General features: G+C 42.3%; 1 protein-coding gene across 4 annotated transcripts; it reads right to left on the bottom strand.

Annotated features, from left to right (window-relative positions):
- Positions 1 to 2,680: 2,680 nt before the first annotated feature.
- Positions 2,681 to 97,386, bottom strand: ASIC4 (acid sensing ion channel subunit family member 4). 4 transcript variants are annotated; one of them, XM_087713387.1, is made up of 10 exons: positions 95,602 to 97,380; positions 33,850 to 33,994; positions 32,525 to 32,652; positions 28,488 to 28,668; positions 26,765 to 26,821; positions 22,937 to 23,090; positions 22,662 to 22,753; positions 21,562 to 21,641; positions 19,299 to 19,403; positions 2,681 to 4,585 (listed from the first exon to the last, which is right to left on the bottom strand). In XM_087713387.1, the coding sequence occupies exons 1-10, from the start codon at positions 96,175 to 96,177 to the stop codon at positions 4,466 to 4,468; spliced, it is 1,638 nt and encodes a 545-aa protein (XP_087569513.1). In that variant the 5' UTR covers positions 96,178 to 97,380; the 3' UTR covers positions 2,681 to 4,465. The 4 variants fall into 4 exon arrangements, with proteins under 4 accessions (XP_087569513.1, XP_087569518.1, XP_087569504.1 ...); XM_087713392.1 differs by having other exon boundaries at positions 28,488 to 28,647; positions 95,602 to 97,377; XM_087713378.1 differs by lacking the exon at positions 2,681 to 4,585 and adding an exon at positions 14,771 to 17,497 and having other exon boundaries at positions 95,602 to 97,386.
- Between the last annotated feature and the right edge of the window lie 24,510 nt (positions 97,387 to 121,896).

The raw sequence follows: 121,896 nt of genomic DNA, 5'->3' as shown, positions 1-121,896 counted from the left end.
AAGATCGAAAAAATGTAAAAATAAAGCTAAAACCTTCCCCTAACCCCCCCAAACCTAACCCTAAACCTAACCCTAACCCTAACTCTTAACCTAACCCTAAACCTAACCCTAAACCTAACCGTTAAAGTAACGAAAAACGTAACGCTAACCCTTATCCTAACCCTAACGCTAACGCTAACGCTCTAAAGCTAACCCTAACCCTTACCCTTACCCTAACCCTAACCCTAACCCTAACCCTAACCCTTACCTTTATGTGAATCGGCTTGCTTTAATTTAATTTTTATTAATTTTTATTTGAATTTTTCGATCTTTTTCGTCGCGCTGTGATGACGTCAAAGGCGCGATTTTGTCGATCGCGCTTTTGTCGTCCGCGCTTTTGACGGGTCACGCTGCACCGTACCCTTTTGTTATATTTTGCTTAGAACGAAACCCGGAGCCTGCAGCCCATTGTAGCTTGGCTCTGAACTGTCACACAATAAAAGCAGAGCACTTTGAATTCTGTTTAGAGTGTTGCAGCATCATGAGTTGCCTGCAATCTTCCCTCTAAGCTGCACGGCTGTGCGGCCGCGCACGTGGCAACAAAACACCACGCAGCAGTTTCTAACTGCTGCGCAGTGGTTTTTGTGGGATACAGTGATTTTTGAGAGAGTGAGTGAGAGAGAGAGAGAGAGAGAGAGAGAGAGAGAGAGAGAGAGAGAGAGAGAGAGAGAGAGAGAGAGAGAGAGAGAGAGAGAGAGAGAGAGAGAGAATCCTCCTTCCTTCAGCCCAAAACTGCAGAGGGTCTCCTTGAGTCTAGGGCAGCGAGTCATTCAATGGGAAAGTTGCCTCTTGGAAGGAATGACCCGGCTTGGCTCCCACTTCATCTCTCCTGCCTTGTCTCTCCTGCCTCTTCACTTCTCCGTTCGGTCGTTGGATGGCAGATCGAAAGCGGGAGCCAAGCTGCGTCATTCCTTCCAAGAGGCAACTTTCCCATCGAATGACTCGCTGCCCTAGACTTGAGGAGACCCTCTGCAGTCCCTCTCACCTGGCTGGGATGCCAGTGAGAGTGTTGGGCTGAAGGAAGGAGGGATACTCTCTCCCTCTCTCTCTCTCTCCCCTCCCTCTCTCTCTCTCGTTGGTGGGCAGACTTAGTATATATACATGTCTCCATGGGTGCAATTGTGCAAGAACTTTTTTCCTCTTTAAAAGAATTTTTGGAATTCTCCTCACCAAACCTTTAAGACTGAAAGAGTTAGAGTTGAAATATAAAGAGATTGTCAATCGCCATACTGTTAGATTGATAGGCAATTATGGACTATCTTGATTATATCCTCCTTAGCAAGAATATGCTACTGTATGGTTGAGAAAAAGATCAAACTTCTTTCCATGGAAACCCAACGAAGTTCAAAGGGAGAGTTTCTTTCTATGATGGGCTTCTTGGGTCAACAGTGAATATCAGTTATCAAAAATGTAGGTAGAAAATTAAGCAGGCAATAAGCAATTACAAAAAGGGAAGCCAACTTTCTGAATTCTGTTTCTTTGCACTTAGTGACTTATAAACAGACTAATGTTCTGAAAACCTGACCTAAATTACTATATATTTTAAATAGCTATAAAGCTATGCTGAAAAAAGTTGTTCTCAAGGTATTGTGATAAATTCAATAAAAAGAAGGGAATTCTTGATGAACCAAGGAGAGAGTATTGGTGAGTAAATGGACAAATAAAATTACCAATCAAAGAGAATATTTGCACCTCAAGGTTGAAATGAGATGTTCTCTCTTACTCTTTCCTCTTCCTCTCTTCTCTCTCTGTCTCTCTCATCCTCTTTCTCTTCTCTTTCTCTCTCCTTCTTTTCCATTCTTCCGTCACTTTCTCTCTCCTTCTCCCTTCTCTCTCCTCTTTGTCTCTTTCTGTCTCTCTCATCCTGTCTCTGTCTCTCTTCTTTTTCTCCTTCTTTTCCATTCTTCTGTCACTTTCTCTCTCCTTCTCCCTTCTCTCACCTCTGTCTCTTTCTGTCTCTCTCACCCTCTTTCTCTTTGTTTCTCTCTGTCCTTCTTTTCCACTCTTCTGTCACTTTCTCTCTCCTTCTCTGTCTCTTTCTGTCTCTCTTCCCTTTTTTCTTCCTCTCTCCCTCTCTCCCACTCTTTTATCACTTTCTCTCTACCGTCCCCATACTTATCTTCGACTGATCATGTTTGCAATAATTTACCTTCTTTTCTAAATAGGCGCAGTTCCCTTAATTGATCCCTCACTCACTCACTCAAACACACACACACACACACACACACACACTCATGCACAAAACTATTTTTCTCCATTCCAATCCAGATCCTATAAATCAATTGCTCTGTGAAACATCTGTGAAAAAAATTCAGGTGCCCCAGGCATGAAAATGTGCTGCTCAAACACTTTACTTTTCCGCACACACTGAAAAAAAAATTAGAGGGAACATTGGTTGCCTGTACCAAAAACCAGCAGTTATTAATAAGGGCAGCCCTTAATTATGTTTCTCAAGTTGGAGTAGATCAATTTGGAAATACAGATGGCAGCTGTTCTAATGGTAAGACAGCTTTGCAGGAGAAATTAGAAAAGAAGAAGAAATTAGAAAAGAAGTAGAAGGGGAAGAAATTGCAAAAGGCAGCATTCCCGTTATTAGCTTAAGTCAATTAGCTGAAGATGCCACGACAGACACATCTGGAGTTCTACCTGTGCCTCTTTATTGGGAGAAATTTATACATGTGTAAAACAGCGACTTGCGCTCAGTAAAAGTATGGGAGGAGGGATCTTTCCCAGGAAGATCCAAGGCTGGTCGGCAGTCCGCATCCCATCCCACTGCACTCAAAGGCTGTTCCCTTCTTCAGGTGGATGGCTTGGATGTTATGCTTCCTAGGTTGCTCCCTCTCAAATACCTTGACACTTGGTTCTCACTAGAGATCGGAGCCAGAGGAGGATTTCCAGCACATTCTTGTGCAAGCGCTGCCTTCCTTTCTGAAAACGCCTTGTTAGTACGGGGTGGGGGGACACTTGACTAGGCATGGGGCACGTGTTTTACAATGGTGTAAGGATCTTCCTGGTTTGCTGCTTGGGATCTGAGGGCCATGGCTGGGCATCTTTTGCCCCAGAAAGTGATTGGGTGGTTTGATCTACTGTAACTTTAAGCAAGGATTTGCCACACACCCCTCTCCAACACTTTGGAAGGAGAAGCCGTCCCCATATATCAATAACCTGTGGGCTTCCAACCCATAGACTGGCATCACAGGGGATGTGAGAGCTCCTCCCTCCTCCCTGTGTTACAAGGGGCCTTCAGAGATCCTTCTTCCAGGGATGTTGCTACTTGAACCCTGGATGCTTTTGGAGAAAGGGGACAGATGGAAGGAAGGAAGGACAGTTGAGGTGGTGAGAAGTCTGTACATCTGGGAAGGGAGTCCCTGAGGAGACTCAGGGGTTCAGCCACCTCCTGCTGGGCCTGGAGGGAACCTGAGCTTTGATGTCTTAAAAGTGCCTAACAGCACCAGCAGTTCTTGGAGACACCAGCAGGGGGCAGCTGAGGACTGGCTGGCTGGCTGGCTAAAAACCATAGGCCCCAAACACTTATCTACACATTTACAGTTGTGAAAGAGGAAGAAAGGTGCAGGGAGGGTGGGGGGTTGAGGTAACAGGCCAGAGTCTGTACAGTAAAGGCAAATAGCCTGGATCTCCCTTGAAAGAGCAGGATTTGTGATCTTGAACCCTGTTGTGGGACACACAGTCCCGGTGTGGGCAGCAATATGTGAACAACCGGGACGTGGCACTGCCAAAGAGCAGATACTGAGAGAGAGAGAGAACCTGATTTCTGCCCTGAGACACCTCTGTGTGCATGTAACGTTTGGACTAGGGTAATGCATGTCTGGATGTGGGCAAAGGGTGGGGTGGGGTGGATGGGCGCAAAAACAGGACTAGGAATGCTGGAGAGAAAGGGAGGGTCAAGTGAGAAATGCTACAAAGAAAACGTTTTCCCCCAAGTGGAGCCTGCAGCCAGAGGAGGTTCGGCTACAGAGGCTTGTAAAAGCAATTGACTGGTCAGTCTTGTCCCTTCCGACTGGGTCTGGAGAATTTGGCTTCTCTTTCTTGAGAAGACACCTCTACCCCCCCCAGCATGCTCCATTTCCCCCAGTGTCCTTCCTCCTACTTTGAGGGTGAGCCCCGACTGCCCCGGGATTATTCCGAAATCGCTGGAGCTGCACGGAGGCCTCCCTGGCTTTGGCAGTTCAGCCTACCTCTGTGCTTCGGTACGGGAGGAGGGCACCGATTCTTAGAGAAGGGCCAGGGTTAGGTGGGGAGGGGTGTGGTGGGGAAGGGTGAAAAGTGTAAGATGCTTTTGGAAAGCCTTCGGGAGTGGGAGGACATAGGTTGGTCTGGTGTCGACTAGGAAGGGCCATGATCACAGGGGGAATGTGCTGGGCCCAAAGCCACTCTAGCAGCCCTTCTCCCCTATGTAGGAGTCGGACTAGCAAGCAAAGTCTTCAAAGACCCCCTGGGGCGAATAGTGGTGGCGATGGTGGTGGTTAGGCAGGAGGCCTGTGGGGTAGGCGCCCTCAGAGTGACGGCCCAAGGTCTCACAGGAGCTCTGCAAGAGAAAACAGAGAACAGCATTTGTTCATATCTTCCCAACAACTTCATCCCAGGATCAACATTAGAGAAGCTTGCAAGAGATACAGGCAGATTTTATCAAAGTGACCCTTTCTAAGAAACATGTGGGTAAACAAAGAATTATTTTTTTTAAAACCCACAAGGTGTCAAAATTAAGCTTCCCCTCTTCTATGTTGCTGAACAAGGCAGAAAAGAGAGGCAATGAAGAGTAAAGTGATAACACCCCATCACTAGAGATAAGCAATGATGATCTTCCAGATGTTGTTGAACTCAAATTTCATCAGATCAAGCCTAGACCTTACATGGTAAAGGACAGTGAAAGCTGTAGTTCAATAATACTGTACACCACAAGAGTCCCTATATGAGGGAGATGGGCAGTTCTTAAATATGATAAATAGATGATAGATAGAAAGAGGTAGATGATAGATAGGTAGGTAGGTAGGTAGGGAGAGAGAGAGAGAGAGAGAGACAGACAGACAGACAGACAGACAGACAGATACGTGATAGAGGAGGAGACAATGGATTTTAGATAGAAGCTAGAGTTATGATCCATGTGACAAATAGCCACTCTTAAATGGCACCCCGATTTGGAAATAGGCCTTCACTCTATACCACTTTCTTTTATTAGTTTGCTTGGGTCAATTTTCTCATTGCTCAACCTCCAGTAACATTCATCATTTCCAGTGCTGCTTCATTATCCCTCTATGTTCCACCTTCCCTTCTCCCACGTCTGTTAAATTTGCATTTCCCTCAAAGATTTAAAATGGAACTGCAAGAACGGGAGAGACCCAATGGAGCAAGAATATAGGCTTGGAAAAATGCCACACTCCATCACCTGAAATGAGTTTAAAATTCCAGATATAATTACTAGTTAGTTTGACTATAAAATGGTTGAGAACATACTATGCCCTGTGTGATTTAACAAACGAAATTAAATGATAGCCTCACAGGGAAAAGCTTTACTTTGGCAGGTTTCACACCATCAAATTCCGAGAGAACCCGTGAACTCTGAAACAGGGGATGGTTGTTTTCCAAGAAAAGAAAATTTATGAGGAAGATCAGGAAAGCACTCAGGGGAAGGTATAAGTAAGGTTAGTGGGAAAAATTTATGTTGATTAAATCGTAATTTCAGGGTTAGTGGGATTTTCAACCAAGAAAGTCGTTGAGATCTTGCATCAACTGTTATAATTTGAGGACAGATGAAGCCTTAAGAGTTTTAAAGTGCTTTGTGGGACTACTGAGGCCCCTTTTGTATTGCCTATCTTCAAGAACAATTCATGTATTTTTTAGAAGTGTGCGTGCATGACACCTATTATTAGATTTTTAGCCTGATTTTAAAAATATATAGAACTGAAGGCAATGAACATACCTACTGCTCCTGCCTATTTTCCCCACAACAACAACCCTATGAGGAAGATTGGGTTGATAAAGACACCCAGCCGGCTTTCATGCTAAGGGAAGGCCTAGAACTCACCATCTCCTTGTTTCTACGCCAGCACCAGTGGTGGGTTCCGGATCCCGTTCCAACTGGTACTGTTGGAACAGGTCCGGTGGCATCCACATGAACATGTGCAACACACGGGCAAGCATGTTAGCTCCTCCGTGAGCCTTCGCGATGCTCCAGGTGCTCAGCGGTGCATCGCGCAGGTGCTGTATGCGCTGTGTGCGGAAGCGCTGAAGATTTAAAAGACCAGTAAGGAGCTCAGGTGGGCGGGTGGGTCCTCCGGAGCACTGTACCAGAGCACTGTATCCGGTGCTCTGGGAAGTCTCCAATACGTCCATACTGGGGCATACCACCTGCAACCCACCACTGGCTGGCACCTTATCCACATCCCCTGGGTCGCCTCAGCAGATGTCAATCCAGTCTCCTTACAAAACCTCCAGTCAGGGGGTTGCTAGGCAGACAGTTCCACTGCTTAACAGCATTGATATTCAGTAAACTCCTCCTGATCCTAAGTTTAAGTCTCTTTGCTTTTAATTTCAATTTATTGGTTATCATCCTGTTCTAAGTTTCAACCGAGAATAAATTTCTCTTTTGCATGTGACAGCTTTTAGATATTTATAGACCATTATCATACCACTCCTTAATCTTCTCTTTTGCAAGTTAAACATGCCCAGATTCCTTATACTCCCTCCATTCAGCTGGGTTTCCAGTCCTTGATCATCCTGATCAGGTAAAATAGAAAGTGCTCTCGTGGATTTTAAAACATGACAGCCTGAAATAGTTTTACCAAGTAAAACAGGGGGAAAAACAGAATTAACTTTTCAAAGATCCAATACATCATGCATTTCTTATAGGGCATCCCAAAAAAGTATTGAAATACAAGCATATACACAGTCCATCAAGACGTCAAAGAAAAATGATTTGTGCCAGCATCTTATGCTGCATTTGTGAGAATGGGACTTGAGAAGGCAGAACTGATGTTCTTCACAACTGCAGTAACTGCTTGGAGAGCCTCCACCAAAGCTTTGCCTTTGAAGATCCATTGTTGAAATCTCAGGAATATGACAAGTGGCTCTTAGGACTGGTGCAGAGGTGGTATTCAGCTGGTTCTCTCCGGTTCGGGTGAACCGGTAGTAGCTGCTGCAGGAGGCTTCGCGCACCCGCCCCGACGTAATGCACAACCTTCTGCGCCTGTGTAGAAGGCGGTGCACCTGTGCAGGAGGTCATGTGTACAAGCAAAGCAAGGGAGAGTGCTCACATTTGCGAACCAGTAGAGAAAGTAAGTGAATCCACCCCTGGACTGGTACTATGTCCTGTGTCTCCCTGCACACTCATGTAAAAGAGCTTCATGTAAAAAGGGACTTTGGAGATGGAGTTGGAGAAGTAGGAGGACCAGCAGTAGACTTGAATGAGGTGACCTTAGCTCTTAAATATGCTGCACTGGCATTTAATGGATCGCCATCATTATTTCCCTTTGGATAAGAAACAGAACGGTTGCTGCTTTACGTGCCACCTGCACCACAAGGTGGCGCTGTGGCTATGCAGCCAGGCAGGTTGGAGCTTATTTTGATTGCTTACTATTGATAGGTATTGATCGGAGGCATCTGTGACATCGTCCGACTTGGAGGTTTTGCCCACTAACATAAATCTACTCTGTCTGATATACTCTGCTCTGAGCTATTCCATCATGTTTAGTCTGCAAAAGGCTGAGGGGGCAACTCAGAACCTCTGGGGTCCCTGTGTTGGGCAATCAGGGGAAGTGTGTATAACATAGCATTGATGGGGATATGGCCAGGCACAGGATCCCCCATGTTTTCTCTGTTTTCATTCTGTTTGATAGCCCTTGACGTGTATCTAACTCAGTGTTTCTCAACCTTGGCAACTTGAAGAGGTCTGGACTTCAACTCCCAGAATTCCCCAGCCAGCGAATGCTGGCTGGGGAATTCTGGGAGTTGAAATCCAGACCTCTTCAAGTTGCCAAGGTTGAGAAACACTGATCTAACTGAAGGAGAAGAGAGGAGGAGGAGAGAGAGAAACTGGGAAGGAAAGAAAATTCCCCATCAAGAACAGGACTTTTTCATTTGCATTGGGGGAAAAGCCTGCTCTGCAAAAGAGAGGTGAAAAATGGGGGGGGACCCCTTTCTCATAAGAAATCTCTGGTCTCACACCCATTTGGGGAAATGGAGAAATTGTTGAAATTTCTTGCATACAAGTTTAAAAGAAAGAAAGGGGAAAAAAATACCTGGAGTTGCAAGTCACTGCAGACCCAGTAACACACAACAGCACTTTTGCTTGGAGATTACAACCAGCCAATACCATCACAGCCCTTGCTCCCTTGCTTTCCCTTCCTCCCAACTGCCCTTACTGTCAGATCTCCAACACCCCTGGCTGTATGCTCCCTTACACCAGTTGGAACCTGCCCAAATTCAGCCTCCCAAAACAGCTTCTGCATTTTAAGCCAAAAAATGTGGGAGAGGGAACAAAGGACTTTCTGTGCATAAATCAAGTATAAGCTTTATCTTGGAGCTCTGGGCTGTCGTCTTGATTTGTATAAACCTGAGCACACCCCAAATAGAAAACCAAAGCTGAAACAATACACAAATAAGGGACTATATAGCTACTATAACAGGTATCCCTTCTCCAACGTAGACACACAGAGAGCAATGGTTAAAAATCTGAAATCTTGCCCAGATGTTTTGGGGAAGTGTCCTGTTATCCTCCAAACAATCAATTGTAGGACAGTATTAAAGAACTCTGGCTAAATTCCTATCCCTTTAAAGCTGACTCGCATGGAGTCAACCTGAGTGTGAGAAAAAAGAAGGGAAGACCCATCTCATTGTAAGGCTCCCCCAGGAACCTCATACAACGGCAGCATTTACATCATCAGCTGCAGCTTTCAAGTCTAGAACTGAGCCAAGGACAGGGACTCCTTCCAAAGAAATTGGGTCTGGGTTTAAGCCCGTAAATCCATAGCGCCTTCAGTGCAATAGAAAATGTTGTTCTTGCTCCTTGTTCTCCCCTCCCCCCCTCCCCACTGCCCTACAATGAGAACAGCCTTCCCCTTCTGGTTTTTCAGAGGCATGTTCAGAGGTCCAGTGGTAACCAAGTAACTCATTCAATGGTGGGCAGGGGAATGAGGGGCAGGGGGCTTTTCACTGCCTGAGGGCTCATTTGGGGGACTTTTCAAGCTGTGGCTTTATTTACAGCTCGTACTGCAACCATGTTGCATTCAAAGATTTCTCATTTTTTATTGACTTAAATGTTGGCAGCAGCAGGAAATTAAAGTAAAGTCAGCTGCTAATTAGATATTCCTCATCCGACAGCTCCAGAGCCAGCTAAAACTTGGCACGTTTGATGAGCCTTCAAATGCCTTTGCCGGCTGTATTTTATCTTTATAGCACATCAGACTCTTGAGATATTGGATGTAGCAGTGGATCAGCTTACACCATGCAGGCATATGGTCTATGCCACTCATTCCCCAACATGTTCACGTTAAGATTATAGGCTAGCAGGGCAACACAGGAGGGCTTGCTTCCCTTATGCAAAACACAGAGAGCCAGCTCCAGGATTTGCAGGGCTAGAATAGGCTTGCATAAAATCCCGTCTTTCCTCCCGGCTGCCTTTTTTGGGGGGGGGGGTTGTCCTGAAATTCCTCCCTGCTGCTGCCTTCCTGAGTCTTTGTAAAATGAGAAAATCAGTGATGAAGTTGAAAGTGCTTGGCTAATGGCAGGGCCAGAGGAAGTGCAGAGTCATACTAGACTTTGCCCAAATGTTGTTTTGATCATCTCCCGGTCCTTCCTGATGTGTTCTCCTTCAGGGAATAGACAGGTCATTGTTGGGACCTGCCAGCAGAGCTGGCAGAAGATTCAAACAGTGAGGAGGTTGGAGAGGAACATGGGCCAGTCCTGGAGTCTGAGGAAGGCTCTGATGACAGCTCTGTGTCGGAGGCAGAGGGGGGGGGGGAGACATATGCCAATTATTGGCTGCCTTTAGAATCTGACATCAGTGAGGCAGATGAACAGCTGGAGTCTGTTCCCAGTGTATTCATGCACAGAGTTGCCAGATGAAGTGACCAGCTAAAGAACAGGGGTCGATTTAGGAGTAAGGCCAGAGGTGGACGATGAATGGCCCCTCCTAGAGGAAATAAAAGATGAGCGAAAGGGGAATGGAGTTTTCAGGAGACAATTAGTTTGGTTTGTGTCTTTCCGAGACTCCTTGCCAAGCTTTGCAAATATCGGTCTGTCAGCTCTCTACACCAGATAAGATCTGTGACTGTAAATCCTCCATGGAAAGACTTTTCTGGATGTGAATGAGCAGAATTCACAGTAAATTAATAAAGGTTTTTTTTTGTTGGGACAACAAGTTTGCTTCATGCTCTTGGGAAGCCTAGGTTGGAACAGTCATGCAGCTACTTCCCAGGGACTGATGCTGTCCATGAAAGCATTCATTTGTGGATGGTTGTCTTAAGAAGACAAAACTAGACACTACATCTTGTCTCTTTGCAACAGCATGGGTAGTTCTTATTGAAGGAGTGGATGTGCATATGTGTTTGGGATTAAATGCTGCAATATAAAAATGTATTTCCTTGATAAGAAAATTCTGGTTCCATCTGAAAATGGAACTGGACTATTTTACAATGGAGCAGAACTGTGTTGAACAGAAGAAGATTGAGTTGAATGAGAAATGGGGAAATTATGCACAAAGGCTGCTATGGAGAGAGACTCAGTCGTAATACAATAGTATTACAATATTACATACAGTATTGCAATACATAAGCATAACAAGAATTGGTATCAAAGAGAGCCAAGGTCAAAAAAGCCAGTATATTAAAATCCTGGATTCAGAAAATTTGTTGGAAAGTATGAAACTGGCCTTCAACTTAAAATCTAGGTGACCTATGGCTCACCAGAAAATTGAGATTTCACCAAATATAGCCAGTCTGGTCAGAAGGAGCCAACAGTTTGCCTGAAAGTTGGAGCTTAAATGAAAAATCGTGATCTACTCTTCATCCTTATTTCATCATAAGATATACCTATTAACTTAAGAGGCCATCTTTCTAAATCACATTTTTAGGTCATCTGTCCAAGTTCATCCATAATCTTCTACAGCTATCACTTGTCGGTCACAGCAATTATAGCTCTCACAGGGAATAGTAGGTAGTCTGTTCCCACAAGCCATCAGTCTTGAGAAGCCTCTTCTACACAAACTTCCTACTACTCGGATCTCTGTTTTCTGTTTTTCAGCCACTGTACTGGATCCCAGTATTTGAAACATCCATTCACATCTAAACCAAAAACGATCAGGCTCCTCCCAGCAAACGTGACGATATGGCGCAGTGGTTAAATGCAGCACTGCAGGCTACTTCAGCAGACTGCAGTTCTGCAGTTCGGCTGTTCAAATCTCACCGGCTCAGGGTTGACTCAGCCTTCCATCCTTCCGAGGTGGGTAAAATGAGGACCCGGATTGTTGTTGGGGGCGATATGCTGACTCTGTAAACCGCTTAGAGAGGGCTGAAAGCCCTATGAAGCGGTATATAAGTCTAACTGCTATTGCTATTGCTATTGTTTCTCTGCACTGGATGGATGGTGGGGCAACCCTATCAAATGGATACAAACAACTGCTTTTCTATGTTGGTCTTGGGGTCCCGTTAATGACACAGCAGAGGCAATTCGGCTCCACATTAATCTTCTTTGTTTGGGTTGGACAGAAACAGGTGGGAATGTAATGCTCTGCAAAGCCAGAAATGGAACCTTAAGAGTGTTTCTGTAGCAGCAGTCTCTGATATTATGACTGCGTCTTTTTAAAATAATAATAATAATAATACTTAGGCTGTTGATCATTTTTCCTTGGTTTTAGAATCTGTGCTTTGAGCAAGAAGGAGCTGCTCAGTGGAGTTTTCAGAAAGACCAAATAATCAGTAGAGCTGAATGTATGGCTGATTTAATTTCCAGCAGCTATCTTCATTTCATTGGGGGGAGGGGGAGTCACAAAATGGAGATCATATACTAATGGTATTAGGAACACTTTATTATACGTACAATACTTTGTAAGAACATCCCTTCCTGCTCCAAAAATTCTGAAACATTTAGTTCCGTGACAAAATGCTGAGGTTACCAGAACATAAGGAATTTCTCTGGAAACAAGAACAAAACTATTAGAAAGCCTTGGTAGTTAACTCAGTGGACTGACCCTGATATTCTCTCCTTCTTTCTGTGCCATCTATTTCTCTTTCCATTTAGCTCAGTGGGAAAAGTGCCAATAGTGGTAATGAGGCCATTAGCCAAACCATCTTATGGATCTTGAATATTTTTCTCCTTTTAGTAAGTGTCTGCTATGGTTCACAGCAAAATAAGTCTCTGAACAATCCACAAAAGCTGTACCAATTCTCTCATTTCCAAAATGCTTCTTCAATATATTAGCAAGGGGGCAGCCAGAATAACACTTTAGGTCTGCAAAAATAGGCAGACATGAATTCATGCTGCCATTTTGGGGAAAGGTGTACCATCCTTTTTGTACTCATCCCGTGTGTTTGCTTTTGACTTCATACAAATTGTTCTGGGAATAGAAATACACAATTATTCAAAAAAAATTGAAACAGATTACTGTAGAATTGGAACAGCATTCAGTTACAAAGCTCCCCATTTTTAGAAACAAAGCACAAGACTCATTCTCACTGTTCTACAGGCAAAACATTTTGTTCAGGATAATGTATTATGCCTTTGTGCAGTTTTCAATCTAGCTCCCTCAATTTCAAGGCCTGCTTCAATTGACCCCAATAATCTCTGCCCTCTTTTCCAAATGCTTATCTTGATCCCTGACAAGGAGGAGGATCCCATTGACTGAATACATCATTTGCAAAACAGAATAACAGAGGCCTGCCAAGACTGCATTTGTATTTATGAGTCAAGGTGCATTACAGAAACACAGGAAAACTTATTCTAGAAACCTTGTCCCGATTCTCACAATCAAGAACTCTGTAGAAAACTGCATAGGGTTGTGCTCATAGCTCTGAAGAATGGCCTCCGGCCAGGATAAACACAGGCTAACCTTTCAGTTCTGCTTTCAGACACCACATTTTGGGAAAGTGGCAAACATAAGTTCCACTTAGATTTTATGCATCCCCAGCCCACTTTTTCTGCTGCTCAATGGCCATATCAGCTTCTTTCTTGCATGAGGTTGGAGTTTTATCAGCACCTGATTGTATCCAAATAACCGTCTTTTCATAGGCCAATGAACACTTGCAGTTCTTTTTCCAGCTGTCCAGCAGCAAAAATCCAACTGTATTTTAGTATCATCAGCTTAACCTTCCTTAGCTTCGGAGTCCAAAGCTCTGTGGAATAATGAGGATGCTGTCCAGTGACAGCTTTGGATAGTTGACTTTTTAGAACAGTTGTTCTTTTAAATTAGATTGATTTGCTCAGTTACCTTTGTCCCTTCCCTCTTTGCAACTGGCTATTCTCCAGACTATTTTCATTTCTTTTACAAAAACCACTGTTGCGGGGAAATCTACAGGAGTCCTTGAGTTACAACTGTAATTGAGCCTGGCAATTATGGTAGTAAGCTGTGACGATCATAAAGCAGTCATAAACCAAGCAACCGACTGGACCTGATTTTATGATTTTGTTTTTTTTACAGCAGTTCTTTAAGCAAATGCTATGCTAGTAAAGCAAACACCATCATGCAGTCAATGCAGTTGTTGTTAAGCAAGCACAGCAGTTGTTCAGTGAACCCACTGTTCACCATGGGGCAGTTTTGCCAGAAACCAGCAGTAAATGCTAGTTTCTGGCAAAACCATTGTAAATTGCAGTCATGTGACTGCAGGGCAGGGCACCGCAAATGTCCTTAAATGTGGGGTTTCATTGTAACTCTGAATGGTCGCTGAGCGATCAGTCATAGGTCAAGGACTATGTGAGTTTAACATCTACATCCATCAACCCGTCAGGTAGCCAAAGAGACCTGCAACAGGGACTTCAGAAATGTGACTTTATTATCCTAGGGCAGTGATGGCTAACCTTTTTCTCATCGCTTGCCAAAAGCGGGGTGAGCGCAGGGAGGTGACAACCCATGCCCTCCCCCCCCCCACTTTTGGTGTGTCATGTACTTGTTTTTCACCCTCCCCAGGCTCCAGAGGCTTTCTAGGAGCCTGGGGAGGGCAAAAACAGCCTCTCCCCTGGAGGCCCTCTGGAGGCTTCAGGAGGCTTCCCTGAAGTCCCTGGAAGGTAAAAAACGGCCCTATGGGCAACCAGGAAGTTCGGGAACAGACTTCTGGTTTGCCCGCAAGGCCGTTTTTCACCCTCTGGAGCCTTCAGGGAAGCCTCCTGAAGCCTCTGGAGGGTGAAAAGTGGCCCTAGGGGCAAACCGTCACTTCCGGGTTGCCTGTAGGGCTGTTTTTCGCCCTCCAGAGCCTTCAGGAGGCTTCCCAGAGGCCTCTGGAGGTCGAAAAAATGGCCCAATGCGCAAAGTCTGTTCCCAAACTTCCGGTCTGTGCGTTGAGTTATTTTTCGCCCTCCGGAGGCTTCAGGAAAGCCTCCAGAGGGCGAAAAACGGGTGAAAAAGAAATCAGAAGTCAGTTGGCCAGCATGCACATGCATGCTGGAGCTGACAGGGCAATGCCTCGCGTGCCCTAACAAATGGCTCCGCCTGCCACCTGTGGCATGCATGCCATAGGTTCGCCATCACGGTCCTAGGACATATTAAGAGAGCTTGAAAGCATATTCAAAATCTTCACTGACCCTGTCAGCTTCTGCTTTGCTGTTGCTTCAGCTGCCATGAAACGGGGAGGGAGGGCACGGTATTTTGGGTGGGGTTACTCATTGTGCTGGAGGAATGTTCTGGAGTTCTCTGGATGGACAGACTACGCATGCGTGGGGGTTTTCCCGCTTAGACTAACGGCACCGACATTCCATCTTCATGATGCCTTTTGAAGTTATCTCACACCTGACACTTGAAGGACTTATGATTGGACTGGGCCTATGATGCCAGGGTGTGTGGAAAGGGCTATTCTATATATCAACTGCTTTCGCGCCTAATTAACCAGACTTTGCTATGCAACTGCTCTCTAGCCATATGTAATTAGTAAAAGTACTTTTGATTTCCTACACATGGAATCTTTGGGTCTTTCTTTCCTAATTATATTATGGAGGGATGCTGACAGACCCTTTTTTTAAGGACAATGAGGTCAAGGGGGGAGGGGACTGTTAGATAATCTTATTAGGGAAATTATGAAGAGATACAAGAACATGTTTTAAACCTGGAAACAACGAAAACATTAAGAAGAAACTCACACTAGCTTGGCCTTAACCCCTCCTAGGATATAAGAGAGAGGGAAAGGGAAAACACAAACTACATCAATAAATATAGTTCCACTCAAAAGGTGTGAAATTGGTTTCCTGGTCTGGCCTAATTTGACAAAGTCTCTGTTTTTAAGGTTGTGAAGATCCTGGTTCTTTATCTTATATAAACCAGTTCCTCATGATTACATTGCAGATACCTGCATCTTTGGTCAAGAAAGTTTTCAGGAGACCTCTGTTGAGATGGTGAGGTAGGGCAAAATCAGTTTCCAGTATCAGAAAGGGCTTCCTGATAATTTTCAACCAGGCAGCAATTGCTTGCCCATTGCTCTCAATTATCCCTCTCTGTGAAATTCCTGGCTGTTCCAGAAGGACACATTTCATCTAAAATTCCCAATTGCTTCAAAATGCAAATATTCTTTTTAATAGTAGTTCAATAGTACATTGAACATTCCTTTCAATGTACAATACCATATACAGTACATGCCTCTTCCTATATTTACTGTTATGAGTTTGGATGGATATCTTCGTCAGCTCTCAAATTCTCTTGAAAGTAGGTCTGCTGTTTTATCATATAACAATTTAGATTCTCACAGTTTTTCAGCCTCCTATATTATAGGCATTATTGCGAATCTTCTCTGCTAGCTCCAGAAGAGGTATTTTACCTGTTTAGCTGCATTAAATTTCCTGAATATGACATAGTCTAACTTAAGAAGATCTTGCCTCCAGGAGTTCACTTGTTTTATAAACAGTAAAATCGTTTTTACTTAGCAAAATGTTATCTGCAGGGGTTCCAAAGAATACTTAATCAATCACAGCTGAATTATTTCCTCCTCTTTCTTCCCACTCACAGATATACGCATTCAACTTACAGATAAAAGCAAACAGTGCATGTTCTGGAAACAAAATATATGTGTAAGAGTTGTAGTTGTTGGTGTTTATAAGAGGTGCATTCTACACTCACTAAGCATAAATTCAGATTCATTAAAAGAAGAACAAGTATTTAGCCTTTCTAGAAGCTCAGTGTAACCCCAAATACACCATGTGTCATCTGCCAATTTTATAAGAAAAGGTTATTCTTGGTTTTTGAGATTTTTAAGCAACAAATGAACAGGATTTTTTTTTAATCTTCCCTGGTGAGAAATGATTGCTGCCTGGTAAAAACCAATTCAGAAATTGAGCTTTTGTTGTTGCTGTGATTGGGCAGTACTGTACCTACACACACACATCTGCCCTGGAAAAAAGGCATGATCAGAATTTGTAACATTACTAATGCAACATCTTTTCCTTAAATACAATTTATTTGAGTGAAGCATTCTTTAAAACATTGCTCTATTATCATTGCTCCTATATGGCATTGCATATCTGGAATTTGGGAGATGGTGGGTGATACCAGCCCTACATAGGAGTCCCATTGTATTATGACTGCAGTGATGGGTACTTTAACTGGTATTGATTAGGTCTGATCCGTTGGGCTTTTAAAAATGAAACTAGGAGAAGGGGTTAAATTGTAGTAGCTGAGTAATTTGGACTCTGTATTTACTTAGGATTGAGATTGCAAATTTTCTATTTTCTTATTTTCTGGATGGTCTTCTTTTTAAAAAAAAAGTAAGCTTTGGTGTTGACGCTATCTGGCATGATGGCCATTCATAGCTCAATGACTTGTCTTCAAAAGTGCTATTAAAAATGGTATGATCCATTTGCAGTGGAAGCAGTTATCCTGAGAAGTGTTGGGCTTCCCTTCATTTGCTGTGTTCAAAGGGAAGACAACATCTATTGGGTGGGTGGGGGGTTTCCTTCAATCTGGATTATTGAATTGAGCAGAAGGTTCACCTAAATGGCCCCTTCCAACTCTACAGTGCCATAATTCTAGAGTACTTTGCCTCTTGTGTTTGACCTAGAGAGGAAAACCTAAATAGTAGCATTCATTCTATTTTTATCCCCAGCTCTCCAAGATGGCACTCAAAGTGGGTCTTAATTTCTTGATCTCCCTACTGGTTGATTAGGAGCACCTCAATTCATTGTAAGTCATTCTGTCCATGACCAATATCAAGCACTGCTTTAGATCTTGAACAATTTCCTGGATTTCAATTCCTAAGGATTTTTGAGGCATAGGTAGAAAACTACAGTAAGGATCTTGGATCCTAAGGTTTACCTTTTGGAAAAGAAGGGGTAGAATTAGTATGATCAAATATTTAAGCTCTATAAATCTTGGTGGAGTGGCTGTACAATCTGCTATGTCACCAGAACGTTAGAAATGGACCCTGATACAATCAAGACTTCTTGTTGTTTTCATATTAGGGTACCTAATGAAAACTGTGGCTGATTAATCATGCAAAAAGCCAACTGGGTTTCAGACACTGCCCAAATCTATTTCTTTCTACTTGTCCCCAATGCAAAAAGACATTTTCCATAGACTCCGTGGCTTCTCATTAGAAATAATTACATTTCCCCCCAAAAAGAATAGAGAGGCTCTCAAGGGTGGGCCCTATTTTGTAAGCCAAAGATCCCAGGTTTATGTCCAGAAATCTCTAGATAAAACTGGCAAATCTAAAACCTTGGAGAGTTGCTTCCAATCAGCATAGAGCCAGTTTGGTCTAACGGTTAACGCAACAGGCTGGAAAGCAGGAGGTCATGAGTTCATGTCCTGCCTTAGCCATGAAAGCCAACTGGGTGTCTTTGGGCCAGTCATTGTCACTTAGCCCAACTCATCTCAGAGCAGTGGTGAAATGTATTTTTTTTGCCACTGGTTCTCTGGGCATGGCTTGGTGGGGGTCATGTGACTGGGTGGGCGTGGCCCACTTTAAAAAAATTAAACCATTTTTTACTACCTATTCGCCCAAATGCTTTAAAACGTGAAAAAAAAAGATTCAGCTATGCCATGAGATCATGGGAACCTTTCCCCCCCACTTTTTAAAGCATTTTTTCACTACCGATTCAAGCGAATAGATAGTGAAAAAATGCTTTGAAAAGTAAAAAAAAAAAAAAGCTTCTGACAATTGCGTGGCTCAGCCTCACAAACTTTTTTTTTTTTTTTACTATCAGTTCGCAGAACCAATGACAATTGTCCCCACCGATTGTGCACGTGACCCGGTGCAAACTGGTAGCATTTCACCCGTCTCATAGATTTGTTGTTGTGGGAAAAAATAGGTGGAAGAAAGTGTATTGGACATGTTCACTGCCTTGAGTTATTTGTAAAAAGAATAAGGGCAGGATACAAATATGTAAATAAATAGACAACATTAAGCAAAATGGACAGGAGTCTAATTCAGTCTAAGGCAACTTCATTTTGGAATCTAGAATATGGGATATTCTAGAACATTAGAAATTTATAACAAAAATGGTACAGCTACATATCCAACTGTACACATACAAGGAAAATGGCCCAGTGCATTGTAATGATACATGTGAGTGACACAATTTATTATCACACCCATGATTTTAGTGGGGAGGGGGAATCTTGCAAAGGACCATGGCTGCAGCCCCCAACAGATCTGGGAATTTTGGCAGTTGTAGAATTAACATATCTAGAGATCTCCAGGCTGGGGGAAGCTGATGGATAATTTGCAAACAGCTGCCGAGATATGAGATACACACTGCTTAGATATACAGAAACTGTAACATTGTGGAATAAAGTGTAGATAAAAAATAAATAGACTAAAATAAATATAGATAAATAAATCCATTATATCTACAATCATTCAGCTTGCTGCATCTGGTCCACAAAATCCTTCAAAATTCTCTTAAAATTGGCCTGTCACTCTAATAAATACAGAAGCGGGTGGTGTCTCTCACTCCCCCCCTCCCCCCTCTTATTTTACCTTTAATTGACTAGGTTCAGAGCTTCAGGCTCATCTGAATGGCATTTTTCTTGCTTCCAGTTAAGCCCCCTTCCTACTTCAATTCTCTGGCAACTGCAGGAGTGAGTTTGGGAGAGGAAGACCCCTATGTTATACCTGCTCCTTGATTTCCTCCAGTCCCAGAGTGGCAATACTTCCCGAAGGCTTCTTCAGGGCAGGTTTGGGGCGCCGTAGGCCATGGGCCACCTTGTCACGGATCACCTGGAGCACAGCAAAAGACAGGAGAAAGGACAAGAGCAGGGCTTTTGTCTTCTGAGATGGCTGCATGGCAGGAAATAATGTAACCCTTGATGGTTTTCAATGGTTTTCCAATGTTTTTTACGTTGTAAGCCATCCAGAGTTGTTGATATAAGATAGGAAGCAAATATAAAACAACAATAAAATTAAAATAAAATAAACAAATAAATTCCTTTCTCTAGTTTTACATTGCCCATCAGGCTCACAATGTGGGCCAGTGGGGTGTTTCAGTCAAAGGCCCCCCAAAGTTGCAAAGCAGAGGTACCGAACTTTGGAAGGCTACAGGCTGCTTTCTGATGTGCCGAGGACTAGGAATAAAAGAGGTCTCTATTTTTAAAATGTAAGACTGTATGAGTGATTTATTAATTGATTGATTGATTGTTCGGGCATCTAGGCCATTGCAATCAGAGGTGCCAGTTGGTAAAATTACTACCCATCACTTAGTAATTTCTCCACTGTAAAGGTACAATTTATGGGTCAATTTTGAAAGCCTCTGGGGTCCTTCATCAAAGGCTTGGGGCTTCTGATTGTATTCCTCACTGTTCAGCTGGCAATCTGAGGACATGGATAGTGGGGAATATTGCCAGCAAGCCTCTTTTGTTTGAAGAGTGGAAAAAAATGCCCCTCCTCTACTTTTTATTGAATATATTTTAAGGTTCACTGAATGTTGCTTTATACTGTTGCATCTATTTTATAGCTGCCTTAATTATAAACCTCTTTGTGTTGCTTCATTCTAAAAGGCAGTAGATAGACATATTAAGTCATAAATACAGTACATTATGCACATACATTTCAATGCATAAATAGTGTGTTCATCCACTATATTACAAAATGATTTGTTTAATTATATTTTAATAAATAAACTACTATTGTCTAGGTTCATGTAATACAGAAAGTCAAATCGAAACACACAGTTTGGTCCTCTGGACCAGGGGTCTCCAACCTTGGCACGTTTAAGCCTGGCTGACTTCAACTCCCAAAGCTAGCTGAGGAATTCTGGGAGTTGAAGTCCTCCAGGTGTAAAGTTGCCAAGGTTGGAGACCCCTGCTCTGGATGGTATGTAGCCCTGAACCTGTTGTCTGATGGTCTTCAAGACCTCCTTTGAACATGACTGCTGAAAATCAAAGTCATTGTTTCCTGTCTCTTTTCAATAAGAAATATACAAAAACTTTTCCAAGTCCAGAAAAACAAAATCCTGACCCTTGTCCCTTTGTCCCCTCTCACCCTCCACGCAAAATCCACCCAGTGCAGATCATGGTTATCAATATAGTTGAACTTCAGCTTTGCTCACCTCACCTACGGGTCCTGCCAATTGGGGCTAACCAGAATCAGAAATCCAGCTACACTTAGTAGACTCCAGGTTTCCCAGCCCCTTACTCTAGGGCCATGATGGCGAACCTATGGCACACATGCTGCAAGCGGCACACAGAGCCCTCTCTGGGGGTATGGGAACCGTCGCCCCAGCTCAGCTCCATCGCGCATGAGTGCGTGCCTCCCACTGTCCAGCTGGTTTTTGGGTCCCTGCCTTGCATGTGCGGGGGGAGGAGTGCACGGGAGGTACGCATGCGTGCTCTGGGGTGGGGTGGGCACGTGTGCATGCGTGGGGTGGGGCGCATGCAGGGGTCGTGTGTGGATGCATAGGGCAGGGGAGCATGGAGGGGGGGTCACATGCACATTGCATTATGGGTGTGTGCAAGCGCTTTCGGCACGCAATGACAAAAACATTGGCCATCACCGCTCTAGGGAGCGGTATTTATTTCACAGTTGAGGTCAGTTAGCATAACTCTCAAACAGATAAGGTCCCAAAGGTGCGTTTCAAGAGGCAACTGGACTTTCTGTTCTTTTCTTTGAAGACATTTTGCTTCTCATCCAAGAAGCCACTTCAGCTCTAAGAGCTTCTTTCATGAGAAGCAAAATGCCTTCAAAGAAAAAACCAGCACCTTTGGGACAACCATGACCTGGATGACTGGGAATCTCCATAGACAAACAGATGAGGATTCATTGTTTAGTGATAGAATTGGATTTAGCATGGGGCAGGAGAAATTTGGCTTTCCCCCACTTTTCCAGGGCAACCACTATCTCATTCCAGCCCAGCCTACTCTATTTCTGAGTGGGTTCTTACCTCACAGATGTAGTCCAAGATTTCCAAGATGGTTAAGACACTGGCCCCAATGAAGAGGCCCATCTGGCCTCCAATGTCCCCTAGTGGACAAAGAAGAGGACAAGGATCGGCATCTTGAAAGTAACAAGCTAGGAATCGAGAATATAGTCCTCGACTAATGACCACAGTTGGGCCCAACGTTTCTGTTGCTAAGTGAGATATTTGTTAAGTGAGTTTTGTCCCATTTTACAACCTTTCTTGCCAACATTGTTAAGTGAATTGCTGCAGTTGTTAAGTTAGCAACATGGGTGTTTAAGTGAATCTGGCTTCCCCACTGACTTTGCCTGTCAGAAGGTCGCAAAGGGGGAATCACATGACCCCAGCTCACTGCAAGTGTCATAAATATGAGTCAGCTGACAGGTGTCTGAATTTTGATCATGTGATCAAACGGTTGTGTAAGTGTGAAACCTGATCATAAGTCACTTTTTTCAGTCCTGTTTTAACTTTGAGTGGTCCCTAAATGAACAGTTGTAAGTCGAGGACTACCTGTATTGATAGCTGGGAAGGACTGGGTGATGGAGTTTGAAGGCTGGTTGGCAAGCACGGCTCTGCTTTCCCTGGGATCATCATCTCCCTTCTTTTTGGGAGTGTTCTCTGTCTCCTCCAGAAGGACAGGAAGGTGTCCATGCTGCTATAGGTGAGTGACAAGTACCACAATTCTTGAATAGGTGGTGCCTTGTGGAGAATTCTGGAAGTCCAATCTAGGTGCCCTCTTCGCTGTCTCCCTGTGGAGACTTTCTAAAGGAAGGAATGCTTGGAGGAGGTGCCACCAGTTATGAAGACTAGACAGCCTTCTTGACGTTCTTAGCTCAAGAACAGAAAGGGCCACTAAAGTTGCTATAAGACCTGACATGGCTCTGGTAGCAGTCCTCAGCCGAAGCCATCTTGAGTCAAAACCAGACTAACTCGCTCACCGTTTTTTGTCTGCTCACACAATCCTTGCCTCCTCGGCACTAGCTTTGTTTCCAGGGTTGAAGCTCTCAACCCTGGAGGAATGGCAGGGAAGAAGCCTACACAGAAGCCCTGAGAAATTGTATGCTTTTTTTTGTTCAATCACTTACCCAGAAGCCCTGCCAGGTTGTATGCCTTCTTCTGTTCAATCGCCTCATAATTCAGTGCCTCAAAGAAGATATCCAGCACCAAGAAGTTCTCCCTTAGGACAGTGGGAATAATGGAAGCAGGAGAGAGAAGATTTACAAGCAGAGCTTTTCCATAGAGGCCCTCCGGGCCTTATCTGCTACAGTTTTTTGCCACCACCACAATCTAGGAGGTTTGCCCACTGACTTGAGCAAACTATCTGAATTCTTCAGGTGCTCCTTGGCAACGTGATACTCACCGGATATAGGTCTCATTGCGGTTGTATTTGCGAGCAAGGTACCGGGCTGAGCCCTTGTTGGGAATGCGTACCATGGAAATCTCCTTGCCGTAGCGCGTCAAATTACATGGCATGGGACAGATACAGCGTTCCTGGAAATCTTCAACGGCTGTATCTAGGAGTGAAAAGGCACACATGGCAAAAAACACCATGCAGGAAAGGAAATTGCTATGCCACATGGACTAGATCACTGGTAGACCTCCCCAGAGCTTCAAGTCATATACATTTTTCAGGGATTTTGACTGAAAGGGAGGGGGCAGTGCTCGAGAAGAACTATTCCCATGAGCTTTATACTCTAGCTATTTTGTACTCTGGCCAAACAAGTACTGTATTTGATTTTACTATGAGTATGGGTCTCATGAGAAAAACATGGGAAGCAGAAAGTTGGGTGTACTTATTTAAGTTGAGATGGGAGAGAGGGTAACTCTGGTCATAACTGCAGATGTGTGGATGTTTTTAAACTGCCAAAGGTCACAATATTACAGTACTGTAGTATAAGCAGCTAACAAATAAATAACCTCCACCCAGTTATGTCCATACCCACCACAAACATAGCAGCTCCCACTCATGGGAAAGGAGTGGGGAGGGGGATTGCCTGCTCTTGCTCTAGATCCCTTTCAGAATTGCTACTGATCAACATTCCCACACGGCCGCCTTAGGATAGTTTGTAGCATTCTCAGCCCTTGTAATTTCAGCTCAACAATATCACACCTGTACATTTTCATCAGGCTGGAAGCTATTTTCTTTCCCCCTCTATCAAGCTCAATAAAGCCAAGCTTGAAAATTGGGATTTCAACAACCCTGAAAATTTTGTTTCTTATATAAACAATTCCTGTTTTTTTTTAGAGTGAAGTATAAATGGTATGGGGGCACTGCTCATTAAAAATACTATGTACCAGTGGGTCTCAACCTGTGGTCCATGAACCCCTGGGAGCCCGTGATGTCATCCCAAGGGATCTGCAAATGCTTGAAGAAATGCTATGATTTTAATCTTGAGTTAAGTCGGGGGGGGAGGGGGTGTCCATGGCCACAAAAAGTATCTAAAGAAGGTCCATGGTGAAGAAAAGACCGAGAATCACTGCTATAAACCTAAAGTGTAGTAGGCAAACAAAAGAAAATATATATATATATCCCAAAGTTCATGGATAATGTGCATATCCATCCATTCACACTTTTTCCATGCACAGAGCAATATATGCACCACCATTTATAGTTATCACTTCCTCCTTCTCTCTCTAAGGTGAGTATCTCTTAGGCATTACTAAAACCTGGCAGGATGAAACTAACAAGCGGATTACAAAGCTAGAAGGCTATGGCATACAAAATTAATAGATCTGATAAAAGGGGGGGAATATATGTGAGGAAGCACATACATCTGTAGCAATCCACTGATTTCAGCCTAAACCCTAAGGGTTCAGCAATAACATCTGGCTGAGAATACAAAGGAAAAGAATCTGTTGTTGAGATTGCTGAATCAGACAAAAAAAAAATCTGAACAAATCCCTCTTAGACCAGATGACAGAACTTTTAGAGAGGAGACCTGTAATAATAACAGGAGATCTATTATTTTTCAGGTCTGAAGGAAAATAAGGATGCAAAATCCCCCCAATTCCTCAGTAGTTCTGCTGACTACCACATTTTTTTTTAGGAAGTTGAAGTACAGACCAGAAGAATGGCCCTTCCAGATCTGGTCCTAAACAATAGCAAAGAACTGGTTGAAGAACCGGAAATAGTGAGGCCTTGGATGGAAATGACCACAGCCTTGTGCTTCGAGAATCACTCTTACCCCAAAAGGAAGTGTATCATACATACATAGTCACACATACATTTTTGACTTCAAGACAACTAGCTTCAGAGAGCTTAGAGGTGTACTACATGAGGTCCCATGGACAAAGGTCCTCAGGTCAAAGGAACATAGGTAAGTTGGGGACTTAAAAAAATAAAATGCTAGAGGCACAATCACACACCACTCAGATGAGAAGAAAAAGTAGGGAGAGAATAATTTAGGAAACCACAATGAATACATAGGGGCTTTTTGACTGAGCTATTGAAAATAATTTGTATAGGAAATAGAAATTGGGTAAAATTACAAAGGAGGCAGGCTATCAAGTAGCTAATACTCGCAGAAACTAGAAATGCTTAAGGGCAAAAATAATTCAAGTTTGCAAGGAAAGCCACAAAAAAAGCTTTTTAGGCATGTCAACCATAAGAGGAGGAAGAAGAAGGAAAGGGTGGGCGCAGGCGGCTAGGAGAGGATGATGGTAGGATGGTTACAGGTGAAGAGCAAAGGGCAGAGCGACTTAGTTTTTTCTTTGCTTCAGTCTCCTCCCTCCCTAAAGGGGAACAGCAGTATGTTCCAATGGACCAAAACAGAAGAACTGAGAAAAGCAACAAGATGGCTAAGGGACTGTTTGGCTGCTATAGATGAGTTTTATTCCCCAAATCAAGTATATCCAAGATACTCAAAGGAGCATGCAGATGTTATTTTGGGACCTCTTTCTGTGAGCTTTAGGAAATCATGGAAGATGGGCACATAGCTGGAGCCAGCATGGGTTTATCACGAGCAAGTCACCCCAAATTAATCTCATCTCTGTTTGTTTGGAAGAGTGGCCTGTAAACATTAGTTAACTCCATTAAGATAGGAGAAAGTGATGGGGGCATGGTGTAAACCTCTGTCTTAGACGTGCTATAGCTCTACATTTTTATCAATGACTTGGATTGAAAGAGTTGAGGGACTCAAGGAGTTCATAGATGACACAAACCTCAAAGGGGTGCCTGATACTTTAGATGAAAGAGGGGATACAAGAAGATCTTAAATAGGCTTGAGCGTTAGAGCTGAAATAAATAGGATGACATTTAACAGGGGGAAATACAATGATTCTGTCACAGGTTCTGCCTCTCAGGCTAAAAAATGAAAGGCATGATTTTCGGAAGATAGGGCAAGAAACATTACAAGGACACAGTTTAGTTGGATGATGGGGTGGGGTGGGGAGGTAAATCCTAATAGTAGAACTGTTCAAAAATGGTTTAAAAAGCCTTTCCTTGGAAGGAGTTGCACTCTGCTTTGTTGCAGTTGTTTAGAGATGAATAGCCATCTATTGGGGATGTTGCAGTAGAGGATTCCTGCAATGGGCTGGGGACAATCTCCAGTCTTTATATTTTATCATCTATATGATTCTCCTTTTTCTCCCATACACACCATATCATCTATCTCCTTCTCTTCCCATTCTTCCCTTCTCTTGCTTTGCACATGCCTTCAGAGAAGATGAAGGGCTTTAATTGGCAAATCAAGAATTTATGTGGGCTGGGATCTGCCTTAAGAATCAATCAACTACTCCCACAAAAGCAACTAAAACTCTACCTAACTATGACTGTTGTCCAGATCCTCTCCTTATTGGTCCCTTCATGGTTTGCTAAAATATCTTCAAAAATAAAGGTAAAGGTTCCCCTCGCACATATGTGCTAGTTATTCCTGACTCTAGGGGACAGTGCTCATCTCTGTTTCAAAGCTGAAGAGCCAGCGCTGTCTAAAGACATCTCCGTGGTCATGTGGCCAGCATGATTAAATGCCGAAGGCACACAGAACGCTGTTACCTTCCCACCAATTTCCTATTTTTCTACTTGCATTTTTACATGTTTTCGAACTGCTAGGTTGGCAGAAGCTGGGAGCTCATTCTGTTACGTGGCGCTAGGGATTTGAACCGCCGAACTGGTGGACTGATCAACAAGCTCAGAGTCTTAGCTACTGAACCACCGCGTCACCACTGAGCCACCTTCAAAAATACCTACCTAATATATGGTCAGCACATTCAATGTAGACATTGGGTGAACAGATGGTCTCATTTCCTGAAAGAGAAGAGTGTGGGTAGTAGTAGTTAACCAGAAATGCCTCATTTACCCCAAACTCATCTCCTGTTATTCTTAGAGTTGGGACAGAGGGAGGGTGTCTAATAATTTTGCTATGTGGATGTAGATGAATATATCTTTTATTCTGCTGCCTTGGTATAAATGCATCCGTTGGCTAGAAGCCAAAAGAAGACAATATAATGTAACTTTCTCCTCTGCACATATTAGACTTACCATCATCACTAAATTGTCAGCATAACAATTGACTTATTAGGGGTGGATGATAGCTGTTGTAGTTCAGCACATATGCAGGACACCAAGTTGGAAAAAGTTAGCCTCATGTCACAGTTAAACAATTCTCTGGGCTAAGTAATATTATTTGGAGCAGCATCCTGAGTGATAATCCAAAGATCAGTGAAATTTCTGTGTGTCAATAGCATTTCCCCCTTTGGACTCAGAAATATGAGTTGGAAAAAGTACATATTTTCAGTATTCCAGTATTTGGTGGGAAGGATTGCACTGTGGCCCTATGCTGACAATGAGAGATCCTATAGATAATGAGGGATTAAAGGTGATTTAAGAGCCACTGAAGGATGGCACACATGGAACTATTTTCAGGCCTAATACCCCAGGGTGTGCGATAGTACAGTTTCCCATTTAGAATGCCCAAATTCTAGGCTGTCATCATTATGGAGGGGGGAAAAAATCACCTATCTGTCCAACCAGGTTGGACTCAGGGCAAACCCCTAAGCTGAAATTAATTGATCCATAGTGACTACAACCTTGGGAAATGGTGGATGCTGGCAGCTGGATCAAGTTTTAATTTTTACCCTGCCAGACAGGATATGCAGTATAGCATGAGGAGAGGGAGGGTGCAAAGCCATCTCCTCCAGTCTTGTTCCTCCCAAAAGGATGTATTTTGGGGTAAATGGGAGTGTGATTCAGCCTAGTCAGAGAGTACCGATTGGTAGTTGAACAAGACTGGTGTGATACAAATGCTCCATATCTGTGTTGATTCCTGTACCTTTAACATCACTATGACAATCAAATACCACCTGACCACAATTAAGGCCCAAATTTCTGTTGTTAAGGGAGACATTTGTTAAGTGAGTTTTGCCCGATTTTATGACCTTTCTTGCCATAGTTGTTAAGTGAACCACTACAGCTGATAAGTTAGTAACCCGATTGTTAAGTGAGTCAGGCTTCCCCATTGACTTTTGCTTGTCGGAAGGGTGCAAAAAATGACCACATAACCAAAATGGTCATATCATAAGTATGAACCAGCTGCCAAGCTTTTGAATTTTGATCCCGTGATTATGGGGATGCCACAAAGGTCGTAACTGTGAAAAATGGCCATAAGTGGCTTTTTCCAGTGCTGTTGTAACTTTGAACGGTCACTAAATGAACTGTTGTAAGTCGAGGACTAACTGCATTTATCAGGGGAAAGACTTCTGAAGCTGGAAACAAATGGAGGGAAAAGTTTCACCAGCTTTGTGTCCGAGTATCAGATTGTGACATTCAAATCGCTGGAACAGATGTGAGGAGCAGATGTGAGTAAAGCCAAGGTTGGCCCCACAGGCTCATGGCAAATCAGCTTCTGGAGCAGATTCTCCAGGCAACCGAGGGGCCTGGAGTCTGTGAGGCAGGCCGAGAAGGCCTCCCTTACCTGGCATATGCACCATGCGACACTGGCAGTTTTGAACCACTGCCTCTTTCTCACATTGCAGCCGGCAAGCAGCAATGCTGTAGCTCTCGTAGCCAGGCAGGATCTGTTCCTCCTTCAGGCTGGCCTGGCAGCTCCCCCAAGGCTGCGGCAGGTAGGTCAGCTGCAGGAGAAGGGGAGCAAGCTAAACACCAAGAAAAAGCAGTACTCATCCAGTGATGTTGTTACCCGAAAAGCCTCTCCTTACACATGCACGCCTGCGATCCTATATTCCACCCCCAAACAGGATGCAACTGATTAAAAATACACAACCAGCAATGAGTTTAATTAATTTTTTAAACAATAAAAGGAAAAGTCTACCAAACAATTAAAAAAAATAACTTGAAAAGGTTTTCATTCAGAATACTAGGCTGGGAAAGCATCATAGCAGAGGTGGGTTGCAAATCCCGGCACTATAGAGCCGAGGTGGCACAGTGGTTAGGGTGCAGTACTGCCAGCCACTTCAGCTGACTGTTATCTGCAGTTCAGCGGTTCTAATCTCACCGGCTCAAGGTTGACTCAGCCTTCCATCCTTCCGAGGTGGGTGAAATGAGGACCCAGACTGTGGGGGCGATATGCTGACTCTGTAAACTGCTTAGAGAGGGCTGAAAGCCCTATGAAGCGGTATATAAGTCTAACTGCTATTGCTATTGCTATTGCTACTACCGATTCGCTCATGCTTGCACGTGTGTGCAGAAGCATCCAGGTGAGGGAGCGGAGCCTCCCGCCGCCGCCACTACTGGTTTGTCCGATCCGGGAGCAACCCACCTCTGCATCATAGCACCAGTTTTTAAAAAAAATAGAAGATGAACAAGTGTAACTGAAGCTGGTGCTGAAAGTAGTGGCACATCCGTGAATGAACAGGAAAGGAATTCCAGAACTGGATAGTTGTACCAAAAATGCTCTCCGTTGGGCCACAACTCTAAGAATATATTTTCTTGTTTCTTTTTCAAGGCCAGACTTCTCCTTCTACAGTAGCCAGCAACCTCTGTTGTAAATAATGTTTACCTATTTTTCTCCACTCTAAACCTGAAGTACTAACCATGAATTTCATTCTTAAGGCTAGAAGGTTTTACAGTTGCCTCTGATTTTACAGGATTCTTTAACATTTCAGGTTCATGCATTTGTTTTTCTAAATTATTACACACTGTAATAGTTAAGAATCTGCACTGAGGAAATCTCTACTTTAAAACATAGTCCTTCATTAAAGGCTCCACATCCTGCAGAATTAGGCTTTGAATAACATTTAGTGTAAGAGACATAGGCAGCATCTTCTAATATTAATTAGACATTAGATTTAAATCCATCTTTCCTCCAACGGCTTAAGGAAAAGTATTTTGTCTTCCAATTTTATTCTCCCAGCAGCAAGGTTGGATTTAGAGATAGTGACTGGTCCAAATTCCCTCAAAGAACTCCTGTGGATGAAGACTAAAATACTAAAATGGTAGAGGACCAGAATGTAGCTAATTCCACGACCAGAATCTAATGAGGAAATGATATGATGAGAAATCATCAATCAAACTGATTCCAACAGAGTTTGACAGAATGCACAGAAATGAAACTTCAGTGTACAATTTTTGGCTTCTCTTTTGCTCTGAATATTTTCTTTAATACCAATATTTTCTTTAACATTTTCTTAAGGGAAAATGAACCATCCATCCGTATACACCAATTCACTGATACGTTTGAATATTTTTAAATTGACCCCTACCTTATGCTGAAATTCAGAGAAAGCCTGATGGCACTAATGACATTTAATCTGAAAATGTGTGGCAGTGGGGTGGAGTAGGAGCAGAGATATTAAATTGTCCCTATTTGGTGCAATTAAGATAATAATGGTTAATACAAGGATATTTCTTGGAATGACTTTTGAGTCATATGATTTTAAAACCTGCACAACTTCCTCTAATTATAGGAATTGTATTTATCTTCTCAGGTTTTTCCTTGGAATCAAATAATTACAGAGTTATTTTGCGATCAACTCTGGAATCTTAAATAATATTGCCCCTTTTTTTCTTTTGTAGAACATATCTACACCTTAAAATTCCATTTCTGCTTTTCATTTTAATTCTCATGGTTTCTTCAAAGGATCTTGGGAATTGTAGTTCTGTGAAATGTTGGTTATTTTTAAAGAAGTTCCTATCCCATAGAACTACAACTGGAAATATGGAATATCTATTAAACCAATTCCAGTAGTGCACAAATATTGGCCCATTGTATCAGAGGCTAGACAAGGAAAACAAAAATGGCCACCTTAAAAATTGGCAGGTATTTTGGTGCCTTCTTTCAAATTGCATTAGAGATGGAAAACTGCAAAATTTACTGAATAACCTGAAAATATGTTCTGCGGCTGTCTTTTTTTTTTTGGCTGTCAGCTAATAGTTACTGCTTTATTTAACCACGTTGCCAGCCAAGAGCCTGATTAAGATATCCAAGGCTTGACTCACAGTATGATCTCCTCAGGAGAAATCACTGTCGTAGTCTACATCCGGCATCTGCTTCTGGATGTGGACTGGAACTGACTGAGAGAGATATCTCTATTCAGTGAGACTCTGACTCACTGAGACAACCCGTGCACTATTGGATCATCATTTCAGAGATATTTCCTTACCTAAACAGAAACAGAATGACCACAGCTGGACAAAAGAGCAGTGGAAGCAGGAGTGACTTCTAACTTCCTGCCAGTTTCCACACTGAGCATCAGAAATCTTTCTCCCTTCCTCTTTTCCTGTCATTCAGTCATTTCCTTCCTTCCTTCCTTTTCTCCCTCCCTCCTGCAATTAAGTGGCTGCTGACAATGAGAGTTTTAGTAGAATATAGAGCCTTCCTCTCCTCCAGCTAGACTTTCTAATCAAATATGAGTCCTACGAAGTGCTATGATTTCTGTTATGATAATATTGTGTAAGCCTTTCGTAAGGCCCTAAAATCCTGGCTATGTTCTGGGGTGCTCAATGTGTTAAAGGCCCTGCTTTCTGCCTGTATTATGGTCAAGTATCTTGGCTGCTATGCATAGTTATTTTGGATGTTTTTAGTGTTTTTATTATTTTTAATTGTAATATTTTTTAAATTGTAAGCCGCCCGGAGTCATTGACTGAGAAAATTAAATACACGAATGAATGAATGAATGAATGAATAAATAAATAAATAAATTTTAGACCACATCCTTTGAGAACGTTTTTACCAGAATTTTATAGTCCAACCAGATTTGATTTCATTACAGTTCATAGCTGACTGAAGGGATGAACATCATTTGAAAAATGTGATGCTGTATTACAGATTTCTCCAGTTTAATAACTTCTGGTTGCGCAGCACTACAATATCCAAATCTCCCAGTCAGTTTGGAATTGAAACAAAAATATTGGGGAAAGGACCTGCTTGTGAAAAACTAATTTTTCTTTCCTTCCTTCCTCCCTCCCTTCCTCCCTCCCATCTATCCATCCATCCATCATTTGAATTAGTTGCCTTCCAATCTCACCTTGGCAACTCTGGGTGTCTTATAAAATTCTTAACCATAATACAAATGACAAAACCACAATACATGCAGTACATTAGCAGCCAAGATAAAAACCAATCTGCCACTGACGAACAAGAAACTCAAATATCAATCTGACCCCATGCCAGAGAACACATCCAAGTATTTGAGGCTTTGCAAAAAACCAACAGGGTCAGGGTGCCAATATAATCTTGGGGGAAATGAATGGTGTTTGGTTGTTGTAAAAGCATTCTTTCTGGGCTTCTGCTCACTCTGTCAACTTTTGTCTATATGCTATCATGACCCAGTCAATGGCATCCCTGACGATCCCTCCTTCTTACTCCAACCATTCTTGTCCAGTGATGAGGACCCAAATAGTTGAGGGCAATAGGCTGACTCTGTAAACTGCTTAGAGAGGGCTGTAAAGCACTGTAAAGCAGTATATAAGTCTAAGTGATATTGCTATTCTCAGCTTCTCCCAATGTCCTGATTTATCAAGCTAGAGGAACTTCTACTTTCTGGCTCTCACCCGCTGCTCCTGGCAGGAAACAAAGGTCTGGAAACCAGGGGAGACTCCAAATCCCAACTGATGAATGTAGGGTGGCTCATCCTGACTGTGGATCTGTACCCGGATTCCAGCTTCAAATGATGTCTCATCTGGAACAAGAAGTGGTGGTGCCCTGGTTAGCATTTCTTTTGAGAGGGCATCAGTGGAATACGTCCGTTCATCTGACAGCCATGACGCTATTCATTGTAGACACATTTCTCAATCTCCTCCCCCGTATGACTGTGTTTGTTTCCTGCCTTGTCAAGGGGATTCGTTAGTTACTAAATAATAAAAGCTGTCAAATATATATATATATATATATATATATATATATATATATATATATATATATATATATATATATATATATATATATATATATATATATATATATATATATATATATATATATATATTAATGGCTATATATTACAAGTTTTAAAAAGGTCAGAGACACGCTGCCAGGATTTCTTGAATTGATACATTACTTTTTCATGAGTCTGATGTGGTGGTATATCTACCATAATTAATCTTTGTATTATTTCCAACCAAACCCAATACTGGAAAGGAGTTGCCAGCTCTGCCTTCTGAGCCTCCCTCCACCCTCTCAGTCACATGACCTGGTTTGCATTTATTATGAAGGGACCAGAAAAAATTCTAAAAGCTGTCATTTGCATGCTTTCCCTGCTTTGTTTAAAACACAAAATATGGAGTGATAACCAAACTGTCTGTATATTTGTTATATTTTTGATATTCAGGAACTGAACAGGGTATGCAGCTGCTTTCCTAACTTTGGGAACTCGAGTCTTCAACTGTCAACACATCTGGAGGAGAACAGAAACCTGATACAGATTTTTTTACTATTACAAGTAACACATTTGTGACTCTTAGTTTCTGAAGACAGACAGTAATTTAATCAATATTTCTATGCTTTTGGGATTGGATGTAATATTTTACATGCACTTTTTCTTTTTATGACCCTTTAATTCCTTTATTCCGCGTAGAGCAGGGCAACTGAATGGAGCTGAGCATTTACTGGCCAGGTCCCCTTCCTTACACCTAAGCTGAGCATGTAGCAGATATTTTCTCTTTGTACCCAGATAGAAAAATATCTGCTGTGCCTAGGATTGAACTCTCAACCTTCCGAGTGAGAGGTAAGTATCTTCACTTCTAGGCCCACCAAGCTGCTTAATATCTGTCATGCATAAAAGGAGTACGCTAGAAAGTCAGGACAGGGATAGCCCTCTGGACTAATAATGTAAGGACTCCAGAATCATGTCTCTTTCTAATATCATGCAAGTTCTTACTGGTTTCTCTCCAGATGGGCAGGTATTCCTCCTGTTGGATGTCCAACATGATCTCCAGCCCATTCCCCATCCCACTCTGGCGAGTCATCCGTGCTTTGTTTCTGTCACCATTGAATGTGTAGCATTTTCCATAGCGGGTGTAGACCTGTGGAGAAAGGACAGATCAAAGGAGTCCAATATTCTGGGGATGCCAACAATACTGCAGATATCAGTATGGTTACAAGGGGTGGGGAGATTTCCCTTCACCTGTGGCTATTGTAATCCTAATCCATTCTTCACTCTATTTACTTCTTTCTTTCTCTTTTCCTCCCCCTTCCTTTGCTTTTAAAAAAAGGAAGGTGGGGGGAGGCAGGCAGACAGACAGACAGATAGACACTTGGAGAGCTTCAGTCCTGCCTGACAAATTTTATTTCTTGGCTACTTTCATCACATCAGGGGGACAATTCACTCCAGCATAAAAGAGAGAGGGATATAACAATCCAGAGAGGAATGAAATTATATAGCCACACACGAAACAAAGAACACTACAGTCTTTACAAAGTCAGAGGGCACATTTATTGTGCACTTCTCAGGGGCACCTAGCTGGTCACTGAGAAGCAAACACAGAACTAAAAAAAGATTTTGATGTGATCCAGTGGCTTTTGTAATTTTAGAATATACAATACTGCATTGCAGCTATCTGATTTTTCTAAGACTGGGGCTGGAGAAGGGGAAAAAAATGGTGCTGGAAATCAAAGACCGCAGCAACCTCCAGAATTCAATATCAAGTTTGAAAGGGATACTAATCAGAGAGGAACCAACATGAAATCCAACAACAGATATCCCTCAAGGAGTGATGGTGGCTGCATTTGTATCCTGAGGACTCAAGAAGTTCAATCACTTTCTTAAACAAATTAGAGAAACCATTCTAAATGTTGTAAGCCACCAAGAGTCACCTACATGTGAGTTGGACAACTACTGAAATTTGTTTAATAAATAAATAAAAACTCCAATCTTTTGACATTCATCAGATGCTATCAGGATATTAATACTAATCACTTTAGATCAATTCCCTTTTATCTTGGTCACTGTTAGTCTGATATTTCAGATTTCTGAGCTCTGGGATCGATCAGAAATATTTTAGGATTTTTTTCCCCTTTAGAATCAATATACACACAATACTTTGATAATCCTAGTAGGTGAAGCCATGGATAGTTTTTGTGAAAACCAATGGGTGGCTTATTAACAGAGATAATAGGTATAATAGAAGTGCTGTTCTGACACCAGGGAGAAAAGAATATCAATTGCCAAGAAAACAGAATTGAAATAGTAGCTTGGGTTTATATTTCATATTTTTCTCCAAGTCATAGTGCTAAGCCATGTCCTAAAATTCATAGCATCTAAGTCCCCAGGACTATGGGTCATAATTTCAGAATGAAAAATAACAGGAGCCTATGATGAAAGAGTAGATTACTTGCAATCTGCTAAAACGAGTAAAGGTTTACTGGCCTTTTTATAAGACAGGAAGGCAGAGATCTCAGGGGACTTAGAAAGGAGGCTAATAAAAAATTCAGATAATGGGGCACAGAATAAAAAAGCCAACATAAGAGCAGATAACCTATACACATAAAATAAAAGGCAGACATTGGTAGCCCTTGCTCTGTAAATAAGTCCAGGGAAGTTCATGGATGTGATTCTGAAAAGGGAAAATTTACATCCCATGCTATCTATTCACACAGTGTTACTGATAAATACAATTTTAACTGTTTATAATCAGCGGGTCTTCTGAATAAATAAGAAGTAGACTATACATCCCATCATCTCATAACTGCGACATTATGCTAAAAGAAGAAATTTTAAGAAAGGAGAGAACCACATTTTAAGAACGATCATTTTAGTTTGTTGGCCACAAGGCTCTGAGTGATATTTATTCCCAAAATAAACATTATGATGATTTGATCGAATAAATGAGGGTTTGGGGGGGGGGTTGCAAATAGCCCTCCAAATTTTTTGTACTCTCAGTTCAACCAGTTCAACCATTTGTGTTTCCATAAATGGCTACACAACACACTCACTGGGCTAGCATCAGAGACACAAAAACAGGATCATCAAAATGTTCTTTTTTATTATTATTATTTTTGAGTATTTTATTAGGATTTATAGGCCGCCCTTTTCCCTGAGGGGACTCAGGGCGGCTTACAATCATTAGGGAGGGGGTGCAATTCAAAATAAACAATATGTGAGCAAAATAAAATAATAAAAACACAACTTGCATTCAACATTCAACACTCGGGTGGGGCAAATTAGAGGCTTATCCCCAGGCCTGTTGGGATAGCCAGGTCTTGAGGGCTGCGCGGAAGGCCTGGACAGTGGTGAGGGTGCGTATCTCGACGGGGAGATCGTTCCACAGGGTCGGAGCTGCAACAGAAAAGGCTCTCCTCCATGTAGTCGCCAGTCGACATTGACTGGCGGATGGAATTCGGAGGAGGCCCAGTCTGTGCGATCTTATCGGTCGGAGGGAGGTAATCGGCAGAAGGCGGTCTCTCAAGTACTCAGATCCACTACCATGAAGGGCTTTAAAGATGGTCAACAGCACCCTGAAGCGCACCCGGAGATCAACAGATAGCCAGTGCAGCTCGCGGAGGATGGGTGTTATGTGGGCGAACCGAGGTACGCCCACTATCACTCGCGCGGCCGCATTCTGAACTAACTGCAGTCGCTGGATGCACTTCAGGGGCAGCCCATGTAGAGCACATTGCAGTATTCCAGCCTAGAGATCACAAGGGCTCGAGTGACTGTTGTGAGAGCCTCCCGATTCAGGTAGGGTCATAACTGGCGGACCAGGTGAACCTGGGCAAATGCCCCCCTGGTCACAGCCGACAGATGATGGTCGAGAGTCAGCTGTGGATCCAGGAGGACTCCTAAGTTACGAACCCTATCTGAGGGGTATAAAATTTGACCCCCCAGCCTACCAGTTCTACCCATTGACACGGCTTCTGGACAGAAGAAATGTCCACTCACATACAAGGCTTCCTTGTGATTAAATCATTGTCTGCCAATTTATTGAGAATCCCATAAATGTGTGAATTGGCGTGTCCACGATAGACATTCATTCCAACAGCAAATGAACACTCTTTTCCTAACAGTGATATAAATTGTTATGCTGTTTTTTCACTTTTCCTGCCAATAATAATTCATAAGTATGCACTTAGGTTGTTTTACAACAGGGAATTTGGTGCCCTCTACATTTTTTGATAATAGTACTCATCAGTCCCAGGCACAAACAGATGGAGTCCACAAGAATGTGGCCAAAACCAGTGGTGAGATTCAATTTTTTTTACTACCAGTTCTGTGGTAGCTTGGTGGGTGTGGCAATGCTTGGTGGGCTGTGGCTTGGTGGGCGTGGCAGGGGAAAGATACTGTAAAATCTCCATTCTCACCGCACTCCAGGGGAAGGATACTGCAAAATCCCAATTTCTTCCTGATCAGCTGGGACTCGGGAGGCAGATAATAGATGGGGTGGGGCAAGTCAGAGGTGGTGTTTACCGGTTCTCTGAACTACTCAGAATTTCCGCTACTGGTTCTCCAGAACTGGTCAGAACCTGCTGAATACCACCTCTGGCCAAAACCTCTGAGGCTCCAGGTTGTCTGTTCCTGGATAGATTGTGTTTTCCCAATATCTTCTCTGCAGGACACTTTAATATAAAGACCCTCTACCCACCAAGGAATCTGCAGGAAGTTTTCTGATACTCAAAAGATTCTGAGACATGTTCTAAGCAACTCTCCACTCAGTGTCCCACTTACCTCAAACCAACTATAATACCATGTAGGGGGTAAGGGCTAAGGGGCTCAATGCAGCAAACACCTTCATTGTAAAAGCTTCAGGTTTATTCCCAGTGATATGGTTCTTCCACAGCTCAGCTGCAGAGACTTGAAGTCAATTGTCAATACTGATCAATGAGAACCACAATGACGTGGATCACAAGTTAAGTATTGTATTGGACAATGGAAGGAATGAAAATGAAAATCAGGTATACAAATGTCCAACTTCTAGAAATTAACCTGTCCCCTTATCCTTCTTTTTTAGGGCATTCTTACTATTTCTAGATAACATCATTACAATCAAATAATTAACTTTCCACCCCAGTGTAACACCTAACAAAGATAAGGATCACCATACTGGTTTTTACATGGAGATTGAGCAAAGTAAATCCATACTTTCATTTGTTTCCCTTCCTTACGGCATGTATCCATTTCAGTCAGCAATAGCAGTAGCAATAGCAGTAGACTTATATACCGCTTCATAGGCCTTTCAGGCCTCTCTAAGCGGTTTACAGAGAGTCAGCATATTGCCCCCAACAATCTAGGTCCTCATTTTACCCACCTCGGAAGGATGGAAGGCTGAGTCAACCCTGAGCCGGTGAGATTTGAACCGCTGACCTGCTGATCTAGCAGTAGCCTGCAGTGCTGCATTTTAACCACTGCGCCACCTTGGCTCTTCAGCCAGGTGTTCAGGGTTCAGCCTAATGGATGATCTATGCTAGAAATGGATGTGGAGAAGGCATTCCTCCTGGATCTTTTAGACGTCTTAGAAACTTTCAATATTATTGATAACAGTATCCCTCTGAGATTGTTTACGATGGCTAGGAGTTGGGGTGCTCTTTTACAGCACTGTGAATTGGACCAATGAAGCTCCTACAAGACAGGTATTATACTGTTTAAACTAGCTTAACTCCCTTTTTACGACCCTGTAATCTCTTGACAGTTTAAACTAGGTTAAATACTACTTACTGAGTGCTAATATTGCTGCCAGTTAATAAATAGGATGCCACATTCTGTGTAGTTTTAACAGATAAACAGAGTTGGAAGGGACCTTGTAGGTCATCTAGTCCAACTCCTTGCCCAAGTAGAAGACCCTACACCATTTCTGACCGATGGCAGTCCAACCTCTTCTTGAAAGCTCCCACAACTTCTGATGCCAACTTCTGTTCCATTGGTTGATTGCTCTCACTGTCAGAAAATTTCTCCTTATTTCCTGGTTGAATCTCTCCTTGATCAGTTTCCATCCACTATTCCTTGTCTGGCCTTCTGATGCTTTGGAAAATAGCTTGACTCCCTCCTCTAGTCTTCAAGGGGAGACACATGTTAAGTGTTCTGCAGTAGTCAGTCCACAAAGCAGGTAAACCAGTGGTGGGTTCCTACCGGTTCGTACCAGTTCAGCCGAACTGGTAGTGTTTGGCGACCTGGGTCGCTGGAACCAGCAGTGACCCAGGCCTGTCACACCCTCAAACTGGTTCTCCTGGCAGTGCTATAGGCACTGCCATCTTGTTTTTGGCTTCTGCACAAACCACTACTAGATCGGCTGATAAGGGGACAGGTTAATTTCTGGAAGTTGGACATTTGTATGCATTCAGTGTAGCAATGCCACTGATGTTAAAAAAGTTGCATTCCAGCCTGCATTAGGTATCTGTGTCAATGACTATTGGTGCAAGTTCTTGTAAAGCAGTCCATGTAGCTTCATCACACAGAAGAAAGGGATTGTGGTCAGGGCCATGAAGCCATCTAAACTGGCTACAAGGAGGGATCCATTTGGGCAGTAAAATAATGGCATCTTCACAACTGTTCAGCAGATACCAACAAGCAGTGCAGAACCTTAAGCTAAAGTATCTTAGATCTTCTCCAGGTTGTCCCTGAAAGAAACCATGATTCTTGTCTGAAGTAGTGTGTTGCTTTCTGTAAAGGGCCCATGATTCACCCCACCACAAAGTACCAGTTGTGCCAGATGCCTCCAGCCATTCTCTGATTAACAAAATGAGGGAGAGATCCCAGTATCAACACTCTGCCATTGCCCTTAATTTCTCAAATCTAATAGAATCATAGAATCATTCATTTGGGTAACAGAGGGTTGAAAGTGATAACAGGGAGGGGGTGCTGTGGGGAAGAGGAAATTGCACACATTATCCCATATGATTTCTCCATTGAATGGCCTAAAATGATCTTCCATGGAGGTTCCACACTCAGCAATTACACAAGAGGCTTCCACAGACAGAACAGACAATGCATCTGTGCCCTGTGTTTTCAGATAACCTGCCCCAAGGGTTGCATCTCAGCTGCTAGGTTTAAGTATGAAATTCCCTTCTTGTTAGCTCCAGTTGATCCTGCATGCCCTTCATAAAATAAAATGCCCTCTGACAATACCCGATGTAACTGACTCCTGACTTTTCTGCCAGCCCTTTTACTCAAACTTCTTTATTGTCTTTTGTTTCGCCACTTATAGGGCAAAACTGATTCTCTCTTGCAAAAACCAAGAACAGTTAGATTCAGCCTGTTTGTTTCCATCCATTTATATGGCCGCTCATCTCACTAGTAGCTAATGTAAGATTATAAACTCAATACAGCCAAACAATAATAATAAATATACACAATAATAATAAATATATACCAAGGCAGTTGAAGACAAGTGGCCACAAATAAATGGCTCCATTAACTTCCTAACCTCCATGCCTCGGAAAACACACACATTTTTAAGGCTTTATGAAATGCCAGCAGAAAAAGAGCCAACTGGATCGGAGGTTTTGTGTGTGTGTGTGTGTGTGTGTGTGTGTGTGTGTGTTCCGGAGGATAAGTACTGCAGCTGAAAAGGCCTGCTTCCTAGGTCCTGCCAGATAATATTGCCTGACAGATGGGACCTGGAATGTGCCCCTTCTTGTTAGATCTACTGGGATGGAGAAAGAAAGGCAATCTCACAAATAATCCAGCCCCATGCCATGAATGGCTTTATAGGTGACAATCAGCCCTTTGAATTGTGCCCAGAAGCACACTGGAAGCCAGTGCAGCTCGTGAAGCAAAGCTTGCTTCTAGAGAAACAAGAATAATATGTGAGACAAAAATCAGGCAATGTAAAAAGGATTAAATACCTCCCTCTGGCTGTATATTGGCAAAACCCATTCTGCTCTACCCAAACCAGAATGGTGCAAGACTGCTGGTGTTTAACAACAGACCCCTGAGAGAAAGCTGACAACATTTGTGAAAAGTCCAGTTCAGGAAAAACAAACTCTAGGAAAAGAGGTGGTGGTGGGGGGGGAGGGGGGGAGGATATTTTTTCTTGCTCATGGGGGAATAGAATAGAAATTGATCAAAATGATACAATTGTAGAATATAATGGCTGATTTTTGATCAAAATGATACAATTGTAGAATATAATGGTTGTTTAAAACAGCCACGGAACCACAAATGATAGACAAACATAAGAAGCATTTGGAGAGGAATCTCTTTCTAGGTATTGTTGTGCTATGGTAGAGATATTTGGCTGTGGTGAGTATGTACTTGAATCTCTGGAAACTCTTGGAACAGATATGGTCCATCAAATCTGGCCTACTACGAACACTGACTCCTACTACGAACACTGACTCCTACGGCTCCACCATCGCTCGGCTTGAAAAAGGGGTCTGTGACTCAGAAGACCCCATGTTCTCTTTCATAAAGAACAGCGAAGACAAAGCCTGCCAGAGATGTCTTATTAAAGGCTCCTCATGTAATGTTGCACAAAAATGTCAATAGCTCAGCTTGTTCCGTCCTGACAGGATGAAAGGCTATTACATCTGACTTTTTCACTAAAGTGAGTGTGCCAAGGAAGCAGGGGGCTTTGGGCCTAACATGGATCATAGAGCACTATGAAAAAACAAACTCTACTTGTCACAGACTCTTTGTACAGCAGCTTGCTGGTGCTACTCTGTTCCCTCCCTCCCTTCTCAAAGCCCTTCTTGTCACTTTCAGTTGTTTCTGTCACTCCTGGAGGCGTTGAAGTGGCTGCCTGCCAGCATGCCCCCTGTCTAGCTTGCAGGTTGCCTAAGAAGCCCTTCCTGATTACATACTCCACTCATTAGCGCCTTAATTCTGCATCACAATTAATTGTGGTAATTAATAAATATTGATTACAGCCAACAATTGGAGCTGATCTCTCTCAGTAATTAAGCACTACAGAAGCACCAACCTCTTCTGCTTTTGACCTTCTTTTCCCGTTCAATCCTCCAGGTTCAGAGGGCTACAAAGAGCCTGGATACAAATGAGCTATTCAAGGGCCTCCTTTGCCTAATAAGGAGAAGTGACATCTAGAGAGAGTTAGGCTAAGGGCCTGCTTGGAAAATCTGCCCTGGGCTTTACAGATTGCCAAATACTCAAGTTTTTCATCTGGTTGCCAAATTCTATTTCTGACAGGAGTCCTGTGCTTTCAACACATTTGCTTCCCAATCTGTCATGAGGCTTTTTAAAAGAAGGCAATATTTTTTTTAAGAAAATCAGAAAAAGTTGGTTATCCTACTTTCAATGTTAATTCTAAAAAAAAAGTCAATGCATCTCATCAAATAGGAAGTGATGGAACTCTTAATCACCTTATGCCTCTTTTAGTGAATTTATGCGGATATAATTAAGGCACTATCGTATAACAGGTAGGTAAACTCATCAAGGAACCACAATTAACGTTAGCTTCCTGAACAGTGTATATTTGATGACAAATGGGGTTCACTCCTATGTAATATGAATTCTTTCTAAGATAGCCATATAATTCTTCTTTTGTTTGAGTCACATTCAATCAAGTGTTAGAAGCAGCAACAATACTAGTAGAATGTGTATGTACATACATGTGTGAAAAATGTATTTGAGCATAAAGTAATACTAGTAAATTTCTGAGTACTGCCTACTCTTTGCCAACTACTTTTATGCCTCAGGTGGATCCCGGTGTAATTTTGATTCCTTTTCATTTCCCTACCCATTTGTGACTTAATATTAGTTTTTCTGTATGTGCTATTTAGGGACGCTTGTCGATCAGAAAGTTTGGCAGTTCGGTGGTTCAAAACCCTAGCGCCGCCTAACGTTACTTGTCCCAACTTCTGCCGAACTGCCAACTAGCAATTTGAAAGCACATAAAAATGCAAATAGAAAAATAGGAACCACCTTTGGTAGGAAGGTAACAGAGTTCCATGCGCCTTCGGCATTTAGTCATGCCAGCCACATGACCACGGAGATGTCTTTGGACAGTGTTGGCTCTTCAGCTTTGAAACGGAGATGAGCATCGCCCCCTAGAGTCGGGAATGACTAGCACGTATGTGCGAGGGAACCTTTACCTTATGTACTATTTATATTTATTTCTCTAGGAATTATAAGTATGAATCTTTTTTTGATTTTTTTATATTTGAACACAGAATAATAATAATAAAGTTGATATGATCCATACTGAAAAGTATTGTGCAAAACATGTGCAATTGTTATTTTTTAAACTCACCATGTTTATTTTGGGGTACTTTTTGTTCTGGGGTAAATAACTGTATATCCAATCCCAGCTTCATTAAAATCTCCACTGAGATTTTATAGGGGGTTCATGTATACTTCTGTGGGCATTTAAAATGGTTTATCAGCATATAAATCAGCAAATGACCTATCCAGACATTAAAGTACTTCATCTTCTCTTTTTTAGATTTGTAATTTTTTTCTGTATCTCTTCTTCTGTTTTTATGTTTTTAACCCTGGTCAGTTTTCTTTTCAACACACTCAATTATCTTGCAACTGAATCATCACTAAGATAATGGGGTAGAGGACCCCATTAGAATTTTCAAAATTTCATGAGAACTCAAGGCATTCTTGGTCTACTTTTCTTTTATATGTAATTGGAGTGGTCACCAATCCAGGATCACAGGAAAAATGATGGAATTATATTAATTATTCATAATTTAATAATTGTACCAATTATTAAACGTTGGCTATGTTCCATTTTGTTAAGCACAATAGGAGAATCAAGTTTAAGGAACTCAATTAAATGGATGAAAATGAATGGGCCAACAATGCCAAACAGTCATTTTATTTTAAGTCTCTTATGTGGGATTCCGTTTTCATACATAATTAGCACGTTTTGAATATTTTATTTTGCCAAATATGAATATAGTCAACTTACCTTAATGCTTAACCATCAAATCCACATCTTTTTCTTGAGAGCTTTGTGATTACAAAGATTGCTCCACTGCTTTATCCGTCTATTAATAATATTGTGGATTTTCTTTTTGCAATGCTAACCAAACTATTTGAACCTAAACTGTTTGGATATTGGACATCTGGCAATATACTTTCTCAGTATTTGAATGCTCAACACCTATGATTGATTACAGTTAGAAATTTTCATTCATTCATTTATGCTACATTTTAAAATCTTTAGAAACAAAGAGAAATCTTGCATTTAAAAACATTGGCTTTGCTAATGGACTGTGGCTATGACTATGATATATCCTTTGGGGGAAACTGTTAATTTGCATCCATGATATGACTTGGAAAACAAGGTTGTAGCAGATGGTTGTAACTAGGACTTCTGAACTTTGAAAATGCAACCCTTGAATCAATATAGTACAAGTTTAGTATTTTTACAAGCCAATATCCATTACACAGAGTGTTTTTATTGAATTATTTTTATATTTCCCAGTTTTACTTTTGAGCCTGTTCTTTTTAAGTTATACAATTTCATATTAGGATTTGATACTAGAATGATCATATCCTATAGTAATATTAAGAAAGTGTTAATGTTAAGCATGGTATGAAGAACTGGATAGGGTCTCCAGGTCAAATATTAGAGGTTGTCCTCAAGCTATAATGAGTACTACACTACAGAAGCTCAGACTAGGCTTCATATCAGTCTTAATAGGAAGTTAGTATTGGTTCCTGTACAGACTAAAAAGGTAAAATAATATACAAGAATTGAGTGTGTGCTTTTTAACATAATCTATTGTAGACACTAGGGCATACATAAACATTTCCTTGGCATCTCCATTTCATGTCTAATACGGTTTATAATCAGAATATTGACCCCTTCACATGAAGACATATTTCTTCCTAAACGATAGAGTTAATATATTAGCACTTTATGCAAAAAGATGCACTGGTTAGGAATTCCTTGTGTATAATGCACTAAAAACCTGCAGAGTTGTTCTGCAGCTTATTAAACATTTTACCTCCATGTTTTCTCCTCTGTATTAAAGACTCTCAAGTTGAGCTCAATTCATAATGACTGTGTCTGTGTACTTTTCTTGGTAGTTTACTGGAAGCTGTTTGTGATTCTCTTCTGGTTGGCTTTTTAGTTTTTCTATAGTCCTCAAACTTCTAGAAGACCCATATACAAGTATTAACCAGGATTAATTCTGCTTTGTGGCTGGTTTTGAAAAATTAAGTATGGCCAGACTAGCCATGCTAGTCTGATGCAAGACTACTTGGAAAAGCCAGGATTGCAGACTAAACTGGGAAGTTGGAAAAAAAAATGTGGAAAAAGCTCAGCACACCATTTTGGTACTATTGCCAAGAAAACATTATAGTCATGATTTGAAATCACTGAAAGTGAAGCTCAACTCAAAAGAGACTTTTTTGTTATCACACAACATGCAAGTAAGTACTTAGTGCATAATGTTTGATTGATTTCACTTTTTGGAATTCTGGCCATACAAATATCAGGATGGAACTGCAAGCTAAGAGCAATAAAATTCCCTCCCTTTCATATCCTTATCGAACTGTCTTCCACTATAATTGCTCCATTTTTTAAAGAAGAAAACTATAGTGAGACAACCAATTACATTTTGTTTGATCAAGTGCCAAGAGAACACACACCCAAAAATGAACATATGGGTTGCTGGCATCAAACATTTATGTGAGAAAACCAGACAGAGGGGAACAAATATTGATGGATTACTAAATGCAGAGATTGTGACATTTCCTTGACTGACCATGACAAACAAACTCCACGCTGCTATTTTGCATGCCCCCTTTTAATTCGTTTTCCAGCCTGTTTGGTTTCAGATTCTGGCAAAGAATAACCTGGGCTCACACACTGCAAAATCTCCTTAGTCAGCAGGTGGCAGTACTTGCTAGTGGATGGCACTACTGTACCAATTTACATATTATAGATGTTTAAAGATTGACATTCCACCCTCCCCCCCAACACATTTTCAACTCTTGCAGAACGACAGCCTTCTAATATGCTAGGCAATAAGAATGTGTGTATGTGCATTTGTATGTAGATAAGTATATAAATGAAGCATCAGGGCTTGGTCTATGAAAACTGTGCATGCTCCCCGAGAGATCAATTGTTCCAAGTCACAACTAACTGTGCCTCCATTAGTCCACTTTATCTATGCCATAAATAAATGCAGCCAATTCTTAAAATAATAACACTGACCAGATTAGTAGTTTTCTAATCTCTCCCCAAGAGATTAGATCTACCGGGGGGGGGGGATCTACTGGGGGGTGGTGGTTCTGTGGATTTTAGATAGATTAGGGGATCTGTGTGTCTGTGCACACACCAGCAAGCACATAGCAAGAAAAGATTTATTTAAAACGGGTTGAAGTTGGGACAACAGAACAACACTAGAAAGGAAGAGGATTTACATGGAATGCCACTGACAGTAACATTTACATGTGTTAAACAGGACTAGTCCATAAAATGTACATACTGTGTATTGGTCACACATAGAATGATTACAGCTGTATGTTTAAAAAGTCTTTTCATCCTCCACATTAGTGTTTCTCAACCTTGGTAACTTGGCAACTTGAAGATTGTAGCTGGGGAATTCTGGGAGTTGAAGTCCACAGATCTTCAAGTTGCCAAGGTTGAAAAATGCTGGTCTGTATGTTTACTTGTGTGCATATGTGGCGTAATTTGTAATGAGCAAACCCATGCCCAACCTTAGTCATGGAATCTTACTGAGTGGCCTTGGACCAGGCATTTTCTCTAGACCCAGCCTCCCTCACAAGGTTGCCGTTTTGGGGAAAACAGGATGAGATAGTGCTATGCATCCTTCTTCTATGAAAGGTGGGATATAAATCCCATCAGCAAGTATATAAAAATATGGTGTCCATACTAGGGAAATAGCTGTAGGCAAATGCCATGCTTTTAGTGGATCTGCTAAAGGAAGGGATACTTGGTAGAAATATAGCATTATCTCTATCTGTGTGAGAGTTAAGTCAAGGTGTTCCCCCCTCCCCAAAGTCTACCTGACTTAAAGAGCTCACTGTACCTAGGAAATCAACATGATTTTGTTCCGTTTCTTTTTAGGTATGCTGGCATTTTCCCCACTCACTTCCATGCTGGATTTGGGATTTCATGATCCTGGCGCTGCGAAACAGTCTGGGGTGAAGGCTGTATCTGAGCATTACCTGTGTGCAGCCAGGGGCATAGAGCATTGTGCAAGAACTGGGAATGGGCTTTATTTCAACGTGGTTGATAGGGAAATTCGGGAGTTTCCAAAGGAATCATCTGCAAGAAATCCTGGGAGTAGCTGAGTCTCTGCTGTGTGGCCGAGGCTGCGCCCGTCTCAGTGAACATGTTCTCCATTGAGATTTATTGCGCTGTCCCCGATACCATCAGGCCCTTCACACAAGGGCAGCTTTATATTAATTTTTCCTCAGAGCTGAGGATGGTGGTTCCTGGCTGTGCTGGGTGAGAGGATTCTTATTTGGCCAGGAGCTTTCGTCTAATGAGTTGATTTAACCCTGCCGATGGGTGATGTTCATGGCAGCCATGCTTACTCAAAAGGGCTCTCTGAGGTGGGAGACCGGCAGCTGGGCTAGCTACCAGGGAGAAGCAAAAGCCTTGAGTCTAAAACTCCTTTTTCCAATGTATCCCTTTTTCTGGTCTACACAACAGCCATATTAGAGCATCGGCTGGATTGGAAAGGTCTCGATGAGCCCTTGTTCCCCATTGTGAAGATCACAGGTGGGGCATGAGGCTGGCAGCTTCCTTTAGCTGATTTTCCTCAGCAAATTATACCTACAGGCCTCCTGCTTCTGATGCTCCCGGCATAGTGGCCATTGCTTGCTTTATTCTATGCAAACTGGTTTAATTCTCTAGCTAGAATGGTTCATGCTCAAATGGCTCACCTCAAATTTAGACTATTGTAATATGCTCTCTCTGAGTACACCAGGTGTGGAAATGGCACCTGGTTGAGTGGCGAAGTTGCTAAGGAAGCTTCTCAGGTTAGACATTTATTTATTTATTTATTTATTTATTTATTTATTTGTTTGTTTGTCAATAAGCACAAGGAAACAAGTATAAAAACACATGAAAAAATGGCACAAATAAATGGATATAAATAAGCAAAATATAGTCATAAGCACATAAAAAGAGTACATATAAATGGGACAGTAGGACAGGGGCGATAGGCACGCTGATGCGCTTATGCACGCCCCCTTAGGGATCTCTTAAGAAATGCGTAAGGTCCACGGTAGACATCTTAAAGTAAAAGGTATGAAGGTTAGAGGAACTAACAACAGGGTCAAGTAGGGTGTTCCACACATTTACTACTCTATTGCTGAAATCGTTTTTCCTGCAATCAAGATTAGAACAGATTACATTTAGTTTGTATCTATTGATAGCCCTTGTGTTATTGCAATTGAAGTAAAAGTAGTCATTAACAGGTAGGACGTTATGGCAGATTATCTTGTGCACTAAGCTCAGGTCAGAATGTAGACAGCGTAGTTCAAGGTTATCCAGATCTAAAATTTCAAGACTGGTGGTACCCTGTTCAGGCATTTTCTGCCACAAACTGAGTTCAAGATATTATTCTTGATACCTTCAATAACTTGGACTGGATACCTGACCACCTTTGTCAATACAGACTGAATTGATTATTCAAAATGTCCAGAGAGATTCTCCTGTCCTGCATGTATCAAAAACTGCAGAGTATCAGTTACATCGGTATTTCTTATCTTCAGCATCTTAAGATCAGTGGACTTCAATTCCCATGCTGGCTGGGGAATTCTGGAAGTCCATCCATTTTAACTTTGCTAAGATTGAGACACCCCCATTCACCCCAGGCGGCTTTTCATTGGTGGCCTCTGCCCTCTTGAATATTCTTCTTGAAAATCACTTCCATCATTTCTTTTAGGCACCTGCTCAAAACTGATCACATGGCCTTCCCTTGTATGTTCCTATATGAATGGCTTAATTCTTGTTTCTCTTCTTTTCTTTTACTCACTTTTTCAATGGAATATGTTTGTTACATCATATTGGTCCATAGTTGTTGTTTGCACTAGTCTTATTTTCCCCACAACAACCCTGTAAGGTAGGCTGGACTGACAGAAAATGTCTGGCCTGAAGACACCTAATGCTCTGCTGTGGCTCTTTCTCTCTCTGTCTAATAATTTGGTGCTATTACTACATTCTGAAAAAAGAATTTCAGATAGTAGTTTTATTATGTGTATGTGTGAAGAAGCACTTTTAATTTGTCCTGAATCTCTTATCATGCAGTTTTTCTAGAGCATATGAGTTTGAATATTGTAAGGAATATTCCTATCCATTTTCTTTCACACTATACATACACCCTCTTTAAATTAAATTGCTATCAGTGTTTTGATTTTCCTTTGTAAAGGAATTCTTTTGTCTTAACTCTCATATAATTTGCCTGTGTTTCAAAGTCTTGGAAAATTTAATTCTCCCAACCCCATTTTGCCTTCTCAGACTATTGCAGAATCTTTGTTCAATAGTAGAAATGTTCAGCAGCCCCTATTTTCTTTCTCCAAACAGTGGGAAAGTCCTTCCATTAATATGGAACTGGATAACTATTTGAGATATTATTTTAAAGGACCTAGTACCTTGAGGATGGTAACCATGAGAAGAGAAATTGATATCAGGAAAAATTGAGACTCATGCTTCAGGATGACCACACAGACTTTCTCTCCTGTATGTAATCTGCCCAGACCAGTGGTAGGTTCCTACCAGTGTTCCTACCAGTTTGCTGCCTCCCTACCAACTTCTATGGTACCTTCCAAAACTGGGATATTTGATCTAAGGAAGCTATAAAGAAGATAATTAACTAGTGTGCCAGGTGGGAAGGGCTGAGGATCCAAAGGACTTTGTGGTTTTTAACTCCCATAAAAATAAATAACTCCTACCTTGCGTAAAAATAAATTTATACCAGCCATTCGACTGGACTAAATAAAGTACTTCCCACTGCTTGTAATGGAAGGAAAATAGAGCTTTTAAAAAAGGAATTAGAAAAGGACAGAAATATGCATCCTTCTCTGTCTCATTCCCACCTGCCAAGTTTGCTGGTGTGTTCTGATGCAAAGATCAGATTGTTTGAATGTGATTTATAAGGCCATTCCCTCCACCCCCTTTTTGGATCTAAAAAAACTCCCATAGCAATAGCAATAGCAGTAGACTTATATACCGCTTCATAGGCCTTTCAGCCCTCTCTAAGCGGTTTACAGAGAGTCAGCATATCGCCCCCAACAATCTGGGTCCTCATTTTACCCACCTCGGAAGGATGGAAGGCTGAGTCAACCCTGAGCCGGTGAGATTTGAACCGCTGAACTGCTGATCTAGCAGTAGCCTGCAGTGCTGCATTTAACCACTGCGCCACCTTGGCTCTTGGCTCCCATCCGAGAGATGTACTTAAAAACACAAAAGTAGGACAGTCAGCAAGTTTGAAGTTATGGGGGGAAAGTCTGATGCTCACAAGGGACAGTGCTTATGAACGTCTCTTTAGAGAGGACAATTTACAGTTTGGGTGTCACAACAGGAAAGGCCCTATCTTGCAATCTAATCAGCCAAGACCTAGAAAGATGAGGATGCTGAGCAAGAATATAATTATATCATTAGTATACACGGACGCCATATGGTCACAGTCTGATGATACATACTAATCAGGAAACTTGAGAACAAGGAACTTAAATTGAGGAATCAAAAGAAGTTAATTGACAACTATCAATTCTATACATTTCATTCCAAAATAGAAAGGGCTTTCATTGGGTTTAACAAAGAAGGAAATGTTCTTTACTATAAGTTAATGTTGAGGCAAATCCTTTAAGCAGGGCCAATCCAGAGAAAGATGCAAACTCAAGCATTGCATTGTCATTCAACCATCCCCCTTTGTTGGATAACTAGGGAAGTTAGAGGATGCCAACAGCCCTCCTAACAACTGGGAGATGGCCTGTTATAATGAGACACTGGAAAATTAAAATGTCTTTGCTTTGTCCCTTTTCAGGACTGCTAAAATTACCTCCAGACACCCTAGAAACAAGGGCAGCAATATATTCAGATTTAGGCCAAGGCAGAAGTATAGTAACCACTTGACCAGGGCATCAAGTACTCTTAAGTGCTCTACATCAAGGGCTGAAAGGCAAGCAGAATAGGGTCAAGAACAAAATCATCTATAAAGCCGCTCAGTTAGAACCTAGTTCTTGCTGAAGGACCATTTTCATAGCTCTGTTGGACAGTGCTCTGATTCCGGATTTCTCCAGTAGGGCAAGGTTTGGCCCATACAGACCCAGAGACACTATGTTTGACATTGGTCTTTATTTCAGTATGTGGAGCTAAGATCTATGGCCATTTGAGTTGGGCTGCATTGGATACACTGGGCACCTGATTTCTGCAGGGCATCTGCCTGAAAAATGGCTAGATAGCTGCAAAGAACACCATCCCTTGCTGAGGCAGAATGGGTCTTTTCTGCCAATTCAAGGACCAGTCAGTTGGGCTTTAATGTGGCTATTTGGCTATTCCCTTAATTCTGAGTCTGCTAAATGCATAAAACTGCAGCCTTAAATTTCTTAATTAGAGGCAGCTGCTACTTCTCTTATCCATTCTGTAGAAAATGTTTTCTGAAGGCCAGCAGCTGGATTTAAGGCATGTTTACATGATTGGTGAAAAAAGTAGAAATGGATTGGTTAAAAGACTGCTTGTCTTGTTTCCAGAGGCATTGACAAATAGGAAGACAGAGTGATATGCAACTGTGAAAAATAAATTTATTTTGTCTTGCTGCATTTCCCAAATTAATTTTGTTAATGTATTTACAATGTCCTAATTAAAAACTTTATATATTCAAGACAACAAAAATTACTTTTTTCAGTAAATATAAAAAGGTGCCTTAGAAGAAATGTTAAAAAACATAAACATATCAGTACAGTACACTAGTTAAAAAAAAACCTGGTAAAACAAAAAACAAAAAAGGCATAAAACTTTTTACAGCCCAAGTACCAGTTTAGAAAACCTGCAATTATGAATTTGAGTGGATTGTTCGGGGAAATACATTTCACAGATCATCACCTATTATGAAAAAGCAAAGTGGGAAGTCCTGTTCCATAGTTAATTCATTTCCAATCTTTAAAATATGTAAAGTAAAACTTTATTTTGAAGATCCCAAGAATAATAGAAGACCTGCTGACACAAAAACACATTAATCTTTAATATGTGTGAGCTTGTTCAAATTTCCTAACCATCAGGCAAAGCTATCTGCTTTCGAGTACAACATAACCTTTAACACAAACAGCAAGAAACACAGCCTTGCTGGTGGATTGCATTCAGTTCACTGATCATAAATTGTATGAGTCCACTTGAAAGTAAACTGGAATGTGCCCAGACCAGTTTGAGAATACAAACCATGTTTTCATGGAAATCAGTGGTGGGATTCAAAAAATTTTTTACTACAGGTTCTGTGAGCGTGGCTTGGTGGGCGTGGCAGGGGAAGGATAATGTAAAATCTCCATTCCCTCCCCACTCCAGGGGAAGGTTACTGCAAAATCCCCATTTCCTCCAGATCATCTGGGACTCGGGAGGTAGAGAATAGATGGGGGCAGGGGCAGTCGAAAGTGGTATTTACCGGTTTTCCGAACTACCCAAGATTTCCGCTACCAGTTCTCCAGAATAGTCAGAACCTGCAGAATGTCACCTCTGATGGGAATCCAAAACATAAGCAAATCATAAATGAGAAGTAGAGTACCTTGCTCCAGAGGTGGGTTGCTCCCAGTTCAGCTGAACTGGTAGTGGTGGCGGCAGGGGGCTCTGCCCACCTGCCCAGATGCTTCTGCGCATGCGAACCAGTAATAAACCGGTTAGCAACCCACCACTGCCTTGCTCCAAGACAAACACTGCATGTGAACCACATGGTTTTTATTCTACGGAAAGCTGAGAGTATCACCATAAACCAGAAGAGAACAGCACAGTCATGGGAGATAGAGGAGCTGAAAACTCTTAAGGGCTAGATAACCTAAAGGGCTTGAAGAAGAAACATAAGCACCTGGAGGAGCCTGAGCCTGGTGGGAGAAAAGGAGAACTGGTATCACACTCTAAGTTGTGCTGCAATTTCTTGTAAACAGCTTGGGTGCTGAAGACTGATGAGTTGCAGTAGATGCAGTTGAGAACAGGACATGCATTGGAGCACAAGGTCATGGGCAGGGCTTTTCTCCTTTTAACATCTTCATTAACGCTCCAGCAAGGAGAGCAAACTGCAGTAATGAAATCTACTTGGTATTAAATCAGGGGGTGTGGATGGTCCAGGGCAGGGCAGGTGTCAGGAAGAGTGATGCTCAGAGAGCTGCAGCTGAAAGATATATGGGCAGGGAATGGCCAAAGGAGATTTATGTCAGAAAAGGGCAGCCCATAGATCTGGGGAATGTGTCAGATCAGGAGAAGGGGGGGGGGTCTTAAGGGGAAAGAGGAGATAAGCTAAAGCAAAACCCACCAATATGTGGTGATTGGGCCTTGTGGTAGCTTATGAAGATGAAAAAACACTTTCACTTATGGAGGGGTAGATGGGAGGGCCTTACAACTGCCGATCTATGAACACCTGGGATCGGAAGCAGTCCCAGGGGAGCCAAGACAAATTGAGGGACAACAATAGAAATGAGAGCAGCGGAGTGTGAGAAAGGAGAAGGCCTGAGAAGCTAAATATGACAGAAAACTGGGTCAAAGGAAGACTCACATATGTGGAAGGAACAGCAATGTAAAATCTGAGACTTTATATTAGGGAGTAGACTGGTTCATGCCTCTGATGGTATTCTTATATCTCAAGTCTTAGCACTGTGATACCCTCTTAAAACCTACCAAGCTGCAACCCTACCTCCCCCATATCTTTAGTCAATTTCCTCCATACCTTTATGCCCTGGGCTGTTTTTGGATAAAGAGTGATGGCAGTACTAAGGAAAGGCATACTGCATGTGTCCAGGAGATGATTTCATCACCGACCATAATAAAACTGGCAGGAAATGTGGTGGCACTGATATTGGTAGATTCGGGATGTGCCCCATCTGATTTTGAAAGTGAAAGGAAGTAATGCAATGTGGGGATGACCTTGGGAGATTAGAGAAAGATTGAGATTGTTTGCCCAGGAAACAATCAGACAAGAGAGGAAGAAGCCTCCAGTGGTTTTAACATCCAGAGGAAGAATTTTGGAAATATCCATCCTATATGGATCAGATGGGTTAAAAGTGGTGGCAGAAAGTTTGTACCTTCAGAATTGCAAGATTTAGTTAATATAACTTAAAAGTAGATTCAGCTCATCTAATTGTGTTTCCTGTCTGATTTACCCAGGAGGGCTGACAACAGGTGATGTATGTCCCCAGGTATGGGAAGGCAGATTGCAAGGAAAAAAAGGAGTCTGATGAATGATGAACAGCTCTCCTCCCTCTGTCTGCTGACCATTTTATTTCTATTTATCTTGGTTTGGTTTATATGCATACTATCTCTGGTTCATCGTCCAGTTCCTCATCTCTCAGTGACTCAGCCCAGTCATTCCCTTCCATTTCCATATGAGTTGCTTGGGATCACCAGCTGCTGTCTGTCAGGGAAAACCCACAGCATGAGGTTCCTCATTTACCTGCTCTTTAAAGCTGTTGTTGCATCTGCCAACTCTTTACACCCTTGGCCTTGGCAGAAGTAGCTCAACATTTATAGTATAAGCCATCATCAAATGTCTCTTCAACCTCAGCTGGAAATGCAAACCTTATTCTGTGAGTCATTATGAACGCCGGAAAATGAGAAAGAATGGCATTCTGCTGGGGAAAAACTGGCCCTTGTGGCAGTTGTACTGAGAGAAGCAGAACAGAGGAAAACAGATCTTGTGCATGCTTCTCTGGGACAGAGAGTATTTAGCTTAATAATCAGAAGCTCTAATTTTAATTGCTATGTCATTCTGTCTGAGAATCAGCATTTCCTGGAAGCTTCAGATCAAGACTGCAATTTCCATGCCCTTTTGGGGAATTATTGCTCAAGTTCTGCATCACTGATAAAGTGGGCAACTTTGTTCTCAGATATATTTTAGTTAATTTATATGATGCCCATCCACAACACTGCAGGCCTGCCTGTATTCTTATCCTCATTGCATGAACCATGGCACACATAGTCTTATGTCTACTTCATCCCCACCTACCGTGTTTCCTCAAAAATAAGACCCAACTGGAAAATAAGTCCTAGCGTGACTTTTCAGGATGCTCCTAATATAAGCCATACCCAAAAAATAAGCCCCAGTTAAGATCATCAGCCAGGAGGCATTAGTACCATATTTCCCTGAAAATAAGATCTAACTGGAGAATAAGCCCTAATGTGTCTTTTGGAGCAAAAATTACGCATTTTTTGGAGTATAAGATGCACCTTTCCCGCCATGGAAATGTTGGTGCATCTTATATGCCGAATACAGCCATTTTTGGTCTCCCAAAGCCCCGCCCTGCATCCCATTTTTGTGAAAAATGGGGAAAAACCGGACCATTTCCCACAAAATTGGGGTTTTTTTCCTTCCCCCACCCCCCAGAAGCATTCTGCAGGCTTCAGCAGGGCTGGGGGAAGGGAAAATGCCTATGTTTTAGTGAAAAACGGGGGCATTTTTGCCTTACCCCAGCCCTGCTAAAGCCTGCAGAATGCTCCTGGGGGCTGGGGAGGACAAAAACTTTTTTTCTTACTTACCTCTTCGAAATCTTGGTGCGTCTTAAACACCAGTGCATCTTATAGTCCAAAAATATGGTAGTATAAGACTCGATCTTATTTTCGGGGAAAAACAGTAGAAGACTCAGCGTGTTTCATTGAAGATACTGCACCCATATATTTGGCATCCAAAAAGCCTTAGGTTTCAGCTAATTATACATACATACAGTACTGTACATATCTACACACACACACGTGTGTGTGCGCGTGTGTGTGCGTGTGTACACATGTCTTACAAACTTAACTAACATGCTAGCTAAATATGAACTGGTTATTATTTTAAACAATTGTACATTTTAAGTAAATGTATGCATGGAAAGGCAAATGAACAGCCTGGATGTTCATTTCTCTCTACTCATGTTGTTTCCTTGCTTACGGATCACACAGCTTCAGCCTCCAAGTGGGCTGGCATTACTTTCAATTTACTGAGCTCATTAAACCTAAATCAGTATATACCACCAACTCAGGAATGTTTTTATTTGCCTCCATGCGGGCATGGACCATGGAACTCTCTGGTTAGAACATGAAGAGAAAAACCACAGTGATGGACAAGAAAAGGTATCTGGCTTTGATGGCCCTTTTCCATTTTCTATGGCAGAGAATGACTCCTGAAGTGACAGGTGGTGAATTGGGGCTGCCAATCTATACCATATAGAAATGGCCAATGCCAAAACCATAAGAGCCACCTCCCACGCCTGCCCAATAATAGATGACAGGCAGAATATGGAGTATTTTCATGCAACATGTGGAGCTTTAATTTTCTCCTATGTTGGGCTGCTGGTTTGTGTAGACCCAGTATAATCTATGCTGGATGGCAATGTACCTGTGACTTTCTATATTCTGCCACAAAACTACGCATCTCTCTCAGCAAGGATTTTTCTATGGCGGATGAATGGCAATACTGTATATTCTGAAGAACACATTTACGGCACTCAGCAGAAATGGCTGTACTCTGCTATGGCCAATATAGCTAAGGAGCATGGCAAAGGGTGAGTAGCTGGGGAATAAGTTATGCAAAGGATCCAGCATTTCCTTCAGATAATTCCCTCAGGCCTATCCTGTGAGGTATATTATGGAAGTACAGTTAATCTATAGGCATTTATAAGCCATCTCTATGAATCAGACTGGCTGAAAGGCTGGTGTACATAGCTCTGGCATTAGCTCATACCACAGCTCTTAAACATTTAGTAGGATGCATGTGCCTGTGAATTTGAGTACATGATGGAATTGATGCAGTGCCAGGGAAGGGAAAGTAGATGACGCACAACTCCATAGCTCTCATATTTGAGTCCCTTGGGCTTTGGCACAAACACTGGTCTGGCTAGAAACAATTTATTGGCATTATTTTCATGGATAACTCCAACCATAAGTGGTTATTCACATTTTGCCTAGGAACTGGTTACATTCAGGATTTCACTTGTTTTAATCCATGAAATTGCAAGCAAGGTTTTTCTTACTGCAGAAAGCAAGCTATCCTTGTGCCAGCATTTCAACTGCCACACATTCTACTAGCCCTCAGTGCTTGATCTCCCAGCCTTATGGATCATTTTCAACCAAGTTCCTCTCTTCCTTTCATTGCTTCTGGCTACCAGCAAATCTCACGGGGCCAATAAGACTCCTTACAAGCTGCTGTGAGAATACCTGGGCCAGGGTTACCTGGCTATCCCAGTGCTTACCAGGCCCTCTTAGTGCCTGGAACGTGTGGTACACAGATTAGGGGCTATGGAGAAAGCACACACAACATCCATTAAAATAACTGTGGAAATTAGAAGCAGTGCTTGCTAAGTGAGAGTGCTGAGCCAGAGTCACACAAGTGCCCGTTGCCAAGGGAGATGGCCTAGGGAGATAGGGACAGGAGCAGAAGCTGCCACTTCAGTAAGTGGGAAAGTCAGACTAGGAGCACGGCCTGGACAGTGTGTCCAACAGAGATAGGTTTCCTAAATTTGAAAATTTTCCTGAGGGCCAAATCAGTCACTTTCTCTCTCTCTGTCAGAGGGTCAAAGGCAGCAGCTAAATGCCCTTTCATCCCACGAGTCCAATGGCCTCCACAGTATAATTTCACCCCTTGGGGGCTCTTTACCCCCAAATGTAACTCCACCCATCCCCACCCACCCCATTCCATCATTCGGACTGGCATCCTCCATTTGTTTGTTCTGTGAGGGAAGCACAGCTTTAGAAACCAGCATTCCACCGCTGTTGGCTTAGGATATTAGATCCGTTTGGATTCAGCAATTTCAGTTCATTTCAAGCTTGATTTTGCAGCAATTTTCTAACCCAGTGGGATAGGATTTTGCTTCTTACCCACTTCCTCTCTCTCATTGGCCTCCTCTCACTTCCCTCCCCACCATATTAGTTTCCTCCCTTGTCTTAAACTCTGTCCCAGATAACTTGATTTTTATCTTGCAACCTTATGCTGCATGCATCTTATACCCAGGGCACAATATGAACCCAGCCATGGGCTCCTGCTGCTTCTAATCAGTTACCAGACTAAACAGCCTGCTTCGGATTCGCAGCTGGAATCTCCACAGCTCCCGCCTCTGCCTTTAAGTCGCAGACCTCCAAATCTTTTTGACCAGTAGCTGCATATTGGTGACACCTAATCTTCACTCCACACCTTCCAGTCCTCTGGCCTTTACAGCAAGCTTTTGCCTGGTATGCTTGCGGTTGCTTAAACTAGGGCAGTGCCACATCCTTGAAAAATCCAAAATAGATAAAAGCACCTGAGCACCTAACTGGGGACAGGGTGGGAGGATGGAGAGCTGGTGTGAATAGACTTATTTCTTTCTCCTTCATGCCCAGTGCATAATGATGGGCATTGTTTATTCCAAAATTCCAAGGATAGGATAGGTTAAGCTGGATTTCAAATAGGTTGTGTGCAGTGGCTCAAACATCTGTGGGTACAACTTGAAATGTCCAAGGGAGACCTATATATTGATAATTGCAATGGTTGCTTCCAGGTACAATTCAACATGCTGGCATGAACACAACATAGCTCATTACCTGAGATCAGCTACAGCAAGAGAATCTGTCTATCTGAAAATGTGCTCTAGGTCCCAATCTTTGTGTCATCCGGGACTATGAGGCTGGGCCATCTACACTACTGCCCCGCCTCTCTGGAACTGCATACTGCATCACCAACCGTGTTAGGACTCTCTTAATTTATTCACAACGCAAGTGTTTATCTTGCATTATCCCAATATCCATTACTAGCAGATGGATAAATCTAGTCTCTCATGATCTAGGAAATGTTGCTTTCCCCTCAACACATTCATTGATAAAGTTAGGAAGTAAGAGCCCTGTTCATTTTCATCATCTGCCATCAGGAGACTCTCCATTGAGATTCATGAGCCAGAAAGTCCTGCAGTTAGGGAAACCTTTAGTGCATGAAGTGTGGAAGGAACAGATTGAGATGGTATGGAGAAGATGGGAGTGAATGAGAAGGTGCAATGGAGCTAATACTGTAGAAGTAATGACTGAAATCATGCAGCAATAATGACTCAGAGAAAATGAGAAAATGGCTCTGACTTGAATCTCACCTCTTCAGGGCCTGCCCATTTACCTGGATGGGAGGGGGGAAGTGGCTTTGGCATGTATCTGAATACTAGATCCACCAAACCTTACAGGCAGTTCTTTAGCATCTGCCAGCAGCATTTCTCTATTCTGCAACCTGTTCATTTAGAGATACACCTAAGTGGACTCTCTCATGCCTCCTTCTCATTCAGTCCCTTTCCAGCAGAGGATTCTCAAGAAATCTGCTTCTATAGACTACTAGGGGCTCATCTTGTTCTGGACAGGGAGGTTCGAATTGGGTGAATTGACTGGCCTTGCCTCGCTTTCTCTTTTATCCTGATTCCAAATGACAACTTTTTAACAGAATTTTTGTTTGAAATTTCTTTTATGGCTTATTAACAGTTTTTACTAACATTTACTCCTGAGCTATAGGACCAATGATTAGCCATGAATGAAAGCCTGGGGCAATTGTCTCTTAATCCCAATAAATTTGCACTTCGTTGATGCAACATTAATTAATCCTCCCTAGCTACCCTGCTGAGTTTCATACAATTAATTTAATTTGATTCAAAGATACTTTATTGGCAAAAGAAAGAGCAGCAGCTTTTGGGATTTGGAACATTCAGAAGCAAGGTTTAAATTGAGTTGGGGCTCAACTTGTTTTGATGGAACATGACTCAGAAAGACAAAAGAGTGTCTGAAACACAGACAGAATGTTTATGGTCTTAAAAACTACAATTTAACACTATTGCACACTTGGCAACAGAAGGTAAGTTTTTACAAGTCAGAAAGTGCTCTGTCCTGCCATAGGAGATTCCTCACATCTCTGCTTTAAGGAATTAACTGTATGTATTTGGCTATGCTAAGTGGGGAAGACAAAAAAGATTCCACAATTATCTTGTTTTTATACAGTATAAAATGGTCATTTTTTTTCTGAAACGGCTTTCCCTATTATTTTATATGCCAGAGAAACTCAAATGCAGTCCAGTTTTTCATTCTTGCGTTTGCTTTTCTGTTTTCAGGAGAATGTGAGAGAGAGCCTTTCCCAAATTGGTATTTTTCAGACATTTTGGCTATTAGCTCTCACAATACTAAGCAGCATGGTCTTTGGTTGAATTTACTTTTCTTGCTCATAATTTATACTGATTGTTTCCTAATATGATTTGATTGCTTATTTGCATCCTATGACTATCATTAATTGTTGTACCTTATGATTCTTGGTGAATGTATCTTTTCTTTTATGTACACTCAGACCATATGCACAAGACAAATTCCTTGTCTGTCCAATTACACTTGGCCAATAAAGATTTCTATTCTATTCTATTCTATTCTATTCTATTCTATTCTATTCTATTAGAATCCATGAAACAGGAGGAGGAAGGTGTGTTGGATGTGTTTGCCGCTTTGAGTTATTTGTAAAAATAACAAGGGAAACAAACAAATAAATAAGCAAGCAAGCCATTCTAAAGGCAAAAACCTTGCCTTTCAGAATACTGCAGATGATTATTTTTTTCTGTTTAAAGTGATTGCTAAAACACCCTGATTACTCATAACAATGTAATAAATCTCAAAATGATTTATACAAATAATAGGAGATAATGTTATTTTTTTCCTATCCATTTGGCTATAATAAAGAACATGTTTGCCAAATTTGGGGGTCATTCTGGATAGCAAAGACTAGCCCAAGAAGTCATTTCTTACGGGATATTTTTGGGTCTTGATATTTAGGGCCATCATAAGCTGCTGTACAGTTGTAGCCCAATGGCTGGCAATTTTGGAGAGCTGAGGAAGGGAGGCGTATTTGGAATTTCAGGAGAATGTGGCAGGAGCACTAACAAAATGGCTGTTATGAGTGGCTATTCACAAACAGTGATCACGCTGAGCCTAATCAGTCACAAAATACAAATTCTTAGAACCTCAAGGTTCTTCATAGCTCTCAAAAGCATTACTGTAAACAAATGCAATCCTAGAACATGAAGCTTTGTAACATGCTATTCTGGCTTTTTTTTAATTTAAAAACTTTTTTAAAAAAAATCTCATGGGTCTGGTCAACTGTGGAGAACCAAGAGGACTATCTAGGAAGCAAAGAGATTCCTACAAATCAAATGTTACCCCTCCCCCATTCTATAGCCTCACAGAAAATTCCCCTGTTTAGTAGAGGCATCGTCCCCTGCCCTACACCATAGGAATAAATGTGAATGGGTCAGCATATTGGAGAAGGAAGGAATCCTGAAACAGACAGGCCCTGATACTTTTCTCATTGAGATTAGGAGAGACACCAGAGCTGGACTTGAGCCTCAGTTTCTCAATGAGAGAACCCTCCTTTGCCAAGGAGAAAGATTTCTGCACAGAGGGGGGAGCAGGAATTTATTGGGATTTTCAACAAAGCCTTTGACAAACAACTCTCCTTGGCAGAGTCTGTGAAGAGAATGGAGCCATCTAGAGAGAGAGGAGCACAGTCTTTTCATGGATCACAAACCAGCACTGAGGCAGAAAAATGAGAGGGATAAACGGCCCGTTTTCAGCTTGGCAAAAGAATGTCTGAAGAGTCTCCCCTAGGCCAGGGATGCTGAGAGTTGGGAAGCACAGCAAAACAAAAAACAAAAAACAAAAAACAAAAAAACAAAACAAAACAAAAACTGTATTCATATTTTATGGAAGAAAATTGTGGGGGGCACACGGAGAGCCAAATGAGCATTAGGAATGAATGAGGACACTGAAAGTCCTAAAGGGGAGAGATTAGGCAGGACAGAAATACAATTAGTTGCCAGCCTTCAGGTAATGGGATCCAGATACTTCAGGGAGAAAGGCAAAGATCCTACCCTTCAAAGAGCAATAGTAGGTTAAAAAAATCCATCTGGAGCAAAGGAAAACACAATTAGAGGACAAGAATTGGGTGAAAGCGATAAGAATGGTTCTGCTTGAAAAGGGCTGCCTGCCTATAAGAGCCTCAACCCTGTACAGATGGGGATGAGGAAGAGGGGCTTTGAAAATGGCATTGAGACCTCTCTGAATTCAGGAATGCAGGATAAACTGCTGGAGGAGCATTCATTTTTTCAAAAAAAAGGGGGGGGAAGAGGCGGCTATCTATTGTTTTCTCCTTCGTGAAGTGCTTTCCAGCTTTCCTTCCAGAAATTCAAGGTGATGCACAAAACACTTTCTCTTCCAATTAATTTTTCTAATAGCAACCTTGTGGAGCAGCTTGAGCTGAAAGATAATAACTGGCCCAAATTCATCCAGTGAGCTTCCAGGGCTGAGGACTTGCACTAGGTCTCCTTATCAAACAGCACAATCACTTTACATTTCCTTTCCCTTACAGAACTGAAAACCCAAGCAAGCGACCCTGATCTAGAGGGCAAGAGAAAGACCACTCACACATTTACCAGTGCTATCCCTCTCTGCAGCCTCAATCCAAATGCGTATGTCGTTAGTATTGATGCCTTTTAAAAACATTCTCAAAATTGCTTGTTGCATAGTTACTTGTCTAGACATTATGCAGACAACCCAACTGGGGTGGGGGCTTGGGAAGAGGAGAAGATACACTGCGTTTAATTCTGTTAATGCATGTTTGAGGCATGAAAATGTTCCATCTTTTTGCATTTCATAGGCTCACTGTTCATAATTGCTTCCAGAAAATCGGAAGGCAGGCGAAACGTCTTGCAGATAGGGGAGGTGAAAAAAAAATGAGGACCGGAAATGATTAGGGTTAACAAAGGATATTCGAGGCCTCTGAGGAGGACACCCGAAGGTATTTTGCTTAAGGGGCGCAGATCCAACCAAATGTCAGAGGTCCGGCTCAACAAAATAGTAATTTCAGAGTCGGCTTCAGTCAAAAGGCCTAGGACTGCTTTCTAAAGTGTCCAAGGAAGCTCCTGCGGCCTCTCGCAGCAGCCCATTCCCTCCTCGACAGCTCCGAGATCCGGTCCCCGTCCGCCCCCTCCTCCAGTTCCAGGGCCAAGATGAGCTCTCAAAGGGTTAACAAGCAATTTCTTCTCTTGACAGCTCTGGAAATGTTCGCTATCAAACGGGAGAATGAGAGGGGAAAGCGCCGCGGAGATAAAACGCCAGCCGCGCTGGCACCGCCTGCTTAATCCCAGCATTTAATCTGCTGGGGCAGAGCTGGCTGCCTTATCGCGCCGTCCTTCTGCTGCCTCCATCTCATTACCGCTCCCAGGCCCGTGCCGGTCGCGCGCGCGAGCAAGTGTATAAACTAAAGTCGACTAAGACCTGCCCTGGGCAGCCGAGGCCCGGCCAGGCCTATGAGGCGGCCGCGGCACGCTTATCGCCGGCACGGGCCTGCAGAACAGCCCCCGGACTGCCTCCTAGGAGCCACGGGTTTCACGCACGCGGGGGGGGGCGCGTCTCCACTGAATCCCCCTCGCCAAGGGCGCGAAAAATGTAAGGCCGACCCGCGCTGATATCTCAGCGCGGGGATCGAGCCTTGCTCTCCTTTTCTGCGGGAAGAAAAAGCCCGCTTTTCACGCCTAGGGAGGGTGAAGAAGAGAGACCGAAGTACACCTCCGATACCGGCTCATCCTGCCTTTATACCTGCCACGGGTGGCTAGTGTCAACGTGGCTCGAATTTATGGCTTCTACCGGAGGCGCGCTTATTTACATCAGCCTTCTTTCCGCAACTTTGAAGACCAGAAAGTCGCGTTTCAAAAACCCGGGAAACTGTCTAGCATCACATAAAAACACTTGTCCCTTGCTTGATGCTTTGTGAGAGAGCCAGGCATTGTGAGATCCAAGTCACCTCTAACAACCTCATTGCTTATGCATTTGGAGCCTAGCCTTTGTGCTATGGAGGCAAGGCTTAGCTGTCTTTTGTGTTTCTTTGTGGTTCTCCTAAACTAATTTTCTGCTACCCCCACCTCCCCAATAATAGCGGAGCTTCATCATAGGAAACGTGGCTTTATGGAAGAGGAAAGACCTAGACAAAAGGCGTCCTCCCCTATCACGCTTCTGAGCACTGGTAGAGGATCCATCTCCGACCCAGCTGGGGTGCCTTATCTACAAAATCCTTCACGGTGACATTGTACAGATGTGAGACTTGTGTTCCAGGGCACGTGGAGCAGGCCCTATCTCTCCAAGAGAGGATGTGCTTCTGCTGATAAGATTGATTGTCACACCAGCTCCCTCCCATGATGGTTCCAGAATTTCCATGCCTGGTTAGCAGCAAAGACAGCCCTGAGAGGCAATTTAGCAGGCAGGATAAAAAAATGGGAGGATACCCAGTGCAATCCTGTGGACCTCAAGGCTTCTATCAAAACAGGTCAGTTGTGCCCTGCATATGAACAGGAAATAAACTTCCCAGGGTTGCGGCACCTATTATGGCATTAATGTGCATGCATATGACAGGTAGAGATAAGCAGGCTTTCTGTGGACTTAGCCATTGGACAGGGTTTCCATTTATGCATACGTATCTTTCAAAACATGTACGTAAAATAAAATATAAAATCCCAATAAAATATAAAGAGAGGGATAGGCAACAGGAGTTATAAAGCCTATGTTATACATGCAGGAAAGCCTTCCTTCCTTCCTTCCTTCCTTCCTTCCTTCCTTCCTTCCTTCCAGGGGTGAAATTCAGCCGGTTCAGACAGGTTCTGGAGAACTGGTAGAGGAAATTTTGAGTATTTCAGAGAACCGGCAAATATCACCTCTTGCTGGCTCCAGAGTGGGGTGGGAATGGGGAGTTTGCAATATCGTTCCCCGGGAATGGGGAGGAAATTGAGATTTTGCAGTATCCTTCCCCTGCCACGCCCACCAAGCCACGCTCCCCAGAAGCGGTAGTAAAAATTTTGAATTTCACCACTGCTTCCTTCTTTTCTTCCTCCCTCCCTTCCTAAATCAATGCAGGTACCCACATTCTCTGCAGTTTGATCTTCCTGCCTCACTGTGACTTGGAGGAGACCCACGCCAACCTGTTCTCCAACCAGTGCACCATTACACTGTGATGATCATGAAATTATGGGATATAGGATTATCAGAATCTCAGAGGACTAACCCCAGGTCATTATTTCCGCTTCCACACGTAGCACTAACAGTCTCCTTTCAAGCAAAGAATTTCCTTGCTTTTTATAACTTGGTTGCCCATCCTGATAAGTGGTGGGATAAGCATAATGGAGATGAAAAAAAGAACAAGAAGTCTAGGACCAATATGGCTGTGATCAGTAAGGCAACCCTGTCCCTGTATTAGGAGTGTTTTCTGTTTCCCCAACTTTTCCCCCCTGTGTGTTCGCTCGGTGATAGATTTAAACAACCAGCACTCAGACAATGCAATGAATTGTTGAGGGATAGGATAGCAAGGAGGCAATCAGCTATGAGTTGAAAGTCAATGCCGCTAAGTACATTTGGAGACAGAGGAGTGGAGGAGTCATTATATCAGAAGCTGTAGGGCACCTTGTCTCAGATCCTCTTTTGCACAAATCTGTCAGTTCTCTTCAATGTAGACAGAGCACTCTTACCAAATGGAATAGCGTTCTCCTCCAACTTTGCTTGTTCTTAAGGAAAATATAATACAGGTTTTCACCTCTCAGTGTGCTCTAATGTGCAGCGGCCTCAAATATATTCCCTTAGTATGTTAGTCATTTGTATTAATTCCCACTGTCAGATACGATTCTGGTTTGAGCTAACACGTACTCTTTCAACAGCCCCAATTCTCAGTTATACATTCTATGTTTTCATTCACTTGCTTGCACAAGGGGTTTAATAGCTCTTAATTGGTGTGTACCACAAAGATCATTTCCAAGGAAATAAGTCTGTGGCTAACTTCTGCAAATCTGCTAAGGAAGCAATAGAAGCAGCACTAATAAAGGCAGCAAATAAAAATGGTGATTATTTTACGAAGGTAAAAGTTCCTCTGTCAGTCATGTCCAGCTCTACTAGGGTGCGGTGCTCATCTTCGTTTCTTGGCTGAGGGAGCCAGCGTTGTCCAAAGACAATTTCTGTGGTCATGTGGCCAGCATGGAAGGCTGTCACTCACCAAAGTGGTACCTATTAATCTACTTGCATTTGCATGCTTTCGAACTGCTAGGTGAGCAGGAGCTGAGGTAAGTAATGGGAGCTCACTCTGTTGTGCAGAGCTTGGGTCTCAAACCCGAGCTGTCAGTTCTCTAACTGACAAACTCAGCATCTTTAACCACTGAGCTATTCCACTCCATTGATATCTTACTATATAAGAAATAAAAGCTCAGTGCTGGTGACTGCTTCCTTCCTTACATTCTCAGTCACTGGACACCTCTTCAATCCTATAATGCCCAACAACCCTCTCAAGGTTAGTCACACCTCATATAGCATGCAAATCTTGCAGCTTTCTACAAGTTGTAGCCACCCCTTTTGTTGTTGTATTTTATTTCTACCCTTCTAAGTATCTTTTATTGTCACTTCTTTTGGATGTTTAATCTCCAGTCATGGCTTACACAAACAAAATTGCCAGAAAAACTAATAAAGAATTAACTATCCATTTTATGGCCTCATATTAATCATGATTACAGTTTAGGATCTTCAGTTAACTCAGACATAGGCCCTGAAGGGGGTGGACCTTCCATGGTGGTGTCTAAAGGTTAAGTATGATAACTTTGATTATGTTTCCCCAAGGCAGTCTTTCCTAACCAGGTACCCTCAATATGTGATGGAATTACCATCCTTCCAATACATTGCCAGCTAACTGCTTTAGATAAGAATCCTGGCAGCATTAGCCACAACTAAGTTCCAGAGAACCATGTTATAGCTCTGTAAGGAACCTCAAGTGATGTCACTTTATTATAGAATTGAAAGGCACCATATTCAATGTTACAGGAATCTTTTCCATCCTCCCCTCCCCTCTGCAATTCAGTTTTGAGGCTTGTTCCTTTTTTGTCAAGCAAAATCTGATTCCAACACATCAGAGACTAGAGAAAAACAAACAGGATGAGACCTTCTCACTCCTTTGCCTCTCCTTCTATCCTGCAGATGAAGGAAGGAAAGGAGGGGTGGTGATGGGAGGACACAATCTGGCAGCCTCATCAGGAGCTGCAAAGTGAAGTAGGTTGAGCTTCAAGCTTGACTCATTAATAATGGAACCCTTTTAAGGAAGATTGTGCCAACTTCACGGCTTTGATCTTTGATTGCCAATTTGCATCTTTAAAGAGTTGGGATAACTCCAACCCTGGCCCTGGCCCTTTGTGGTTCTCTTGGCTGATGGGTTTGTTGTTGATGCTTAAGCAGGCAGCTAACAGCTGATTAAAACCCTTTCAGCAGTGCTTAAATCAATGCAACAGACATGATAGGATCTGGCTTTCCAAGATCCACTGCCTCCCACTGAATGCCACTGACAAACCAGCCATGGCAAGCAGGCCCTGGGGAAGTTGGCACCTCAAGCAGAAGCCCTGAACTTTTCTTCAAGAGATAACATAACAGAAAATGAAGCTCACAGTAGAAGGGAGGAAGGGAAGGAAGGAAACATTTATTTATTAGTTTATTAAATTTATAAGCCACCCATCTCATTGTCAAGCAACTCTGGGCAGCTTACAACCCAACCAGAGGTAGTATTCAGCCAGTTCTGGCGAACCGGTAGTGGAAATTTTGAGTAGTTCGGGGAACCGGCAGATACCGCCTCTGGCTGGCTCTGCCCCCATTTATTTGCTGCCTTGGAGTCCCAGCTGATTGGAGTCCCAGCTGATCAGCTGGGTCTTCTGTTGCCCTGCACAGGAGAATGGAGCTGGAAAGCAGGTTAGTGGGGTGGGGAGAGAATGGGGATTTTACAGTATCCTTGCCCTGGAGTGGGGAAGGAATGTAAATTTTACAGTATCCTTCCCCTGCCATGCCCACCAAGCCATACCACGTCTACAGAACCGGTAGTAAAAAAAAAATTGAATCCCACCACTGAACACAACAGTATACATGGAAAAGATTCTCATGGATCAGCTAAATCCTTTAGCCCTTAAACCACCCCTGTTCAACTCTCATCCAAACCTGGCTCCCAGAAAGGGTAGCAGCTTTATCAATACAAATGCCTTCCCTCCATAAGGACTTTGCTTGTCAGTGCTTAATTGTTTCCCATGCTTTCCATCTCTAATCCAAACTTGCAAAAAATCCTCTCTTGAAAGTTTGGTGCAAGGTCCCAGCTTCAGCATCCCCTGGAAAGCATCCCAGCTCATGCAAATCCAAAATAGTGAGACCGTTACATAATTTTTTACAAATGTACTTATTTATATTTAAAAATGATGAAAAATACAGTAATCTTTGAAAAATGGATTTGCCATCCTGGAAAGACATGCAAAGACCCTGGCAGCACACTAAATGATGGGGAGGCAGCAAGTGGCACCAAGGAAATGACTCACTTCCTCTTCTTTGCATTGTAAAGCTCCTCTGCCTTATGCATACAACCCTATATTCAGAATCTTTCTTGGGTTTTGTCTTCCCCGCACCCCCCTCCAGCTTCCACCTCTGAGGTTTTAATATAAATATTTATTCTTTCATTGTAACCTGTACTTTAAGAAAGTTGAGAAAGGCTTATAAGCGGCCTGTCTGTGACACTCCTGTAGGCACCAATCAAATCTATATATTTCTCTCCTTTTGCTCAGCAAAGCTACAAACCATTCATTAAGAAACAAAAAAATATGGACACCCTATGGTCCACAAAGATAATGTCCATCCTGCATAGAGATGAACCCCTATCATACCAAATGTCCCCATTTAAAAGCCTGTCATGCTCAGATGCAATTCCATTTTTGGACCAAGAATTACAACAAAAGAAGCCCTTTATTAGTTATTTGAATGCTTCAGTCGATCGGTTTGATTTCTGAAGTTAATTCATGGTTTCCAACCATGAATATTTGAAGCCATGAATAGAATCCACAGATGTAAAAGGGGATATTTATGCATCCGTACATAACCAAATAATTTGTCTGCACCCCATAAGGGGAAAACACAGATACACAAATAGTCCTCCTCTTATTGCTGTTTAGCAAATGGAGCTAGGAGAGTAGGCAGAATTACTCTACAGAGCCAGAGGAGGTCACCCATGCTGAGATTTCCATCAGCAAACTTTGTTTGGGAATAATCTCACTTGGGCTAATATTTGCCAAGCATTGTTGAGTGCCAGGAATCTATTTGATTGCCACCCCTGACATAACAACTGCTTGCACAAGAAATTGAGAGAATGAAAATGGAGGGCTTTACACTAAAAGGTCTGGGGCAGCAGAATCTTTAGCCTCCACCAAAGGATACATGCCTATAATGGATATTCATCATTCCTTAGCTTTGAAATCTGCCAGAAGGGGGAGAAATGCAATTCCTTTGCCATATGGACAGGCTAGTCAGGGATAGAACTTTCTCAGGATTGCCTTACATTTGCAAAACCTAAATCTGCTGCAAATTCACATTTCTTTTACTATTGAGGTCCCTCCAAAGGTAGTCCATATGAATGAACTTGTGGGATCAGAAGAAATCTGCCATTCATTTTGCCTATGTCCATACTCTCTCTTACACACTCTCCCCATTACTCTAATTATTTCCTGCAATGAGATAACACACCCAGTGAGATATGTTCACAGACTTATGCATGTTATATACACTTGCCCCAGGAATCACTTACATAAAATGTGTACTGGTAGGGCAATGCAGTGAGTATAGAAGATGGCCTTGAAGGGCAGAGAGATAATCTGTTGCCAAGACAACAGTTAAATAAACGAGGCTTGAGCCCTGACCAAGAAAGTGGATTATGAAAACAACTTGCACAGTTCCTCCCCATCCCCCCATTAACTTGACAATAAAAGGGAGAGGAAGAAAAGCACATTCAAACTTCAAGATTTTGTTACTACAGTTGTTCTAATAAAAGTAGCCTCCATTGCTGTGGAAGAACCAGAGAACTGTCTATAGAGGGCCGATTGAAATAATTGGGGCTGTAACAATTTGGCCACACAGAGCATTTACAATGTTTGGAGGATTTTTTTTAGCTTAGAAAAAAGGTGCATAATACAGAACATTACAGAAATGGGCGTAATTAAGCGTGGTATAGAGAAAGCGGAAGGACATTTTTTTCCATCACACAGTAGGAAACTCCAGAGCCATTAATAGAGCCAAATGGTGGAAGATTTAGTGCACAAAATGGGATGGCCCTTTTTATGTAATGCACAGTGAAACTTTGGAGTTTGTTATCATAACTACCAGTTCAGATAACATCAGGAATGGTAATATATTTATTTAGGATGTTATCAGAGGCTATATTTCATGGTGACTGTATTACACCCAACATTAAAGGCAATAAGCATCTGAATATCAGCAGGAGAATGTTAACCATGCTTGTTTCCTGCATGTGGCTTCTCTCCGTGACCCGTCAAAACCGCGCTCGACTTAAGCCGCGCCCGATTAAACCGCGTCACTGACGTCATCAACAGGGCGACAACAACCAGCGCGGAGAAAGAAGGGCGCTTTAAATAGCACTTTGAAAGCAAGCCAATTCAACTTAAGGTAAGGGTTAGGTTTAGGGTTAGGTTAAGGGTTAGGGTTAGGGTTAGGGTTAGGTTAAGGGTTAGGGTTAGGTTTAGGGTTAGGTTAAGGGTTAGGATTAGGTTTAGGGTTAGGTTAAGGGTTAGGTTTAGGGTTAGGTTAAGGATTAGGTTTAGGGGGGTTAGGTTTAGGTTTAGGGGTTAAGTTTAGGTTTAGGGTTTACAGCGTGCTTCTGTCTCCGCGCTGTTGTCGCCCTGTTGATGATGTCAGTGACGCGGTTTAGTTGGGCGCGGTTTAGTCGAGCGCGGTTTTGTGGTGGAACCGCTTCCCACATAAGATGGTCATAGGATGTTGGATTAGATGAGCCTTTGGTCTCATTGCATGGTGACTGAAGATGCCCACTGCAAATCGACCAAAAGCAGCAGGGATGCACATCGGAGCAGTGCTCTCAAAATTGCATCCTCTAGCAAAGGCACATTGCATTCTCCCTGGGGACTGAGGCCTCCCCGCAGTGTACTAACAGGTCTTTAGTACATCAATAAAAAATGAATGTTTGCACTATCAATTTCAGTTATGAGGTTGTTTATTCACACATCTTTGATTTTACACATAACTGTACCAATGAAATGCAGAGCAAGCAATTTCTTTTCTTTTGCAAGTACGTGCTTTCCTGTATTTGTGCACAGGTAATTCTATCTGTACCACAACTAAACCCAGCAGACTCTTCCAATGAACCCGGATGGTACACATCTGGTTTTCTAACTCAAATTGGAAGAATCCTAATAAATGTGTATGTTTGCCTCTGTGTGTCTGTGTGTGTGTGTGTGTCTCAGGTGAATGCTTTTGCAGAAGCAGCTTGGTCTATGGTCTATTATCAGTTTGAAGTTAATTAAGGCCATGTCAGATGATAACGGAACAGGATGTGGGAGAAGGCAATAGGTAGAACAGGGATGGCAAATGGGGAAGCTCTGGCCTGGAGAGGAGATAGCAATGCTGAGCTGAAAGTCTGAAAAGCCACATGCTTGCAAGATTGGTAGATATAATCAGTGCCCCAAATACCACAGTGATCAAGGGTCTTGCAGATCACAGAGCTAGTGCATGGCCTTGCTGTTGTCAGGGCTAGGGTGAAACAAAGCACACATCACTGAAGGGGCAAAGTCTAACATGAGTTTATCAAATTATAATGAAAAAGAGGAACCCCAAATCTTTATTCCTGTCTCCTATCCATTTGTGCCATGAAATGCAAATTTATCTGCAATCTGGCTCATATTTCCAGCTGGGATACAGCTAGTGAGCCCACATAGACAGTGGGAAGATTAAAACCAAAATTCTTCAATCGCTTTGCTCTTACCCAAAGGCTGTTTTTGGTTCCTTTTGGTCTTGTCTCAGAAGCTGATCCTCCTGACTTAAATGGTCTTTATGGCTTTCTGTACCACCTAGGGCCGTGCTCTCTCTGTGGGCACGCACACCGTCACCAGTTGTTCTTCTGGTTTCCGGCATGTGCATGCACACCAGTCGGCTGATCTTTGTGTGTGTTGAAGTCCAGGAAACCTGAAGACCAGCTGACCGTGCACCGGCCAGCTGATCTTCAGATTTCTGAGGCTCCAGCACATGTGAAGATCAGCTGGCCGGTGTGCATGCACGTGCCGGAAACTAGAAGACCATGGGGCCTGCGCCCGCATGCGCACCAGTACGCACCTTCTGTTTGTGCATTCGGTGCCAAAGGTTCGCCATCACTGACCTAGAATATACTCAGTACTAAGGTGTCACCCAGGGTCATTCTCAATACTCTAGTTCTGCATTTTAACTGCTTTGACTAATTTTTTCATTGTTATATCCACTCAGTACTTCTATAAATAAGTTCTCACTTTTCTTCCAATAACTTGCTCTTTTTCATATACTTTCCCATATACTGATACTTCCACTCTCAGTTTAATAAATCAGTCAACATGACTTTATCCCTAGAGCCTTTATTTTATGCCTCATATTTAGTCTATTGGAAACAATATATTTCAAAATATGGACTTTTTTCAACAAAAACTCTTTCAGGTTTGTTAATTTTGTCAAGATAAGTGCTATCTTTAGTCTTCTGTCTTCTCAATGTGACCCCTTACATTCATCTAGTATTGTGTTCCCCAAACTATTAACCTTTCTTGCTGCTCTGATCCAATGACGCTTTCCCTCAAATTCTTAAGTTTCATTTTGTGCACTCCTTAGTCTATTTTCCTTAAATTCAAGGCCTCCATAGCATCATCATCTTTGCCATGAATTCTTAAGTCTCAGTAAAGTCTAATCATCATTTTTGACCCAATGTTCCACCATTCTTCTCCACTGTACTTTCACAATTACCATTGTGTAGTATTAGCACTGTCTTAGCTGAATGTAAAGTTATGATCATCATTATCTTCATAATCCTCACCACCCAAAAAAAGGCAGATCTGCTGTAAATTGTAATCTTGAAAAATGATAGTGGGAGATAGATAGATTCCCACTTGGCATCAGCCTCCTCCTGCAAAGGAAACTGTGTTAGATCAGGCAAAAATATACCAGTTGTGCCATTTTAAATGAATCTAAATGTTTAGGGGTTAATAAATTGCTGAATAATAGATGTTTGATGTTAATACATAGAACCGTTGTTCAACAAATAATTAAATATAGACTGAGCAGGCTCGCTTACCCCCAAAATGTTTTGATTACTAATATGGATTTTTCAACAGGAAAGCATATTAGACAATGTGTGTATTAATTAACTTAATATGTCAGGAAAATACTGAGGAAGCAATATACCTTGATTTTAACAAGGCTTTTGATAAAATCCTCCTATTTACAAAGGTGTTGAATGGCAGGCTAGACATTGCTAATATTAAGTCAATATGAACTTATGTATGTAGCACATCTAAAAAATGCCAATCAACAATTCTATGTCATTGTTGGATAGAAGTGACAAGTGGACCATCATAGGATTCACAGGATTCTATCTTGACCCAAATGGTTTTGAATATCTTTATAAATGACATGAAGAAAATGAAGGTTTTCGTTAAATCTGCAGATGACACCAAACTAGATGAGACAACTTAATGATAGGATTTAAGATGACCTTAATATAATGACAACAACCAAATTCAGTAAATGCATTTAATCAGAGGAAATATAAAGGCTGCATTTATATAGGATGGGCAAGTTGAAATGAATGAAAAAAGCTGTAGGTTTTAATAGACAATAAACTAAACATACAGTAAATCAGATGTACTATATGATGCAGCAGGTAAATGCAATTCAAGAATTTACCAGCAGAAGTAAAATATCCATATCACAAGAAGTAATGGTATAATTTAATTGTGCTGCTGCCAACACAAGGGCCAACTTAGATTTAGCCATCACAATTTAAGGATACTCGCAACTAGAATGTATACAGAAGGTGACATTGAAGAAACAAGAGCCAAGTTTTACTATATAAGAAAGAGTTGAAGGAGTTAGATATACTTAACCTAGAGCAAAGATGATTGAAATATGTGAAAGCTATCTTCAATTACATAAAACTCTTTCATATGGAAGATAATGGGTTAAAACAATCAAAACATACAATAAGCATTATATAAAAACACAGTTAAACATGTTTAAAATGTTAAACATCACAGCAGAATGAATACTAATAATGTTAATTAACAATTGACTTTCATCAAAGAGACGGCAAAGCCAAAGATACAGGACTGAGAAGGACATTCCAAAATTGAGGAGATACCACTGAAAAGGTCTGCACCTGGGTATAGTGAAGGAACCATAACTCAGCATGAGATGATATCCAAAGCAGGTCCTTTGAGGAGTACCTTAGAGTATGAATAGGAATATAAAGGCATTTCTTCAGTCAGTGGGTTCCTAAGCTATGGTTGGTTTTATAGTTACAATGTAAAACCAGCCTTTTGAATTGGGTCTGGAAACAAACTGGAAGTCAGAGAAAATAAGGAAGAACTTTAATAATCTATGTATATTGCTAAATTCTAGTCAGCATTTTTATTATACTATTTTATATTGACTGAGGTTTTTCTGATTGAGGTTCTGAACTGCAGGGTCTAATTCTTGACAAATTTGATCCCTTTTGCCTCAAAGAGTCTAGAAACACATCATAGTGAACTACCAAATATTCTACATGACTAGGACCAGATCCCTAAAAATCCTGAGCCATTTGGAAAATCTCTCTGGACAAGACTAAAAGGAGGCAACAGTGGATTAAAAAAATAACAAATGTTGTATGACTATAAACACACGAAAGCAAACATAGCTTGCTATGGTCAATGATCATACTTAGAAGATGTTACCGAATTAAGGCAATTTGCTTAAAGATGAGCACAATATGTTGAATGATTGCAGGAATTATGTATATCTAGTCTAATGAAGAGAAGGACTAGGAGTGACTTGATAGCAGTCTGCCAATATTTGAGGAGCTGCCACAGAGAGTAGATGTTGACCTATTCTCTAAGCACCTGTGGATTGGACAAGAAGTAATGGTTGGAAACTTATCAAAGATAAATCCAACCTAGAACTAAGAAGATATTTCCTGGCTGAATGATTAATCAGTGGAATGGCTTGCCTCCAGAAGTTGTGATGCTCCAACTCTGGGTTTTTAAAAGAAATGATTGGTTAACCATTTGTCCGGGATGGTATATAGGGCTTCTTGTTTGAGCAGGGGGGTGGACTAGAAGACCTCCAAGGTCCCTTCCAACTCTGTCATATTGTTACTGTTAGGCCAGAAGGGTGACAAAGATGGATTAGCAAAAGTGTATATATCAGAGCAATTCATGTTGCAAATGTGCCCCTATCTTTTGGTGTCTTGGCAATGCCAATTTTTTTGTTTTTTGTTTCCCAACCAAGGCATTGCATGTTGGACATAGGATGCATTATGATTATTCCTCCTTTCCTACCCATTCTTACAGTTTATTGCTTGAGTATATGCCCATTACACTTGAGTGTTTGTTCAAAGCAAAAAAATAAACTTCCAAAACAACGCACAAAGACTTGGGCAACATTCTCCTCTATTTTTCTTGTCTGAAACAGATGGCTTGTTGTGTGTTACCTAGCTTATAGTGTACATCAAATCAGTCACAGCTCCATTCAGTCATTACCAGCCTTCCTGAGTCAAATAATGAAACTATTTCTGTCTAGAGAATGCTTGGTGGAGCTGTTATTGGAAAACATGTGATGTTATCAGAAAATGGCAATGTTGAGCAAGACACCAGGCATTTAGGTCTCCAATAAATGTGTATGGAGAGCCCAGAATGAACTACTACAGGATAGAGTGAGACCAAACCATAACCGGGATAGCAATTCCATTTGAGAGAAAGTTCAAAGTAGCCTGTATTCTTAGATACACAAGCTGTTACTCTACTTCAACAGTAATTTAAAACACCAGGATCTGCTTACAAGCCAATGTGGGCTAGTATCCTCTTTCTCACAGTGGTCCACTTGACATCACAACAATAGTTCCTCCCCTGTTACTATCCTCCAGCAACAGATAGTAAACATACTGCCTCTGAAAACAGAGCTTCTGCTAAGTTGTCACATTCATACATATCTAAGTTGTGTTTGATAGTCTTCGCCATCCATGAATATGTCCAACCTCCTTTTAAACTAGCTAATCCAATGGTGATCTTATGGTAGTGAATTTTAATAATTATGCCTAGAGGAAAGTTATTTCACTGCTTAAATTGGTGGCCAATTAGTTTTACAGTAAGAACTAATGTTCTGGTATTAGGGGCAAGAGAGAAAAATCCGCACTGCCAGTTTCACGCCTACCTGTAAAAAACTTTCATCATCTTCTCCCTCATAAATTAAAAAAGCCTGAAGTGCATTACTCTTTCTCCTTAGGATTATTTAGATTACCCATTTCTGTAATTTTTTTAATGTCTGGAAAAATATACTTTCACACATACACAAAAAGATAGGGTAGGTATATAAATAAACTGTGCCTATGCTGGATTCCCTCTTTTTCCTGAGAGTCTGTTTTCATTATAGGAAGAAAATAAGCTTTTAGCCTAATGAGTATAGAAGCTAGTGCAAAAATACGTAAGTATTCCTTAGTGACATTTGATAACTAAAAGTGACTGAGCAGACTTTGTTAGCCAAGCTGCTTATTTTGCTACTCCACAAGGAAAAATAAAATTATCAAAAACAAATAGCTGTACCGGTAACTGGTTATTTTAATTAGAATGCTATTACCAATCTTTTCCTAGCTGTGAGTCTGTAGAGGACTTGCTTGATATATATATACATGATCTCTCCATGCCTTGCAAGGAAGACTTGCCTACTTCAGCACTGTTACTAGATGGAGAGTTAGGACCACAGAATTGGGTTATTTTGGAGAGCTTCTCCACCTCCCCCCCTTGTCATTCCTCCGTCCTCATTCTCCAAGGGCAGTGGAGCCTCTGCAGAGTCCAATCAGCATTTTGCTGGAGAGACAGAAAATACAAAAGAGTCTTTGCAAATAATTAGTGAGTGTAATTGTAGCTGATCTTTGATTAATGAAGAGGGATTCTCACCGCCTTAGGAGTCTTGGACTCCATGCGCAAGAGCTGGTGGGAATATGGAGGGGGAGGTGGGGAGCGAGAGTCCACCACATGCAGCCTTAATTGTTCTGTTTGGAGATTATTTATCACCCTTGTGCTCCCTGCAGAAGAGAGCTGGTTATTAGTAGCTCCCAGGCTGTGGACAGACGCAAATGGGGAGGAGGGGAAAAGAGAGCAGGAAGTCAAGAGGCCATGATAGGGCATAGCCACAGCAAAGCTGCTTCACAGCAAGGTACTTTCTCTTGCTGAGGCTATTTTGGCAGCATCTGTGGCCAAGAAAGCCTAGAATGGAAAGGGGAAAATTAATGGTTGCATCAATCATGCTCCCATTTGCATCCCTCTACTGTACTCTAAGAGGGCTGCCATCCTTCTCTCCTTGCAATTGGAAACAAGGACAAGGCAGCAGTTGAGATGAGTCCCTTCCTCATCAAGGGGTCACTGATCTCACTAAGCATTGTGGCCAGCGAATTTCTATATGGCCTCATGCTTGTCCCCTCTGCAACCCAAACCACTCTATTCCAATGAGACGGAAAACCTCACCTATTCAGCCCTTCTCTTGGATTCACATTTAGTTGAAGAAGGCGGTAAAGAGTACAAATAAATGCTTTCCTGTCACATCTATTTCTGTCCCTTGAAGGCAAGTAGGATTAGATTAAGTATTCTGACAAATTATAGACTGGAGACTCTTGCTCCATCTCAGACCTGATACTTCCTATTTGTCAACAGATAGGGTTGACAGATCTCCCCCTCCTACCCTTTCCATGTCTTCAGTATGGGCATTAGCAAAGCTAGACTTTGGGACTAAGAATACAGAGTGACAGAATGCTGCAACCATTCTTCTCAAGAGATCCATACACCTGAAGATAAATCCCAAATCCCCATGATGCAACGCAGAAGTAATACTATTATTAAATAAAGTTGAACTTGATTTCTTGAGATTTCATGGATATATCTATTTAATTTTCTTAGAAACTGTCCTCTTGTGGAATGTATACAAACTCTCACAGGTAGCCTGCAGCCCTGAACTAAACACATCCAACTTTCTTCAGAGCTGAGATAAAACACCTAAGTTACTTGTTGATACTCTTATTAGGAGCCATCTTATTTACAAAACAAAGTGTGTGCAAGCTTCTGAATTTTCCAGAACCCTTCTTCAGGCTGATGTTGCCCTTCCCATTTGAAAAAAGGAAATGGAAGGAGGAGGAAGATGTTTACATGAATCAGGCTGGATATTTAAAGCCATTACATTTATACAGTCAAATTCTGAAGTGCAGCAACTGAAAGAACTTAAGTCAGCTGAAGCATTGTCAATATCATATGAGGATGGACATTCAAAGCATCCCTATCCCTTACATTCCATCTGATTATTCATCTAGTCTACTACATATTGTTTATTTGCTCCAAAAAATGCACATCTTAACATATTTTCCTAAAAATTACAATTAATCCCATTTAGGGAATGTAGGTCTCATTTTAACAATATTTATAATGCTAGGCAATTCAAAACACTTGACTGCAAAAGGCATTAAGGAAGCAGCACAATTTATTTCAAAAAATGTGGATAGGATGTGCTTAGTGTAAACAACTGTGGGGTCATCGGTGCTCTCAGAGTTTGGTTATTTGCTTGTAAATATTTCACTACCCCATTTGGGCAATGCCTTCAATGTGAGTGAGTGTGATGTTTGTTCTCTGCTCATATACATTGTTTGGGGTGTTGGTGGTTTTATCCTTGGTAGTTCCTCGATTAGAGTACTATTTTCTTCTTGATGGTCTGGTGTCAATCCCTGCTTATATTGAAAATTGGGTGAACATTATTTTGTCAAGTTGTCTTAAGCTAATTGTCACCTAGCCATACAAACAAGAGTGTTAGTGTAATATAACTCAAGTGTATGCTAGCTATGGTTAAGACTAGTTAAAGCAACTCACTGCCAAGTAAGAAGGAATCCACTGCAGCACCAGTATTGCCTCTCTGGCTGGAGTGCGGAATTAGCAAAAATAAAGGAAGAAGTGAATGTTAACAAAGTCCTAAGGGAAGGGAGGAGGGAAAGAGATGGGAGGATGGCTACCAGGAAAGCAATTTTCTCAAAAGTTCTCCTGACAAGTCTTGAAACTAAAAGCTTTTAAGAAAATTAAGTAGCGGTGAGATAGGATCAACAGCCCTCTCCATTTTAGGAGCCACTGATTACAAGATAAGATACAAAGGACAAGGATCTATGGTCATCTTCATCCCAGAAAGAAGTAAACATTGTGTGTTAGAAAGATCTGATTTCAATAGCAACTGAGAGATATGGTGTGTTGGGGAGGGGAGGAGGGGGAATACACATTAACCTAGGACCATTTGAAGCAGATCATTGGGAGCTTTCCCCAAAGGACACAAACAAATTGGGAAAAGCGACAATGAAGCATCAGATTGAGTGTAATGCCTGTGCATGCAGGTGCAGACGCAAGGATAAAGCAATCCTTTAAAGTAAGAGTTATGATTGGCTATATATGTATAACAGTGCTCCGCTCAGGAAAAAGATTTAAGTTCTTGTGGCTAGCCCGCTGAAAATGTCAGATCAATGGGCTGCAGCTGTTGAAAGGAGCTGAGATGTTTGGAGTAATTATGGAAGCGAATAAAGAGGAACAATAACAACCTAGAAAATTAGCTTCAGTGTGTATATGTAGAAGTAAATGGCATCTTTACATACGTAATTCTCTTGCACAGCTTTGATAGGCTTTTCCAAGGAAGGGAAGGGAAGGGAGGAAAGGAAGGAAGGAAGGAAGGAAGGGAAAGGAGGATATAGAAGGGCAATTGAACAGCAGTCATGGGGATGTATCATTTTATCAAGAGAGGCCTTTCTGAAGAAACCCTTTGCCAAATGTCTTTTGGTCCGTAAGAGAGGACTTTTTTTCTTTGTGGCTCAAGACAATGCAATGCTTTCCCAAGAAAGTACATTTGGCTTTGACTGTCCCTGTGTATAGCAAAATGGCAAAAACTAATCTTTTCTGCCAAGCATTTAGCTGCTACACTGATTTTAATTGACTTGATTTTAATTTTGATTGAAACTGTATTGCCTTTATTGTTGTGTTTAATATTTTGTATTTTTTTTATTTTAGAATTGCCTTGAGTGCTTATATAAGCAGAAAAGCAGGGTATAAATTTAGTAACAATAAGAATATAGCAATAGTATTAGAATATCAATTTATGCAAGAGACAGACAGGATAAAACTGCTATAGGATAATTAAAGAGAGAAAAAAGTAGTGAAGGTAAGGGAAGGCACTACCTTGAACTGGAACAGCTTTTAACAAGACTTTGATTTTCTAGAACAATGAGAAAGGAAGACTTTAAGCCAGAATGTATCAGACAACTGACAACAATAGAAATCTCAATTGTCATAGGCCAGTGGGTAATATCACAAATATGTCAAAATCCCCCATGAAGCCAAAGTCTGTCTCTTATGGGGCTTCAGAATTTGTCCAGATTCTGAATTTTAGTGACTACAATTACATTTCAGAATAATTCAGAATCTGCCTTATTCTAGGATGCTTTTTAGACAAGGAGCAATGGCAGTTTGATCACATTCAGAATAGAATTTGTTCATGTCAGGAAGCTGGCTTTTCCAGATAATCAACTCACTCATTTTATTTATTTATTTAATTCATCTAGCAAATGTGTACGCTCGCCCATTTCACATAACATGTCTGTGGGTGGCATACAAACAATGAAAATCTTAGAAAAACCAAACGTGAATCAAAATAACATGAAAAATGACACACACCATTTGGGGTTTTAGACTCACAATTATTTTAGGGTCATTTGAGGTGAGGAGGGGAGGGGGGAAGGAGGAGAATTAAAGAACAAAATATGACAACTGACAATTTGCTTTTTGTCATTAACATTCTGGGATCAGGTTTACATCTCTCCTTCTATCTTCTGTTGTCAAACTCTCTCAAGAAGGTTCCTGCTGCCATCAGGGAACTCAAAGGATAATGTGATATCTGGGTCAGTGAGAATTGTATGAAGGTCAGAATAATTCTCTCTTGGAATGCCCTCTTCCACATGAAGCCATCCTACCCTTCTCCTCATTGCGTATAATTGCCAAGGTGATAGGAACCACAGCTCTCCTTACTTTTTCATCATAGCCCCTAAAGATTCCACCTAAGAATTTTCACATTTCCCAATGGAAGTAAGCAGTAAGATCTAATCTCCCTATTTTTGATTGGTTGTTATATGTTTTTATAACACAAAAAGAAAGGGGGATGGGATACAAAGAGCTGCAGTCTTAATTGAAATAGAGACAGGATATTTTCATTCATTAATTTTAAAAATTGTTTCGCTCTTCAGAAAACAATCCTACGAACACATTTCTCATGTATTTCTTTTAAAGAAACCTGTATCCCACGTAAAACTGATGCAAGTCATCCCCAGAAGTCAGGCAACACCAGAGGTGGTATTCAGCCAGTTCTCTCCAGTTCGGGCAAATCGGGAGCGGAGGCTGTGGGAGGCGAGCACTGCGAATGTACAGAAGGCTTGCTAACATTTGCGAACTGGTAGGGAAGGTAAGTGAATCCCACTGCTGGGTAATATATTTTTAAAAATGTTCTCATTTTGGGTGACGACAGAAGCAGTGCAAGCATTCCTCAGAATCCTTACACGTGTGAGGCAACCACTTCTAGAAAGCAAGTGGTTGCAGATGGGACCATGGCCTGAATAAAGCTGGGTAAAAATAAATCTACTACTAACTACAGTAACTGAGATGGGTAACTCCCCTCTCATCCCTTCCAGTTGCCTTGGAACTATGCAGCAACTAACAGCCGGACTGAGGGAGGGGCTAATGCAGAGATAGAAACAAACTAAGATGCTCAGAGAATTTTGTCTCCTTTGCTATTAAATTAAGTTTACTTAACTTTTTTTGTGCTGGTTCGGGCGAATAGGAAGGAAAAAAAAATGCTTTAAAAAGTGTGTTTGGGGGGGAAGAGCTTGCGACAATCGCACAGATCAGCTATGAGCCATGCAATCGTTGGAAGCTCCCCCCCCCTACTTTTTAAAGCATTTCCCCCCTGCCTATTCACCCGAAACGGTGAAAAAAGTTGACCACGCCCACCCAGTCACATGACCCACCACCACCAAGCCACGCCCACAGAACCGGTGGGAAAATTTTTTAGATTTCTCCACTGGATCGTGGGTGAAATGTATGCTACGGAATCTTTATTTCCCTAATATTGAATAATATGACATGATTCTGTGGCATAGTAAATGAGATTCCCTGATTCTGCACAATGTGCATTCAATGGAATAGAATAGAATAGAATAGAACAGAACAGAACAGAATCCTTTAGTGGTCAAGTGTGATTGGACACTCAAGGAATATGCCTTTGGTGCATAGGCTCTCATGTACATAAAGAAAAAATAAAATAGAATACATTCATCAAGAATCATAAGTTACAACACTTAGTGATAGTCATAGATTACTAATAAGCAATCAAATCATACTAGGAAACAATAAAACAGTATAAATTGTAAAGATACAAGCAACATTGGTGTAGTCATAAGTGGGAAGAGATAGGTACTAGGAAAGGGTTAGGGTTACAATGCCCTCCTTTGCACATGTCTTAACCATGGACTGCCAAAGCACCAACACTCTACACAATCTAAATGGGGGGGGGGGAAGAGAGGAAAGAAGAAAGAAGAATATAGACTAGCTAGCTAGGTTGTAGCATGACCTTTTGGCCTTTTGTTATCTTGGTGCTGCACGTTGCACGTATGTTGGAAGACTCCAGCAATTTGTGTTTCAGAATGGGGGAGGGAACACAATTTTAAACAATTATTGTTTTTTCCACCTGACTGGCTGCAAACTTGTTAATTTTCCCCCTTTAATGTGTGAAAATGAAGACAGCAGCTGCATGGAAATGAATTACCCTCTTATCCCCAGGCTCTGGCTGGTGTTCAGAGTATGCAGGCCTCTAGCACAATCATGGCCTTCTATAAATAAAGCCCAATATCTCATCAATGGCAGAACAGCCGTGCTTTATAGAGTTGTGTGACATAAAACCGTCCCTCTTTACGGCCCTCAAATCATTTGCGTCATTTAGTACAGCTCTGTAAACCTTCTGTTCTGCACACAATGCTGTGTGAAGTGCTTAATGGGGGATGCACTGCCACACACCCAGTTCCAGAGATTTGGAGAACCCTCTAATTTTAGAGACGTGCTTGCCTCCTGTGCATTTACAAGTTGTGATACCTTGCACCAAATTCAATCGTGAAAGAATGGAAGCCCTAAGTCCAAAAATTCAGCCCAAGGTTGCAGCTGGAAATATTTGGCACCAATTCTGTGTGATACAGATACACTGTCAGAAAACATTTCTCAATGCCCCCATTCCCCCAGATGACATAGAACACTATTCATTCTCCTCTGAATCAGGTAAGGCTTGGGAACACATTCCTGTTCCCAGTTCCCAGTTCCCAGTTTCTTCTGTATTCTCTCTGTTTCTGTGAGAATCAGCCATAGTCCGGTGCATTTTATGGCCGCCATCATCCTACAGTTTTCTTTAAAAGAAGTATATTCATGAAAAGAAGAGTGATACATACACACATCACTGGTGGGTTCCTACCGGTTTGGACCAGTTCAGCTGAACCGGCGGTAGTTTGGCGGCCTGGGTCACTGGAACGGGCAGCGACCCAGGCCTGCCACCACTCTGAACCGGTTCTCCTCGTGGTGCCATAAGTGCCGCCATCTTGTTTTTTGCTTCTGTGCATGCATGTGCGGCGCACCCATGAGCAAACCGGCAGTAGTGACTGCTGGACATACATACATATCCAAATAATTTAAAAAGTCACCAAAAGCTAATATTTAAGTTAATGCACCTTACGTTAAGTGCATTAACTTGCACTTTTATTATTTGAATTACCTGCACAAGATCCCTTGGCCAAAGAGAAGATAAAAGCTAACTTTCCCACTATGGAGTTGCTTATTAGTAAGTAGCATTTTTGGCACTGATTTTCAATCCATTTCCTAGTCACCAATAATGTGTGCCTATTGCCTCCTTCCAACAGATTGCAGGTAACCTATTTGGGATGCTTTAATATGTTATTTGAGAAGCTGTTTGGTATAGTGGTTAAGGCACTGGGCTAGAAATCAGGAGACCATGGCTCTCCTGCCTTAGGCACAAAGCCAGCTGGGTGGCCTTTGGAAGGAATAGAATAACAGAGTTGGAAGGGACCTTGGAGTGTTCGAGTCCAATCTCCAGGAAGTGCAAAAAAAGGTAAGTGAAAAAGAAGTGCAAATGCAAAAAACATTAGTACAGTATTAGTATTAGTATACAGGTTTTCCTCAACAGTCACAATTGAGCCCAACATTTCTGTTACTAAGTGAGACATTTGTTAAGTGAGTTTTGCCCCATTTTATGACCGTTCTTGCCACAGTTAAGTGAATCCCTGTGGTTGTTAAGTTAGTAACATGATTATTAAATGAATCCGGCTTCCCCATAGATTTTGCTTGTTAGAAGATTACAAAAGGGGATCACATGATCTCAGACCATGCAATCATCATAAATATGAATCAGTTGCCAAGCATCTGAATTTTGATCACACAACCATGGGAATGCTGCAATGGTCAAAAGTGTGAAAAATGGTCAAAAGTCACTTTTTTTAGTGTCACTGTAACTGAGTGGTCACTAAATGAACTGTTGTAAGCCATGGGCTATGTGTAGTATAATATAGTATAGTATGGTATGGTAGGGTTGGGTAGGGTAATCTGCACTAATCTTTTAATCTTGCACAATTAAACAAACTTTAGTTAATTAGTCTTGGGTTAATGAAGAAATTACATAAAAGTCATGAATCATTCCCTACTCACAAGATGATGAATATTAACAGTTCTCCCCAAAGACTTCACACATGACATACAGTATTTTAAAGCCAATATCACCCAGTTGTTGCAAGCTTACTTCCCAGAATCATGTTATGTGTATATCCCACCACATGTTTTTATAATAGAGCAACAGAATGAGAATAATTTGTTTTATCTTACAATGCTATTAATCACTCAGCACTTAATGGAAACAAACTATGGAGACTTGTCTCATTTGATCGTCACTTCTTATAATAAGACCACCATGAGGTTTAGATTCCATATGTGTCTGACATTTATTTGATGCTCACTCTTTAAAGCAGGGATGCAGACCTACTTTTCTACCGAGCTCATCTTCTCTTGGATGCAGTGGTTGTCTACTGGCTAGGACTGATTCAAAACAATGAAGGATAGGTCCAGAGCGGATAGCAATTTCCTCTTATTGTTGTTTCTTTTTCTAACCATGTTTCTTTTTCTACCTGCCTCCGAGTCATACCAGCTTCTTGAGACAGAACAGATTATTCTTGCCAGAGGTCTGGTCACTTCCTTTGAAATTAGACTGAGGTTGTCAACTTCTATTTTACACATCCCAACAGCATTGTGGAATAATGTCACAAAATTATAAACGATAATAAATAATTATCCAAACCAGAGAGAAACACAGCAGGCTTAACTTATGGCTAGTGTTTCATTATGACTAATCTAATGCTATTAATTGGTTCGAATTACAGCTGGAAACCACTGTCCTTTCAAAATGTTTCATGTTTCTCAAAACTCCTATAAATTTCTCAAGGGCAAGACACCCTCTTAGCAGTGACAGTATTATTGCTAAAAAAAAAAAAAAAACAGTGGAGGAATTCTGTCTGCTGTGTTCCCTTGGGATTTAGCTGAAATGGGGAAACACAAGAAGGTATGGAAGAGATTTGTGGAATGAACGCTCACACACATTCCTTGGTCACCTCACAATTAAGTATGTTAACTGCAAAAATACCACACAGGTCCATGGGAATTTCTCTAAAATTATTTTCTCTTTTGAAAAGACAATTAAGCAAATTGTCTTTCATCAAACCGAATACAAATTGGTAGGGTAAAATGTGGAAGAAGGTCTCTACCTGGTAGTGGTTCAAACCATTGTTTGGTGTTACATAAGAAATGAGTTACAAAGGGGTTCAAATATTCTTCCTTCCCTTCATCCACTAACTCAAAATGCAATTTTCAATCTTTGTAGGACCAAGGGAAATGATGGTTTCAAATCTGAAAGGACAAATTAAAATACACTGCAAACTAGGAAAGAAGGGCATCAATACACATGAGGAAAAGAGAAACAGACAGGTCTATGTAAGCCCCAAACGCTTTAAAGCTTGCTCATATCCCCAGATCACAGGTTATCTGATCCAGTTCAGATGAAAACGTTGTTCCATTTTACTTTACTCCATGCAAAAATACATGACTGGAAGGAAAATACATTTCTGTCTGCTCTAATCCCTTCAAGTCCTGGTTGGGCTTAAATAAATGCACACCATCTTTCATGGCATTCACTCTGGCAGTTCCCAAAATTACTCATCCCACATATGACAGAGCCATTGCCAGTCCCCTCGGACACGCTCTGAGCACCTGCCATTGTGACATGGCAAGCTGCAAAAAAGAAGACGGAAGTTTAAGAAAGGGTAGACCTTTAATGGCAATAACTGCCCTCTAGCTTCACTGGTTGTGTATTTTCTTTCTTTTTTTTTTTCAATTCCCGAAGTATTGTGAAGGGATATTAGTTTCCAATTTATCTGGAAGCGGCTTTCCATCACTGTTTCCACACACTGACAAGAGATGTACCAACTCTTTGACCAAATAGTTACTGTTCTCAGCAAGGGTGCTTTTATTGTTCTTTTAAGCGGGAAACAGCATCAGTTGTCCATCCTAAGAAGCTTTTCTGGCATTTGACATGTACTAAAGTTGACCCAACAGAAGATACAATGACAGTGCTTCTGTAACCTGAAGCCTATGGCCTTGACCCCAGAAGGCAGTCATCTGCCAAGAGAAACGGCCCTCTGTGCCCTCCCTTGGCAACTAGAAAGAGACAGGGGTGAGAAATGGCTGGGAGTAAGTGAGCGAGTGAGCAAACTACCCCAACTGCCAAGCGAGGCAGTGATCCAGGGAGCAACCTGGTCTATTTCCAAGGACTTTCAAAAGCCATGTTGGGGCCAAAAGAACACTTCTTGTGAATAGAAGAGGACCTATGCAGACATTATCTGGACTTCTTGGATTTTCACCTTGTAAAAATAAAACAGTGAGTTGACAGTAAGTAGATACTGTGCACTTCTAATTTTTCCCCATTTTCTGGGCTTGGGGCGGGGATAGGTAACTTACAGCCTCTTGCAAGCCGCATAACTACACTCAGCATCTGACCCAGGATCTGGGAACAGTTCAGCAGTATTGGAAGGGACTTACGTTGTTGCCTTTTGATTTAGGACAAAACAAAACAAAACAAAACAAAACTGACTTTCAACTAGGTGGACTAGCACTCAGTCCAGAAAATCCCCAAGCCGTAAGTCCTAAACCAAGTATGATTCCCAGGGGAAGCAGAGGAAAGAGTCTGATGCCATTTTGTTAAGAAAACAGATTCAATCTGTAGGTGAAATAGGAGATCCCCAGGGCTAAAACATAATTCAACAGACCTGCAAAGATTTTCAGAGTAGTTTTATTCCGCTTGCAGAAAGTCACAAAGTATACTTTTCCTCAGAGAAATTTCCCTGAGGAGTTTAAGGGAGAATCAAACGGGGGACCTTTTCAGTGGCAACCTAAGCTTACCAGTTTTCCTGTCGCCTGACTGATACTTTCTCAGTTGTAGGTATTCACACGACAGCACAATTTAAGCTTCTGGCAATTATGGGAAAGGCAGAGACATCAGTTTCAGGCGAGAGCTTCAGGTTGCTTCTGGCCCCCAACGGATGGGCAGGTAAGCACAGCTGCATAGGGCTACTTCCCTAGAACAGGGAGCTGAAAGAGTAGCATAAAGGAGGCTCCTTGGGCCTAGTACTCATATACGCCCTGACAGTATTACAGACAGGCTTATTAAGTGTGTAATATTAAATTAACCCAGATAACAGCATAAGAGCTTTTAAAGTCAATTCATTAAATATAATTAGGAAGATAGCTTTTTTATGTATGGCAGCAATCTGATCTCAATCATAGGCATGGTGCTATGCCTGCTGGCATCTCTGCTCTTGACTGTGCTTCTCTCTGGGCTGGGCTAGCATTCTCAAGCAAGGATTCACTCTTTGCCAATTCCTTTCTTAAGATCCTGTTTGGAGTAGTGGTTAAACTGTTAGGATAAAAACCATGAAACTGTGAGTTTCACAAAGCCAGCTGGGTGACTTGAGCCAGTCACTCAATGGCAAATCACTTCCAGAAATGTTGTCAAGAAAACGTCTGGGACTAGTCCAGTAGGAATCAACACTGACTCAAAGGCACCAAAAACTTTTAAGCCAAAACTCATAGCCAATCCAGGATTTCTCTGTGGCCCTTTTCTTGGATTCCTTGAGGAATCTCAAGATCAAGTATCTCTTGTTCTACGCCTGAGATTTCTACTCCATGTGTGGTTGTGAGTAAGGAAAACAGAATGGAGAGGCAAGGGCAAAGGCTTCTTCTATTCTGCTGTCATGGACAAAGACTTGGATCTTTGCCCAACAGGGCATATTCTAACCCAGCTTACATATGTCCTGGAAGAAAAATGCCCCAACATTTCCAGCCAACCATTTCTCTCCCTCTCCTTGGAAGTTAATGAGGCTTTTGGTCTCCCAAGGCTGGTTGCGCTCCTGCCCCAGTTAATTAACTGCACCTGGGGAACAATTCATATCTGTCAGGAGATGGGGGCTATGCCAGCTTTTAACTCCTGCAGAGGTGGGGGAAAGAAAGGAACTCAGTCAGTTCCATCCAGCTGGAAGGGAAGTCTCTTGAGAGCCTTCATCCTAAACTGGACATGGGGTGTATCTTCCCAAAAAAATCCAGGAAAGCCTCAAGGATATTGTGAAACCCAGACTCTGCTGTTGTCTACGGCAGTCACTTTCCTGGTTGCCCAGAGAGAAGTGCAGGCTCTCAATAGCAGCAAACTTCTTTGCAATTAGGTTGTCCATTGCCTTATGGTATGCAGAAGAGGGAAAGGCCTTCACATAATTAGAAAGACAATGAACAAAACTCAAAATAGGATACTTGATCTTCAGCCTCATGTGGGGTTCAGACGAAGCACTTTAGTCCTTCCTCCACAAGGAATTAACCTTTAAAGCCATGAACAGGAATAGGGTACATAAGGCAGAGTTTGAAAATATGGTGGCTGGGACAGTAGCCTCACATCTGTCACAGCGTCCTTCAGCAGAGTCCACATCAAGACCTCACAATGCATCTATCAACAGCCTGCTGGAATACAATTGCTGCCAGAGATGTATGAAACAACAAGGAAATCAAAGCAATTCTCCAATGATGGAGATGGGATACCTTCGTTGTAAAAGCTGTTTTCTGCACATTAGGAAGTCTGGGGAAGCTCTAGGCTGTATAGGGCTTTCCTGGTTATCAGAATCAGGAGATGAACATTCCCTACCCAGAAAGGACCTTTGCGGAGAAACAAAATTGATTAGTTGAGCTGAGCAAGGGGGTGCAGAGGCCTAGAGGCTACATCAGCTCCTGGGATTGGTTACTTATTCAGATGCTTTGGACACAGATCCCCTCTCTTTGTTGGTTGCTTATTAGCATTTTCCAGCCTGCGGGCAGCTCTGATGGATGGAGCACAGCCTTCTCTCACTGCAGAGCCAAGGCTAGGCGCCTTTCTGCGGCTACAGCTTTGCTCTGATGCTTTTCGTGCCCTCCTTCTCTCCCCAATTCCTAAATAACTGAGTGGTGGCTTAGGGGCAGATAAGGTGCAGCCTCTAGATATAAGGATGGTGGCCTCTTCACCTTTTCTTTCCTGCAAAATAATGGCACACGTGAGGCTAATGAATTAGTCTGATCCGGCAAGACCCAACAACTGTCAGAAGCGATTGACTGTGGAGCCAAACAAGAACAAGGCAAGAATTGCAGGGAAGGGAGGAAACATAAAGAAAGTGTAAGCCATATGTATCCTTGCCTTCTATGCCAAAAGAAAAAGCTCATTTGTTTGGGATTGCCACTTGCTGATTGTACAGCCAAACAATCTATTGAATGGAACTATTGTGGAATAATTGGAATGCAGAGAAGATTTTATTAATTTACATCACTCTGTAACTGAATTCCAATCAAAGAACCAAGTAAAGTCTTTGATAAGGAGAATGACCAAGCGTGAATAACCAGTGGTACATGCATGCAAGTGGGAATACATGCAGGTACAGAAATGAGTTGCACAGCATAAGAATCTAGGGGTGTTCAAAACATTAGGAGGAGTAAGAAAAAAACCACATATTTCTGACATTTTACTTTAAACACAGAACACTGAATATGTTAGAATATGTTAACAGTATATCCATGCAATCGCATTAATCAATGAATACATTGTAGATCTTAATTGCAATTGGAACTCATGTAATTGTCTTAGGATCGAGACAAACAGTATATCTATGGTAGGATAACAATTGATTGTGGCTTTCAATGTTTTTTTTATGCTTAAGAAGCCTTCAAAAAATGGACAGATTTATGCTGTACATCTGATGAAGTAGACTTGATGCTGCCATAAAATATGTTATTATATTAAATAAAATGTATATAAAATATAGTACTCCTATAAAGTGACATGCTGCATCTTGCCATTTTTGCTATCATCTTTTGCAGTACTCATCTTCTGAAATATGTCTCTATGAACCCAGGACTGAGACATGAACTTGGATTAATCAGATGCTTTTGATCTTCTAAACCACTTCTAGATTTTTAACAGAAAGTGGTATATAATTTTTTAAACTAAAATACTTAAATATTTACAGGACTAATGTACCTCAGTGGATAATTAGGTGATGGGATACAGGGGAGGATGTGGGATGCAGGGGAGAGAAAAACATATTATGTTGCCCTGAATTCTGAAAATGAAGAAATAAATATGAAATGGAAAAGCAGCCCTTCATGATGGGATGCAGAGAGATAAGGGCAACTGACATCAATATGAGATTTTGCTGATGTAGGTTAACAAAAATACTTTCCTTCACAAATCTAGACAGAGGAGGCAATGAAGCAAATGGGGCAATGCAGAATTTATTGATGAAAACTCTTGAAACAATCAAATCCCTGGACAAAAATCTGTGGTTATATTAAACGAAAGAGATTGCAGAATGGTGAAGAGGACAAAGGATTCATGCAAGAGAGATGGGTTAGCAGACTGTTGTTCCCACTTCCATTTTCTTTCCTCCCAAATATGACAGGAGAGCAACAGGTTCCTTTGAAACCCCTTTGCTAGAAAAACCCAGGCCACAGGCCACATGAAACTGAAGATGCCTGATCTGCCCGATCTAAGATTCTTTGAGGGTGATTTCCTCCAGGCAATTGGTGTCCTTCTCCGGCTGGAAGGAATCAATCTGCTCATTCCTCCTAACTATCCATCACCGGCTGGGCTGCCCATGGGCTCCTTTTCTCACTTTTCCTTCCATTATGCAGGCTGTGTTAGGGAAAATGGATTGCGGTGCTGCCTTCAAATAGTGGTGGCCAAGGAGCTGCACAAATGGGCAAGCAGGAGACAGCAGATGGAGGGGGAGGCAGAACAGGAAACTCATTTACCCAGAGTAAAAATAGGCTGGAAAATGTGACATTTATTAAGTACAATTGTGGAAGAAAGGTCATAGCCAGCCCCAGCATCAAGATGGGGTGCCGCTGATTATACAGCTGGGGAATGAGGCAGCAAAGCCAGGCTGAACAACAGCAGCTGGGGAGTGGGGGGGGGGGAGGGCAGGGAGGGAAACAGAAATTTATGTGTGTTTGGGTATTGCTGCTGTTGGTTTGTTTTTTGGGAGGGGTTGCTTCAAGCCTAAAATGCACCAGCAGTGACTCTTGCTGTTCCACATGAGATACTTCAGTATTAATATCTGCCTACACCCTCTTTGACCGATCCACCTTCTCAGTCTTCAAGCCCCAATCATGACGTTGCTTAAGGAAACCCAAGCAAAGAGACCTACTGCATCACCATCAACTTCTTTTGACATTCTGGAGAGCACAACCCTTTAGCTGGTGGCTTCCTGCTGCCAGAATTGCAGCCCTCCTTGCTTTTCAAATCTTGTTCTCACCCAACCTTTTGGACACCATGCAAGCCTGTCTTGCGGAATTAAATAGCTCCAGCGTATTCCTCACAAATCCCACCCCCATTATGACTAGATGTCTGCATATTCCAGATACTTTTCTTTCTCCCCTCTCATGGCCTTCAAATACCAAGGTCAAAGAAACAGGATGTGAAGGGGAAAGTGGCGATCTACCTCACAACCTTTTCCAGGGAAGGGGGTAAGACCAGCGGCATGAAATCTAAAAAGAAAACAATTGCCCTTGCCAAAGAACCTTTGACATTGACGCCAATTTTTTTAGAAATACATTAGCTTCCCCTCCAAGTGCTGGAAGTGGAATCCCTGCAGAGCAGATGCCAGCTGGGTAATTGTTCTTTTGAGTGTGCACACTTGGTGTGGCTGAGCTTATTTCCTCCAACACGTCTCCATAAAACTTCATTTGCACTTCCCCCTTTATCACTTCCTTGTGATCTGCCTCGATAGCCTCTCCACCTTTTATCTGTGAGACGCTTTGGACTCCAGTGTTCCATCGAGGAAAAAATGCAGTCTACCCTCAACGAGAAGCCGACTGCTTGTCCTGTATATACGATGGTCACTGAGTGTGTGCGTGTGTGTGTGTGTGTGTGTGTGTGTGAGGGGGGATACATCTATTTAAAAAAAGAGTAATGTGAAGTTCAGATCCACTCATAAAACAGATGCTTCCAGGGCAAGAAATCAAGGTTAGAAAACATACACATAGTAACAACCAAAACAGCTGGCTGGAAAGTGTTGCAAACCGATCCTGAAGGAGTTAATGGCTAAACGAAATGTTTGTCTTCTGACGCCTGTGATCCTTGCTGCTGCAAAGGGACTGGGACCGGATGAGACCAAAGCAGAATACTTCCCTCAGCTAATGCATGGCTGCCAGGGAATCTCCTATCCAGTAGAATACAAAGAAGCAATTGAATTCCCCCCCCCCCCCCCGGCACAGACCAAACAGCAGTGTGTGTGAGGGGGGGGGGAGGACCCTGCTTAGCACTCTTTGAGGAGTCTAAGCCACTGAGTTCACGCACAGATGCATTCACAACATCGCCAGGAAAGGGGCGGTGCAGGGTAAGTGGTGAGGTCTCCCTTCCGTAGCCCATTCATTCCCCATGCATCTAACAGAGCAGGCGGCTAGCGTGGCTCAGGAGCGGGCAAAGCCTGCTAAGATTTACTACACAGGCTGGGCTTTACTGCACACAAGATGCTTACGCTGGGGAATCTTCCCAGCGGCTCTTTAATTTGCCATCCCATAAAGAATGTGAATTTGTGACGCTAAATAGAGGGAGATCATTTACCAAGCACAGCTCTTACTTACAGGTTCTTTAAAAAGAATTCATCAGGAGAGGCAAAGACTGGCGCAGCAGTCAGCTTAGCAGCAAAGTGGTCACAGCCACGGTAAGTAGCAGAAGCAGCAGCTGCACTTCTTCCAAAGGGAAGCTGGACCCTTTCAGTGACCTTTCGGTACCTTGCTACTAGGTACATACTCATCTTCCCTATGCCTTACGCCTGTTATTTCTATTCATAGCTCCCCCCCTCCAAAATAACCAAGAGCGAAAATTAATACTACAGCTAGAATGGCCAAAAAAGTAAAGGGAATCTCTCGTCCCCATATCCTCCCACCTATCCTCCTAAAGCCACTCATTAATGCCATGTCTTTGGCACAGATTCCAGGGGTGGGACATTTCCTTCTCTCAACAGCTTCCCACAACATGCAGTGCCCCCAGAACTGCCTAAGTCGTCTGCTGCATAAGAACAGACATTAGTTCTGAATCAGACATTTAAATCTCAGGGCCAAAGGACACCTTATTTAAGGAGAACCATGACTAGATTTCCTAATAATAGTGATGGTTGTTTATTTCATTGATTGATGGTGTTTTAATGAAATGCAGCCTTAGGAACTGCCAATTTCTCTGGACCGGCGCTTGGGAAAGGAACGGAGACTTAATTCATTGCATCAAGGAAAGAAAAAAAAAGAATAAACTCTTTCCTGATCGACTGTTAGCCCCACAGAGGGGAAATGCACGCCTCAGAATTTCCTTTGTGGGGCCAACAACATCTGGATTGAAGGGCAGTTCTAGACTGAGGGCGTGTTAAACACCCTCTCGGTCCTCCTCTCTCAACTGCTGAAGAAATTGGCAGACTCTGTGGTTGCATTTCAAGAATAACAACCATTTCAAGTAAATAATCAGAAGATCCAGATTCAAATGTGAAGCCTGAGGAACTGGGATGGTTAGTGGTCTGAGCGGGCAGAGCTTAATCTGACTACCATGCAGTTTGTGCAATTTCATCTCAGTATTTTTATGGCAGGCTGGTGCATCTACAGAGCAGAATTCATATTGCTGGTTCTTTCCCCCATTCCAACCAGGGGTTCCGGCACAGTTTACATGGGGCTCATGCAACCAAGCACTTTAAACAACCATTGATAACTCTGGGCCAAAGTTGTCATCTATCTTTAGCTGGTTCCTGGCTTGTATTCCTCTGCCAAATCTGACAAGCACTTTCACAGCAAAGACTTTGAGACCGATGACAACAGCAAGCAGAAGCCTAGAAACTGATCTTTGACCCACCTAGCATGTGTGCTTATTATGTATATGCATGGGTCATTTTCTCCCCATCTCTCCATTTATATTTCTTGTTGTTTGGCACACTCCTCCTTTTACACACACACACACACACCGCACACCCCGCACACAGTGATCAGAAGGCGAAGCAGCCTCCCGTGTCTGCAGGAGAGAAGCAGCTCATTTCCAGAGTCATTATGGTCTGAAAAGGGTCCCATCAGGTATTCCGCCCGCTCAGCACATTTATTTCCCCAAACCACAGCAGGGATTTGTGCTTTTCAGACCCAATATCAAGCAAGCATGGGGCTGGCTCATTCCACCCAGTAGGAAGCTTCTCAGATAATGCAGTCAATACCATGCCAGAACGTGCCAAGAGAGAAGATGGCAGAGTGACTGCCATACCACTTTGGCCTGGACAATGCCACTGCTACAATGGGCACTGAACTGGGAGTACAGTTTGTTTGAAACTGGGAAAAGCACTTAAGGAGCAGACCCCTGGAAAAATGCAGGAGTCCCTAAGCGTATTCAGTACCTATCTGGGCATCTCCTATCTTTAAATATCTGAGACCTTATGGTCTTCCCTTGTAACTTGCATTATTATCAGCTCTTGCTTCCTGCCCCATTCCTCATTCTCAGTGGCTATCTATTCAAACAAAGTAGGAGTTATCCAGGATGTTCCTATAATGTCCAGCCTGCTTATTCCTGGGTCATCCTTTTTTCCTTTCGTATATTACCTCCTGCATATTTCATCCAGTGTCCCAAGTTCCCAGGTGTTCGGGTAGCATTTGTACCACATCTACTCTTCTTTTTCAGACTGATACTTAAGATGCAACCTCAGCCTTGATGTAAACTTGGGCACTGATAAAACATTAGTTCCCCAAAAAGCAAGAGAAGAACACGGGGAAGTCAGAACAGATACTCACCACTGTGAAGTTTTCTGCAGAGCAATTCTCACCACTAAAGCTGCAGTTCTTCAGCATGTCATCAAGTTGATGCCCAGTGCGGTTGACAATGTCAGCCATGTCTGGGTCAGGGTAGAGCAGGTCAGAGGCCTTGTGTCCATCACGGTCCTTGGGTGGCAATCCAGTCATGTTGGCTAGGTGAAAGATATCGGCGTCTGTAAGTGCCGAATGACGGAAACGGTTGATGTTGCAAATGGTGACGGCTGGGAAGACCATCTTTTGGGTAGCTTCCTCACCCATGGTAGTGACATGTGGATGCTCCAGGTAGAAGAGTGCAGACCGAGCTGCCTGATACAAGAAAAAGGCCAAAGAGGCCACAAATGCAAGTGCCCAGAGGGCCTGCCGGACCCCCAGTTGCCCTGAGCGGCAAATATGAGCCAGGCCGTGCAGGGTGCTGGTGCCAGCAAAGGCGGCCAGATCACGATGGTGTGGCCGGCTAGGCTCCTCTAGCAAGCTCTCCTTGTCCCCTTCCTCTTTCGCCGCCTGCTTCTCATCCTCCTCTGCAAATTTGATTTTGCAGACAATCTCAATCGGCATCTGTGCCGAGGCACCAGGCAGCACACTACCTCCCCAGTGAGGGGAGGCAGTGGAAGCCTGAGGTGCCCCGCACCGGCCGCTTACCCCTGGCTGCTGCAGGACGCCCCTAAATTAGTAAACCCAAACAGGGAGGAGGAGGAGGAGGACTGGGGAATTGGGGCCCCAGGCTCTCGGAAGCTTCTGAACGCAGCTTTCCTCTTGTCTCACTAGTAATCTTCTGGTGCTTCCTTTGCTTATCTGCACAAGCCCAGCTGTCAGAGCTGCCGGCCGCTCCCTGTGCCGCTGTGTGTGCCGCTCCTCTGCACTCCCGGTTAAGACCCCACCAGATACAGGCAGCATTTAGGCATCATGTGCTAATAAAATCCAGGGGATACTTAATAATTCAAGGCATGTCAACATTATTTCATCCTCATATTTCTTTTTTTTTAAACCGGGGGGGGGGGGGGGGGCTAGAGGAAGAAATCCAGAGCTTGGAATGCCAGAGCCACCACTCCAAAGTGATGCTAGAGCCACTTGTTTGAATCACTCGCAAGCTGGCAAAGTCTATGCCAAAGAAAGGAGCAAAGGAACCAGAGATCCAGGCTGTCTCCGCCGCTGTTGCTGCTGCTGCCGTCGGCTGCGGGAGCTCCTCAGACAGACTCCCTGGCTCTCATTCCGTGCCTGACACCCGCTTCCTCCGGGGAGTCCCTTCAGGTGCCCAAAGCAGCTGCCCGGTTAATTCCTCCTACCTTCCATCTCCGCGGACCTTCTTCCAACGCCTCCTTGCCAACGCCGAGGAAGAAGAGAGGAAAAGTTGAGAGGGACGGAGAGGATCAGGAAGGAGCTCTTCGCGTGTCGTCGGTTGGTACCGGGTCCAATGGACACACGACACCCCCCTCGCACCCCACCCGCAGGCTGGAGAACTGTCTTAATTGGAGAAGGAGCGGCGGAAGGAGGAGAAGCAGCGGAAGCTTGGAGGAGACGCCCCCTCCTCCTATTGATCCCGCTCCCCACGGAACAAACAAGAGGCAAAAAGTGAAAGGCTTATTGATCGGCGGGAGGGAGCGCAGCTGCCGGGGATTAGGGCACGGGCGAGCGGGCGGGCGAGGAGAAGGCGGCGAGCGCTTTCCGAGGCGAACGAATGCCGCGCAGCCGGGACCGCGGCACTGGCCAGACCCAGGTTGCAGCGCAACCCCCTTCCCTGCATCGTCGATTCCCCTTCCCTCCCTTGGCTTCGGAGGCACTTTAATTGCTTTTCCAAACGGATTTGAGTTCCTCCCACCCGACCTGCCTGACAAGTGGAATCCAGGCTGGGGAAACCCACCAGCAGCTGCAGTTGGCGCGGGACCAGAGCTCGGAGCGCTCCGGCCCGCGTGATGCATTAGAGGACGCCCGTGGGGCGGGGTGGGAGAGCCGGGCAGTGCCGAGGCGGAGGAGGAGGGCGCCGGCAGGAAATGCAGACTCGCCAACCACGGCAGCAGGTGTTGCGCGGAGGCGAGCGGGAGGGCGCAGCCAGGGTTATCCCGGCTGGCTCAAAGTTCTGGAAAGGCGACGCCCGCCTTGCTCCGAAGGCGACTGTCGGTCCAGGCCGCAAAGCGATCGTCGGAGGGAGCTTCTTCAAAGGCCAGGCGTTGGCCAGACGAGTCCAGAGCGCTCCGCTTGGCCGGCCGCTCCCCAGGCCGCGGTCTTTGGGAAGATCCCAAGCTTGGCTACTGAAGGCTCCGGCGCGCAAAGGCCGTGGACGGCTGCTTCCTTCTGGGGAGAGGTACTCCGAGCGACCGATCCTCCATTTAGGGGATCGGCGGGGTTTTCGCCGGCCCATGGGGAGAAACCGGCGCTTACGGCGGGAAATGTGTCCCTGCCGCCGCCGCGCTGTCGCTCCCGAGACCGCAGTTCGAAATCCCTTCTCCCTCGGTGGGTTTTGCCTGTCACCGCGAGCTTCCCTAGGCGGCAAGGCCTGATGTCAACTCCAAATACGGCCGAGGAGCTCGTTCGCCCATCTTCCAGCCCTGAAATCGCCTGGCAAGGAAAGGATGCACGTTCCTGCGGGTGAAGATGGAAGGATAAGTCCCTTCTGGACAGGAAACGCTAACCGATGCCAGGGCGGAATGCCAAGGTGGCTGTGTCCCAGCGGGAAAGGGGTGGAGGTGGAAGTGGTAGAAAATTAAGAGAAGGGCATGGAGTTTCTCAAATGGATCTGGACGATCAGCGTTAAGGAGTACGGAAGTCAAAAAATCAGGGAGGGGATCGGCCATTACAGTGCCAGTTTCAGAAGGCACCATGCCTGCATCGCCATAGTGCACAGTGCAAAAGTTGTACACTGAAATACTGGTAGTGGCAGACCAAGTGGTTGAGGGTGAAGCCACTTCAAGATCTTTTTCAAAACTGTATGCTGAGAGTATGCTGAGACACAAATACTCTCAATCTCACTCTTAGGTGTCAGATGTTCTTGACTCCAGATTATCATAGTCTAGATTCTAGAATAATAAAAGATTTGTTGCTTTAATTTCTGAATGCTTGCTACTGACCTAGGAATCTTACCTTAATCTAAGTTATATATTACTTGTACACACAGCAGACTAACCTTGGTATTTACACTAGGAGTAGCAATGTTATTGATGGCTGGGAAAATGTACCCTTTTCCCCTGCTCTTTTTGGTGGCTGGAGGCTGCAATGGTGGGTAATCAGGCAAGTAGATGGGTCTACTTTTTTTCTTTAAAATACTTTTACAACTTTAGATATACTAAAATGACTGAAAATTTAATCATTCCATTTCTTTGGATTTTCACCACAAATCCTAATGTTCATCAGCTTGCCAATTTTGGGAGTGGCAAAAGTGTTTGAAGCTTGACTGATTACAATACCAATAACCATTACCACAGTTCCACTGAACTTTAGTACTCCAACCATATTAAGCCAATTAAATTATGTTCTCAGGGCTTCCTTCAATCTCATATCTATCTTTTTGATCTATCAGTTGACAGTTCCGAACATCTCACTGAGTTAGGAAACTCATAAAAGACCATTTCCATTTCCATCATCTCTCTCTTTCTCTCTTTTAAGACTTCCCTCTATCTTCGCAAGCAAAATATCCTTAAGCTACAATTAAGACACTAAGCAAAGTAATATACACAAAGACAATGCAAGGAACTTGGGGGCTGAGAAACAGAGTTTGGAATAGACTCCTCACTTGTGCCAGTAGCTTCAGAATTTCATTAAGACTGAACAAATGCTGTTATAGGACCAAGAATCACTTCACAAATTCTGCACAAACCAGAAAGAACACACTTTATGGAAAGCTAAAGTTGACATTAACTCCTTCATGAACATATCTATATCATATGCATGTTGCATTTATGAAGTTGCAGTATGAAAGGCATTTAAGATACAGATGAAACAGCCCTGGATTTGTTAGCAAAAAAAGATGAATTTTCCAGAGCTTGGCAATAGAAGCCACTCAGTAACAAAAGCATTGCTTGAAAGCCATGAATGTGCCCCACCTACCATCAACTGTGATTTACTTTTTCCCAGAGTTCCCAGGCAGGGTTGTTCAACCTACTGCTTCCAGAAATATTGGGATTACAACACTCGGAATTTCCAGTCATGCTGGTTTGGAATTCTGGAGTTGTTGTTCCAGCACATCTGGAGGTACAAGCTGAAGAAATTTGGCTAAAGGATTGACACACTAGGCAAGAAAACAGCTGGTGAGAAGACCTGACCACAGTCAAAGGAATAAATCCCATCTACATAGCTTTTAAACCTGGCTACTATCACTGCCTTCCCCTTTGCCTCTGAAAGATCCCTTTTGCTGACTCAGGGAAACATCCCTCCCTCTTCAAGGCACTGGCCAGGGGCAGCACTAGTGAGAGCCAGCAGGGAGCTTTCTAGCTGTGGCTCTGGGCACTGTGCCACCTTGGATCTGGCACCACCTCCACTTTCTAGGTCCTCTATCCTAATTCAGACCCAGCCAACTGCATGCCCAGCCGCATGTTTAGAGAAAACAAAATTTGGACTCATGTTAATTTTAATCTACTTGAAGAGACTGTAAATCCCAGCTGGGTTAAAGCATGAGTCTTATGTCAAGCAGAATACCCTGAACGTGTGGCAGAGAGGAGGGGGCTGGTGCCCTTCCTATGGTGCTTGTTATAGCAGCCAGGTCAGGTTTACAATGAGGGTGACAAGAGCACACTGCCTTTGGGAGATGTGGGATGACAAGATGTCCAGTCCAATTACACATGTGCCATCAAAAGATCTGGGGCAGCCTCATGGCTGGTTCCTCTGCAGTGCAGTCTGTTCAGCTTCTTGAACATAGAAGGATAAGAAGAAGCAACATCTGGCATTTGGATGGCTGGAAGCAGAAAGGACAGTGAAGGAAGAATGTAGCCACATTTTACACCAGCAGCAATAGTGAGGCAATGGGACATCCATACACTCATATCTGCATCACAGCTATGTTACTAGACAAGCATATAGCAAGATTCTGAACTACAGTATACAGTCATGAAACACCAAAGAAGGAACCCCAGACCCAGGTAGATGTTCTTATTGTGTTGTGCCTCTTAATGCAAAAGGGCATTCTCTTTTGCTTTGTACATATACTACACATACCACTCAATATATGATATGGATTTATCTGTATATATGCATATTTATGTTTGACACAAGAGTCTCATTTAGTTGTCAGAACATTATTTATGCCTGAGCAAATATGATCCAAGATTTTAGCATTCTGCTTAGGGGATGAAGCTGTGTGCTCTACATAGGTAAGCTGTTGGAATGTTCCTCTTGGTCTTTTGTAATTTGTGTGTTGTTCAATCAGATATACGGTTTTATGTTATTATATTCCCTTGAATGATGTATATGCTGGAGTTCGCATACCTCCCATTGCCACTGCACAAGGAAAACATTTAAAATAGTTCAAACATAAAGAATCTGAAAAAAAAATTCCTCATTACCTAGATTTCTTCAAGTATGGATTAAACGCAAACCGATCAGCAATACATTGGTTTTATGCAACCTTCTACCCTATGCATTCTCACACTTTTGCCTAAACAATACCGGCTACAGAATGTAAGAATAAAATAGAATCTCTTTTGTCACAGGTAATTGCCTCTTGCGCAGGAGAAAGGCAGTTTCCTCCTCCTTGTTGCAAATGAGAATGGTGAAGTCATTGCAACCCAGGTAAAACTAGCACCACAGGATCAACCTTGTCTTAGAAAACATATTTGGTCCAAAAGGAAACATATTTGCATGTACTGCTGTGACGCTTAAGAGATGATGTGCAATGACAACAGAGATGACCATAAATGGGACTAAAATAATTCCCCAACAGAGTAGAAAAAGCACATTTGGGGGTGGGGGTTGATGGCACAATATTCATTAACTAAAAAGCGATAAGCCCTTAGCCCCTTCCCTCTCACATTTTGAAAGTTTTGCAATGTTCTACTCATAAAGGTACTACTGTCCAAGCACATATGAAGTGTTCCTCAAAAACAGCCTAGAAGAAAGTAGAATAAAATGCACCTCTGAAATATTTGCAAAACAAAATTGGGCACTGGTGCCATTGTGTTGGGGTCACTACGATCCCAGAAACTCTGTTGCTGTTGGCATTCCTGAAAAAAAAAAGATTAAAAGCAGCAAAATGATTACTTTCATTATTTTGGAAGTAATATTCATATCACATATTAAACCCACGTTTTCAAGTTTTATTTATAGTAAGGCTATCTCACTTACAGTGCCTTTTTTTAGTTTGCAGTTTTTATTTTAATGCCCATTTTAAAAACATGGGTGCTTTCAAAAATGCAGTAGAACTAAGTCAAATGGAATGCCTTTTATTTCCTATGATATTAGCAGGCTATTGAATATATCCAACCTATATTTAGTACTCTTAACTTCTTCCACCAAAGTTACGGAAACCCATTTTCTCCCATTATAAGACATAAATGTGTTTACATTCACTGGCCAGAGTCAATCTTGAATTAACAGTTTATTGCAAAAACATATCCGAAATATTTTTTACCATAAACTGTGTTTGTACAGTATTTTGTCATATTATGCTTCTACCTCTCCCCCCCCCAAAGCTCTTTAATTTGTGAGCAAGATAACTGTGCAATGTTGTACACTGAAATATTACAGATGTAAAAACCAATAAAAACAAAGAAAGGAATGCATGCACACAATCCAACGATCAATTTTTTGCTGCCACCAGATTCTCCTACTTGCATTGCTGTTTGCTCATGCAGAATAATGCATACTTATAGAGAGTCATTTAAAACCGCCACTTTTCTGTCCTCCATGGAGTGACCTCTGTCAAATATATGCACTTCACTGCTTTTGGTTAGACTGGGGGATAAGACCGATTGTTGGTCAAATCTGCTTTCTCCTCCTCTTGCACTTGTGGCAGAGGATATGCGGCAAGAATTAAGCTCTCAGTTCCACCTCTCATTCTACATGCTACTACAGTCATAAATTAACCTAGCTGTTCCAAGAATCCAGTGAAAGCATCAGCCAGATGACTAGCAATTAAACTGCCCCTTTTGTTTTTCTTTATTTTCAGTAAGGTTCTGGGTCAATCTTTGCAGGCTTATAGTCTTTCTTCACCACTTCCGCTGCTGTGTATCATAGGCAACGATGCCTGTTCTATTACGGCTGCAATAATTAAAATTATTGCCCATCAGCTGTTATTGCCTGGTTTGCCATTACATCCAAGAGGTTTCCACCCATATTCAGTTAGCCACCAATGATATTTCTGCTAAGAATACCGACAAATTTATATTTACACAAAAAAAACCAGGTCCCCTTTGTCAGATTGCAAAAATCACTCTCTTCAGAACTGGCCATTGTGGCTTTTTTTTTCTATGCTCATTAATATTCAAGGGGAAGTGTCCCATTGTATATACTTAATATGGTAAAGCAGGAGAATAAATCATTGAAAAGCAACTTCTGGACAAGTTGCCTCCTTGGATACCCAGGCATAAGCACTTCTAGCAAAGCTAGTTTCAATATTTTAATACTTTTCAGGTCTTCCATCATGGGATTGCAACCAGTACAACTGATGTTGCATCACTGTTTACAGTCCCAAAAAATAGATGTCATGGAGAGGGGAGAAACAGTCACAGTCTGGCGTTTGGTAAATCTTTGCACAGTGCTAATCGCAGCCTTGCTCGATCAATTGAAGGAGACAGATGACAGCATGTACGGAGCCCTTTTATTAAAAGCTTAAAAGGCCACCAGTCAACTGTCTTGAAGGTACCAAAGGTAGGTGGGAGAGAAAGGCTAAATAACAAAAGTGGGACTTTCCCCGCTTTAAAAAAAAATTCATAGTGAAAAGTACAGGCCATAAAACTGAAGTAGAAAAGCCATTAAGAAAAGTAGGAAATTTTGAATCGGTGAAGAGAGAAAGTGATCAAAAATTGGAAGGCAGGGAAGCAATAGAAAAGGTAAGGCTTATAAGGTAGAGGAGGGACGCGGTGGCTCAGTGGCTAAGACGCTGAGCTTGTTGATCAGAAAGGTCGGCAGTTCAAATCCCTAGTGTTGCGCAACAGAGTGAGCTCCCGTTACTTGTCCCAGCTTCTGCCAACCTAGCAGTTTGAAAGCATGTAAAAATGCAAGTAGAAAAATAGGGACCCCCTTTGGTCGGAAGATAACAGTGTTCTGTGTGCCTTTGGTGTTTAGTCATGCCGGCTACATGACCACAGAAACGTCTTCAGATAGCACTACTCTTCGGCTTTGAAACGGAGATAAGCACCATCCCCTAGAGTTGGGAACTCTAGGGGAACCTTTACCTATAAGTAGAGGGATTCCTTGTTAGGTGAGTAATGCTTGTACACAGTGTAATCGTGGTTCACTCACTTTTAGAAAATAAATATAAGGAAACATGTTTCTAAAACAAACATCAATTGCTGTCCTCTGGCATGATGAACTAATATCCCATTCATAATGAACTAATGTCCCTTTCGAAAGGTGGTGAAGACTTGGTCTTGTGTCCAGATCCAGGGCTCCAAATCTGTAAAGGGCACCATTTCCTGGCTGTATTAACAACCCTAGAAAGAATTTTGCTTGGTGCCACATTTATTTATTCTCTACTGCTTTAATCATTTCTTAAAGGTTTTTATGTTTTATGATGTACACTGTCCAGGGTCACTAGTTGAGATGGATGGCAACAGAAATCAAGTAAAAAAATATTATTAAAAAATTAAAAACTATCCCCTTTGGTTTTTAGTCATGCTCTTGAGGTCCATTCATTTAGAGGGAACTAGGTTAGGGATGGCTGTCTTAAGGCTGCACTGTCTACTGAACAATACTATATTTGAAACAGAATAGGTCAATTAATGTATTGACAAATATGCATTTGGCACAAGTACATAGTTGATGCTATTTACACCAAAATATAACCATTTAATTTTCTTTTCATAAATTGGGTTTCATTGCAAAACTCCTCATGTTGTCCTATGTCACTTTGCACCAAATCAGGTATTACCCATTAGATATTTTTTTCATTCTCATGAGAGCATAGTTGTTCTCATAAGATACTAGACATTCTTCCTTTTTGTGATGGCTTCTTTTCTGTCTGACCCCCTACACTGGATTTTATGAACATTTAAGGCTAATAGCCTCTTAAGACAGTTGCAATAATACTAATAATTATTTAGAAGAGATGTAAGATTACAACTGTACTGAGCAAGAACCAGAGCAGTAAGTTTGTTCCCACTTACAAACCTATTCTGCGAGATTTGGACCTCAGGCTGTTCCATTTTTCTACTTATTAGCTCCTGTGAGGTGTAAGGCTTGAATGAAAATGGTCCTCTTCCCCTTTGGCCCTCAAAGGTCATCTGCTTGCAGCCACCCACTTTGGCCTGTTCTGCTGACAGGGTTGAAAAGGAGATCCGGGAGGAAAAAGAGAATTGACAGATGGGAAATTTGCTTCTTTTATGCACCTGCTGAGTCACTAGCAAGAGAGGGGAAATCTGTCAGAAGGGCAGGTTCTTCATCAGGAAGATGGCAGGGTGAAAGGTTAGCCCTCTTTCCTTTCCACATAAATCAAGGTTTCCCTAACTCAGAATAAATAAAATAAAAATCATCTAGCCAGAAAGTAACAAAATCAAAAGCTGTCAGGCATTCCACCTTTGGCCATTTCAGACTGATTTTGCTTCCCACCAAAAGTTGGCCAAGCCATACAGCTCAGCAGCAGCAACCAGCTATTTGCCTTATCCGCAGGTTGTGTCAAACGTCTTCTGTGATTCCCTCCCAGTATTACAGGCTTCATCAGAGGTTTTTCCCTTATGAATTGCAGTGCTGAATCAGCAGGAATGCAAACTTGGAGAGTTCAGTGTAATTTGTTTGTATTAGGAACAGTTTCCCCACCACCACCTCTTTCAAACCCAGCTGCTCTCAACACACTGTCCTCCATTAGAAAGCATACAAGAAAAAAACAAGCATTAAAAAAAATTGTGATGTCAGAATACGAAAGCCAATCTTTTGTTCCTTTGTCCCAAAGGATGCAGAATGAGATGCAGAAACTACAAGCAGGGGCGTTGTGCTGTGATTTCACAACACCTCTTTCACCACTATCCCCCACTCTTCCTGTGGATGTTGCTGCTTCTGGATCATTTGCAGGTGAAAATGGAATTAGGTGGGCAACATTTGAGAAGTCTTGGTAGTTTCACTGAAAACTTTCCATATAATTCCAAAAGCTTTCAGGGAAACTCCCAATAACCTTTTTAAAGTGCCCCCAAAACAATAAAATAAAAAATACCCTATCTATATTATTTGTATTTAAGTGTGTCACTTTAGTTATTATATTTACATTTAATTAGAGTATTTGTCTAGAGTCCACCTATGCCTTTGTCCTGGTCCTGACAATGATTTGGATCTAGATACACCATCCAGAGGCCAAGTAACACCACTGATGTAAACACAAATATAGATGAGACAGCCATGCTTCAGTGCCCAACTGACTACCGTATTTTCACCTATTTTTTACCTACCGCGCATGCCCCCGCGGGGTATAAAAGTGGGCGGGGTATACAGAAAATATTTTACACAGATTAACTAAAGGGAGAGCTTGGGAGTTCGAGGAATTGGGAGGCAGCTTTACCTCGGCTCCCCGTTCTCCATCGGGGGCACGTGCAACCAGACTGGAAAGGGCTGGGGAGACTTCGCTCGGCGGCTTGGGCTCCTTTTCTCCCTTTTCCTGCTTGGGTTTCGGGACGCCTTCATGAAAACCCCGCCCCTGGCTATGGGCGAAGCGACCAGGAAGAAGCAGGAGGCGAGAGGAAGCGCAGGCGGTGCTCGGCAGCCCGGATTCTGCTTGGCCGCCAGTTCAGCAGCTCCTCGGCTTCTCTGGCTTGGAAGTCCGGCAGGAAGGGAAGGCGGCGGCGGCGGCGCAGCTGTGGCTCCATTTTCAGGCCAGCTGCCACCTCCCCTTCCCTTCCTCCCGGACTTCCAAGCCAGAGAAGGCGAGGAGCTGCTGAACTGGCGGCGAAGCAGAATCCGGGCTGCCGAAACCTTTCAGTGAATATGCTAATGAGGAAGGAAATTAAGATGTTCTCCCAGGCTCTGGATCTCTGCAGTCACTAACTGTAGATCTTTTTCTGCCAATCTCAAAAGCATGGAAGCAAAGCAGCCACATAACTAATCTTATATTTGCGTGGGGCGGGCGAGCGGGGGGAAAGGCAGCCGCGGTGGTCTCCTCACCTTAGTGGCCATGGTGGGCTTTTGGCGGCGTGTCTCCCCGCCTCGGGAGGGAGCGACCAGGAAGAAGCAGGAAGTGAATGCCAGCCAGCATCCCTGCCTTCTTCCTCCGAGAGCCGCTTCTTTGCCAGCCTCTCAGCTGATCGGTGGCAGGCAGCCCCCGTGACACACGGACCCTTTGCTGCCGCGCGGGGCGAGCGCTGCCGGGGAGAGATCCGGGGGAGAGGGGGGAAAAGGCGTCCCGAGCAGAAGTTTCCCTTCTCCTCCCCCTCCCGCTGACTTCTCCCCAGCAGCGCTCGTCTCCAGCCATAGCAACCCTGGCGGCTCCCAGGGAGACTGAAAGGGGCGCAGCGGTCTCCCAACGACCGAGGAAGGAAGAGGAGCCGGCCCTGGGCTGCTGGGAGAAGCGCCCTAACCCTCCCTTCCCTTTGGCAGCCGCTCGGCAGCCCGGATTCTGCTTCGCCGCCAGTTCAGCAGCTCCTCGCCTTCTCTGGCTTGGAAGTCCGGCAGGAAGGGAAGGGGAGGCGGCAGGAGAGCTTTTCCTCCCACGGAATTCAATAAAGTAGATGGAAGGGAGGGAGGAAGGGTCCCTCCCTCTTACTTTCCGCCCATTGAGATGAACCAGAGCCCTTCTTGAACCAGATAAATGCAGCTTTCCCCGCCTTTCCAGATCTCTGCCTTGATTTGAAATGAACCTTTAAGCTCCATAAACCTCAGAAACGTTTCCTACGATGAAGGAGCCGGATTCTCCCTTCCTGCCGTTTGTTCTTTGCCAGGGAATTCAACGCTTTGCCTGCAAGGATCGTGGGAGAAAAGGGGGATTTTACGGGGAGAGAAAACCACCCTGGGACTCCCAAGTCCTAAGAATCCAAACTCTGAGATCAGCTCCGTTCTTCTGGAGGGGAGTGGAAGGAAATATTTTTCCCCAAAGAAGAAAAAATCCATATCCCCAGATATTTGTAAGAGGATTTGAGTGGATTTTCTTGTAAAAGGTTTCGGTGTTATTTAGGAAGGGTGGATGGATGGACGGATAGATGGACAGTATATCAAAGCAAGCGGCTCTGGTTCAAGAAGGGCTCTGGTTCATCTCAATGGGCGGAAAGTAAGAGGGAGGGACCCTTCCTCCCTCCCTTCCATCTACTTTATTGAACTCCGTGGGAGGAAAAGCTCTCCCGCCGCCTCCCCTTCCCTTCCTGCCGGACTTCCAAGCCAGAGAAGGCGAGGAGCTGCTGAACTGGCGGAGAAGCAGAATCCGGGCTGCCGAGCACCGCCTGCGCTTCCTCTCGCCTCCTGCTTCTTCCTGGTCGCTTCGCCCATAGCCAGGGGCGGGTTATATAAGAGGGCGGGGTATACAGAAAATATTTTACACTATTCGCGTGGGCGGGTTATTTGCGTGGGCGGGTTATATGGGTGAAAATACGGTACTCCAATCGCTGGAATGCTTTGCACTTCCACCATAGGATAGTTGTTTCTACTTCTTTCTCTTCCATGGAGGGGAGGAAGAAAAGAGATACTGTAGAAGAAGACCATGTGAGTGCAAGGCCACCTGTTGGCTGAGGGACTTCCTCAGCTGCTTTGACAGTGAAGCTCAAGGCACCAGGCTCTGCGGCACATTCCAGATGGGGGCTTCTCTGAGGAAGAGATTCGGGTCAAGCTGATTGTATGGTAAAAGGACTCTGCCCACATTCCAGATGTGCGTGTACAAAAGGCATATAAACAAAAGGTATATATCCCTATGACTATCATTAACTGTTGCACCTTACGATTCTTGATGAATGTATCTTGTCTTTTTATGTACACTGAGAGCACAGGAACCAAAGACAAATTCCTTGGGTGTCCAATCACACTTGGCCCATAAAGAATTATATTTTATTCTATTCTAAGCATAGGAAACACAATCTGGTGGTTGTTTTTTTTTAAGTATCTTCTGCCAATGTTACATTTGTTGTGCCCCACGCCTCATATTCACGTTTCCTCCATTTGCTTTTTCCTGTCAGTCCCCCCCACCCAACAAAACAAAACAAAGCTATAAAGCCCCATTAATCCAACATTCACAGTCAAGATTCTGAATTTATGCAAGCAGAGAAATTCAAAGATATGGATCCCAGAGCAGCCATAGCTCAGAAGTAGACGGAGCCCATTGGAGGCACCCAGACACTGTAGTACAAGCGGGGCAGAGTTAGGATTGCCAAGGGAGCCATCTCCTTGAATTGTCTGACATGCCTCTGATTAAAGCCTCAATCTTTTGCAGCAGCTACAGAGGCTGAGTGTCTGTCTCAATAACCTCTGCCATTGGACTAACAAAGCCTGCAAGGTATCATCACACTCCCACCTCTCGGTCCCCTCCTTGCTGTGAAGCTAGGCAAGCAAACGGCTATAGAAACTACAGGTGTGCGCCCTGCTCGCCGATGTCTGCTGATCCCAGTTGTGTGGCAAGGAATCCTAGCAAGCCGAATAGTGTGAATGTGCTCTGTGCCGCGGCAGGCACACAACGCTCAGATCGTTACATCATTTTATGGTCTTTTCACAAATAACAATAAAGGTGATTTCGCATTTCATACATTGGCAATGCAAATGCAAAACATACATTGGCTGGAATTGCATTTGGTTCTGAAAGGCCCTTTTTCTTTTTTCCCAACTCATTTTAACAACTTTCACCTGTGTTCACTAATAATTCAAGAGGGACTTAAAACATTTTTCACATCATATAAGAAAGCAGCATCTTTATGCCAGCATACGCGGGACTGATTATGAACTTTTTATGTTATAGTCAAATCACAAAAGATGATTTCAGTCATCAGTCCAGGCAAACAATTCACTCGTTTATTCTAATTTTAGTTTAGCCTGATTGTGAATGTACAAATTTACTATGTAAAATGGTCCCGTTGTTTCTCTCTAAGTGATGAAAGTCCTGCAATTGTATTTTAAGGTTTATTTTTTTGTGGGGTGGTGGTGGTGGCAGAATTCAGGTAGCTTCTGATAAGATTAAATTCCTATCTATTTACAGATGTTTAAAAAAGAAACTTGGAAGCAAAATTCCCAGAATCTCACTGTGGCCAAAGATATTTCATGTGCCAAAATTCAATCCCCCCAAATTCAAAACTCAGGACTAATTTTTGAATCTTCCAGTAGCTTAACAGGGCTGCTTTCCAAAGGTAAAATATAGAGCCCTCAAATGATTAAGAAATATTAATGTTCTTTCATTAATGTTTCTGACGTAATGCTCGCTCTATTCTAGCTCATTTTACATTCAAGTATATGAAAGAAAAAAGGTAGAGACTGGTGATACTTAAACTGGAAGAGAGATGTATGATTAGTTTTAAGAGGTGATAAAATTTTATGAATTTTGAAGAGGATGCCCTGTTAAACATACTTCTTTGAAGAGTCTGTGGTTAGTGAATGGATAGTTCCAATTAGATGTAGTTATGTTTAATTTACTTTTATTGTTTTAGTTTGTTGGAGTCAGAGTTTTGCAAAGCAGAAAAATAATTCTAAATAAATCAGAACAAAGATAACATGAGCAGAGATAGCATGGTTTTTATTACCAAATCTACTCATTCGAGGTTCATTGCTGTGCTACATATTGGAACTTCACCTCAGAATAAAACTTTGAGCTGGAATGGACAGGAGTCAAGTCATGGGCAGCGTTACAGCAATCACTATTTTGCAATTTATATTTAAAAATAACAATAATCTATTCACATTCAAATAGTTCTTGACTTCTGATCACAAATGGACCGGAAAAATCATTATTAAATAGTACGGAAAATTAAACAGGAAATCTCATGTAAAATCACACCTGATTTTACAATCTTTTTGTTGTTGTTGTGGCTGTTGCTGTGGTTGTTAAGCGAATTGCCATGTTCATTAGGCAGGAGACATCACCGGACCATGACTTGCAACCTGGCTTTTCTTGCCAGTTTCCACAATGACTTTGCTTGTTGGAAGCCAGCTGGAAAGGCTGCAAGTGGCAAATATGTGACTGCGGAATACTGCAATTGTTATAAATGCACAAGGTTGTCAAGCATCCCAATGAAGGTCATGTGACTGTGGAGATGCTGCAACGGGCATAATGTAAGAACCATTCGTAAATCACTATTTTTCAGCAATGCTGTAACTTTGAGCAGTCACTCAGTGAATGGTCTTAAGTGAGGAGTACCCGTAATGATTTCTTCAAGTTGTCAAAACATTGTCTTGAGATTTTTTTAAAAAACATCTTTGGTAAAATATTCATCTTAATAGCAGAAATTCTACCCAATAGTGATAAATGCAATTTATCCAATCTTTGTAAATCCTGTTTAATATCCCCCCCCCCCAAAGAGAGAGTTATTTTGAAACAGTTTTATATTTGTATTTGTCAACATGACATCTTTTTCTCAACCCTAAAACCCAACTTTTTATTCACTATATCGTTATCCTGAGAAGACATATTCTTGGTCAGCATTGTTGTTTTCTGTTTATCTATTTGGAAACCTGCCAATGCCCCAAACTCATTCAATTTCCTCATCAAGTATTCTATATTATTTTTTGGATCCTGTAAAATTATAACTAGATCGTCAGCGAAGGCATAATCTTGACATTTTTACTGACAACTCTGCAAAGAAGGTCAACATCATCATGTCTACATTACAAACGTCCTGCATTTATCAACTATCTCACATTTTCCTGAGAGGCATGTAAAGCCACTATGGTTTATAAACCACAATTTGTTTCTGTGTAAGATTCATATACTATCTCATCCCAGAGCTCTGAAAATTTTACAAAATCAAAACACAGGGAATAATAAAATAAAAAGTAAAACAATAAGAAATAATAATGTTACAGATCTTCCATCTTGCTGTTTAATCACCAAAGATTTTCAGGAAAAAACAGATTTAACTATTCTCTGGAAAATCGTAAGAGTTGGGCCATTTGTGTCTGGGAGGATAACCTGTTCTAAACGGGGGGGGGGGGAATCACTGAGAATCGCGGCTTCCATGCTGCCTCCCACTATAAACACTGGCATTCCTCTAGGAAGGAAGGATAAAATTTAGTTATAATACCCAGACTCTGAGCTCTGATACCCAGACATATTTATAGATAATACCTACACAACCCCTGGTAATAAATAACACACACACACACACACACACACACACACACACACACACACACACACATATACCCTTAACTTTATGGCATTGCATTAAAGAAAGAAAAGCAACCAAGGCATGTTTCACAAAGCAAAGTCATAACGAACAGTTGATTAGCATGATGCTTGAATCTCTAACCCACTCTTTCTCAGCTCTGGCAACTTTAAGACATGTGGACTTCATGCTGGCTAGGGAATTCTTGGAATTGAAGTTCACACGTCTTAAGGTGCCAAGGTTGAGAAATACCTATCTAGCCATTCGGTCCCTAGAAGACAGATGATACAATTGGTTTGTACTGATTTGCCCTGCCATTCTAGCTCTGAAACTAGGATTTCCAACCATTGCTTTTCACCTCTCAGGAATTCCATATCCCTTTGCTATGATGACATCAAACAGATGAAAAAAAATTGAATTAACCAGAGCTATGAACTTTCTTTCTCCATTGTCTGGGCACTGCACTTTCAACATTATCTATCCATACATATATTTAAATTTATTAGTTAACATGTTCAGAAGAGTTCATTCGCACCAGGCAGTCATGAATCTGAAATCCCAGTCTTATAAGCATTACATTTAATGATTGATCAATTGGGATAAATGAATCATTAACCTCCCCCCCACCCAAAAAAGCAGAAGGGTGTGTAACTCAAAAGGACCAGCATATTCAGATGCATGAATAAATGAAAGAACGAAGAGGGTAGAACAGTTTTTCAAACTGCATGTGATTTCTTGAAGCTGGGAGATTGCTGGAAAGGAAGGGTTAAGTTAAATGTTGGTTTAACAAAATCTCCATCTGTGAAGCTTTTGGTTCTCAAGAGGCAGTGGAGAACCCTTCCATCACAAGCTGGGCAAGCATCTGTGATTGATATCACAAGAGATAGGTTAGAAGATGGTGTCTTCCTTCCTAGTGATTTTAAATTCAGATCACTTCTGCTTCCCTCCCTGCATCTCAGGAAAGTAAATCCTTAGTCCCCATCCATGACACATGAAAGGAGGGGCTACTGGAGCCAAAGCCCTCCACCTCCCCACCTCCTGCTCCTGGCACCCCTGTGTCTGTTTCGCAAGGGGGGGCACCTGCTCCGTCAGCCCCTGTAATTTCATTTGCGCTTGTCCCTTCCCATTAGCACAGCTGTCTGCCACTAGAGAAGGGAAAATTGATGCTAAACGGGATATCAATTTATCATGGAGTCTGTCACTCGCCACGCAGCTCTGCCAGGAGAGCAATGGGACACTGCTGCGCCAGCCAAGCAGCACCTGTAATTAACAGCCTGCCAGCATTTCCCTCTTCTAATGTGCAGGAAGACCCTCCAGATAAAGTGTTGGAAAATCCAAATAAATAGGGTGCTTGCTAAAGGTTATCATTGATGCTTATCAGCTAAATCGGATATGGACCTGTTGTAGAAGCCTAATAATAAGGATGGCAAGTCAGTAAAAAGCACAGGTCACAGAAGCGGTGGCTGGCCTGCACCACAACTATTTCTCCTGCGCTTCCTGCAACCCTTCCCTATGTCCTCCTCCATGGTGCTAACTAGTCACAGCAGGTGGCAGCACATAGCTGAATTAGTCCAATCTTCATACAGCTATGCAGAGCCAGGCCTGGTAAGACGTTTGAATGGAAGACAATCTGGACATGCCAGATCTCAACTGGGAAGCCAACAAACCAAATAAAGCAATGGCAAACCTCTTTGATACAATTGCCCCCAAAGCTACATGGATAAACTACATGGATGGTATGTCCCTATAAAAAAACAGATTAAACATTTTATCTTTAATGCCACCCAGCATTCAATTCTTCCTGCCTTAGTAGTAGATGTCCCCCATTCCCTACCTCCCAAAAAATTATAATAATAATTTTTCAAAGAGTGCAGGATAGATTCATATTTCCTACATATGAAATACCATAAGAGTGCTTATTCTGTCAGGAGACAGATTAGTTTAGCAAGAGCCAAGCAGAGTTCCATGCAATGGTTCTGTTCTGATGCAGATTTAATTATGATAAAATTTGCAAGTGGTCAGCTGTATAATTTTTAATATTAGAAGTTGCAAACTGAGCAGAATAACAGCCAGGAAAAAAATAACAACACTTAGCCCACTGTTCAATCTTAAAATATGCCCATATGGGAGCATCTTCATACTATTATTTAATACTTCAAATTAAGAGAAATATAAATTACAGAAAGTTTGTTTTCTTCACACCTCCTCTCCTTTTTGGTTTAATTTTCAGCATTGTCAAACATGAGTGACAATGAAGCAGGGATTTTAGAAGCAATGAACAGAGAGACATCTGCCAGCTTTAGATGTTCAGATGTCGGCACGCTTTCATCTTGGCACAGATCTGGAACAGCTAGTTTTGCATTTCCGTTGCTCTGGCCCTTGTTCTCTCCTTGCAACCTCTAGGGCTGGTACACAGTGTTCATAAAATTCACATACTCAGTGGTGCATATCAGTTGGCTTTGACCAAAAGACATGAAAAAGTTGGAAATTGGGAACTCGGATCTGGAGCCAAGGCTAATAATAGCTTTGATTATTACTTGATTCTTATTCCACCTTTTAAAATATATAACTTAAGGCTAGAAGTCAGAATAACAGAGTTGGAAGGGACCTTGGGAGTCTTCTAGTCCAACCTCCTGCTCAAGCAGGAGGCCCTGTGCCATTCCAGACAAGTGGCTGTCCAGTCTCTTCTTAAAAGCCTCCAGTGAAGGTGCACCCACAACCTCTGAAGGCAAGACGTTCCAATGGTTAATCATCTCACTGTTAGGAAATTTCTCCGTAGTTCTAGGTTGCTTCTCTCCTTGATTAGTTTCCATTCATCTTTTCTTGTCTTGCCTTCATGCCTGCTTTGGAGAATAGGTTTATTCAGCTTCTCTGTGGCAGCCTGTCAGGTGGTAGTGAACCTTGCCTAATACTCCTATTTTCCCCCGCCAAAAAAAACAACCCTGTGAGGTGAGGTGACCTAAGTGAGAGTGACTGGCCCAAAGTCACTCAGCCAGCTGTCATGTTAAGGGAGGTCCAGATCAGAAGTGAGTTGATAGATAGATGATAGATAGATAGATAGATAGATAGATAGATAGATAGATAGATAGATAGATAGATAGATAGAAGTTTATTTATATGCCGCCCTTTTCCCTGGGGGGACTCAGGGCGGCTCACAATCCAAGGGGGAGGGGGAGACAAACTTTTTAACATATAAGACGATACATAATTAAAAAACACAACATTCATACCATTCGGGCGGGTTACAGTCTTAGCCCCAGGCCTGACGTGATAGCCAGATTCTGAGGGCTGTGCGGAAGGTCTGGAGGGTGGTGAGGGTACGAATCTCCACGGGGAGATCGTTCCATAGGGTCGGAGCTACCACCGAGAAGGCTCTCCTCTGCGTAGTTGCCAGTCGGCATTGACCGGCAGATGGAACTCGGAGGAGGCCTAATCGATGAGATCTAATAGGTCGCGTGGAGGTAATTGGCAGTTGCTCCTGGTTTTACTACCAGTTTGCTTTGCTTGTGCAGTTCAGTGTAAATTGTTCTTCGTGCATGCACAGAACAGTTCTGTGCATGCGCTCACACTACTAAACAACATGCCGGCAATGGTAGCAGCGACCAGGGAACTGGTTCGGGAGCCTGACCAGCCTGGGTCACTGTCGGTTCTGCGATCCAGGCCAAAATACCACTCAGTTCGGCAAACCGGGCCGAATCAGGAGCAACCCACCTCTGGTCCAGATCTTAGTTTCTCCTGGTTTCTAGGCCAACATCTTCACCACTATACCATACTGGCTTTCTTTACAACAAAATGGCTTTACTTTACAAGAGACATTGCATTAATGGCAAGTTTAAGGCGGCCAGATTGACATTTCAAAAAAGATGTGGTACAGCTGCTTTCTTTACGGGTAGCCATTTAGCCATTTATTTAGGGACTGTTCAAAGTTAGAGCAGCACTGAAAAAAAGTGACTTATCACTTTGTCTCACATCTACAAGTGTTGTAGCATCCCCACAGTCAGTGATCAAAGTTCAGACACTTGGCAACCGACATGTATTTACACTGTTTGCAGCATCCTGGGGTCATGTGATCACCATTTGTGACCTTCCCAGCTGGCGTCTGACAACCCAAGTCAATGGAGGAAACTGGATTTGCTTAACTACCATGAAATTCATTTAACAACAGCAGTGAATCACTTAACTGTGGCAAGAAAGGTAATAAAATTGGGCACGACTCACTAAACAACCTTGCTAGGAATGGAAACTCTGGTCTTAGTTGTGGTCATACCTCAAGGACTACCTGTATTTAAATTAGTGTTTTTTTCAAACTTGGCAACTTTAAGAGGTATGGACTTGGTGGCTAAGGAATTCTGGGAATTGAAGTTCACACCACTTAAAGTTTCCAAATTTTAAAAACTCTGTTTTAACGGAATGCTTTAGCTTACAATATTTGAAAATTAAAGAGTTCTGGGCATTAAATTCTAACAAGTGGCCCTGACTTGAAATATGGGGTCTCCCCTTCTGCTAAGGACGTTTGGAAATAAGGGAGAGGTGTTAAGTGTAGTCCACTGACAAAGGCCCAAGAAGTGGAGGGTTACTGGCATTTTTCTAGGCTTAAGACATATCAGGGCTAAAATATGAGGAAGGTGTCAGTTATTGGAGAAAGAAATAGAGGAAAAGATTATTTTCTCCTCTGTCCAGATCTGGTTCATCCCTCTGTCTCTCCCCCTCTCTCCCTCCCTCCCTGTCCTGGCCAGCCATTGGCCTCCTCCATGCACTTTTCTCCGAGCAGTTAGGTTGTAACTCATGGGGCTGACACCAACCTGTGAGTAACGAGCTGGGAGCCCGAGTCACAAGGGTGAGTTACAGCTTCTGCCTGCGTACAGGGGGACATCAATTGCGGATGATGCACGGATAGAAATGTAACCATAAACGCTGCAGGGAAGGAACTGCGGGGCAGGAAATAAATCGTGGGCAGGCAAGAGTAACGAAAGGGGGGACTCCCGACACAACCTGCTCTTCCTCCTGCCACATCCCAGCAGTGGGTGCCTTGCATGGGGCAGAGGTTGAAGAAACTCTGACTTCCGAAATAATATTCTCAGAGAATGCCTTTGATCAGACATCTTTCAACTTCACAGATTCTGAGAGAGAGAGAGAGAGAGAGAGAGAGAGAGAAAGAGAAAGAGAAATAGAAGGAGGGAGAGAGGGAGTGTGATAATGTGCTACTTTTCCACAGAAGAATATGCATACATGCCTATAAATCACGATAGAGGAAAAGATCCTTCTCTGTCCACAAAGCCCACCCTGGTCATAATTAAGAGAGTAAAAGGATCAGCCAGACAAAACGGAACACGGGGTGGCCAATGGAGCAAAACTAAGGATCATTAGATTTTAATGAGCAAAGACTGACAAATAAGGAATATGGGTATCTATGCACATTTATTTACAGAAATATAAAAAGATATAGACCATAGGATAAAATATGTTTATGCCAGCATCCCCCCCCCCCCAAGAATATATGACTATAACTCTAATAATCTACCACTAGCAAGAGCACCAGCTTTGCTGACAGAAATAGTGGGACTTGTGGTCCTCCCTCATCTGTAAAACGCCTGGTTGGGCTGTTAATGAGTTGTTCTCTAGGAAAATTAAAAAGTGAGGCAAAAACACACTGTTTCCATTGACTGGGAGCATTACATGAATTCGGTATCATTAGGCAAAGTAGTCTTCTCTTAATGGCCACTCTTGGGACCAAACACTGTCACTATGTGATGCAGTTGTTAAGTGAGACATACATGACTACAACTTGTGATTTTACTGCCAGACTAATTCTCCTTTCACTCTACTTGTCAGAAGCTGGCTGTGAAGTCCGTAAATGGCCATCACATAATGGCCACAGGACCTAGCAACTATTGTAAACGCCTGCCAGTTGCAAGGTACATAATCATATGTCAATCATATGATGAGCATGTTATGACGGTCTTATGTACAAGAACTAGTCATGAAATTAAATTTTCAGCACTGTCAGCTTCAAACATTTGCTAAAGAGGGCAGTCTTTAAGTGAGGACTAATGCATATATCATGGATGATTAAAATATAATTACTGTTATTGGTACTTATTCAGACTGGGTTGGATAAATTCAGTTCCCAAACTGCTATTTTCAAGAATTCCCACAAACAATCCAATCATTCCACAACAATTTGTGGTAGCAAATTTGCAATATGAAACTAGACCTCTCACTTGATGGGTGTTGTGTCCCTATCTCTGCCCCTATAAAGAAAAAATGGCTTCTCAGCTCAACACTGTATAAAATCATTAGCCATTTCTATTTCTCCTTTTTTAAGGTTGAGATCTCTGTCTCAAGGGAAACAGGAGATTTTTATGTATAGGAACTAAGAGAGCACTTGTTTCCGAAGAATTTCTATAATTTACATCAAGAGTGAGCAACCTACGACCCCTAACAGTATAAGAAAACTACAGGAGTAAGCATTAGGTTTAATTCACTTGAAAACCAAAGAAAAATCCTTCTCTTCATCTGTGGAAAAAAATGGCACACACACACACACACACACCCTCTCCAATCTTGTCTCTGTGTGTGATGAAGCCCTGTCTATTCTGAATCAAAATGTTGAACTGTAGTCTCTGGATACCAAAAGATGTATATTAAGCAGAGCACATTTTAAGGATGAATTAAACTAAGGCCACAGCAGAAAGCTTGCTTACGATAGCTTAATTTTTTTTTTTAAAGCCAGCACTTTCACTAGGAACACATAAAGGATTTGTGAGAACAAATCTTTATGTGATAATGTGGCCATTGTACCTCAGGGCCATTATGCAGGCAATTCAAAGGTTACTGATTACACCGATTCTGGATTGGGCTGTTCCCATTTTTGACGGAATTGTCCAAGGAGCAGCCACCTGCAAAGAAAAATCAGCATGATCAACATAAAGAACCTTCTTACACTTCCTATGAGAGTTATATTTTTCTGGAACAGTATACTGTAAAAAGCAGTGGTACCAGCCGATAGGAAGGCCCTGGGAGGGGGGGAAAGGCCCTTTGCATTTGAGGGATTAAAAAGATCTTCACGTTTCTTAATCAATTGCAACCGGAACTCTAGTTCCCACCGAGAGACACTTCTCTCTTTTCTCTCCCTCATTTGAAGAATTTGTGAACTGGACTTCCTAAATTTCCTTCAGATCCTTTCACCAAACTGGTTAATTATACATGTACAAGGACCTTAAGATGAGGAATATTCAAACATTTATTTTTAGTCAGCTTTTCTTTTAATGGCTACAAGACCTGAATTCTGATATGTTTTTTGGGTGGAATTCCCTCTCCTCAATAGCTTCCCATATATCCCTGTTTTCAGGACCAGACTAATACCCTCTCAAGCTTTCTTACATCTTAGTTGTATTGCTTTTGCATTCCTTGTGCTATTGTTTGCTGAAGCTGTTTTTATTCTAGTGCTTTTATCTGATTTAGATTCTATATTTATGTGCTATATTTATTATTTTTATACTTCATTTTTTATTTGCGAACTGCCCACATAATATTTTTACTTTATTTACAACATTTCTGTACTTGTGCGGATGTGATACCAACTGCTGTACAACAATTTGCTTTCATTTATATTTTTTGCAGTTTCAAGTAGTAAAAAGCTTTCTTTAGTCCGTCCCTTTACAAGCTGGTTATATTCTATAAAAAAAACTCCATAAAAATCACTGCATATAGAAAGTTAGATCGAGAGAGAAAAATATTAGCTTTCTCTCAGAAGTTTTTCCTCCTTTTGTGAGATAAATTCAGATACGCATATGTACCTGGAGAGAGAGAAACAATCTACATTTGAAATGGCTTAGGTTTTTTTTGCTTAGTTTGTAAACCAGATGGCATATCTTCCTATCAAGGTTTTGTTCATTTGGACTTTCCCCTTTTTCCCAGTCCATGACATTTGTTATAATTACTTAAAACCTCTTATTGTAAAAATACTGTTATGCATTTGTGGTCCCAGAGCATTATCTACAAGCATCATTCCATCCTCACTTTTATGATAACATTTTCTTTTTCTTTTTGATTAGACAGAATCTACATTTATGGTTGACTGGAAACCCCTTATAGACTTTTTCATGACACAGAAAAAATGCACGTAAGACTTGTGGTTTTGATGATTAAGGAAAAAAGGATAATAGGAAAAAAAGATCTGCTTTTGTAATCATAGTATAAGAGATAACCTTGTAATCATACTTGTATTTGCTACAAGGAAAATCAGAAGCGTCTTATTTCTATTTCTTTTTACCCTTTCTTTCCGCACTTTCTTTTTTCCTTCTCTCTTTCTTTGTTCTCTTAATTCTGTATTAGCTTGTGCTAGTTTTTAATGTTCTCTTTAAAATGTCTGATAACATTTATATAAAAACACAATAACATTTTATTTCTGACCCTCCTATGAATATCCTTAAATTTTGCTGGTTTGTTCAACTGCTTCCCTGTCATAGCTATGGTTCTTAACCACCATGATTTTGAATGCTATTACGATCGATTAAAAATGAAGTTGCAGAATAGGGATAATGCCATTTAGGATACAAGTCTTTCCGAAACTGATAGAGTCAAAGGCTGAACAAGGTTATGGGTGAAAGCAGACTTATCAATAAAAGAACACAGAACATCTGAAAGACGCTTACTTCCCTAATAAAAGGTCTTGGAACAAGCTCTGAACATCGCTTTCATGTGAACAATAGTTATACTTGCAGAAGACTGTGAGGTCTATATGTCTATGGAGGTTCTCAGTCATCCAGGTCATAGTTGTCCCAAAAGTGCTTTTTCAAAAGGCAACTGGACTTTGCTTTTCCTTGAAGATGTTTCGCTTCTCATCCAAGAAACTACTTCTTCAGTTCATGAGAAGCGAGACGTCTTCAAGGAAAAGCAAAGTCCAGTTGCCTTTTGAAAAAGCACTTTTGGTAACCTGGATGACTGAGAACCTCCATAGACATATAGGGCCAATCACTCTCAATCACCCAGCCAACATCACAGGACTGTTGTTGTGGAGCAAAAGCAGAGAAGGAAGGAGTATTTTGCATGTTTTTGTCCAGAGCTACTTACAAAGCAATAAAGGCAAGATAGAAATCTAATAAAGAAATAAATAAAAATATTACGACAGAGCAGAGTGTGTATTTGTGAATACCAGAGAAATGTGTTGGTTCAAATTTAGTAGGTGTTAACTGCCCAATCTCTGGTTCAGTTAGGCACGTTTGCCCACCGTCTGAAAGTGCTGGTAACGGAATGGGCCAGGAATTGACTGTATTCTCCCAATGAAGCAGTATCATTTTTATGTAAATATGACATTTTCCCTGATGCTCTTGAATGTGCACAAAAAAAAAAAAAAATTAATCGAGTCACATCATGTCTGCCGCAGGCCAAAGCCGCCTTTTCTCTGTCTCTGCTGCTGTGTTGTTTTAAAAGCTTGGCTAATAGACCCCATCCACCCCCATCAGCACGAAAGCATCTTGCAGACCATGCTCAAGTACAGCCTACGCTATCCAGAGCACAGTGAGACATTGATGTTGTCATATCAAAGAGTACTAAAGCAGGCTTCCGAGAATCAGATAATCCCTATTTCTTATATTTGGGGAGCATGGGGTGTCAGGAAGAGACAGCACTTTTGATGGGGGGACATTCTTTTTAGGGCAGTTCACTCACTTCCGGACCCCACCTGGAACTTAGCTCATGATCTGTGGCTATTCACAGCCCAGACAACCATGCTGACTAACAACTTTCTGCCTGCCACTCCATAAAAGGACCTCCTGGATGCAACCCCACTCTAAGCATCTAATTGACAATGTGACTGTCAGGAGAAAGGACAGGCAGCATGACAGAGTGACCAAGGCCATGTGTGTGACTGTTGGACTGTAAGCTTATTGTCAGGTAGTGAGGATTTAATAGCTGCCAG

This window comes from Thamnophis sirtalis, unplaced genomic scaffold, assembly GCF_051295495.1.
Source record: "Thamnophis sirtalis isolate CommonGarterSnake01/CBP01778 unplaced genomic scaffold, rThaSir2_p1.2 scaffold_1, whole genome shotgun sequence".
Lineage (NCBI taxonomy): Eukaryota > Metazoa > Chordata > Lepidosauria > Squamata > Natricidae > Thamnophis > Thamnophis sirtalis.
Note: the sequence above shows the minus strand (reverse complement) of the source record. Positions and strands in the feature narration are given on the sequence as shown.

Coding starts and splice junctions, on each gene's coding strand:
- ASIC4 (XM_087713378.1), bottom strand. CDS start 96,177: ATGCCGATTGAGATTGTCTGCAAAATCAAATTTGCAGAGGAGGATGAG. Junction 23,091..26,764: donor ATGTGCTGACCATATATTAG/GTAGGTATTTTT, acceptor TTTCACTCCTAG/ATACAGCCGTTGAAGATTTC. Junction 17,498..19,298: donor TGGAGGAAATCAAGGAGCAG/GTATAACATAGG, acceptor CTTTTCCAAAAG/GTAAACCTTAGGATCCAAGA.